Here is a 125,635-nt window from a genome sequence, read left to right on the forward strand (position 1 = left end):
CTCTTTATTTAACCTTACAGTGGGTGAATTCCTCTTTATTTAACCTTACAGTGGGTGAATTCCTCTTCATTCAACCTTATAGCGCGTGACAGCAACCGTACACAGCCGCGCCAGTGTTCATTACTATTGGGCGCGAGAATAACAGCGATATAAATGTAAATGGTCGCAGGTTTGTCTCGGTAATCGTGGTCTTTTGTCACGGGGAAAACGAGCAAGCAGCCGGCCTTTGTTGTGTGTGTGTGTGTGTGTGTGTGGTGGGGTGAGGTCAGGTGGTGATGTGTGTTGGGTGATGTGGTGTGGTTTGGTGTGGTGGGGTGATCGATGGTGTGGTGGGATGAGACAGGGTGTGATGTGGTTTAACGTGATGTAGTGTGGTTTAACTTGGTGTGGTTGACCGTTCAGTGGTGTGGTTTAACGCTCATTGATGTAGCTGAACGCGCTGTGGTGTGGCCGGCGGGGTGTGGCGTGGCGCGGGGTGGCATCCTATATATTTCTCCCAATGTATGTTCTGTCGCTGCCGCCCAGGACACGCCACAAGTCCCCTGTTATTTACGGTCCGCTGAAGCCTGGCCTGACGAGTGTGTTCTGTTACCTCGCACTCCTCCTCCTCCTCCTTCTCTATCTTTTTTATATCTTTTTCCTTCCATTTCTTTCTTCCAACTCTTCTCTTATCCTCCTGCTCCTCCTCCTCCTTCTTCTTCCTCTATCTTTCTATTATCTTTTTCATTTCATTTCTTCCTTCTAACCTTTCTCTTATCCTCCTCCTCCTCCTCCTCCTTCCTCTATATTTCTATTATCTTTTTCATTTCATTTCTTCCTTCTAACCTTTCTCTTATCCTCCTCCTCCTCCTCTTCCTCAGTGACCTATACGAGGAAGGAGTCAGGGCGTGAAGGGACGTAAATACCTGTAGCGATTACCTGTCTTGTGTCCAGGTAACGAGGTGAGGGTGCCCGGACTCTCCTACACCTGGGGACACACACACACACACACACACACACACACACACACACACTCGCCTCCCTTTCGGTACCATCCCTCCCTTCACTTTCGCTTTCCTTCGGTCCTTGGTTTGGTATATTTTTTTTTTTATGTTTATTAAAAGGAGGAAGAGGAGGAGGAGGAAGGTTGGAAGATAGGAATGGAAGGAAAAATATAATAAAAGAAGTAATACATGCAAACATACATTCATACATTAATACATTCTTAATTCATTTATTTATACATACAAGCACTCGTACATGCATATCACTCCCCCCCCCCCCCCTCCATATTCCTTTCCTTTATTCCCTTCCCCTTTTCTACAGTTTGGTGGATTGGTAGATAAACAATGATAGATAGATAGATAGATAGATAGATAAATAGATAACATATGGACCCTTACTTTACTATTCCATTCCTCTGCTGCCCTGAGCTTGGAGTCCGGCTCGATAGATACATACATACATAAATACATACATAAATACGTAAATATATACATACTACATACATAGCTCTCTCTCTCTCTCTCTCTCTCTCTCTCTCTCTCTCTCTCTCTCTCTCTCTCTCTCTCTCTCTCTCTCTCTCTCTCTCTCTCTCTCTCTCTCTCTCTCACACACACACACACACACACACACACACACCATCTCTATTAACCTTAGCCTGGTAGTTAGGTTAGGGTTAGGCTAGGTTAGGTTAGGTTAGGCTAGGTTAAATTAGGCTAGGTTAGGTTACGTTAGATTAGGTAACGTAAGATTAGGTTAGGTTAGGGGTTAGGTTAGGTTACGTTAGGCTAGGTTAGGTTACGCTAGGTTAGGTAAAGTAAGATTAGGTTAGGTTAGATTACGTTAGGCTAGGTTAGATTAGACTAGGTTAAGCTATGTTATGTTATGTTAGGTTAGGTTAGGTTAGGATACCTTCCCGTAGACAACCTTATACACATACAAGGAATCTACCCTCCCCCTCCTACTCCCCTTCCTAACGTAACCTCCCCTGCCACTCCCCTTCATTTTACCCTTCCTAACCTCCTCTAACCGTCTACCTTTCCTAACCTCCCCTGCCACTCCCCTTCCATTTACCCTTCCTAACCTCCTCTAACCTTCTACCTTTCCTAACCTCCCCTGCCAGAACCCTAACATGACGGCAGGGTTAGGTGGCAAGGGGTCGACGCGGCCGGGAAGGCGAAGGGAGCAGATTGGAGGGAGATAGCGGTTGCGTAACTTCGCTGATGTATTCACTCACTCATCCATTCATTTATTCATAGGTTCTCTTATTCATGGATGGCACGGATGGGTGGTGATGAGAGAAGTATAGCCGCTGCCTGCTGGAGGTCGACTGGCTGGCTGATCTCTCTCTGCCATCTTCTATTTTCTATGTATTTTTTATTTATTTATTTTTTACAGTGTGTGTGTGTGTGTGTGTGTGTGTGTGTGTGTGTGTGTTCATATATAAGGATGTAATAACAGCAATACATTTTTTTTCTTTTTATATCTTTAAGAGCGAGATAGTTTCATTATTTTATTCGTGTGACTCGTAACGGAGAGAGAGAGAGAGAGAGAGAGAGAGAGAGAGGGAGAGGGGGTGCACTACAGTAATGGTCTTGCAAAACCTCAAAAAAACACTCCCCATTTTCTATACCCGCCAGTTTGTGTTGTGCGTGTATACAAACCGCTCACTCCGCTCCCTTGCCATCTAGGTCGCCAGAGTTTACCTTCCGCAGACTCGCCCAGGTGTATGTTTATCAACGGCCCACAAAGGAGGATAAACAGGTGGCCGGGCTGCTCCGTGCGCCACCTGCTCACCCCCCGCTCCTCGCAAGGGGATCAAATAGGGGGAGGAAGGGGGGAAGGGGTCTTGGGGCGTGGGTACAACAGGTGACTTTAAACAGCCCAGGATAAGACAGGTAGGACAGGATGAGACTAGACATGATTGGGTAACAGTAGAAAAGGGACATGACTGGGGTAGTTTAACCCGTCCGCTGCGATTGGCACGGATTTGACCTTCCCTGGTAGCCTGGTAATGTATAGTCCCAGGTCTTTCTCTGCCTCTATGGTGGATAGTTGAGTGTTTCCCATGTGGTATTGGTATGCTGGATATCCCTTCCCTGGTAGCCTGGTAATATATAGTCCCAGGTCTTTCTCTGGCTCTGTGGTGGATGGTGGAGTGTTTCCCATGTGGTATTGGTGTGCTGGATATCCCCCCCCCCATGGTACAGGACTTTACATTTTTCTTCATTGAATTGTAACAGGCACTTTTTGATCCATTTTAGTAGTTTGGTGAGGTCTGACTGTAGGAAATCCGCATTCAAGGAGTTAAAGGGCAAGGTAGGGCCAGAGGCAGCGTATATGTATCACGTGTGCCGCATGTGTGTCCAGGGATGCATGTGTTACCAGTGATACAGCCGACCCATGGTGCTCTCACGGAAACTTCAACTAGGCTTACTTGTGTTTGTCGTTGTGTTTGTTGGGTCCCAGTTTGTTATGCTCTCTCACTGTCTATCTATCTATCTATCTCAAACACACACACGGACGCACACTTTGTCTCGCTGTTTTGCTTGCTCTAATTGAGTGAGTGAGTGGGGAGTGAGAGAGGGCGGGAGGGAGGGAGGGAAAGAGTGCGTGAGTGACATTACCAGCCTGAGGGACAGACCAATTCCCTTCACACACACACACACACACACACACACACACACACACACACACAAACACACACACACACAGTCTTCCTCCGGGGAACGCCACTCGCCAGCCAATCAGCGCCTCGCCTCACCCCGTGTCACGTCCAATCAAATTCTTTCACTCGCCTTCCACGCATCAACCCGTCAGTCCCCGGCCGCTCAACCTCCCCGCGCGCACACCGCCTTCACTGGAGCCGATTTCACAGTCCAACACAGTGTCTTCGTAACAGCCCGAACCAAACTATAGAATCCCATACAGTCCAAAATGGTGAGGTCCTCGATGCCACACTAAATACACAAGACTTTTCCTGTATAGTTTCATGAAATTTGTGAACTTAAATATAAACACCAAACACTATACAAGGAAATTTCGAAGGCTCTGGTATTGGTTTGGGAGCTTACCAACCCGTCATGGGGAACTGTGAAACTGGCCCTTGCTTCCTTTTCCTTCCTCCTGTTCCCTTTTCCTCGCCGTTTCTCTTCATTTTCCTTCCCTCCTTCACTCCCTCTCGCCTCCTTTCCTCTTTCCTTCCCTCCCTTTTCCTTCTTTCCTTCCTTCCTCTTCCTCTTCTTTTGCCAGAGCTTTTCCTTCCCTTTTCATTGCCTCCCTTCTTCCCTTTCTACCTCTTTTCTTTTCTTTTTATCTATCTTCTTCCTTCCTTCCTTCCTTCCCTCAATCCTTTCCAATCGTCTCCTTTCCTCGTCCCTCTCACCTTCCTTTCTCTTCCTTCCATTTCTCCTTTTCACCTTCCTTCCTTGCTTTCTTTTCCTTACCGTTTTCCTTCCTTTTCCTTCCCCCACTCCCTCCCTCTCGCCTCCCTTCTTTTCTTTCCTCCCTTCCTCCTTTCCATCACTCCATCCCTGTTATCTCCCTTTCTCTTCCCTCTCCCTTCCTTTTATCTTCCCTCCTTCCCTCACTCACGCCTTTACGCCTCCCTTTCTCCTCCTATCTCTCTTCCTCCTTCTCCTCCCTCCTTCCCTCACCTTCTGTTGTTCATCTTCCCTCTAACCACTCACAGTTTTTGCATCCCGTTTTCTCTCGTCGCGTCGTGTGGGGGGTAACTTTTCCGTACATTAATGAAGGCGACGTCAAAGGCTGCAGGGAAGGGTGTGGCCTCGTCGGTAAAACAAGACGGCGAGAGTTCGAAAAGTCTCCGGGTTCGGTTTTTTGGTTGGTTTCTTTCTAGCTTGTACGAAGGCCGAGGAAAAAGCTATATACGTCTCCTGAGTGTCGATCCGTCTAGCTTCCCACAACGCCCAGATGAAAAAAAAGGAAGAAAAAGATAAACTGTGGACTGCAAAATATAGACTATAAATGCACTATAGGAAATCAACAACCCCGAGAGAGAAAATATGATAAAGGGCTAAAGTATAACACAATACACAAAAGAAAATTCACAGCCCCGAAAGAAAGAAGTTGATAAAGAGATAAATATAACAATACACACAAAAGAAAGTTCACAGCCCCGAGAGAAATGTAAATGAAAAAGCTGATTATGTATACAAAAGGAAATTCACAACCCCGAGAGAGAGAAACGTAACTAAAAAGCTAAATAAAAACAAAATAAACAAGGAAATCAGTCTTTAAGGATAAGCGTCACGAAAAATCGAAAAATATAACCATAAATTCACTTAATAAAAAAAAGCTTCACACCAGTCAGAGAGAGGCGTAAATAAAAAGCTAAATATGCCTTAAAAGATACACAAAAAAAGAAGCTCTGAGGAACTAATTACCTAATGGGGAGCGTACACCCGGGGGCGCATCCCTTCACTCGCTAGTCGCCTCCATTCCCGACGGTTCCCCCGAGCAAGCTCCCACGCAGCTGCCCTGTCCATCCCCAGTCCCTCGCGGCAGAATCGGCTGACTTGCCCCAGCCACAGCGTTGCTAAATTGTCGCACTCTGAGCATTGCATTTATCATTGTTAGGCTTCAAAACCGTCGTAACCACACAAACAACGATAGAAAAATTAAAGTTATTGTTGAAACTATTAACGAGTGATGGTTTTCGCTCATTTTTGCTAGAGTTATCGGTCAGAAACTAGGAAAATGCAATGCGCCGAGTACGATAATTTGCCAACGCTGCCCAGCCATGAGTTACGTGGGCGTCCCTCTGGTCTCCTCCACTCAGGGTTGTCTCCCTCAGAAACAACCTTGTGAGTGGGATCGACGTCCAGGAGGTGTGCCACGTGCCAGTATAGCTGAAGTTGGCATTCATGGACTAAGGGCCACTTTCACAGGTTGCCATGATGGGTTTGCAAGCCTCCAAACCAATACCAAAGACTTAAAAAATCCTTATGTAGTGTTAGGCGTTCATATCTAAGCTAAGAAAGTTGAGGAAACCGTACGGGAAGGTTCTTTATGTATCTGGTGTTGCATCGAAAACCTGAACATTATGGAGTGTAGAAGATTACATATTTTGGTTTGGGTGATTACAAAGCCACTGTGTTGGACTGTGAAATTGGCTCCAAGTTAGTAACAGCCCCCGACTCGGTTCCATCACGTAGTCGCTGGTTTGATGGTGGTTCGAAGAAGAAACCAAACAAAGTTAAATATAGCGATAAAAATACACACAAAGAATCTTCCCAGCCCAGAGGGAAGGAGAGAGTAAACAAGAAGCTAAATATAACTTCTGACATTCACAGCCAAAAATACTGATATGCGTAAGTTTGGCCAAAAGTCCATCATTTTAGAAACTGGTCTGTAAGAAACGTTAATGAAGGAAAATAATGTCTGTTTTGTTTGCTTTGTTTCCCCGTTCACCACAAATCATCACATTGGGAAAATCTATATAAAAAAAAACACGAGTCAGAAAAATCACCATGCATTAAAACAAGGAAAGAAAAATAAGGAAAAGTAAGAGGTTCAAATGTTCTTTACTCTTGAAAATTTACTAATAAAAATACGGATGAAAGAATTAGTTTGGTAGAAATATCGAGTGAGCAGATTTCCGTTTATTATTATCCTGATATTTCATACTAACAATAATTTGGGGGCGAGGAACTGTTTGCACTTTTTTATCTTTCTTTATTAAAACTCACGCTTGAAAATTCTGTTGGGTGTGCAAAATTTGAGTGAAAAATAACGTTCGCTGATTAGTGTTTCATCCTTGATCGTGACGGAAGACGAGGCGGATAACAAGGAACCGATGCGCGCGGATTTATGAAAGAAAAACAGCTCGCCTAATTAACTCGTTCTGGAGGGGAAAATTACGAAAAATAATGGTCGTTGATAATGTTGTTGTTTTTTATCCTGAATCGTAACAAGCAAAACAAGGCGGTTGGAAAGGAAAAAAATGAAACAGACGCGTTCAGATATAATTAAATGACTCTTGATAAATAAAATGAAATAAAAAATAGAGTGGAAAATAAAGTTAAAGAAAAAATAGTGAAGGAAAAAATATAGTGAAAAATAAAGTTTAAAAAATAATGTGTAAAATAAAGGAAAAGGAAAAAAATAAAAGTGAAAAATTTAGTAAAATAAAAAATAAAATGAAGGAAAAAATAGTGGAAAATAAAGTTTAAAGAATAATGTGTAAAATAAAGTGAAAGAAAAATAAGTGAAAAATATAGTAAAAGAAAAAATAAAGTGAAGGCAAAACTAGTGAAAAATGAGGCGAAAGGAAAAAAAATAAGTGAAAAATTAAGTTGAAAGAAAAAACAGTGAAAAATAATCCTGGTTCAATCGTCGTTTCTCTACTCTCGTCTTCATTATTGACAAACAGACGGTTATAGGAACTGATAAGTCCAACTTTCCTTACAAAACGCTGGAAATAATTGCTTGTTAAAAATAATTTGAGAGGAAGAACATTTGTGTTTAACTATTTTCATCTCCAACCAGGACAGAGGAACAAAGACCCTGATATACAAAGAACCGACGTGCAGATCTCAATACAAAACACCCAATCCCTTAATAGAACAATGACCCGTGAGAATAAGGGAACCGAACTAATAATGATAATACCAATAATAATAATAATGATAATAATAATAGCAAAACTAACATCAAACAGAGAGAAAGTAGGAAAGCGTGTCGTTCATTAGACATTCTTTCATCACGACACTCCAGACGCGAAGAAGAATGATGGGAACGTCAAAAGAAAGTGTTGATGTGCAAACCAAAAAGCCGAGAATATACAAGCGGAGAAAGGAAGGGAGAAGGAAAGAGAAAGGGAGAATTGAGAGTGTGGGAGAATGGGAACTGAGGAAGAAGGGAAGGAAGGGGGAAAGTGAAGAAAAGGAAAGGGAAGGAAAAGAGGGACCAAGGAAAAGTGAAAAGAGAGGAGAGAGAGAGAGAAAAGAGGAAAAGTAAAAGGGAGGAGGGGAGGAAAGGAAGGGAAGAGTGAGAGAAGAGAGAGGAGGGGAGGAAGGGAAGAGAAGAGGGAGGAGGGGAGGAGTGGAGGGCTGGAGCAATATTTCAATGTCTCCCCTTTTTAGTTTCCTTTTTCTCTCCTCCCCTCCCCCTCCTCTATCTCTCTGTCTCCCCCTCCTCTCCCCATCCCCCTCGCCCCACCTCCATCTCTTCCCCGAACACACACACACACACACACACACACACACACCAAACCAAAACCAAGAAACAAACAAAACCGAACCGAAACCGAACAAAACCGAACAAAACCTGAGCCAAACCGAACCAAAACCGAACTAAATCGAGCAAAACCGAACCAAACCGAACCGAACAAAACCGGACCCAAACTGAACCGAGGCGACAACGAGGCGAGGTGAGACAAGACGAGAGGAGAGTAGGGGAATCAAGGCGCCGTCAAGTCAATCGCAGTCAAAAATTGGTCCGATCACTTCGTCAAAAGAGGCGTTCGAGTGTTTTCAGGCAAGTCCCTTTGACGAGAGAGAGAGAGAGAGAGAGAGAGAGAGAGAGAGAGAGAGAGAGAGAGAGAGAGAGAGAGAGAGAGAGAGAGAGAGAGAGAGAGAGAGAGAGAGAGAGAGAGAGAGATACTGGAAATGATGTAATGAGAATATCACTGTAAAAAACAATAAAAAGGAAGCGTTTTGGTGTCCCGGAGGTTCTAATCTCACGCTCTCTGGGAAACGCAAGACAGATGGAAGGGAAAAAATGGACCTTGATTTTAATGAGTTTCTTTTTTCTTTTTCTTTTCCTTTTTCTTTTTTTCTTATGGCGTCTCTGGGTGGTTTGTATTTTTTTTTTCTTTCGTCGCGACTTTGTGGTCTAATTAACTCCCTTGTGTGTTCTTTACATCATGTCGCCACCACCGACACCACCACCACCACCACCACTACCACCACCGACACCACCACCACCACACCACCACCACCACTACTACTACTATTATTACATCCTCCTGTTCTTCCTCCTTCACTACCACTACCATCACCACTACATCCTCATCCTCCTCCTCCTCCTCCTCCTCCTCCTTCTCCTCCTCCTTTTCCTCTTCTATCACCACCAGCACCACCACCACCCCAAAGAGAGTACACACACACGCACACACACACACACACACACACACACACACACACACACACACACACACACACACAGAGAGAGAGAGAGAGAGAGAGAGAGAGAGAGAGAGAGAGAGAGATGTTGAGAGGGAACAAACAACAGGTTTCCTTCCCCTCGAGGAGTCGGAGTGAGGGGAAAATACCAAGGGAGGGAATTAGGCGAAGGAGGGAGAGAGAAAAAAAGAGGAATGGTGAAGGAAGCGAGGGGAGTGAGGGAGCGGGGACGGGAGGGTGAGGGGAGCCAGGAGTTTTAATGAGGGGAAGGGTGATAGGGAAATGAGGGGATGGTGAGGGGAACCAGGAGTTTTAATGAGGGGAAGAGGAGGATGAGGGGAAGGGTGATAGGGAAATGAGGGGATGGTGAGGGGAAGGGAGGGATAGTGAATAGTGAGATGGACGAGGGGAAAGGGAAGGGGACGAGGTAAGGGGAATGTGAGGGGAGAGATGAAATTGAAGGAAAGGGAAGGGGAAGATGTGATTGAGGGAAAGGGAAGGGGGATGTGAGGGTAGAGATGAGATTGAAGAAAAGGGAAGGGGAAAGTGAGGGAATGTGAGGGTAGAGATGAGATTGAGGGAAAGGGAAGGGGAAGTGAGGGAATGTGATGGTAGAGATGAAGGGAGGGAATGAGGGGAAGGGAGAAGGAGGGAACAGAGTGAAGGGAAAGGGAGGGGAAAATGAGTTATGGGGTACGGAGGAAGGGAGAGGGAGGGGACAGAGTGAAGGGAAAGGGAGGGGAAAATGAGTTATGGGGTACGGAGAAAGGGAGGGAATGAGGGGAAGGGAGAAGGAAGGGACAGAGTGAAGGGAGAGGGAGGGGAGAATGAGTTATGACGTAAAGAGAAAGGGGAGAGGAGCAAGAGCGACCCAGTATTCCGGAAAAGCTAAATAGACGTAGATTGCTGAACCGGATCAGGGCGTGGCTTCGCTGTAGGAAACAAGGAGTGTAAATCAACGGTAAAAAAATATGTCAGAGTTTCGTAACAAGTGGGATTCCATAAGGTTCAGAATTGGGTCCATGTTTTTTTTTTATATACAGTAAAGATAGTAACTCAAGGCCAAAAGTAGGCATATAAAAACTCCCCTGATCACTACTCCTATGAAGGGAAAGGAAAGGGGAAAGTGATAGGTTAAGGAAAGGGGAAGTAAAGGGATAAGAAGAGGGGAAAGGGAAGAGGCGATGTGAGGGGAAAAATGGAGATGTTGGGTGATGGGAATGTGAGAAGATAGTGTGATGGGAAGATGGGAAGGGGGAGGATGAAGTGAGGGGAAAGGGAGGGAATGAAAGAAAGGGAGAAGGAGGGGACGGAGTGTTGGGAAAGGGAGGGGAAAATGAGTTATGGGGTACGGGGAAAGGGAGGGAATAAGGGGAAGGGAGAAGGAGGGGACGGAGTGAAGGGAAAGGGAGGGGAAAATGAGTTCTGGGGTACGGAGAAAGGGAGGGAATAAGGGGAAGGGAGAAGGAGGGGACGGAGTGAAGGGAAAGGGAGGGAAAATGAGTTATGGGGTACGGGGAAAGGGAGGGAATGCGAGTGGAAATTCAAATGAGTGCCCAAAACAGAGGTCAATTTCTCGTTCTTTGATATTTACTTTGATAACTTTGACAGAAGGGATTGAGTGAGGGGAGAGGGAGGGGAAAATGAGTTATGAGGTACGGGGAAAGGGAGGGAATGGAGTGGAAGTTCAAATGAGTGTCCAAAACAGAGGTCAATTTCTCGTTCTTTGATACTTACTTTGATGACTTTGACTCGGCAATAAGTAGACTTGTTAGTAAGTTTGCGGATGATACCAAGGCCGGCAAACTAATTTCAACAGATGGAGATTAATTGGAGGGATAACTTGGGAGATTGTATGATTGGGCGGGGAAGTGGAAGCTGGAGTTTAGTATTGGGTCGTGTGGTATTCCGAGAGCAGGGAGGAATAACCCTTCACTTAATTGCTCTATAATTGACACTTTCCTTAACCCTTTCACTTAATTGTTCTATAAATGACACTCTCCTTAACCCTTTCACTTAATTGCTCTTTAAGTGACACTCTCCTTAACCGTTTCACTTAATTATTCTTTAAGTGACACTCTCCTTAACCCTTTCACTTAATTGCTCTATAAATGACACTTTCCATAACCCTTTCACTTAATTGCTCTTTAAGTGACACTCTCCTTAACCCTTTCACTTAATTGTTCTTTAAATGACACTCTCCTTAACCCTTTCACTTAATTGCTCTTTAAGTGACACTCTCCTTAACCCTTTCACTTAATTGTTCTTTAAGTGACACTCTCCTTAACCCTTTCACTTAATTGTTCTTTAAGTGACACTCTCCTAAACCCTTTCACTTAATTGTTCTTTAAGTGACACTCTCCTTAACCCTTTCACTTAATTGTTCTTTAAGTGACACTCTCCTTAACCCTTTCACTTAATTGTTCTATAAATGACACTCTCCTTAACCCTTTCACTTAATTGCTCTATAAATGACACTCTCCTTAACCCTTTCACTTAATTGTTCTTTAAGTGACACTCTCCTAAGCAAGTCTTAAATATGAGAGGGGTTTACATAGAACCGAATTATTAAACCTTTCGATATCCAGACCCACGGATTTGACAAGGCTTTCGCAGGAGTTGTGGCCATTTCCAGTGTACCTTCAAGAAACGGTTAGAAGATGGCGCCACTGTAAATACTTGCCTGCGCCATGACGGGCTGGGGCCTACTACCATCCAGGCCCCTCAAGAAAGCCCACCGGCGCAATACACGTAAAAAAAAAAAAAAACGTAAAAAAAAAGATACGTTCATGGATAGTGAGGATAGTTGCTGTTAGGCCTACATTAGATGCCCCGTGTAGGCCTACTGGCGGCCTCTTCCTGACTCATTATGGTATTATGTTATCGCTCGGAAACGTTACCCACGAAGTTTTAAACGCTAATTGAGTCCTTCAGAATCACTAGGCCACAAGAGTCAAACTTAGACACACACACACACACACACACACACACACACACACACACACTCACACACTCACTCTCTCTCTCTCTCTCTCTCTCTCTCTCTCTCTCTCTCTCTCTCTCCTCTTCCCTTTCCTTCCCTTCCCTTCCCTTCTCTTTTCTTTTTTTTCTTCTTATTTTATTCTCTTTTCCTTTCTTCTCCCTCCCTCCCTCTGGTTCTCGTCTCTGCCATACGTACAATTTTTATTTTCATTTATTTATTTTTTTACAGCTAATGAGACAGTTTAAGGGCGTAAAGAAAAGAAAAAAGCCCGCTACTTACTGCTCCTGAATAGAGGTCAAAGGATACACTGATATATATAAATAACGTAGCTTTGGACGCTGTAAGACGACTCCGAAGCTCCAGGTCACGCGTCCACAGGCTCGAGGACACTTGACTGATCGGGTTGGCAGCACAATCTCATCCCTCTTCCGTGGTCTCGTTTCGGCCTCCCGCTTCACCTGACGCCAATCCTCGTGCTCGTGTCTCGTGAAGTGCAAGTGAACTACCTCGGAACGCGATCGGTCTCTCAAGTCTGTCATTTTTATTTTTATTTTTACAACAAAGGAGACAGCTCAAGGGCACAAAAAAAGTAAACAATAATAAAAAAAAACAGCCCGCTACTACGTTAAGAGAGTAGACAAACAAACGTTATTCCTCTGTTATTCCCCTTCTACCTCTTCCATCACACCCTCCTCCTCCTTCTCCTCCTCCTCATTCTCCAACCCATCTACTACCACCAATATCTCATCATCATCATCATCATCATCATCATCCCATACCACAGTCACCACCACTACCACTGCCATCAACACCAACACTTTTTCTTCTCCTCATTTTTCATCTTCTCCTTCTCCTTGCATAACAGCGTGGCAGGAAGGAAGGCATTTGGTAATATTCTCAGAGGGTGACTCAAAAATTATCCATCCAGCAAGAGAGAGAGAGAGAGAGAGAGAGAGAAAGAAGAAGGGAAGGGAAGAGAAAGTAAGTAAAGGTTACAGAAAGGAAGGAAAGGGAAGAGAAATGAAGAGAAAGAAAAGAAAAAAGAGAAGAGAGAGAGAGACTTTTCCCCTCCCTTTCCCCTCTTTCTCCCCTTCCCCTCATTCCCTCCCTTTCTCCTTACCTCATAACTCATTCTCTTCTCTCTCTCGCCCCTCTCCTCACTCATCCGCTTTAGCTGCCTGTGTTTCTCCTTGTTTTTCTTCTCTTTTTCTCTTCTTTCTCTTCTTTTTCTCTCCTTTCCCTTCATTTCTCTTCCCCTTCCTTCCTTTCTCTTCCCTTCCCTTGAATTATCTTCCCATCCCTTCTCTCTCTCTCTCTCTCTCTCTCTCTCTCTCTCTCCTTTTCTTTCTTCCGGTTCTTTCATCTCCTTCTCATCTCTTTGCTGTCACGCGGGCGCCGGATAAGACACACTAGCCAGGTCTCTGCGCTCCTTTGGCCGTCGGTCCCGCCTGTCTGTGCTGTCTGTTCGGCTGTTCTGTGTCCTGGCTGTGTACGGTTTTTCTTTTCTTTTTTTTTTTTTCTTTTTTTTTTCGTCTGCACCAATATTTATTTCGTTGGGTTTCGTTCGTGTGTGTGTGTGTGTGTGTGTGTGTGTGTGTGTGTGTGTGTGTGTGTGTGTGTGTTGCGCCAATACTTCGGGTGTCTCTGTCTTCTAATTCTCTGTTGTATTTGTGTTTCTTATATACAAGTTTCCAGCTCTTTCTTTTTCTTGTTCTCTCTCTCTCTCTCTCTCTCTCTCTCTCTCTCTCTCTCTCTCTCTCTCTCTCTCTCTCTCTCTCACACACACACACACACACACACACACACACACACACACACACAATTTGGGTAGGCGGTGGCTGAACTGGTAGCGTACTGGGCCCACATTCACCGCGTGATGGACGACGCGGGTTCGAATCCCCACGCTACCACCTCGGATTTTTCAGTCACCGCCGAGTGGCTTAAAACTACCCACATGCTGTCCTGAAGACCACCCATCAACCCGGACTCTAGAGGAAGCCGTCCAAGCGAATCAAGAACGAGTTCCGGGGGGCAGCATGAGCCAATGCAAGATGGCGCCACTATAAACACTCGCCTGCGCCAGAACAGGCTGGGCCAACCATCAGGCCCCACCTGGAAGAAGCCTTGGGCCGACCATCAGGCCCCACCGGGAAGATGCCTACCGGCGCAATAGGCAGCAACGTAAAACACACACACACACACACACACACACACACACACACACACACACACACACACACACACGTCGTTTTTCTCAATTTTAAACAAAGAAAATTTCGTTTAACGCTGAGAAAACAATTTTATCATTAACTGTAATAATAATGATAATAATAGTAATAATAATAATAATAATAATAATAATAATAATAATAATAATAATGATAATAATCGTGCTGTCGCGTGCAGCTAATAACCTTGAGTCAAAATAAAGAGGAAAATGGTTCGCTCGCTGGAGGCATCTCAGGAGGCCGGAATAATACGACTTTTAGTTTCATATATTTTTCTTTTGTTTCTCTGAACCTGAACTTCTTTGCGGTTATTCCCCGAACCGCTTCCACCCACGGCCGATATTATTATCGGCCGTGGGTGATATGATGCTGTTTTATTCTTGTAGTTTTATTATTCTTTTTTACTCGTGTAAATATTATGTTGTTGTTTTTCTTTTAGCTTCATGTTGTTTACTGTGTTGTGTGTGTTAAGTTTTCCAGTATGTATTTTTGTTGCTGTTTTCTTCTATTTTTCTACATTAATCTTTTTGGAAATGTGAAGATTTTATTTCGTGTGTAATTTCACAAACTGATTCCACTCACTGCAATTATTTATTTATTTACGTGGCTTAATTACCTCATTACCATCTCATTGTTCTCCCCGTCACCACCACGACCTCCTCCTCCTCCTCCTCCTCCTCCTACTCCTCTTCCTTCTTCTACTCCTCTTTTATCTATGTATTTTCTATTTATTTTTTCGCAAGGGGTTTGTATTCCTCTTTTTCTGTATTTTTTTCCTTTTTTTCGCGATAAGTTTTTTTTCTTTTCTTTTTTTCGTTTCCTGTGTATTTTTCTGGTTATATTTTCGCAAGGTGTTTTTTTTTTTCCTCTTTTCTGTGTGTTTTTTTCTCGTGTTATTCTTTGGTGGGTATTTTTATTCGTCTTTGTATATTATTCTTCCGTTTTTTTTTAATTTCTCTTTTCTGTATAATATTCTTCCGGTTTTTTTTAATTCCTCTTTTCCGTAAATTTTTCTGACGTTCTTTTTTCCTCTTTTCTGTATATCATTCTTCCGTTTTTTTAATTCCTCTTTTCTGTATATTTTTCTTACTTTTTTATTCCACTATTTTGTATATTATTCTTCCGGTTTTTTAATTCCTTTTTTCTATATATTTTTCTAACGTTCTTTTTTCCTCTTTTCTGTATATTTTTCATCCATTTTTTTAATTCCTCTTTTCTGTATATTATTATTCCGTTTTTTATTCCTTTTTCTGTATATCATTCTTCCGTTTTTTTAATTCCTCTTTTCTATATATTTTTCTAACGTTCTTTTTCCGCAAGGTTCCCCGCCCAAAGACAAGAGTCGGCGTCGCAAATAGAGAAAAGCGAATCAGAAAAAGTATGAAACAGAAAATGGGAGAGAAAAAAGAAAACGAGGCCGCCCTCCGATGTTTTTAGGGAGAGGGAAGAAAAAGAGAAGTATCCCCTCGCTGCGTGTTTACGTTAGAGGCGGAAAAGTGAATGTTTTGGCGTCTACGTATTTTTAACCCATTTTTTGAGAGAGAGAGAGAGAGAGAGAGAGAGAGAGAGAGAGAGAGAGAGAGAGAGAGAGAGAGAGAGAGAGAGAGAGAGTAACTTTCTGGAGGACTTTCTTCCATATTATTACATCTTCAAGACTTATACTTAAGGAAGATGGGATGTTGAGAATTGCTAAGCCTCTTCCTCCTCCTCCTCCTCACCATCATTATCATCATTCTCCTCCTCCTCTCCTCTTACAACCTCGGTTTCTCCTTTCCAGTTAGACGGGCAAACAACGTACTACCAGCGCGCTAAGGTATGCGTTACGAAACAGTACGGATACCCTCCTCCTCCTCCTCCTCCTCCTCCTCCTCCTCCTCCTTCTCTCCTCTTCTTCCCTCTCCTTTGCCCCTTTCTCCCTCTGACAAGGTACCACACGAACGTCTCCTTAAAACAATGGAGTCATCGGATATAGGAAACAATATGACTGTCTGGATTAGAGATTGGCTTGAAGAAGAAGAAGAAGAAGAAAATGAAACAGAAGAAGAAGAAGAAGAAGACAGACAGACAAGGACATGGATAAACAAACACACAAATTCGAGGCAAACATAAAAAAAAAACAGACAGACGGACAAACACACACACACGCACACACACACACACACACACACACACACACACACACACACACACACACACACACACACACACACACACACACACACACACACACACACACACGCAATCGCTTTGAAATCTGGGAACGTGAAATCGTCTCTTTGGAATCGAACGGACAAAGAATCGCTTTCTTTTCTATTTCCTTCCTTTTTTTCCGGTTTTAATCCCTTTGGAGTCTTCCGGAGCAGTGGGTCTTTACATCCTGATACAAACAAACAACCCACAGCCCAACCCACCGCCCCCCCGCCCCCCTATCCTCCTCCCCCATTCCTCCTCCCCCACACTATCCCCCAGTACACCCAGACACACCACACACATCTCATCCCCACCCACTCACCCCTTTCCTCTCCTACGCTATGCCCCCCTCCTCCTCCTCCTCCTCCCTTACCATTACCCCCATTCCTCCCCATTCCCGTCGTCCCCAGCCCCATTTTCCCCATGGCCACCCTTTCTCCCCCATTTATCTTCTACATTATACCTCTCCATACCTCCCTCCCCGCTCTTCTCCCTCTCTCCCCTTCATTCTCTTTTCCTTCCTCTTTCTCTATCTGGCAGTTTTCTATCTCTCCCCCTTCCTCCTATATTTATCTCCCGTCTCTCTCCACCTTCTTTTTTCTTCCTATCTTCTCTTCCTCTTCCCTCTTTCCCCTCTGCTACCTCCTCTCTCCTTCTTCCCTCTTTTCCCCTTCCGTTCCGTCCTGTACCTCCCTTCCTTCCCCTCCCCTTGCCTCTGTCTCGCGTCCAGCCCACTCAATCATGCAGCCCAGTCAGTTTTTTTTGCGTTTCGACCTCCAAAGACTCCGGTAAAAGGTGGTAATTCCCTTTGGCTGCCTCCCTCGCTGGTTTAAACTGAGCATCGCTTCGGACAAACTGGGTGGAATAATCCGCTTTGGCACTTCGGGTACGCGGGGACAGAGATGGTTGTGTTGGTTGTTGAGTCGCTAGAGGGAGTGCTGGTGGCCCCCTCTCTTCTTTGGACGGGGAAATAACACGTCTGGACACGCTTGGTTTTTTTTGGACATGCATGGTTAGTATTCTGAAAAGGTATGTGATGGGGGAGAGTTGTTTGTCGGTAACGTTGGCAGATTGTCGTACTCTGCCTCATGTTTTCCGTTTTCCGACCCCAAAACTGCTTTCATCACCCAATTAACTGCCTTCATATAGAGTTATAGTTAACCCGGTAGCAGCGACGGGGCAAATTTGTGGCCTTACCGTGTACCAGCGACGGGCCATATTTTTGCCATGATATACAGTAAACCCCAAAAAATAGACGATACATAAACTGATCACAAATGTTTCAATATATATTATGAAATGGTTTGTGTGAGTGATGATTTTTTTTCTCATTTTTCTCGCATTTAAGAAACATGATCCCCGCAGCTACCAGGTTAAAGTGGTTAATTTTGGGGACTTCTTGGCAATAGCTATGGATCAGAAGCCGGTAAATACGCGGCTCTGAGTACGATAATCTGGCCCCGGTGTTTGTCGGGGAAAATAAACAGTCTGGGCAGTTTTTGTGGTTCTTTCGTAATCAGCGTGCAAATGTAACCGGTTTTTTCTCTCTCTCTCTCTCTCTCTCTCTCTCTCTCTCTCTCTCTCTCTCTCTCTCTCTCTCTCTCTCTCTCTCTCTCTCTCTCTCTCTCTCTCTCTCTCTCTCTCTCTCTCTCTCTCTCTCTCTCTCTCTCTTTGATGCCAGTAAAACCAACGCAAAGTGCAAAATAAGGGAAAATAAGCGTAAAAAAATAACGTATTGGTTGAAGAAAAAAGCCTTCAGACCAGTTTTTAAGATTCTTCCTAAAGCAGCGTGCACATGTCACCGTTCTTTTGCTCCTCGCTGCCGCTGAACTCAACAAAAAAGGACAAAAATAAGGGCAAGTAAGCGTAAAAATAAAGTATCGGTCCTGAATAAAGAATTTTCAGATCATTTTCAAGGTTCTTCCCAATGTAACCGTTTTCTTTGCCCTACGATGTCACTAAACCCAACAAAAAGGACAAGATGCAGGAGTAAATAGGCGTAAAAATAACGTATTGGTTGTGAATAAAGAATTTTCAGATCATTTTCAAGGTTCTTCCCAATGTAACCGTTTTCTTTGCCCTACGATGTCACTAAACCCAATAAAAAGGACAAGATGCAGGAGTAAATAGGCGTAAAAATAACATATTGGTTGAGGAATAAAATAAAAAAGATCAGTATTCAAGGATTTCCTGATCAACACGAGTGACAATTTTCATCTTTTTTTTCTCTCTTTTTTCTTTTTTATCCGCTTTGCCGCTGAACTCAACAAAAAAGGACAAAAATAAGGGCAAATAAGCGTAAAAATAAAGTATTGGTTGTGAATAAAGAATTTTCAGATCAGTTTCAAGGTTCTTCCCAATGTAACCGTTTTCTCTGCTCTTCGATGTCACTAAACCCAACAAAAAAGGACAAAATGCAGGTGTAAATAATCGTAGAAATAACATTTTGGTTGTGGAATTAAAAAAAAAAATCAGTATTTAAGGACTTCCTGATCAAGGCATAGCGAGTGACAGAAGTTTTATCTCGTTTTATGCTTTTTTTTCCGCTGTTTCATCTTTTTTTTATCCTTTTTCTACTTTTTTATCCGCTTTGCCGCTGAGTCCGACGGAAAACATTGAACAAGTGTAGAGGAAACTGATTAGTGTAGGACAGTGGATCAGTGCCTCATCCCCTGATCAGCGTGGCATAGTGCTGCAGCCTCTTCCTTGCCCTTTGAACCCGCGGCCGACAAAAATGTGATGAACGGTGTAACTTAATTGCGGCGTGGAAAAGCCTTAGAGTTTGATTCGTATTCTGAGATTCTTCCGCCTCTCCTCTCCTCTCCTCTCCCTTCCACTTTTGTTTTCCGTTCTTTATCAATCCTTTTTTTTCTATTCCTTTTCTTCAGTTCCATGTCCATTTCCTCCTTTGTTTCCTCACCACTCTCTCCTTCCCTCTCCATTTCCTTTCTCTTTCTGTTAACCCTTCTATATCAACCCTTTTATATTCCTTTTCACCAATTCCACTTTTTTTATACTTTTCCTGTCCATTTCCTACCTCTCCTTCCTTTCCTGTTTCCTCACCACTCACTCCTTCCCTCTCCATTTCCTTTCTCTTTCTGTTTTCCCTTCTATATCAATCCTTTTTCCTATTCCTTTTCTTCAGTTCCTTCTCTTTCCCTCATACCTCCTCCCTTCCCCCTACCTCTCCTTTCCCCCGATATCCCACCCTCCCCTTACCACCCATCATCTTCCCTCTCCTCCCCCCTCCTTACCTCCTTCCTCCTTCTTCCCCTCTCCCCTCCGGCGCCCTAAACTCCCCGCCTCCCCAATAAAGAGAGCGAGCGGGCCATACGGAGCAGTGACCACCCGCACCCCGCATCTCCCCAAGGGTTTTTCAGGCTGTTAAATTTCCATCAAGCGAGGCGGCGTGAGAGGCGGTGGCGTGTCTTTACCGCCACTCTGACCCCACTCCACTCCCCCCCACTCCACTCCACTCCACTCTTTAACCTCCATTCCACTCTATTCCTTGCTTTATCCTCCCCTCTTTCTTTGCTTCCCTATCTTCATCCTTTTTTCCTCTTGCATTTGTTTTCTTCCTAATTATCACCTTTCTCCTCTCCATTTAGGTTTATTCCACTCCATTCCACTCCATCCCACTCCACTCCCCTCCACTCCTTCCCTTATCTTCTCCTTTATCTTCTCTTTCTCCTTAATTATTTCCTTTCCTTTCTTTCCCTTTCTCTTTTAGTCCTCCTCTTCTCTTCCTTTCCCTCCATTCCTGTATCTCGCCTCACTTACTCCCTCCCCTCTTTCCTCTCTTCACCGCCCCCTCACACCCGATCTTCTCCCTCCCCCTACATCCGACCCCTCTCGCCCCCCTCACCTACCCCCTCGCCCCTCTCTCTCTTCCCCTCCGTCACCCGCACGTCTATGAATTGCCTATTATGGGTGTATTGCGTTGTTGTTGTTGTTGTTGCTACTGTTGTTTAGTGTTTCTGATAGACTGACATTAGCTTCATCATCATCATCATCATCTCAGTAATAAGAAGAATAGAAATGATAATGAAAATATATAAATGTAGTGATTGTAGTAGTAGTAGTAGGAGTAGTAGGAGTAGTAGTAGTAGGAGTAGTAGTAGTAGTAGTAGTAATAGTAGTAGTAGTAGTAGTAGTAGTAGTAATTGATTCCAATACAGTCCAACAACCACCATCGCCACCACTACCACCACCACCACTACCACCACCACCACATCACCATCATCACTACCACCACCACCACCACCACCATGAACTCAACAACAAAAAAATGATAACCGCATCATTGAACCCATAAAAACGCGGAGACCAAAAACCACCTGTTGACAGATTACCCAGAACTGAGCTGAATATCTCCTCCTCCTCCTCCTCCTCCTCCTCCTCCTCCTCTTCGTCCTCCTCCTCTTATCATTCTTCCTCCTCTTCCTCCTCCTTAGTCTTCATACCATTCCTCCTCCTCCCCCTCCTCCTCCTCCTCCTCCTCGTATTCGTTCTCCATTGTTCCTCCTCTTCTTCCGTCTTCTCCTCCTCGTCCCTCCATCATTCCTCCTCTTCCTCCTTTTCCTCCTCTTCCTTTGCGTCCTTGTCCCTCCATTATTCCTCCTCCTCTTTCTCCTCTTCCTCATTCTTCTCTTTCCCGTTTTCGTTCTCCTATCATTCCTCCTCCTTCTCCTTATCATCATTTTTATTCTTCCCCTTTATTCCTCCTCTTCTTACTCCTCCTCCTTCCTCTTCCCCTTTCTCGTTCCCCATTATTCCTCCACTTTCTCCTCCTCCTCCTCCTCCTTTCCTCTTTTTCGTTCCCTAACAGTTCTGCTCCTCCTCCTCCTCCTCCTCCTCCTCCTCCTCCTCCTCCTCTAATCCATATTCATCAGTGTAATTCCTCACTATCTTGCGCCGTCGTCCACTTAATTAAATAAGAGAAAGGAAGACGGAAGTAAGGAGGAGGAGGAGGAGGAGGAAGAGGAGGAGGAGGAAGGGTGGAAGAGTATGCCAAGTCACTCGGAAAAATGCTTAACCACAAACATGTACACTGGCCCAAAAAAGTATCGTCACACTTTCTAGACTAAACATTTTGAGACCAGCGGCGATAGAATTTGGAACATGTGAATGCGGCCTGTTTTGTTCTTCGTATCCCTTCGAAAATCATCGCTCACCTCGTCCTCTGATAGTGATTGGGTATATTTTTGTGTTTTGTCAGCCCTTGTGGGAAGATGTGTAAAAATAAGCGAATAGAAAAGAAAAGGAGAGGAGGAAATGAAGTAGTGTGAGAAAATAAGGAGAAAGAGAGGAAGGAAAGGAGGAAATGAGGAAGAAAGGAAGTGGAAAGAAAAGAAGAGAAGGGATGAAAGCATTGCCCACACAAGCGCATGAAAGAATATGAAAACAGTCTAAACAGTCTATCTGCATAATCTAAACAAACTGGACCAACTAAACAGTCTAAAGCCATCTAAGCCAAACAAACTAGACAAACTTCGCAGTCTTTAACATAATTTGTGGATCTAACTCTTTAAATATGATGTTAGGATTAGCATGTACATTATTATCTAGCTTTCATTCCCTTGTTCTATCGATCCATTTACAGAATCTTCTTGTGCATCTCCTATAGCTTTCGTTCGTCCTCTTATCCCATCGTTCTTTTTAATAATTTTGGGACTAACTCTTTAAATCTTGCGTAAGGATTAGCATGTACATATTTTCTAACTTTCATGCATTCCCTTTTTCTATCGATCCATTTACATATAATTTTCTGACGTGACTAAACCTTGTGCATCTCTTAGTTTCGTTCGCTCTCCTATTCTATCGTTCCGTAGGGCGAGCGATAGTTCTTAGGCGCCAATGTCCTTGAAAGAGGGCAGAAAATTTTGCCCGTCTACGTTTTTCATCGCTCCGTCTGTCCTTGTACACCGGAAGTCTGATGCGAGAATTGTAGCGAGAAAAAAGTCGTGTGTGTGTGTGCGTGTGTGTTGGTTATCCTTCAGGGAATATATCAAATTAACAAGAAGAAAAGACTATCACAAAAACGAGAGAGCTAGACCTCCTGAAATAATAATAATAATAATAATAATAATAATAATAATAATAATAATAATAATAATAATAATAATAATATGTAAGATAACAGAGCAACGGTTTCTTTTGTTATTGTTTGATGTTTGCTTCTGAGTGAAGTTTTAGATAAGCGCAGTAAGGCGATTACCGCAAGAGCAAGAGAGAAAGACATCTTGAAAAATAATAATAATGATAATAAAACAAGTAAGAAAATTAAGCTTCGCGCGTGTTTTCCGCTGGCCGATTACTCCTCAGCGACATTCTCACGTCCAAGAAATTTATGAAAAGAGAAAGAAATGGAGACGAGTTGAAAAGAAACAATGAGAGATAACTCGGTATTATAAGACACTCGCTCCTCACATCAGCTATTTCTAATGGTCAAAGAAGGGGGTCAGGCGGGTTCTAATGAGCGTTTCTTAGCTTCACGGTTCAGAGGAAGGGTCAAACTACCACCAGGGTCATAAAACTGGTCCTGGAAATGCCCACAACTCCTACGAAAGCCTTGTCAAATATGTGTTCAGTCGGGTTCTAATGAGTGTTTCTTTAGGTTCACGGTTCAGAGGAAGGGTCAAACTACCACCAGGGTCATAAAACTGGTCCTGGAAATGCCCACAACTCCTACGAAAGCCTTGTCAAATATGTGTTCAATCGAGTTCTAATGAGTGTTTCTTTAGGTTCACGGTTCAGAGGAGGAGTCAAACTACCACCAGGGTCATAAAACTGGTCCTGGAAATGCCCACAACTCCTAGGAAAGCCTTGTCAAATATGTGTTCTTGGGCGACGAAATGTCTTAAAATACGGCCCATAGACGGAACGGAGAGGAAGAGGTGGTAGAGGAAGATAGATAGACATGGAACAAAAGCTCGTAATGCACCAAGAAACGCAGGATTAGAAAGATAGATGAAGACAAGTTGAAAGGTTGAAGTGAAATCGTAAAGAGAGAGAAAGATAGATATGTTAAAAGTCCTCATAAAGACATGTTCAAGAGAAATTATAGCAAGAGAGAGACGTGAAAAAAATAAAGCTTGTAAGGCACCAGGAAACTTATCAGAGAAAGAAATAGAGAGAAGTTAAAAAGAAATTATGGAAAAGAGGAAGTTTGTGATTAGAGAAATAGAGAAAGACAAGTTAAAAAGAAATCAAAATAAGAGAAAGATAGACATAAAAAAAACTCATAAAGCAACAGAAAGAGAAAAATATTAAAAAAAGAGAGATTAGAGAGAGATAAAGACAAGTAGGAAAAATAAGAAGAAGAAGAAAAAGACGCGTATGATTAGAGAAAAAGAGAAAGAAAAGTTGAAAAGAAATTATAACGAGAAAAAGATAGACAAAAAACTCATACAACAACAGGAAGAGAAAAATATTATAAAAAGAGATTAGAGAGAGATAAAGACATGTAGGAAAGAAATAATAATAAGAAGAAGCGTATGATTATTAGAGAAAAAGAGAAACAAAAGTTGAAAAGAAATCATAACAAGAAAAAGATTGACGTGAAAAAAAGGCTCGTTAGGGTTTTTTTTTTTATATTAGAGGGCTTTTTTTATTACCGGGCTTTTTTATTAGCGGGCTTTTATATTATTGTTTCCTTTTTTGTGTGTGTGCCCTTGAGCTGTATCGTTTGTTGTAAAAAAAAAGAGCAACAGGAAACTTACTAGAGAAAGAGATAAGCAAATTAAAAAGAAATCATAATAATAATAAGAAGAAGCGTATGCCTTGAGAAAGAGAAATACAAGCTCAAAAGAAAGCAAAATAAGAGAAAGATAAGACATAAAAATAAAAGATCATTAGGTCACCAGGAAGCCACAACACATGACCCTGAAAGAGAGATGAGAGGAAATGTTTTGACGAGTTTCCGGAGAAGTCCAGCGGCGACCCTTCCTCTGTTTACCTAATTAAGAATTCAGTGAAGGAGGAGGAGGATGGAGACGGAGACGGAAGAGAAGGAGGAGAAGACGGAAGAAGAGGATTAGGAAAAAGAGGAGGAGGGGAAGGAGAATCAGAAGAAGGGGAAGAGGACGAGGAGAAGGAAGGAGGAGGAAGAGGAAAAAGGAGGAAAATGGAAGAGAAGGAAAAGGAAAAGGAAGTAGAAGAACAAGAACAAGAGGAAAACAAGAAGAAATAACTAGAAGAAGAAGGAAGAGGAAAAGAGAACAAGAACCAGGAGAACAAGAGGAACAGAAAGAGGAAGAAGAGGAGGAGGTCTGTCAAAGTTGAAGGGGATAAAGAAAAGCTGCGTGCTGAGATTAATGGCTTCCGCAAACTGCTCTAGAAACGTGTCACGCATCGGGGGTGAGGAGCAAGCGGCAGCGAGAGACAGCGATGAAGCATAATTGTAGTGGCTTAACCCTGTCTGATCCGACGTTTTCAAATTTTCGCGTACTCATTTATCTGAACAACGATAACGCTCATGAACACTAAGTACTGGTACCGAATCAATAGTGTAAGACAATAATGAATAATGAGTGAAAAGAAGTTAGTGGAAAGTTAAAAAAAAAGTGTATCGTTTTGATCGAAGTGCCTGAGGGGAGGCCAGATATGTTCCCCCTCGGATGCCAATGTGACTGTTGTGCTTTGGTGCTGCTCCGTGTACTAAGATCCATGCTCTTAAACATACCGAGCTCCCATTACGATTATTTTCCAAGGCCACAGCAGATTAACCGGGTTTTCATGGGTCATTTTCCCGTTAAAGGTGAGACAAAAAACGTTCACGCGTCGGGTCTCAACGTTGCTGTGAAGACGTAACTGTGCAGAGTGAGTTCCAGGGTCGGTTTTCTCAGACGCTTCCGCCTCTCATTAACAGCTTCCAAAGGCCGTGCAGAAGATTAATTGGGTTCTAATCAGTGTCTTTTTTAGGTTCACGGTATAGGCGAAGGGTCAGACTATTACCACGGTCAAAAAGCTACCCATGGAAATGACTCGAACCTCTACGAAAGCCTCTACGTGGTTTTCTCATACGCTTTCGCCTCTTAATAACAGTTTTCAAAGGCCGTAAAGAAGATTAATCGTGTTCTAATCAGTGTTTTTTTTAGGTCACGGTATAGGGGAAGAGTCAGACTACTACCAGGGTCCAAAAGCTACCCATGGAAATGACTCGAACCTCTACGAAAGCCTTGTCATTTTTTTTTTTCATCAAAGGATGCGGCTCAAGGGCAATAAAAAGAGTACAAAAAAAAAGCCCGCTACTCGCCGCTCCCACAAAAGTAAAAAGTAAAGAGTAGCCAAAAGAGAGGTGTGTGTGCTTGGACGCCAAAATGTATATGAATATCGGCCCAGCTTGTTTGTTTTTGGTACGGTTAGGGAAACAGACCAAGAACCAAGCAAGAGATAAAAGTACACGTAACTCGCTGCCCACACAAGGTTAAACACAAAATACCAAAAGAGATCATTATGTTTAGCAGCTTCGTGGATACAAGAACTAGAAGGGGAAGAGAAGGAGGAAGAGGAGGAGGAAGAGGATGGTGCCGCTGTCTACATTGTGTCACGCGCGGTATCCAACTCGCTGCTCCCACGAAATTAAACAAAAGATACCAAAGAGATTACCGTGTTTAGTAGCTTAGCGGATACAAGAAAAAAAAAAAACGCCTGTCACTTTCTACTGTCTCTCCCGTGGCACGCAACTCACTGCACCCACAAGTTAACAAGATACCAAAGAGATTACCGTGTTTAGTAGCTTAGCGGATACAAGAAAAAAACAAACGCCTGTCACTTTCTACTGTCTCTCCCGTGGCATGCAACTCACTGCACCCACAAGTTAACAAGATACCAAAGAGATTACCGTGTTTAGTAGCTTAGCGGATACAAGAAAAAAAAAACGCCTGTCGCTTTCTACTGTCTCTCCCGTGGCACGCAACTCACTGCACCCACAAGTTAACAAGATACCAAAGAGGTTATCATGTTTAGCAGCTTCGCGAATACAAGAAAAAACAAACGCCCGTCACTTTCTACTGTCTCTCCCGTGGCACGCAACTCACTGCACCCACAAGTTAACAAGATACCAAAGAGGTTATCATGTTTAGCAGCTTCGCGAATACAAGAAAAAACAAACGCCTGTCGCTTTCTACTGTCTCTCCCGTGGCACGCAACTCACTGCACCCACAAGTTAACAAGATACCAAAGAGGTTATCATGTTTAGCAGCTTCGCGAATACAAGAAAAAACAAACGCCTTTCGCTGGCTACATTGTCCATTCCTCCGCATGAAACTCGCTGCTCCCACGAAGTTAAACACAAGATACGAAAAGAGATTATCATGTTTAGCAGCTTCGCGAATACAAGAACAAACACCTGTCGCTTTCTACATTGTGTCTCCCGCTCCTTGCCTACTCATTTGCTTCGACGGCCCACGGTGGATCATACCATGGCCTCATTCATACAAATAGTGGTCATGAGGGGCCTTCCATGGGCGTGACAACCTCTCACGTGCATGGCGGACCGCCGTCGACACAACAACAAACACCTGTCGCTCTAAACTTACCTCAGAGACTTCAAACACAGAGGTAAATGATCATCCTTGGCTGAGGGCGGTAGAAGGGGGTGGGCGTTGGCAGGGCGTGGGCGGTGGGGCAGCAAGTAGGCCGCCTCACCTCAAGCATAGGAGAGAAAAGTTTAAGTTCCGTGCGGCGCGAGGCTGGAGAGGAGCGTGCGTGTGTGTGTTGCCTCGCGCGGCGCTGAGGTGGCACTGACGAGACGAGGCACTCCGGTGGGTTGGCTCAGGTCGGACGGGGGTAAGGACGTGCCATACCCCTTTCTCCCCTTGTTAGCGCTCCCCTACCCTTCCCCTGCCTCCCTATCCTCTCTTCCTCTCCCCCGCCAGCACAGCCACCCTCGTCTTGCCCTTCTTAACGTCATTAGTCGAGTTATCTCATCCACGTAAAGGAGTGTTTGTTTGTATAGTTCCCGCTCCTTGTCCTGCTTCTGCTTCTTCTTCTTTTTCTTCTCTTTTTTCTTCATTTTCTCCTTTTTCGTCTTTCTTGTTTTTCTTGTTGATTTTCGTTTTCTTTGTCTTCGTCGTCTCCTGCGTCTTCTGCTTCTTCTTCTTCTTCTTCTTCTTTTTCTTTTTCTTCTTCGTCTTCGTCTTCTTTTCCTTTTTCTTCTTCTTCTTCTTCTTCTTCTTCTTCTTCTTCTCTGACGTGTTTTCGAAGTTGAGGATTTACTCGTGGTGATTGCCGGGCGTTGAGTTGCCCCGTTAGTCATCCAGTCAGTCAGCCAGTTAGTCATCCACCCAGCCAGTCAGCCAACCAGTCAGTCTGCTAGTCATTCAGTCAGTCAGTCAGTCAATCAGCCGTTTAGTCACCCAGTCAGTAATCCGGTCAGCCAGTCAGCCAGCCATCCCTCACCGCCATCGTCACTATAGGAAGGTGATGGTGGTGGTGGTGGTGGTCATCCCTACAGTAGCTCTCTTTAGCCCTCTCTTTTCCGCGCTCTTCATATGATAATCTCCTCGTGTCCGGCTTAAGATTCTTTTCGCCGCCCTCCTCGCTGTCTGGATACTAATGTCCGCTCCAATGGGCCCAGGTTTGTCATGTTAATCTGTTTGTCTGACTCGCTCAAGATTCTTTTCACCTCTCGCCTCCCTCTCTGGATACTAATGTTCTTATACACAGCTCAAGTTTTTCGTGTTTTTGCTTCCGTCTTGGTAATCTGTTTGTCTCATTATTTTTATTCACCTCTTCAACATTCTCTGTATACTAATGTTCTAATCCAAGAGCTTCATTTTTTTGTTTGTTTGTTTCCGTCGTGGTAATCTGTCTGTCTGTCTCTCAGGATTCTTTCTTTTTCCTCTCGTCTCCTTCTCTGTTTACTAATATTGTTTCATCGTGTTGGTTCCATCACTCTCCTCTCAGATAACCCAACGAAAGCGTCTGAGAATACCGACTTGAGACACTTTAACACTTTGACCAAATTATCCAACATTGCACATTGCGTTTTCCATTTTCTGACCCATAACTATTAAAAACAACATCAATGATTAGTGCTTTTCAAAATAACTCTGATTGAATGTAAAGTAAAGGAGAAATGAAGCAGGAAATGAATAAATTGGAATAGAGAAGGTATGGAAGAAATTAATATAAAGACAAATTGAGAACGAAAAGAGAGAGAGAGGAAGCAAAGGCAAACAGAGGAAGGGGAAGAGAAGGAGGAGGAGGAGGAGGAGGAGGAGGAGGAGGAGGAGGAGGATGGTGATCGGGATTTACATAGATTTACATAGGAATACTACCTCGCAGACTCCATGGCCCATTCTGGCTGACCCGCTCCTAAACCTAAATGAAACACACACACACACACACACACACACACACACACACACACACACACACACACACACACACAGACACAGACACATCATACTCTTCCTGTTTTGGCTCAAGGAATTTAATCTCGTATAGTTGCTCATTCATTTCCCTCCGCCGAGCCCCACCGAGCGACCCGTAACTCACCGCCTACCGTCTACCTGAGCCAACGTTATGAGCTGTATACCTTCCGCGCGGCCAGGTAACCAACTAATGAGCGACGCGTGGATAGGGACAGGCCGGTGAGGGTATTCAGAAGACCTTATTTTATTTCCCAACAACTGAGAGTGAGAGAGAGAAGGAAAGAGAGATCATAGGCGAAATATATTAACATGGGCCCGTAATAAGGTTCTTCTCAGTCTCTCCGGCTACAAACACATCAACACACACACACACACACACACACACACACACACACACACACACACACACACATCAGCAATGTCCCGCATTCCACTGTCTCTGACCCTGACCGAGAGAGAGAGAGAGAGAGAGAGAGAATGAGCATCTGCAATGATTTTAGTCCAGCTCGTGACATTATTAATTTGTTTTGCTCTCTCTCTCTCTCTCTCTCTCTCTCTCTCTCTCTCTCTCTCTCTCTCTCTCTCTCTCTCTCTCTCTCTCTCTCTCTCTCTCTCACACACACACACACTCACACACACACACACACATGTGAGTTCGGTAAAGCATTTTTTTTTTTTTCACGACCCGTCAAGCATGCCGTCAATTGTTTCAAAATTTATTTTATACACGCCGCTGAACCTGTGTGTATGTGTATGTGTGTGGGGGGGGGGGGGAGGAGGGGGTGCATGTGTGTGTGTGTGTGTGTGTGCGCGCGAGCGAACGTGCAAAGTTCACACGGGGACACCTGGAATGAGCGAAATTAATTTGTTGTTTCTACCTCCGTCTCCTTTTCATAATGTTTGCAGGTGATATTAAACTTTCTTCTCAGACGAGTTAAGTATATCCTTCCCTGCCTTCCACCACCACCATCACCACCACCACCAACAATAACAACACTACCACCACCAACAACAACATCACCGCCACCACCACCACCAACAACAACACACTACCACCACCAACAACAACATCACCGCCACCACCACCACCACCAACAACACTACCACCACCACCTACAACACCACCACCACCAACAACAACACCAACACTACCACCATCACCAACAACAACAACAACAACCTCGCCACCTCCGCCCACAGCAACCAGACACCGCCTCTCCTTACCTCTTTTTTCCCCTCTTTTCCTTCCCTCATTTCCTCACCACGTAAATAAACTCGGCTCAGCTCTCACCACTAACCCCTCGTGGACGCTCACCCACTCCTCCCCCCCTCCTTCACCGCTCCCCCTTCACCCCCTCATTCTTCACTCATTCCCCTCAAATCCTTACACGCTCTCGCCTCTACCTCCCACTTCTCCCTTCTCACCCTCCTCACCCATTCCCCTCATTCACTCCCTTCTATTCTTCCCTCACTCCTCATCCGTCACCTCTTCCCCTCATATCCCCCCTGCCGATCGCCCCTCACTCCTCACCCATTCCCTCTCATCCTTTCCCTCACCTTACCCTCACTCCTCACCCATTCCCATCATCCACCCCCCTTACGTTTTCCCCTCACTCATCCGTCACCTCTTCCCCTCACATTCCCCCTACCCATCACCCCTCACTCCTCACCCATTCCCTCTCACCCTCTCCCTCACCAATTTCCCTCACACACTCCCATTACATATTCCCCTCACCAACCCTCCTTCCCTCCCCCTCCTCCCCCCCTCCCGTCATCCTCGTTGCCATGGCGCCCAAACCCTTGCCCAAGTAAAAGTAATCACCCATGTAAGGCAGCCACCACACACCTACGCCGCTCTCCATTATTTATACACGCCAGTCCATTTTCTGCGCCAGAGCTTATCCTGTTAACCGGCCAGCCGTCGACGCTACAGAGGAAGGGAGGGGGAAGAGGGATGCTGGTGGTGATGGTAGTGATGGTGGTGGTGGTGGTGATTTTGGTTGTAATTGGTTTCCTGTTTGTGATTGTGTGTACGGGGAGTGTGTGTGTGTGTGTGTGTGTGTGTGTGTGTGTGTGTGTGTAGGTGTGTGTGTAGGTGTACGTGTGTGACTCTTTATGGGAGCAGGAGGGAAGTGTGTATGTTTTTTTTTGTTTTTTTTTTTTACCTTTTCTTCCTATTTCTTTTCTGTGTTTTTTTTTCAATCTCAAGTTTTTGGTTCCGTAACGTTGCTGGTCTTCATCTTAGTCTTGGTCTTGGTCACAGTCACTTTTAACCTATATATTAACATGGACGATTTATTCCTTCATTAATTCATCTTCACATTTCTTATTTCATTTCTAGTAATATTGTGTTGAGTAAAGACGGTATCACTAAGCTTTTTTTTTACTTAATTTTTTCTCTCTCTCTCTCTCTCTCTCTCTCTCTCTCTCTCTCTCTCTCTCTCTCTCTCTCTCTCTCTCTCTCTCTCTCTCTCTCTCTCTCTCTCTCTCTCTCTCTCTCTCTCTCTCTCTCTCTCTCTCTCTCTCTCTCTCTTAATTGTTTGTGTTCCTGCCATACTCCGGGCGAGAAGCAAGGGACCAAAATTAATTCTTTAATTCCCGAGGAGTTTAAAGTTTGAAAAGAAAAGAAACGCTCGCCCTAACCCTCGAGACAGGAGAGCCATGCCAGTGTGTAGGTGTGGGTGGGTAAGTGGTATGTGGTGTATCGTGTATAAGTCTATGGTACCTCTGCGCCTGGTTTCAAAAACTCGTGATATGTCCCAAATAAGTCTACGGCCCTCCTTTGCCCGATTTCATTAACTCCTAACTATCTTGGCCTCACGGTACCGCCAGCCACTCCTCGTCGCTCACCCCCTATCCTCGGCTCTTCAGGAACGCAGCAGGTCGCGTCACTTCCCCGCGGCGCCCTCGTCCCAGCCTGCCTCACAGCTTACAGGACTCTCTCCCTAAGCCTCCTTACCAAGCCTCCCCAGCCGCCTCCGCCTCTCCGGGTCTTGGAAAATTCTTCAGTAACTAAACTAATCAGGAAACTTGAGGCGATCAGAACTTAGCATCTCTGGTTGAGTTGAGTGTTCACCTTATGTATGCCACCACCACTACCACCACTGCCGCCACCACCACCACCACCGCCGCCGTCACCACCACCACCACCGCCGCCGTCACCACCACCACCACCACCGCCGCCGCAGCCCCCCTGTAATGCAAGCAAGACCATTTGATAACCGTTGGTCTCATTATTTTCTTCAATTTTTCCACACAAAGCTTCTGGTCGACAGGTTAAGTGGTTTCGTTTAGTATAAAAAGGACTTGTTTTGCTCTGTTCCACACAGGCGCTGTCCATCCCCCCGCCGCCCCCCGCCGCCCCCGACCTCCCCTCTCCATCTCCTCGCCTGCACCACCACAGCGTCCCTTCATTGGCATCCGCAACCATATTCTGAAAAACCTGTCCAGCATTTTCTCTGCAGCGTTGACCTCGTTCTCGTTCTCGCCGCCAAAAAGAGTGGGTGATGCACGCCTCCGTCCCTGCCACGCCACCTTTGCCGCCACCATTACCACCTCTCCCCCCTAGAGCCACACTCCTCCTGCCGCCACCTTCATCGCCACCTTTACCACCTCCCCTCGGCCCCCCAGAGCCACACTCCTCCCACAGTCGTCGCCACCTTCACCGCCTCATCCCCCCCCCCGACCCCCCTCCTCCCGCCGCCACCGCCGCCGCCTCAGATCCCCCGCCGAGGCAGCGAGACTCGCCACGGCGGCCCTCCAGACATCAGCGTGCGGTGTTTGCTCGACGCTTCGGCTGCGGCTCCATTTTTAAAACTGTTTATTTGAAAAATTAAAACACCTAGGAGAGATAACCTCCTTATGCAAATGGGCGCTTGGCGGAGACAAAGAATAAGAAGAACAACTGCATCTGCATATGGAGGAGGTCATCTGCATCAGCAGGTGATTTAGCCACACACCCTGAGCCTGAGAGCCGCCGCGCTGCCCCTGACTAAGTGCGGGGCGGGGCGGGGCGGGGAACGGGGGCCGGGGGCCCAAGGCAGGGCAGGGTAAGGCTTCTGCCGCAGGGGGGAGGTGCGGGGCGGCGTGTTGCCGTCCGGGACTCGTACTGTCTCTAGTTATATAGATAGACAGACCCTTTGTTTATCAACATTTTACAAATTCGGTGTTCCCTACCGCAGCTCCGTATGTGTAAAGCACTTATGTTAAGACCAGAAGTCGAAATAACCACACCTTCAGAAATCATACCCATCTAACATCAAATTACAGTATACATACGAGAGATGCTAGAGAGCAAAATATAGCCGTGAACAAAATATTCAAGAGACGAAACATCTCATGTTGTCTTTAGCCAGTATGGGACCGCTCACGAGGTAGATACAGGCCCGCGTACGCTGGCCACTCAGTGATCATATACACCATAAATAGACGCAAGCCTCAAAATCTACACGCAATGGGTAAAAAAAAAAAATTCTATATATATCCTACATATATTTTTCCCGACCAGCAGGTATCGCGTTTGGACATTTGGCACCAAACAATAACCTGTATTCCGGAACCCCGAGGTAGAAAAATACAACGAGTTCACTAGGGGATAGTACCTCTTTGATAGTTCTCCGAGTGGCCGCGTGTGGCGCTGCACGTATAGCCAGACTGTCTATTGCAGCCACGCCGGGGACTTTTTCGTACTAACTGCACGACCTGAATAACGGGGGATCGCGGCGAGGCCTTTGAGGCGAATATCAACACTCTTAAAAGCCCTGCGCCGCCCGCCGCCCGCCGCCCTTGCGAGTACGTGAGGTGGAATTCAACTTGGTGGAATGCAAGGAACTTTTTTCATTACAACACCAAACTCGGGCGGCTTTGTGCGGTCGCCTCGGCTGTGGCGGCGCCCCGAGGCTCCATTGTAAGCTCACCTCGCGGGGCGCCGGCGTGCACGGCAAGCAGAGGGAATACATGAGTGGGTAAGACCTTGAAGCCTTGCCGGGCCGTGCTTGTGTCTGAGGCTGGCTGGCTAACGTTATTATCAACGAAGCGGCAGATCGGAATGGCCGTCACTTACGATTAGTGAGGCGGCGGTCTGGCGGGCAGGACTGAGCACATGAGACGGGTGGAACTACTGGGGGCTGCCTGGGACCCATATTAGGATGTGTTGTTGCTTTTTCGTAGCAAGGGAGGCAGTTCAAGGACAAAAAATTAAAAAAAAGTACAAGAAAGACCCCTAAGCGCTGCCCCACTAAAAGAAAACAAGAATGAGAGGCGAGAAGTCAATTTCGGATAGAGCGGTGCCTCGCCAACCAGTAACGGAACATCTTTCATACCCCGACAGGAATCACCAGGCTACGTCCGGGCGGATCACGTGTCCCCTTCACCCACCGCGAGAGAGACCACAAAGACCCGCTCTCTGCATCTTCCTGACTGAAGGGAGGGAGCCATCCCATCCCCAGCAGCAGTCACGCCCTCCCAACCTTTCCCATCATCACCGCCATCCCTCACTTCTCCCTCTTCTGCCTCTCCCCGTCTAGTGAATCTGCGCGCGTGAAACTCCTTGGACACCGCCGACCATTGCTAAGTATCTGACAAAGTATCTGAAGAATGCCTCGCGCGGCTGTCCCGCTCTGGAAGGGTCTGGTGGCCTGCTGCTCTTGGTCTTGTTGGGTCGTAGGGAGTATGTAGCATGAGCCAGATAAACACCCACCACCACCACCACAACAACAACAACCGCTGACTGACTGACTGACTTCTTCGCGTCTGCCCTCACCCGCCAACTCCCTGCACCCCTATCTCCCCGCCCCACCCTCCTACCATTGCGCCCCCACCCTCCCACTGGCATATGATATCACGGAGGCAGGAGAACACGCATCAACCGAGCCAGAATAAAGGGGGGGCGATATTCAGGTCTTCTCCCCTCCCTTTGATCTATAGAGGTCAGTTTCTAAGATTCTTCGAGGTATTGAGTACTGAAAGTGTCATAATTTTCGTCGTTTACTTAAGTCTTGCGAGAAAGGTGTGTATTTTTCCTTGACCTGACTTGACCTGACATGACCTGGCCCTCACTTGTCTCGCTAACCTTATCACTGTTCACGGTTTCAAAGTTCAGCTTGGAAAAAAAAATGTACAGGGTAAGGTATGTATATCCCTGACCTGACATGACCTGCCCCTCACTTCTCTCGCTAACCTTATCACTGTTCACGGTTTCAAATATCAGCTTGGAAGAAAAAAATGTACGGGGTAATTACAGTGTCATTAGCAGCAAACGAGTCGCTGATCAGATGGACGAAATTTTGTCAGACGCGAGCTGAAAATTTTGTGTATATATATATATATTTTTTTTTTGCCAAATTGATGAATGAAATGACTCGAAATGAAAGTGACGGTTTTCTTTCGCTTTGTCCTGTCCTTCCATCTCGATCTTTACTTTCTTTATCCTGAGAGAGAGAGAGAGAGAGAGAGAGAGAGAGTATATAGTATTGGTTACGGAATGCTATACAACCAGACCCTCTCCTGACCTTCACCATCATAAACTGGATAATCTACACACCGTTGATCATAATTAAATCAAACAAATAAGGGGAATAGATGGGTCGAGCTAACACTTGACAATGCAATAATAACGACAGTATTAAACACGATCACCGCGAACACACATTTTTTTTACAGTAAAGGAAGCAGCTCAAGGGCAAAAATAAATAATCATGAAAGAAAAAACACACTAAACACTGCCCCTATAAAAATGAGTTTACAAGAGTGGCCAAAGGAGAGGTCAATATCTGGAGGAGAGGTGTCTCGTTACTCTAATCTTCTGCAATAGTCCCTCTTCAACACCCGTTCTCGTGAGCATTAAACCTTTCACGGGAGGAATAAGAGACCCGCTGAGGCTGAAAGGGAGGGGGTGGGAAAGCAATAGGGGTAGAAAAGAGATGAGGAAAAGGAAGCAAAGGAAAGAAGGGGAAAAAACGTCCTGAGTCCTGAAAAAAAAACGTTCTGAGTCCTGGAAAAAAAACGTTCTGAGTCCTGGAAAAAAAAACATTCTGAGTCCTGTGGAAAAAACTTTTTGAGTCCTGGAAAAAAAATGAGTCCTGGGGAAAAAAACGTTTTGAGTCCTGGGGAAAAAAAACACATTCTGAGTCCTGGGGGAAAAAAAACGTTTTGAGTCCTGGGGAAAAAAGACATTCTGAATCTTGGGAAAAAAACGTTTTGAGTCCTGGAAAGTAGTAATCAAGCACCCACTGGAACTGAAAGGCGGATAGGGACACATTAGGGACAGAAAAGAGTGGAGGAAAGGGACTGAAAGTGGGAGGAGGCACTAGAGGTAGAGAAGGGAGGAGGAAAGGGAAGAAAAGGTAGGAAGGAAGAAAAATCTGAGTCCGGGATTGTAATAAGCAGACGCGAGGGTTATGGACGCCGGGGTAATATCCAGCTGGCAAACAAGACGGGTCCCTCATAACGCCTTGGGGCCGCGCTAAACCTGCCACTCTTGACTCTCCCCCCGCAATCACGGCCGTCAGGAGGACTAATAGAGGCTTTTATTATGGAGCCAATGCGTCTGAAGCCCCGGCGCCGCTAACATGTCGAGGTATAGCGTATAGTAACAGGACGCCCAGACAGGCCCAGTACTTATATTTGACTCTCGCAGAAGTTGTAGCGATTTCCATGGGTAGTTTCATGACCCTGGCGGTAAGTTTTAAAGGGCTCCTGCGCCTTGAACGTTAGGAAGGTATTCTTAGACGTTTCCTTCTCTTATATCAAGCATTTCCAAAAGCCATAAAGCAGATCAGTCGGGTTCTAATGAGTGTTTTTGTAGGTTCGTGGTATAGAAGAGGGGTCAAACTATCACCAGGATCACTAAATTACCCCCGGAAATCCTCAGAACTTCCACGAAAGCCTTGTTAAATATACGTGCTTGGGCGCCGAAATGTTTAAGAATACAGCCTTTAAAAACAATGCAGGGTGATGTGGGTATTGTGTACGTGTTTCTTGTATTACTGCAAATCACACCATGTATTTATTGCCTTGTGGTCGGGATGGTATGTTCTCTTCTCCTTTACTGTATACCTTTGCAACAATAAACCATAAATCAATCAATCCTTATCACAGGAGTTGCCGTTACAAAGGACTGACTTGTGAGAAATTCCAAGTCACCTGTGTGAATGCAAGGAGCTATAGATGGTCCGAGTCCCGCAGCGAAGTGTCTGATGTGTGACGGGTGTGGACGAGACTGTGTTGCGTGTTGTGCTGGTATGCGACAAGTATGGCAGAGAGAGAACGAAGATGATGCAGTTGTTTCTGAGTGAGATGGGACGTGCTGAGAGGACTGGAAGGGAGTGGATGGTGCTGCTGCTGGGGCTGAGTGGAGAGACGAATGGACGAGTGATTGAGGCAGTGAAAGAGTTATTGAAAGAAATGTAGCGTGCAAGATGTAGGAAGTAGTTTTTTTGTCCCTTTTACGTAGGATACTGTCTGTTCTACATGCTTGTTTTCTTTACATAGAAGCTGCCGTTATAAAGGCCTGACATGGGAGAAATTCCAAGTCACCTGTGACATCAAGATCAGGATCAAGATCAGCTCCTTCTAGGCTGACACCCCTGCCACGCCTCCCTGCCACACCCCCTGCCGCGCCCCCTGCCACACCATGAACCTGCGGTGCCTGCCTCGCCTGCTGCACCTGTCTCACAAGTAGGTGTAACTAGTCCTTCCTCAGCAGGTCAACGCTGGGAAGACGCCACACTGAAAATTAGCAAAACAATGAGATAATAAATACAGCACCTCCCGAGTTTGGCGCTGCTTTCTTCCTCAGGCATAAGGCTTCGCCCCCCTCGACCCCCTTCTATTTTGCGACGGAAAGGCAATACGGCCGTGCGTTGTGTGGACACCAAATACTTCATGTAGCACCAAGGTGTTCTGTGCTGTGAGACGGGCCACGTTCTGGAATAATACCGGGGATTGTTGTAATTTGAGTCAGGGAGAGCTCAAAAGTTTCCATCCTGACAAAGTAAACCGTGTGTGTGTGTGTGTGTGTGTGTGTGTGTGTGTGTGTGTGTGTGTGTGTGTGTGTGTGTTATTCACCACGGCCTCATCACTAGTGGGACTCACAATCGCCAGCAAATACCCTCCCAACGAGAGCAAGCCTCCTTATAGTCGATCGCTGGGTACTGCCGGGACCTCACACACCACACACCCCATCGCCCTTGCTCAAGGTGGCACAGTGACCACTCCTTGTTAGCAGAGAAATTGTGTCCCAAGTGGGGTTCCAACCTCCGCCTGTCGGGCCGTGAGCCTGGCAGCACGGCACTTTAACCAACTGAGCTATGGACTGGTGATATATTTTGTACAGTGTGTGTGTGTGTGTTTACATCATGCCACTAAAGTTATGATTATGGTTAGGCTTCCTTTTTTTTATTGGTAATTATGTACCCCAGCATCTGCCAAGAATGGTAGAAGATTTCACACTTGCTGCCCAAATCTTCAGTCAACCCTAACTTAAGCAACTTCAGTCAAGAGGAGCACCGGGGGCCAGCAATGGCCAATCAAGCATCATGCATCGTGGCAGTCACTGTATATGAAATTCGCCTGCACCGCCAATGGGGCCGGGGTCATTCAAGAGGCCCTTCAAGAGAGCCAGCTGGCATGATGGGCAGCACTTAGAAATAATTTTGCCTCTTTGCTTAGTCTCACAATGACATTCACCTTACAAAGTCTCACATATTATTTCTTTAATGTTTTACTGGTGTGTTATAAGTATCATGCCTAGCTGAGATGATATAAAATACTTTTCAGTAGGTAGTGTTATTGGGTGAGTGAGCACCATGCTTGACTATTCATTGCCTCTGCAGTGTCAGTTTTCTATCCCTCAGGTTATGTTAAAGGAGTCTGTTTGTATAAAAAGTCTTTTATCATGTATGCCCTCATATTATAGTTAAGGAATATGTACTTAATTGCCTAACTATATTTCATAGATGCACATGGTATTCCGTGGGTTCAGAGTTACTTTATCTTTTTTTAAGAAATGGACCTCAGGTGGTCAGAAAAATGTTTGCTGAGGGCTGCCTGCCAGATTTGCCCTTAGCAGCAGCAGCAGCAGCAAGAGTCAGATCCCTGCACATAGACAGAGCTGAGGACACACCTACAAAGACAGTCAGAGATAGTAAGTGAATATTCTGATTAGGTCTTGCAGCTATTTTAATAAATATTTAACTTTTTTTTGTTTTCCATCACTGCAACTGTATAATATTGCACCAAAATTATTCTACAGTAATATGCAGTCTTACAAGCAAGGTCGGGGCAGCTCACAGCTTTTCCGAGGCTGTGGACCGCAGTCATCTCCTCAAGCTGCTGCCACAGTCCCAGGAGGAGCTTCCGCCACGGACCATGAAGGTGAGCTTGAGTTATATCTACTTATATTATGGTCATGAGTTTTGGGAGGATCTTCAATAACTGCCAAACTGATGTGCATGATTCTGTTGCATGTGGATGTATTATTGTTTCAGTGTTGGTTCATCATGGTTACAGTGATCAGTGTTCCTTATTTAACAGCACATGCCCCTGAATGTGATATCATATTTCTCAGATTTAGTGAAGGAAAGGGACTTCACAAATGTGTTTGGGCATTGTTATTAAGAATTATCATATTAACATGTTTCCATAATGTATTTTAAAACTTTGTACATAGTCATGTTTATCATGTTTATAAATCATAAAGGGCAAGAGTAATTATATTTTAAATAATGCAGTTTGTTTAGATAGACAAATTGACATGCTTGCCCTCATTTGTTTATTTACATTTCAGCCATTAGAGCGAGGCTAACTCACCCTTATTTTATCTCCTATTTTAATACAAAATAGAAAAAATAATGTAAGTGGCCTGGCGTACCTTCACCCTCCCTTGCAGGACAGCTGGGATGCTGCCATCATCCCGCTTGGCTCCGAGAAGAGGCTGCGGGAGAAGTACGTCACCTTCATGGGAGGCGTGAGGGTGGGGCGCCTGCTGGAGGACCTTGACGTGTTTGCAGGTGAGTGGACAAGATTTGATTGGATTTTAGATTTGGTACGGTGTATAAAGTATAACACTTACATATATACCACATTACATGCCATGACCTGAAGATAACAAATGAAGGTGTTTTATAATTATAAACATTTATTTTCAGTGTGATCCTTGTTCCCAGCGACACTAAGCCGCAGTCACAAATTGATTACATCGATAATTCTTAAACATTAAATTTATGAATGTTGCATCATGTTAGGATAGCCTTCATTTCACTTCCAGTCTGGCTGTGCTACAAACACCTCAAGAACCCTCGTCAAACCCCAGACTTGCCCAGCCCATACAGCGTTGTCACGGCTCTGGTGGACCGCATTGACTTCAACCAAGGATGGTCCCTGCACCCAGAAAGGGACATCCGCATCTCCGGGCACGTGTCCTGGGCTGGCCGCTCCTCCATGGAGACCATCATCACCGTGGAGCAGCGAGTGGACCACACATGGCGGCAGGTGAGTGGATGCCCAGAGTGGAATTAATTTCACTGTTTGATTGTATAGAGTGGTATGGTAAATTATTTGAGTAAAGGAACATGATGAACTTGTATACTCGAGCAACCCTCACACCACAGTGTTTGGCAGGTGACCCGAGCAGTGTTTGTGATGGTTGCCCGGGACCCGCTCAACCAAGGGTCAGCAATAGTCAATCCACTAGTATGTGAAACCCCGGAGGAACAGAAGATCTTTCAAGCTGGTGAGGTAAACAAGCTGCACCGCAAGGTCCTCCAGGAGGAGAGCCTGTTCCGAGTCCCCCCCAATGAGACAGGTGTGTGTTTGACCAGTCTGTTCCTAACTTCCAAGGCATCAAAAGTGGAGAGTCTCCTGTAATGAACACCACTGAGTGCCTGGTAATGGCACTACCCTGTACCTTGTACCTGGAGGGGAAAGGTAGGGGAGAAGTTTGTGATAATGCTGCTCCCTCTTGTGGCTGAATGGGGAGAGAAGGGGAGAAGTCTTGGGTAATGGTGCTCCCCCTTGTTGCTGGCAGGGTGAAGTAAGGGCATATCCTTTGATAATGCCACTCCCCTTCACAACTAGAAGGGGAGTGTGGGGTTGAAGCACCATAGACAGGTTTGTTCCTATCCCTGAAAGTCAGTAACTTAAATGTCCATAATTAAGGAAGTCCCTCTACATGTTTGGTATGAATAAAAGTTAATAATTAACAGCAGAAAATAAACAGAAAAGAAAACATAATAACAGAATGCTCTCTACTTGCAGAAAAGACACTTGTTCATGAGCTCTTCATGTCGCTAGCCAACCCCAAAGAGCTGTCCTTCACCTCCAAGAATGTACCAGAGAATTCAATGTGGATGGAACAAACCAAGCTGAAGAACCTAATCATTTGCCACCCTGAGGTACACACACGCACACTCACATACACACACACATTTTACATAATATTTATTCTGTATCATGATTATTACCCTCATTTGTAATCTTGATATTTTCTATGCAGAGCTGTATATGTTATGGATAGAGATCTGATTATTGAGTTTATTTTTACTTCAGTATGCATGGTGATCTTCCCTTGAAATGTCTCAGTAGAACCAAATGGAACCCTAGATGTTTAGTCAGTCCTTTATTTGGCATGTCATTTCTTTAACCCGGTAGCAGCAGGGATCTTGTTTCTTAATGGTCCATTTAAGCAAGAAAAATGAGAAAAAATGATCACACACAAACCAGTTCATAATATATATCGAAGCATTTGTGATCAGCTTATGCATCATCTATTTTGGGGGGTTTATATCATGGCACAAATCTGGCCCATCGCTGCTACACGGTAAAGCCACAAATTTGGCCCGTCGCTTCTACCGGGTTAAAGGTGAGAAATGTGAGGCCCAGATATCTGCCCTCCCATTGTGTCAATAGAGACCCAAATTAAGATTAGTTTATGAATAGTATGTGTGACACTTACACCATTTTGATTTGTGTGATTGAAAAGTACTAACCATGTAGCTTGTTCCTCAGCACAGAAACCGGTTCAAGAAGGTGTTTGGAGGATTTATCATGCGGCAGGCGTATGAGCTAGGCTGGGCATGTGCCTTTACTATTAGGTTAGTAGCCCAGACAGCAGAACTTTTGATGACGCAATAATATAAAAAAGAAATACTTGCCCTGTGAGCGACTGCACTGTACCCTGCTAATCATCATCTTCAGTGTTTTGGTGAGAGTGGCGTGATTTTCACCTCTACGTGTATTGACCCAAGATCCTGTTGCTTAGTAGAATTCTTTCCCTTGGGTGATTTTCTGCCATGGCTTCTGCAGGACTTAAAGTCTTGGTAGTATCTATGCGTTTCATCCTGGTTACCATATTTGCTTTGTAGATACTATTAGAAATCTTACAGCATGGAATCAAATTATATAACAAAACTTTGATTTACTTTATATGTGAGATCCTCCTGATAGCTAGTTGAAGCTTGCCAAGATGACTTATCCACTTATATGTCGTGTGTGCCTTGCAGTCTTTTCTGTGTCCAGCCATCACTACTTGGCTTCAACAGGTGCAGAGCTATTGATGTTTCACAGTTGGATCACGTTTTTTGCTTTTTCTTGCAGAAACATCTTACACAAGCTGCTTGTCATAGTGTGCTGGAAATCTCTATTTCTTTTCTTTCAGTCAAAAAATATCTTCAACAAAATCTTTGGTGGATTCTTGATGCGCAAGGCATTTGAGCTGGCCTGGGCCAATGCTCAGGTGTTTAGGTCAGTATAGCAGAACACACTGTTTGAGGGGGACTTGGTACTTTGGCATGTGGGTTGAGGAAACTGTGGGTACCCTTGGACATTCACCATACATATTTGTTTTGTGTATGTATGTATGTATGTCTGTATATATATATATATATATATATATATATATATATATATATATATATATATATATATATATATATATATATATATATATATATATATATATATATATATATATATATATATATATACACACACACACACACACACATACACAATAAACCCTCCCTTTAACAAACCACTTCAGTGAAATAGAAATGCCTTTGAACAGAATTTCTCTGCCCTCAGTAAACAGCGTCCAAGATGCCTACACATTGACGACATCATGTTCCGCAGGCCTGTGGAGGTTGGATCCCTGCTCTACCTCAACTCACAGGTAACAATGCCATGCACATTACATGATTCCAAGAGTTTTGAGGTTTGGCCAGGCTGTGGATGAACACAACTTGTTTTCTCCTGTCTTTTCTTGTCTCATGACTTCATTGGTACTTCTAGGGATATAATTTGGTCTTAGTCATACTCTTATGTCTGGATCTTACCCTCATAGGTGAGGGAAACTGAGTTGGTGCTGTGGCCATTGGCAATTTTTCCTTTGCCAGTTCAGTTTAGCAAAGAATTTTTAGGTCTAGTAATTTTTTAGTGATGAAGGAATAAGTATGTCCCATAAGTGTAATACAGCCCTGCCAAATGGGTGAGGTATAATGAGCTTGAGGTTATAATGATAGTCAGAGGTTGATGATAATATGAACCCCATCCTGCTTAAAATAGAGAACTAGCACTGAGATGAGGACCACCTTCACCTCCATTTTCCACACACACAGGATGGGGTTGACTAAGATTACTTGGAACATTTCTGCTGGATCACCTTTCTCTATCACTGCCAGGTGGTGTACACAGAAGGATGTCACATGCAAATCAGCACAAAGGCAAGTGTGATGGATGCAGCAACGTCGTCCAAAAACCTCACCAACATCTTCCACTTCACCTACGAGACAGACCAGCCCGTCCCCACCTCCATCCCCAAAACCTATCATGGTGAGATATTGTGTTTGTATGTATTTACCTAGTTGTGTGTGTGTGTGTGTGTATTACTTATTATTAAAGTTACTTCAAAACAAAATTGTACATCTTTATATTACTGCTACATACTTTTCCTGCACTTTCCTTGATTCTTTACCCACTGAAATTCTTTGGAAATAAGTGGAAAGTATATTATTCACATCTTTATTAATGTTTATGTATATAATTCCATGTAGGTTGCACTCACATGACTTAAAATAGAATGAACATGGAGTAGCACAACGTCTTGAGGAGCAGGCTAAATTTTAATATTCTGTGAACATCTCGCCCTCAGAGGCCATGCTGTACCTGGATGGCCGGCGTCACTACCAGCTGGTGAGGGGCGTGCGCAAGTTCTATGGCCAAGGAGAAACCAAATCAGACACTTCATTGTAGTCATTAGAGAAACTGCAATAACACACTGAAAATATCCGTAATGTCATTGGTAAGTCATTGGTGAGAATCTGAAATAACTCTTTCAGTGTTGCTCTTGTCAGTGTTGTTATTTGTAGACTTTTGTTGATTGTTATTTTTTAACACTGATCGCGTCTCAAGAAGTCTTAGTTTTCAGTTCAGCGTGTGTAGGTCAGCTCATGCAGGCAGAAAGTTGAGTTCATTCATAATTAACCCGGTAGCAGCGGGGATCATGTTTCTTAATGGTCCCTCCAAGCGAGAAAAATGAGAAAAAATCACCCCGCACACAAACGATTTCATAATATGTATTAAAGCATTTCTGATCAGATTATGTATCATCTATTTCGGGGGGTAAATATCATGGCACAAATTTGGCCCATCGCTGCTACACAGTGAAGCCACAAATTTGGCCTGTTGCTGCTACCGGGTTAAGAAAGTGTCTCTACATGTTTGGTATGAATAAAAGTTAATAATTAACAGCAGAAAATAAACAGAAAAGAAAACATGGTAAGTTAGCAGTTTCTCGTCAGTCTAGCCAAGCTGCATGGGATTCATTGTCCAGTCCCAAGATTATTTTTGGTTCCTTTTCATTGGGTAAACTCATGGATTGTTGTTTTTGTTTGCATTATGTCGTACAATTACTGAAAAGTGTTGTACGCTAAACATGCGAGGGCACTAGCTATGTGTGTCAAGAAGGTAACATAATTTGAGATAAAAAGATAATTAGGTATAGATAAGAGAAGCTTCAAACTTCATGAGGCATAATAGCATCCTTACTCTCTAGATACTCCAGGTTGAGGGTTCACCATAAAAAAGGAAAGTCAGTGTCTGAAGTCTGTGTCAGACTGTCCACTGGAGTGATCTGTAGGTCAAGAAGGGCTACACTGTCAGGCTTGAATATGATGTAACACTTTTGAAAGGCCCTTATCATAAATACTATTGATATCAGTGGAGGGATAAAAACCTGGAAAATAGTGATCACTTTTTATACAAAGTTACCTGCAACGACTGTGATAGGTTAAGTAGTCCTCAAGGTGCTGTGTCTGTGCTATTTGGTATCTCCTTGTTAATGTTCACCCAATGCCCTGTCTGTAATGTCATTAAATTATTGACAAAGGTCCATTGTTCCTTGCACCCTCACTCCAATAATAATTAAGGCATTCATTGGATCTTGTTTTACATTCATTAATCTTAACTCAGTTGTGTCAGCATTGTTCTGCAAAAGCCTTCATGTTTATGAAGGAGCTCTTCTTTCAGAATTGGAGTGAATGACTTCATCATGTGATAGTTATTTTTAACCTTAAATTAATTATTATCTATATACTTTAATTAAATATATTGCATGCATTCTTTTAAACAATTAGAGGAGAACCTCAAGCACCAGATTTAAAAAAAAAAAAGGAAGGAACTGCCAACCTTAGAGAGATTCTAGACCATCAAAGGAAGAAAAAGTGTAAAGGGAGGTGATCAAGGTACTGAAGAAAGGGGAGTCACTGGTGAGGGCAGCAGAAAAGACAGGGCTAAATGAAAAACAAGTGCCAATAAGTGCCAGAAAAAACATTCTATCTGCCTAATAAAGGAAAGGAGTAAAACAAATATTTGTTTTTTTTCATGAGTCAAGGAGAACGTCAGGAACATAACTCCTTTTATTTACTCTTCCTGTGGGAAGAAAAACAGTTCCTTATTTGACATTTTATTATCTGACAACTAGCATTGGAATGTAGCCCTTTCCAGTACTGGGGGTTGCCTGTATGTGAAATATTCCAAAATTGGCATGTCTTTACCCCCTCGTGGCATGAACAGCCTTCTAGTGCAGTACATCATGACCCATCGGCAGTAACAAGGTCAATGACCCTGGTATTGCCAATAATTGTTGGTCCACAACTCTGCCTGATACCTTGTCCATATAAGTGCTGAAAAGTGATGAGGCAAGGATGCAGCCCTGCCTCACCCCCGTCTTCACACTTCACTGCACTCTCACTCCCAGAGGACAGGCCTATTGATAAGATTACATGGAGTTGCAGGAAATTCGAGAATGTCCCACGATGCACTGAGTCAAATACCTTCTTGAGACCAATAGGCTGAAACCATCTGCTTGCATGACCAATAACCCCCATGGTGTAATATTTCCATACTTGGTTTCTTCATATTTAGATAATAAGATAAAAGGGGATTACGAATTAACAACGAGAGAGTTGAAACTGGTTGTTATTTCCTCTTTTTCCACTCGTTGCACTCCATTTTTTTGTTTTTTATCTCATCTACCATTTATAACCATTTATTGCGAATATGGCTAAAATTAGGGACTAGGTCGATGGGGGTTATATGATGTATGGTTTGGCTCGGTTAAGATGAGAGGGGGGCGGGTGGAGGGAGTGCGAAGCCCCTTCCCGTTAGGTAATGTTAGGTTTGGTTGGATTTGTTAAGTGATAGTTACGGCTCCACCACACGTTAGCTCATGAACGTGCCGAGGGATGAGCTCTGCCCACCTCTGGCAACGTAGAGCGCGAGCTGCGATTGGCTGGAATCACCCCAGGCCATACACTTGAATTCATCTCGAGAATATATGCTTGGAGCTTACAGGTTCCCTCAAGCCTTTATCAGCGACGAGCTTACAAAGGCAGATTAGGACCCAGTTGCAATAAAAAAATAACAGTATAGCTAATTATCCCCTGAGCATCGACGCGTTATTTCGATCGAATCTTCATCTGCAATGAATTTTGAATCTGCTTCACTTACTGTGGTTTAGATGTATCATGACTCAAAACGTGTGTGTGTGTGTGCGTCAGATCGTGGACAAGAGTGAGTGATTGATTGATTGTAATGATTATATATACAACGTATATTTTTATTCAGAAGTACAGATTAATTTAGACACGAAAATAAGTTAATTTTTCTCACTTAAAATTTGTACAGCGCTGCCTTCCATTGGTTAAAGAAAAATGTTAAAGCTTAGAATCACAACAAATCTTTTTTTTGTGTGATTTGATCATCTTGAAAAGTTTGGTTGGAAAGTTATCTTCAACTATTGTCTGAACATTATTTTTCTGTAAATTGAAGATATTTTCTAATTAAGAAACCGGAACAGTTGTCAGTCTGCGCCCAGCAGACACGTAGTCACCAGCTGCCCTGCCACTCAGCGAGGTTATGTTGGCTGCAGTGAAGTTGTTTAAAACAGTGTTGCGTAGGACGGTGCTTCACCCAAATCTGTTCAGAGTGACATCATTTGTTGGTATCGACTGATGACGAAGTTCAGTTCATAAGCACTGATTTCCTTCTCGAGAGCTAAGCCAACAGAATTTGGTTAGTAGTGTTTTGAGGTCAATTCTTGCTTGCTTAGAAGCACTTCCTGTGGACGATTGAGGGGCCAGACTCATCGTACTCCTGCTTGCTGATCCAGAGCTGCTGGAAGGTGGAGAGGGAGGCGAGGATGGAGCCGCCGATCCAGACGGAGTACTTGCGCTCTGGGGGAGCAATGATCTTGATCTTCATGGTGGAGGGCGCGAGAGCAGTGATTTCCTTCTGCATCCTGTCGGCGATGCCGGGGTACATGGTGGTGCCTCCGGAGAGCACGGTGTTGGCGTACAGGTCCTTACGGATGTCCACATCGCACTTCATGATGGAGTTGTACACGGTCTCGTGAATGCCAACATTTTCCAGGCCAAGGAAGGAAGGCTGGAAGAGCGCCTCGGGGCAGCGGAACCTCTCGTTGCCGATGGTGATGACCTGGCCGTCAGGCAGTTCGTAGGACTTCTCCAGCGAAGAGGACTGGACAGACGTGGCCATTTCCTCCTCGAAGTCGAGGGCCACGTAGCAGAGCTTTTCCTTGATGTCTCGCACGATTTCACGCTCGGCGGTGGTCGTGAAGGTGTGGCCTCGCTCCGTCAGGATGGTCATCAGGTAGTCTGTGAGGTCACGGCCTGCCAGGTCGAGACGCAGGATGGCGTGGGGCAGGGCGTAGCCCTCGTAGATGGGCACGGTGTGGGAGACGCCGTCACCAGAGTCGAGCACGATGCCGGTGGTACGGCCGGAGGCGTACAGGGACAGCACGGCCTGGATGGAGACGTACATGGCGGGGGTGTTGAAGGTCTCGAACATGATCTGGGTCATCTTTTCGCGGTTGGCCTTGGGGTTGAGAGGCGCCTCCGTGAGCAGGACGGGGTGCTCCTCGGGGGCCACACGCAGCTCGTTGTAGAAGGTGTGGTGCCAGATCTTCTCCATGTCGTCCCAGTTGGTGACGATGCCGTGCTCGATGGGGTATTTGAGGGTGAGGATACCTCGCTTGCTCTGTGCCTCGTCACCCACATAGGAGTCCTTCTGGCCCATGCCCACCATCACACCCTAAGAAGAAAACGGCGTTTAAAGTGACAGACTAACTGTGGGCATGTCGAGTTCGTCCGACTTTATCTCAACAGGGATGTTTTAGTGCAATCTTTAACGGACTTACGTGGTGGCGGGGTCGGCCGACGATGGAGGGGAAGACGGCGCGGGGGGCGTCGTCGCCGGCGAACCCGGCCTTGCACATGCCGGAGCCATTGTCCACAACCAGGGCGGCAACCTCGTCGTCACACATTTTGAGTGATTTGTCTATATAAGGGAAAGCAATACCTATTAGTATGACATAGTTCAATGATACGTTTAGTCGGTTAGAAATGTCTCCCGTTATATTCAACACAACAGTAAGTCAAACAGACTGAAACCAAATATTGATCAAAGAAACAAGCATATGGGGTCATGTCAGAGTCGGTAGTGATGACTCCGTATAGACGAAAGGTACGTGTTCAAACCTTAAGGTGTTGGTGGTGATGACAAGGGCGGCTGGCGAGCGTGTTGTCGCGGGCAGTTGTGGGCAGTGACTGCTGCGTCTCTCTCCGACAGGCGCTGCGTGCCCTCCTGCCCCGCGGCTTATCACCCACCGTTCACAAATCATTACCATATATGGAAACATTTGGGCGTTTATCGTGTTGGTATTTGCTGATCCCGTGGGTGTGATATTGCAACGCGTGTTAGATATCTCTGACATTAATTAAAATTTCTCAATACCCTGTCATGGATTTTTTTAATTTACTCAAGATTCCCCAGGTGGGTAGCTACGCAGTAAAGGAGACGCTCTGTTCCTTTCATAAGTTGGAATGGCAAGAGTAATTTAATCGTAAGGTTTGCAATGGGGTCGTTTGTTACCCCTGAGTGGGCGGGAGGTGTTGGTGAGGTGTGAGTGAAATCTCGGTAAACAGCAATTTGTTGATGTGTCGTGTAGGCAGATCACGTACTATAGAATGCTTCCACTTGCAAGGGTCAGGGTTGAATGGATGACATTTATTTTATTGTGAGTGTTTATTATATAGTAAAGGGAACAGACCGAGGAATGAGTAAAGTAGTAAAAAGTGCCCTAAAAGTGATGTTCGGATAAAGAGTATATAAGTTAATCATACAAGCTTCAGTGGACTATTGTGAAACTGTGATTTGAAAGGGGATTGAAAATTAAATCAATGTGACTTTTATGGATTTAATTTGTGAAGTCCACTTGTCCCCTACCATTATTTTTTTTATATTGTATCTTTTTAGTTTCCTGGTGCTACTTACACATGTATCCATAGTTGTATAATCACACTCTGTACTGCCTGGGGGTTGGGATGGCATGCTCCTCCCTTCTCCTTTGTTGTTTACTTGCAACAATAAACTATCAATCAATCAGTCAATCACGAGGCAAAGTGCGTCGTAGATTTCAAAGGGAGAAGCGCCGATTACAACAGACACAAGGAGGTAGACAAACTGAGGAAACACAACGCCGACAACGCTAAGACTGCCTTTGATCGTTTTCGGGAGGCAATATTTCTTACCGAGACTGATGGCTTCCACAGGGTAGGTACTGAAAGCGGTTAGTTGGTGTTAAGCGGTTGGTTGTTTGACACTCACCAATCTCGCTAGTAACGAGGCTTGTTTGGTGGAAAGGTGGAGCATGGGTGGATTGCCCTCTTAATAAATAAATTTGATCTTTTTTGAGCATCATTCTTTATCTACTTCTATAGTAAATTTAAAGGACAGCATGTTACGGGCATTTATTGTACAGGGTGGCCCAAAAGTCCTGCACCATAGGGATTACAAATTGATTAGAAGTCATATTCCCCTATGGTGCGGGACTTTTGGGTCACCCTGTATAATTATGTTTTTTTTTCCCTCGGCCTGGCTGTTGTATCGCAAAAAAGAAGTAAATTAAACAGTATATTTCAAACAGTATGTATTGCCCAAGATATTTACTATAATTTCATTCCCTCATCTGTTTAACACTACCAACTAAGCCATCGAAAACATCAGGCTGCCTGTATACAGTTCAATGTTTTTTTTTCTTATTTGCTTTCCATATATTTACCAATGTTTATCAAGACTTTTTTTTCCCATGGCCCAGTTTTCTTGATTATCTTCTACATGTTCTCGTTATATTATTTTTCATTTCATTATTTCATGGTTTAGGTACGATTGACATTTTTTTTTTTTCGGAACTAACTTTTTTTCATGGGCCATTTCCTTTTATGGTGCGACAGAATGTTATATGTAGTCCCAATAGACGCCTCAAACATACCTTAACACCTGACGGGCCAGCATTATCAGCACAAGAGCTTAGCGTCGGCTCGCCCTGCCCCTCCTCGCCCTGCCGCGCCACAGGCACCCACCGAGCGGAAGCAGCGAGCGGCCTTATCGTCACCATCGTCACGTAATCTACTCACTTGTTGCGTCGAGAGAAATGTTAAGATGATATTTCCTGCATCTAGATCTCGGCCGCCTTAACTCTATATCACTGACAGGTGTATGATATGATAAACGCTTTTCCGGCCCCCCCCCCCCCCTCTCTCTCTCTCTCTCTCTCTCTCAGGGTAAGAGTATGCGCCGTATTACCTACAAAACACTTCCTCGCCCAAGTTCACATATTTGACAAGGCTTTCGTAGGAGTTGTGGGCATATCCAGGAGTAGTTTTATGACCCTGGTGGTAGTTTGACCCTTCTTCTGTACCATGAACCTAATGAAACACTCGTTAGAAACCGATTGATCCCCTCTTTGACCTTTGGAAATAGTTGATGTGAGGAGCGAAGTGTCTTATAAAACCGACCTATGTTGAATGCGTCTCTCCGGGGCTGGTTCTTTCATTAAAATTGTTAGCGTGTGTGTGTGTGTGTGTGTGTGTGTGTGTGTGTGGTGATGGTAGTGGCAGAGGTAGCACCACAATATGACCATTAAGGAAAGATTATGATTATACTGAATGAGTCTTTGCGTCCTGGTTCTCCCTCAAAAAATGGTCGGTATGCTTTAGCGGTGACAGTCGGGGCAAGAGCAGAGATAGCACAAGAATAGCTAGTAAGGGAAGGTTAGAAGTTGAAATTCTTTGTGTTGTGCTTTGAAGGTTTGGTTCCGTCACCTGTGAGAAAGAAGGCAAACCCACGTCTCAGGGCCAAGCTCATCAAACACTAAATCGATGAAATTTGAGTATACGACTAGTCAGTGACGAGAAAAGGATGTAAAGTTGATTAATAAGTTGTGGAAATAAACTGAATCCGTAATGGGAAATGGATATAAAATGAATACGTATTGGGCTAAATTAATCAGTAATGCGTAAAGAGTATGAAATAAATTACTAATGAGTAGAGAATTAAGGGATCCATAGTCGGTATAAATAAATTACCAAGGAGTTGTATATAAGTGAGTCATGAATAATGGGTAAAAAAACTAATCCGCAATGGGTATTCAAGTGGTAACAAAATTAATCCGTGCATTTTATCATCAAACGTACATCACTTATGATATTTCAAAGTTAGCAAGACAAGATTGTAATAGGATTTTTGTATCTAATTTTACTCCATGAAAACGGTGCGCTAAGGAGTCTGGATATTCTGTTGAGTCCGAATGTTGTGTTAAAAAGTCGAAATGTTCTTCTGAAAATTCGGAATATTCTGTTAAGTCGGAATGTTGTGTTAACGTTAACGAGCCGAAATACTGTTGGAAATATTGAAATACTGAGGTGGCGGAAGGTGTGATGACGGTGGTAGCGGTGGTGGTGATGGTGGTGGTGATGGGAATGGCGGAAGATGTGGTGGTGATGATGGTGATGGTAATAGTAGTGGTGAGGGTTGATGGTAGTTGTGGTGGTGATGATGGTGGTGATGGTTGTATTTGTGGTGGTGGTGATGGTCAAGTTGTGGTGGGGATGTGGTGATGGTGATGGTGGTGATGGTGGTGGGTGTCTTTGATGGTATGTGGCAGCGCTGTTGTTGGTGGCTACGGTGTGGTGGTGGTGATGGTAGTGGTGGTGGTGGTGCGGAGGGGGAGGGGGGGGGGCGATGCGGTTCCTCGTTATCTTCCAATCAGAGGGCGGACGGGTACCTCACAACCACGAGACCAAATAAGGGAATGAACGAAAACCATGTCCAAATAAGGAGAGGTTTCGTCCATTCAGGTTAGTGTGCCTCCCTGTGCCTAGTCACGGCGCGCGGGTAGATTTGGGGCTATCTCTCCCTTATCTCCGTCTGATAACGCTATACCTCCTCATAACAACATAGCCTTGTACATGACGCCGCCTCTCCTGTCACTACTATTAAGCCGCGGCAAGCTGAGTCATGCATTGATGTTTGAAGGAATTTTTCGGGCAAAGCACGATGGGTAGATCACTCTTTGTCCCTTTTAAGTCATCATATGGCTATACGTCTTCATTCTCTATAGCTACTATCCTATGCCGTTAATTTTAAGTTTACTACTACTACTACTACTACTATTGCTGCTACTACTACTACTACTACTACTACTACTACTACTACTACTACGTGACGATGACAGCCTTTTTTATAACTCTCTGTAGCTAATGAGGATAATACATTTATTATTATTATCATTATTTTATTAGTACTATTAGTATTATTACCATCATCATCAATATCATCATCATATTAGCTATAAGTTACACATTTTTCAGGCATGGTTTTGAAGGGATGACACTCCAGGAACCTTACATCAGCCACAGGAGAAAGAACGCCCAGGAGAATCTCCCGCACTGCCTCGCACACAGGTAGACCACCGAGCTGCCTGCGGGGTCTGTGGGATTTGAATTCTTATGTATTTGTGAGACGTAGACCATTCAGCGATGCGCCACACCCAAGGATGTTACGGCTGCAATTAAGATGTCTCGTTGCTTTATTAAACTATGATATTTTAGAGTTGTGTCGCTTCTAACTTTAGTATTTGTTTCTCCTGTTCTTCCTAATAAACCATTTCTGTTTGTTTTTTCGTCGTCGTCCTTGCCTTATTAAACTATGATATGTTACAGTTGTGTCGCTTCTAACTTTAATATTTGTTTCTCCCGCTCTTCCTACTAAACCTACCTCATTTCAGTTTTTTTATATATATTTTTTCGTCGTCTACTACCTCCTCCTCCTCATCATCATCATTATTATCATTATCATAGTTGTATCAGTATCAATGTGTGTTGCTTATAGTGTGAAACTCTCTTTGGGACATAGGCACTTGAGGTTATCCTGCTAGTATAAAAGTAATATGGAAGCATATATTCAACAGTTGCGCCTTAGGCTGTAAAACTCTACGGTGCTCAAGCGATGGATTTTGTTGCTCTTTTTTTTTCAAATTTAACACACCTATTTTCATCCTTTACATCATTCACGTTAGCTTCCTTTTTAAGTTGGTCGTATTTTTCAACAAACCATATCCCATTAATGTATCCTTGTGATGAAAGAATAAGAGCAGTGAGTAACAAAAGTGAGTCACGGGAGGTGGTGCCGCACAGGACTTATTTGTTTATGGTTTTCGGCGCCTTTTTTCGGTCCGTTTTCGTCTTTCCATCCGCGAGAGTAACGTCAAAGAAGCGATGAAGCAGCGATGACGCGAAGAGGAATGAGGAATATGAAGGGAAGTTGAAGGACGAAGTAATATGAGGAAAAGGTGTGTGTGTGTGTGTGTGTGTGTGTGTGTGTGTGTGTGTGTGTGTGTGTGTGTGTGTGTGTGTGTGTGTGTGTGTGTGTTGAGTCCAGTGGAGTGAGGTTATCATGTGGTGAATATGGAGGGATAAACACCAATAAACCCCAAAGGACACGGGTAGGTCTACCTCTATAGCGTGCCGTTGTGACGAATCTCAACATAAAATAAGTGTCTGTTTCGATACGCCCGACGTCTTAAAGGGTACAAAATGAAAAACAAATATGGTTAGGCTACCTATCATCATCCGTCAGCACAAATCTGCCGGTTCCTTGCGTCACCACTCGGGGACATTATAAAGCACCAGCCGCGCCGTGGGACAATCAGTCGAGCCCTCACCGAGTCTTGTAACGCACATCGCCACTTCACTCCCCCAAAGTAAGCACCTCTTTGAGAGACTTGTTTGCTTTGTGACATTTAGGACTTGTATTATAGTTATATGGTTATATAAATTCTGTATTACTGTTTATATAAGCAAAAAGATATTGAAAGGCGTGTTTATATAATGTTTTGTGTTCATATCCAGGAACTCCACCAAAATGTGTGACGATGATGTTGCCGCCCTGGTTGTGGACAATGGCTCCGGCATGTGCAAGGCCGGGTTCGCCGGCGACGACGCCCCCCGCGCCGTCTTCCCCTCCATCGTCGGCCGACCCCGCCACCAGGTGAGATGAGATTTATTTTTGATCATGCAAAATGAATATTTCTTCTGCATACACACAACTGTTTAGTTGTTGTTGTTTTTTAGAGCAATATATAAGTGAATATCCTGGGAATATATCCACCCGGGAGTTTACCGTAGCCTGCATACATAACTATCGAGATATTCCTCTTTAGGGCGTGATGGTGGGCATGGGCCAGAAGGACTCCTATGTGGGTGACGAGGCGCAGAGCAAGCGAGGCATCCTCACCCTCAAATACCCCATCGAGCACGGCATCGTCACCAACTGGGACGACATGGAGAAGATCTGGCACCACACCTTCTACAACGAGCTGCGTGTGGCCCCCGAGGAGCACCCCGTCCTGCTCACGGAGGCGCCTCTCAACCCAAAAGTCAACCGCGAAAAGATGACCCAGATCATGTTCGAGACCTTCAACACCCCCGCCATGTACGTCTCCATCCAGGCCGTGCTGTCCCTGTACGCCTCCGGCCGTACCACCGGCATCGTGCTCGACTCTGGTGACGGCGTCTCCCACACCGTGCCCATCTACGAGGGCTACGCCCTGCCCCACGCCATCCTGCGTCTCGACCTGGCAGGCCGTGACCTCACAGACTACCTGATGACCATCCTGACGGAGCGAGGCCACACCTTCACGACCACCGCCGAGCGTGAAATCGTGCGAGACATCAAGGAAAAGCTCTGCTACGTGGCCCTCGACTTCGAGGAGGAAATGGCCACGTCTGTCCAGTCCTCTTCGCTGGAGAAGTCCTACGAACTGCCTGACGGCCAGGTCATCACCATCGGCAACGAAAGGTTCCGCTGCCCCGAAGCAATCTTCCAGCCTTCCTTCCTCGGAATGGAAAGTGTTGGCATTCACGAGACCGTGTACAACTCCATCATGAAGTGCGATGTGGACATCCGTAAGGACCTGTACGCCAACACCGTGCTCTCCGGAGGCACCACCATGTACCCCGGCATCGCCGACAGGATGCAGAAGGAAATCACTGCCCTCGCGCCCTCCACCATGAAGATCAAGATCATTGCTCCCCCAGAGCGCAAGTACTCCGTCTGGATCGGCGGCTCCATCCTCGCCTCCCTCTCCACCTTCCAGCAGATGTGGATCAGCAAGCAGGAGTACGATGAGTCTGGCCCTGCCATTGTCCACAGGAAGTGCTTCTAAACAGAAGTATTTAGGTCATAAGGAACTGATTTGTTTATTGTATTTTCTTAATTTATGAAATGTAGAATATCTCTCTGAATATAATATTTTTTTAGAAACTTGTGTTTTACTATTAGCTTGGTTTTTTTAGCAAACTAATGCATTTTCAATACCAAAATCCCGTTTTTTTTTTTTTTTTTTTTTAACGTTGTCAGTGTCCAAAAAACTCATCGGCGCTCCACCTTGCAGAGTTTAAAACCAAATAGTACTGTGTCATCAATACCTTCCATGTGTTTGTCCAGTATAGTGGGCAGCTCAGTATCATATATATATATATATATATATATATATATATATATATATATATATATATATATATATATATATATATATATATATGGGGAGGCGGTGGCTGAGTGGTTAGCGTGCGAGCGCCTTGTCCGGTGACCGGATGCCCGGATTCGTGTAGGTGTCGCCCGCCGCCACAAGCTGGGATTTTTCAGTCACCGCCGAGTGGCTTGAGACAACCTACATGCTGTCCTGAGCCCACCTATCAACTCTGATTCTAGATTCTCGCTCTAAAGAGAGGATCAAAGATGAGTTCCGGGGGAGCAGCATGAGCCTAGCAAGGCCACCCTGGCCTTCCCTCCCCTCACTCCCTCCCCTATTCCCTCCCCGGCCGTCCTTCCTCACCCCTCCCCGGCCTTACATAATACATCCCCATCACTCCCTTCCCCGGCCATACATCCCCATCCCTCCCCTCCCCTCCCCTGCCAGCCCTGCCCTCCTTACCCCCTCCCCGGCCTCCCCTGACCCCCTCCCCGCCAATACATCCCCATCCCTCCCCTCCCCAGCCAGCCCTTCCATCCTTACCTCTCCCCGGCCTCCCCTGACCCCCTCCCCAGCCAGCCCTTCCCTCCTTACCCCCTCCCCGGCCTCCCCTGACCCCCTCCCCAGCCAGCCCTTCCCTCCTTACCCCCCTCCCCAGCCAGCCCTGCCCTCTTTACCCCCTCCCCGGCCTCCCCTGACCCCCTCCCCGGTCTTCCTTCCTTTCTCCGATCGCTCCTCCCCTGCCTCCCCTCCCCCGCCGACTCGCTCCGCCCAGCAACCCTCTTTATGAAGTTCTCTTGGATTCCTGTTGGGCTCGGAAAGCGGCTCAAATCCGCACTCTTCTTCCTCTTCTTGTGGGTATTTCTTCCTCATCTTCATCTTGTGGGCATTTTACTCCTCTTCTTCCTCTTGTGGTTTCGACCGATATATATTACTACCTAACGTACGCCCCGGTTAGTAACTTGTCTTTTTCTGCCCTTGTTACGACTTCCACAGGGTTGGGTTTCGTCTCATCTTAAAGTTTGTTATTTTCTACGTATTAGGACATATCTACTTTTTGTTAATAATGCTTGGTTGGTTTACTTTAATAATACATATTCACTCACCTCTAATCCTTGTCCCAACCGTAATGAAAACAGGAGTCGCACTCTGGCTCTGTTTCCCATTATTAAGCCTCATAAGTCCACCTCATCCATATAAAACCACTAATTAACAAATATAGACTCAATTATAGCCTTTTACGGGGATCATGGAGACGTATTTATATCTGATTACACATGCGCAACAGCTAGTTTTTTTTATTTTTTTTATAGCAAAGGAGACATTTCAAGGGCAAAAAAAGAGAAATATAATGAAAAAAAAAGCCCGCTACTTACTGCTTCTAATGAGTGCAGAGGAGTGGTCGAAAGAGAGGTCAATTTCCTACTTACGAATATTTAAAGACTATTACACATCGCACTCTATATAAGAAGACTCACCATACATAATTAACCTCCTATAGCCCTTTAAATAGCTCCAGAAAAGCAATTACAGGGGCAGAAGGGTAATTAGCATTCTATCTTTCAGCCACTCCTCTCGACTCTTCGTAGGAGCAGTGAGTATATTAATTGATTGATTGGTAGTTTATTGTTGCAAGTAAAACAACAAAGGAGAAGGGAGGAGCATTATTTTCTTTTTTTCCATTGAACTGCTTCCTCTGTTGTAAAAAAAATTAGCAAATAACAACGTAGCCTCTTGGATTTAATGATATACGACACAAATAACTGCCCTCTCCACCCCGATAACGAGACTCATATATAGATATCGTTGAAATCCTTAATCATTGATGTTTTTCCTCAATAGTTTGTGGTTAGAAAACGGAGAATAGTTCGATAAAAATATAACAATGGCACAGTCTCATCCCCTCCCCCCTCCACTCCCACCCCACCCCGATAACGAGACATATATAGATATCGTTGAAATCCTTAATCATTGATGTTTTTCCTCAATAGTTAGTGGTCAGAAAACGGAGAATAGTTCGATAAAAATATAACAATGGCCAGTCTCAGCCCTACCCTACCCCCCTACCCCCCCTCACCCCCCCCTCCACCCCACGTGTATTTGTTTACATTCGCGGGAGAGTGACAAGAGCGAGGACCTCAATTTACCGCCAAAATTCCTTAAATACCGGTTTTAGGTGAGATATAAGTGTGGCAGGTGTGTTGTAGCAGGTGTTAGGATGGGGAGAAGAGGTGGGGGTGCCTGGGAAGGTCTGGGAAATTGAAATATAAGCATAAAGACATGGGGAGAAAGAAATGGTGCTGGAAGTTACCGCCAAAACTCCATAAATATCTGTTGTAGGTGAGTTGTAAGTGTGGCAGGTGTGTTGTAGCAGGTGTTAGGATGGGGAGAAGACGTGGGGGTGCCTGGGAGGGTCTGGGAGATTGAAATAATGAGAAATGAAGTATAGGGAGAAAGAGATGGTGCTGGAAGTTACCGCCAAAACTCCATAAATATCTGTTGTAGGTGAGTTGTAAGTGTGGCAGGTGTGTTGTAGCAGGTGTTAGGATGGGGAGAAAAGGTGGAGGTGCCTGGGAGAGTCTGGGGAGATTGAAATAATGAGATATAACGTATAGGGAGAAAGAAATGGTGCTGGAAGTTACCGCCGAAACTCCATAAATATTGGCTGTAGGTGAGTTATAAGTGTGGCAGGTGTGTTGTAGCAGGTGTTAGGTTCGGGAGAGAAGGTGGAGGTGCCTGGGAGGGTCTGGGGAGATTGAAATAATGAAAATAAGAAGAGGAGAGAAGAGGTGACTTGGCTCAGTTACTGTCAACTCTGCAAATACCAATGGGTGTTTTATAGCAGGTGTTAGGGTTGTGTATCATTTATTAGAAACATGGTAACATTTTGTAAGCCATTATTAGTAAAACATTGACATTTTCATCACTCTGAAGACGATCCTACCTACCCATGACGGCCCACACCTACCATGCCATCATACCTTTGAAATAGACTGCTCAGGTCCGCTAAACTATTCCCACATTTTATTCTAATGTCTCGTGTTGCATCTTTTCCTCAGGGTCTTGCTGGTTAGCCATGACCAGCACCACGCTTCATGGGGTGGATGTGAGGTTCCCCTTTGAGCCATATGAGGTCCAGAAGGCCTACATGGAAAAAGTCATTGAGTGTCTTCAGAATGTGAGTACAGCAGCCTATTACTTCTTGCATGAAGGGCATTTAAATGGCTTGGAATCTTTGGAATCCTATGTACTGTAGAAAAGTGTAATTGAGTGTCTTCAAAGTGTGAGCATAAACTTCTCTTACTTCTTACTTAGTTCCCACTTCAAAGTTATTTAAATGAGGGTGAATCATAAATCTTTCCAGTCTTGTACATATGCGATGTACTGAAATATTTATATTCAGAATTCTACCGTAAAACAAGTCATTCAACCTTTTGGCCCAAGTTATGTTATTGTTCTAGTGTTTGGCCATAAAACATGCATGTTATATGAATGATTACACTTCATATTACAGAGCACAGCTATTTTAAGCCTCTAAAAATAGTTCCCTAAATCTCAGACACACAAGAGGAAGTCAGTAGCATATTTAATGACCATTTATTTTAGCTGTCTAAAATATATGGTTGTGTGAAGTCAAATTTTTGGATCAATTTTTTAGCAGGTCAACTCTTATAAGGGTTACTACCACTTTTATTTGGTAGCTTAGATCTCTTTATCAGTGAAACATATCATAGCCTTGGTTGGTCCACTATAAGGTGAGTACATACAGTAGTGCCATAAAGTTGTTGTTGCCAGGGAGTCAATGGCATCTTGGAGTCTCCGACGGGCACTGGCAAAACACTGTGCCTGCTGTGCTCTTCCCTGGCATGGCTGGAGACGGCCAAGGCCAAGTATGCCGCCATGAGGCAAGGCGCTGCTGAGACCGCCCCCGCCCTCAACATGCAGCTGGCAGGGGCCACGGGTTCCTCATGGACGGGGGACAGGCTAGGTGAGTGGCTGTAATTCCTTACCATTAGTAACTCATCCCCCTTCCCCCCTATCAGCCTACTCCTATATATGTGTTACGCACTAACATGGGTGCCCTGCACATTATTGAACAGAAACAGAAACAAGAGTAAAAAAAAGCTTATCAGTGCTAACAAAGGCTTCTTCTTTCAATTTACAGTCCTAGATTTCTTGTATTTATGGTGTAAAATATGTAATGAAAGTTATTAAATAGTATAATTAATCAGTGAAATATATTTTTATTCAAAATATTATATGCAGTGTAACAAAGTAGTGTAAATGTTCATGTATACTTTATAAAACATGTAGTGGGAAGGACCACTTTCGTGATGAGGACTCTTCTTTCCAGCACCTCCAAAGATCATTTACTCATCACGCACACACTCCCAGCTCAGCCAGGCCATCAGTGAATTCAAGAGAACAAAATATAAGTACATGAAGGTATTTCAACGCTGAATGGTTTATTTAAATTGTCATTGTAAATAGACTTTTAAACAGTATAAGGTGGTAGGCCATGTACAGTACCACAAAGAAAAATATCATTGCCCTATAAAGAGACAAGATGGAGAATTTATGAAGTAAAACCCCATTGCTGTTGTGACATTGCATCATTAACTTTCAAGATGGCTGTGATTGGCTCGCGGGACCAAATGTGTGTGCACCCAGAGGTCAGCAAGGAGACCAACAACAACACCAAGGTCCAGATGTGCCAGATAAAGGTCAAGTCCAAGCACTGCCACTACTACAACCAGGTGGGTCACTACAGCTGCTTACCTCAACTCTCCTGTGCTCTTGTGGAACTTATACTTTATTCTTTATCCGTGTTTACTTGTGTATTTGAGGATAGTAGTTGCCTTACCTCCCTGTCCCTAATGCTTCTCTAATCTTCTATATTACCTCATGCTGTCTACTTCACTCATTCCTTTCACTGTCATGTTCTTTTTCTCAGCATCTCAGGTGTTTTAGGGGCCACTGAACAGGCAGCTTGTAGTATCTGTACTCCTCCCTCTCCACCTGAACCATCTCTTGTAATAATGATAATAAAATAATGGTAGAACTTTTTCAGCATCTCAGTTTTTTGGGGGGGTCACTGGACAGGCATCTTCTAGTATCTGCACTCCTCCCTCTCCACCTGAACCACCTCTTATGATAATGATAATAAAATAATGAGAGAACTTCAAGTATAAAAGAGGGAAAACTTCACTGATAGCTTCTAACCTCCAAGCTGAGTGGCCTGATTGGGGAGAAAGAGGGAAGGAGGGAGGGGAGGTAGATATGATGCTTTAGCCAACAAGTGATTTCCACACCAAAGTTCCTTAAAATTAGATTCCCGGCATTGCACTTGCTGCACAGGACCCTACTTAACCTCGTGCCCTTGCTGCCCACTTTCTTATTCCTGTAGATTTATTGTCAGGGAATGAAAAGATTGTCTGGTGCTGTGGTATTATTGTCAGGGAATGTAAAGATTGTCTGGTGCTGTGGTATTATTGTCAGGGAATGGAAAGATTGTCTGGTGCTGTGGTATTATTAATCCAACCCAATCTAATCTAATTCTATCTATAAATCAAGGTTGATGCGAAGAAGGATGACCCAGAGCTGAGGAAAGACGTTCTTGACATAGAGGACCTGGTGGCCATGGGGAAGAAGAGGTCGTTCTGTCCCTACTACATGACCAAGGAGCTTAAGAGAGACGCCGACATCATTTTCATGCCCTACAACTATCTCCTTGACCCCAAGACGCGCAAGGCCAATGGGGTGGAGCTGGCGGTGGGTGTTGCGTATTTACCTTTAGTCTGTTCAGCCCAAGGCAAGAACATATCAGGAAAGGAAGGGCAGAGGAAGGGCACAGCTGCTCTGGTGCTAGTAATTGGTTGACAGTTGATCTGATGGGGGTTGAGGAAAATGTGGCTTCAGGTAGAGTGAGGTAGAAGGATAGAGGCTGGGGGTTTTCTCTTATGTATTCTCACCTAAGGCTGAATAGAGTATAGTTGTAGTTTACAGGATTTGATTCATGCATTTATTATTCTGCATCCATGTGTATATAAGTAAGTGACTCCAACATTGATTCACATGCTTCAAGTCTTTCCGTTAGCCTGATGTAAGTTTTCTGTTCTTCAGGGCAACATCGTGATCTTTGACGAGGCTCACAATGTTGAGAAGATGTGTGAGGAAGCCGCGTCACAACAGTTTGGCTCAACAGACCTGGCACTCTGCATAGATGAAGTGACGCAGGTGTGTACTCCCAAGTGCTCTGATCAGGGCTGGTTGTAGGTGTGAGCAGTACATGTATCTAGTCACTTGAGGTCCCTTTATCTATAGGGGTCGCTACATATGAGCTGTCTAATCAGAAGGGTGACCGTAAATACTACCTAGTTTGGCATGCTCACCCTTCTGACTCTCGACAACTATTTATTAATCCAAAAAGTAATTATGTCTTGATAATTGACAATAATTTTCTGACCCCATGGAAATGCAGGAGGAAGTAGCCATATCAGTTAAAGGAAAGGTAAAGTTTGGGACATAGGCTGATCTGTGGATGGCCTCAGTGCTTATCTATCTCATTGGTCCTTGAGCCTGTTGTAGGTAAGAACCCAATACCCCGAGACACAGGATTGGTGTAGCATACAGGTTAGAACAGTTTACCTTCCTTAGGTTTCCCCAGTTTCCCATTTATCAACCAGATCAAAAAGGAGGATGAACAGTTGGGTGAGGATAGAACCTGGGCCAGCAGATTCATAGCTAGGCATGTTAACTCCTTGACTGTGGATTTCCTACCAGAAGACATCACCAAGCTACAGGAATGGAACAAAAAGTGGCTGCTACAACTCAGTGAAGAAAAATGGAATGTCATGTACCTTGGGAGGGGAAATCCAGCACACCAATACCACATGGGAAACACTCCACTATCCACCACAGAGGCAGAGAAAGACCTGGGAGTGTATGTTACCAGGCTACCAGTGAAAGCCAAATCCGTGTCAGTCCCAGCGAACAGCTTAACCACTGCACCAGAAAGGTCTATCATGTGACCTCTAACAAAATCCTGCTCAGGTCCACAGAAAACTAGAATCAGCAGGGGAATTTCTTATATTAATCTTTCGTTGTTTTCTGGTTTACTCAGGTCATGAAGAAGAATCATGAGAATGCAGAATCTGAATACGTCGCTGCAAACTCCAGCCAGGGCATGGCAGACGACTTCTCCCCCGATGACCTCTACACCTTGAAAGCTCTTTTCCTGGAACTTGAAAAGGTATTGTTTCCTCGTACATAGTGAGGCTTGAATAATAATGATGTTTCAATAAGTTTTCTTTATATTATCTGTTTATCTTAACCAAATTTTTGTTTCCAGGCTATTGACACCATCACTGTGCCTGCTGGTGGCACTGGAGCAATGTTTCCCGGCAGCTACATGTTTGAGCTCCTGGGGAAGGCAGACATCACTCCCACCAAGAAAAGTGTCATCATTGAACTTCTTGATAAATTGGTAAGGATAGGTACATTTTATATACTCACGCTGATGCAGGAGAGAGTGCCCCGAACAGACAGGCTTTGGTGGATATATGAGCTCATGCTATTTTGGGGTTGTGCTCTTTGGTACATATAACCTTTGGAATGCTCTACTTGAAATTCACTCATGTAAGTCAAGGGAAAAAAATAAAAAAATAAAAAGCCCACTAATCACTGCCCCTATAAAAGAGTTTAGAAGCTACCCTGGTACTCTTTTTCAAGAAGGGGAGCTCTAGATTTTGTACGTAACCTTCTTCTACAGCTTTTCCCATCTCTCATGCAAGTTCGCTGTTCTGATATGCCACCTTCATCTTTTATTCAATTTTGGACAAGAGTTTATGCTAGTGATGGAGTGCTGTCTGTACTTGATTATACTTTTGTGGAATATTTTGAGGCTCATGCTGCTCACAAATTGTACTGTATTTGATCTCACTCTATTTGAGACTTTGCTGTATGTATGTATGTACTCTTCACACCTTATCAATTATGTTTCTGTATTAATAGAGTGTTGCAGTGAAGTTATGGATTGATTATTCAGCATTTTATCGGTGGTTTCATTTTTGTTGTTGTTGAAGTTAGTTTATCTGATAAGAGTTCCCTGTGGTCTTTTTTCAGATTCAGTTCCTGACGGTCAACAGCTCCTCGCCATACCAGAGGAAGGGCGTGGGTCTGCAGAAGTTCCTGGACCTCATCAACACAGTGTTCAGCAGAGACTTCTACTCGCCCGAACAGATGGAACTAGTGAAGAGGAGCTACAAGGTGAACATACCACTACAACACCTTATCATGACCAAGGAACTGATCTTCTATTACTACTACTACCTTCTTAGAGATTTCATTATGTCCCTTCTTAACTGAACCTATGATAGCCTTGGAGAGGAGATCAAATTATATATAAGATTGTATTTGTATTCCCTCAATTCTCTGTAATGGATCTCAATGGTAATAATAATAACTGACTTTTATATATGTAGGTTATATACTAATTTTTTGAATGGCGCAGGTTTATGTGAGTATAGAGGAGCCCAAGAAGAAGATGGGTGGCCTGAAGGATGGCTGGAACACCCCAAACACCAACACCCTCTCCTCCAAGACCGGCCGGCTCATCTCCTACTGGTGCTTTCATCCGGGCTTTGGGTGAGTCACGGGCACACCATTTTAAGCAGGGGTGTGGAGTCAGAGTCACTGGAGTCGCCTACTTTTGGTTGGAGTCAGTAAAAATATCTCCGACTCCAACTCTTTTACGATACGTCTGATATTGTGTGGCTGGGTGTGGTGTGGTGTGTGGTGGGGTTTGATTTGCCTACCACTACTGCTGAGGAGGGGAGGGAGAGGGGGGTGGAGTCAGAGTTGCAACCTTAAAATTTCCTGGAGTTGGAGTCAAAAAATTTTATATCTAACTCCACACACCTGGTTCTAAGAGTCAAGTTATCGTGTGACGGTGACGCTGTGTGTGTGGAATGGCAGTGGTGGAAAATTTTGTGCTGCTTCCCTTAAAGATTTCTGCATTTACTTGTATGAACTTTTCTATCCGTCAATATAAAGTGTCGAGTACCAGAACATCAATCATATGTGAGATAGACAGGCTTCAGGCATATCTTTCCCACTTTCTCCTGGTGGGCGCTTTATTTTTGTACTATTATTATCATTATTTTTACTTTGGTACTGTTTTCAGCAAGATCCTTAGCTCAAGAGTATTTGATTAACGTGCTTTCCAGAGTCATGTCCCTGGTTAAAGTAGAAATCCCCGTGCATTCCCATACGCCTGAAATAATGGAACTTCAGGAATATGCTCCACTTGCTCCACACTAGCCACCTTCCACTGACTAGTCCAGTGATTCCTCTTTCTTGTGTGTGTTTCAGGATGCAGTACTTGGTCGAGGAAGGCTCCAAGTGTGTCATCCTCACCAGCGGCACACTCAGTCCTCTCAGCTCCTTCGCCTCAGAGCTTCAGGTTGGTGGAGAGGGGTTGAACACTGACCACCATTGAGGGTTTTTTTCTTTTTCATTTTTTACAGTAAAGAAAGCAGCTCAAGGGCAAAAAAAAATAACTGAGAAGGGAATAATAAAGCCTTCTAATCACTGCCCCTATAAAAGAGAGTATAGAAGCTATCCTGGTACTGTCTTTAAAGAAGGGAAGGTATAGATTTTGTATGTAAGCTTCTCCCGCAACTTTAACCATCTCTCATTATAAGGTCATTCATTCATTCATTCACTGATGCCTGCCCCTAGGAGCTCCCACCAGGGGATGGCCACGGCAGAAGAGTTTCCATCTCTCTACCCAGACACTCCCTCCTTGCCTGCTCAAAGTTTCTCAAGGATCTTTCACCCCTCTCCCTGACGTACTCCTGCACCCTATCTCTCCATTTCACAGAGGCTCATACAAGGTCACTGTTCTAACTAGGCCATCTCCATCATCATCATATTCTGCATTACATCATTTTCCCATAATCTCTTGAGAAAATAGATCCCTGGAAAGACCTTTAATGAGCAAGCTGTCAGGAAGGGAAGTGAGGAAAACTGGCAAAGAGAACTCTCCTCTTGTTTGGATGTGGTTCAGAATACACGTCATACCTCAAGAACCCCAAAGAAGATCCGTCCAAAAGTGCTTCCAAGAACGACAAATCATTTTTCTCTCCTGGATCATGAAGTAGAGGTCAAAGGTTCAGAATTCAGCTTTCCCGCCCCTCCACCTGTACCTGACCATCTTGATATCAGCCTGTCATGGCCTTCCCTTTGCTCAATCTTGCAGGTGCCATTCCCAGTCCAGCTTGAAAACCCACACATCATCAAGAAGAACCAGGTGTGGGTGGGAGCCATCTGCAACGGGCCGGACGGGTTCAGCCTCAATTCCTCCTTCAAAAACAGGTGGTTACAATTTACATTTCTTTTTTGCAGTAAAGGAAGCAGCTCATGGGCAAAAAAAATAACTGAGAAAAAAAATCTTTCTAATCACAACCCCTATGAAAGAGTGTATAGATAGATGAATGGCCAAAGGAGAGGTCAGTTTCAGGTGAAGAGGTGTCTGAATACTTGAATACCCAGATGCCTTGCCCTGTTTTCCATAGCTAAGGGAGTTGAGTGGGTAGATGAAAGGAGGTTGCCGTTAGAAGAGCGCTCTGGTGGATCACGGGTGGGAGGTGGTAGACAGTCTCAAGAATTTGGGGTCGTTCTTGCTCACCAGATAACGCCTTTAAGAATTTCCATTGAATGTAGTGATGCTAAGTAGCTAGAGAAATGTTCCTTATAAACTGTAGACCTATTAATTGTGGCTAAATTAATGTTGTTAATCTCTGTTGTTCTTGAATGGAAAAAAGAAGCACTCGTGTTGGTTCATCAAATCATATGGGTAAGAAAGAGTGCTCTGGTTTTCTCTTTATTGGGTTATGTGTGTTTCCTTTACAATCCCTCTGCCTTACTGTGAGTGTCTTGTCCTCATCTGTCTCTCCCTCTGCAGATCTGACCCCCGGTACAAAAGATCGCTGGGCCAGACAATCCTCAACCTGTCACGAGTCATCCCGGACGGCCTCCTGGTCTTCTTCCCTTCCTACACCGTCATGAGGGACTGCCAGGAGGAGTGGCAGAACTCGGGGGTGTGGAGCAAACTGTCGGAGAGGAAGGTGAGGAAAAGGGGCAATGAATAATAGCTCTCTAGGAAGGATTTTTATGAAGCAAACTCTGAAAGGAAAGTGAGGAAATGTGTCAGAGAAGATAAAGAAAGGAAAGGAAAGGAAAAGAAAGAAAGGACTTTTATGGAGCAAACTGTCAGAGAGGAAGGTAAAGAAAAGTGGCAATGAAAAAATAGCTCTAGAAAGAACTTTTAGTGTAAGCAATAGAATTTGTAAGAAAAAAGATGTTTATGAGTATTTCTTTTATACATACATAGGCAAAAATTGATATATCAGAAAATATGGTTTCTTGAGAGTGTTTCTAGATACACATAAGCAGGAGTTGCAGTTGTAAGGAGATAGAAAAAGAAAGGAGAGACTTTGTTTAGAAATAAGAAATTAAAGTTATGTTTGTGATTTCTTTATTTATTTATTCATTTCCATAATAAATCTTTCTTTTATCAGCCCATATTTGTGGAGCCCAAGATCAAGGACGAGTTCCTGACAGCAATGCAGGAATATTACGAGAGAATCAAAGATCCAGCCTTCAGCGGGGCCTGTTTCATGGCCGTGTGCCGAGGGAAGGTGAGTGTGGTGTGGTGTGTACTCATTCATGCCTCTCTGTTCCTACTTACACCTTACTAGTCACTGTGATTATCCCTGATGCCTCTTTGACTTAGGGAATCTGTCTTAATTAGTTGACATGGCATAGATGTTTGGCAATTTCTTCCTAGACACATATTCTTCCCCTTTTTTAGGTCTCATATTTTTCCCCTTTGGCAGGTCTCATGTTCTTCCCCTTGTGCAGGTCCTTTTTATTTTCCTCTGGCAAGTCGCATATTCTTCCCCTTGAGTAGGTCTTTTTTTATTTTCCTCTATGGCAAGTCTCATATTCTTCCCCTGTGCTGGTCTTCTGTTTTCCCCTTCTGCAGGTCTCATGTATTTCCCCTTTTGCAGGTCTCGGAAGGACTGGACTTCGCAGACCGCAATGGCCGGGCTGTAATAATAACAGGGCTGCCGTACCCTCCCCTCAAGGACCCCAGGGTGATGCTCAAGCAGAAGTACCTGGATGAGGCTCGCTTGAGACGTAAAGTGAGTCCAACAAGGAGCGCTAATTTACTTGCGGTAGAGTTGTGTTCTGGGGGGTGCCAGAGGAAAGGGAATGTAAGGGAAAATGGCAAGATAGATTACGAAAGTTAGTGGATGTAAGAATGTTTGAAGTGATTGTAAGAATGTTGGAAGTGAATGTAGGGGTAAGTTAGAGTAAGGTTAGTGAATGTAAGGATGTTAGAAGTGAATGTATGAGTAAGTTAGTGTAAAATTAGTTAATATAATGCAAAAATCTACACCCTCTTGTCAACTCATTAGACATTGTTATTGTTCCCCTACCCCCATTTTCTTTCCCTTTATATTCCTCATCTTATTTTAGGGTCACTGTTTCTTATTTCTCGTATCCATTCTTGCTTATTGAGGGAACTCTGGGTCTACTGCATTTTTTTACTTTCCTTGATGCCCTTTCTTGATAATAATAAAAAATAAAAATGATTTGCCATCCTTCTTAGCATGGACTGACTGGCTAGATCATTAATTCACTTATTGTACAGTTATCCAAAATAGTGAGAGAGGAAAGGAAATGAAGGAAAAGGCTGAACTAGAAGATAAAATTTAGTAAATGCATTTCTTATACTTTTTTCCCAGCATAATAATTTCCCTTCCCTCCCAGCATGGACTGACTGGCCAGACGTGGTACAGCTTGGAGGCGTCACGGGCAGTCAACCAAGCCGTGGGCCGAGTCATCCGCCACAAGGACGATTATGGAGCCGTCATTCTCTGCGACAGCCGGTTTGCCGAGAACCATTTCAAGACCCAGCTGTCAGCGTGGATTCGTCCATTCATCATGAACTACAACAAGTTTGGTCCAGTCATGAAGGACATCACACAGTTCTTCAGGCAGGCCCTCACGATGGTGGGTGTGCCTGGAGATAGCATTGTGTTCATCTTGTCCTCTTTCAACTTCTCTCATTGCTTTCACTTTCCTTTTCTCTCTCTCGGGATTTCAGGTGTTAGTGGGTGCTGAACAGGTAGCATATAGTGTTTGTACTCCTCCCTCGCTACCCGATTCATCACTTATAATAGTATAATAACCGTAATAGAGGAAAAGTCATCCCCCACCTTTTAAATCATGTTGTGTTTTTGTCCGCCCCTTTTTTACTCTTCTTACTTTATGGGTGAGAGTATATGATCATCAAAGTGGGAGAGACTCATTGCCCATCCAACCCACTAAGGGAAAGTAAGGATGTCACACGAGAAGAAGAAAGCAGAAAACTGTTGCTACTGTTTAAATTGAATTCTTGATTATTTTTCAGCTGCCTCAACCCAAGTATGATGGCGTGGACAGACCACCTGCTCCAACTAGCCAATTCAAGGACTCCACTCCATTTACGTCTGACCCTGCTGGTGCTCAAGGCCTTCAAGCAGTGGACTCCCGACCCGCCACCTCCAGGAGCATGTCAAAGAGACCCAGCGAATCTCAGGATACCGAAGACAACAGCTCAGAATACAAGTCATACCTGAAGTACCCCAAAGAAGACCCTGCCAAAAGTGCCGCCAAGAGCGACAAATCATTATTCTCGCTCCTGGATCATCAAGTGGAGGCCAAGGTTTCAGAATTCAGCTTCTCCGCCCCTCCACCTGTACCTGACTATCACGATATCCAGCAGAACAAGAAAAGACGAAGGATTAAGATCATCCCGAGGGTAGAGTCAGCACCAGTCAGTAATGGGGATGCTGATAATGCCTCTGAAGATGTATTGAAGCCTGAGAATGCTGCAGAAGGTGTCTCATCATGTTCCGGTGAAGCAGAAAGGCTGTGCAGAGAGACATCAAGCAGTGAAGGAGGTGTCTCAAAGCATATCCTGAAGCCTTTGAATGCTCCTGAAGTTCTCTCGTCAGGTTTCAGGGAAGAGGATCGAGAGGAGCTGTGTCACCCAATGGACCCTGAAGACATTGCCAAGAAAGCTGCTGATGATAAAATAAATGACAAGAAAAAGAAAATGAAGGCTATTGGGGCATACATTATGGAGGTAAGTGCATGTTTATAGAAGATATCAAACTTAAACCAACTAACAAACTTGCTTACTGACTAACTATCTAACTAACAAGCTTGCTAACTAAATGACCGACTATCTAATTAACTTAAACTAACCTTATGGCATTGATGTGTATTTTTAGGAAATGACAAAATCCTCTTGCACCGTGTAATTATTTTTCCACTATTTTATTCTGTGCAACACTTATATTATACCAAACTTCAGCAGTAGGTGGACAATGCAAGAACATACATAGTAGCTACAACAGGGAAAAAAATTATTTTAGTGTATAGAAATTTCTGCATGTTATTTCTGCAACGTTTATGTTATACCAGACTTCAGCAGTAGGTGAACAACACATGAACATACATAGGAAAAACATAGGAAAAAAATTGTCTAAGTGTTTTATTCTATTTCCAGGTGAAAGCTGTGGTTCCTAGGGAGAAGTATGTTGTGTTTGCATCAGCCATCAAGACTTTCAAGAGCACCAACGATTTTGAGACACTGATGACGGTGTTCCCAACCGTCTTCAACAACACTCCACAGCACCAGGCACTCATTGCAAGTATGTGCAGCTCTTCAACACCACAAAGAAACATTTTTAATTGTTCATGTGCTGTCTCTTTGATCTTTATTCTTGTTACGTATGAAATTAAGAATGAGAAAGTTCAGTTCTTTATTTGAATTAAGAGACCTTTGTTTTAATTTTCAGAGTTTCAGATTTTCCTGAAGAAGGAGGACAAAATAAAGTTCCAGGCTTCCCTCGCTGAAATGGCACAAAGCTGACCAAAGTAAAGTCTAGTCTTTCCATGGAAGGAATTTTGCACACTGTGATACTACTTCATGGCTGCATTTTTTAAAGTATTTTTTAATTTAAGTTTTATAGTAAATGAACTGTGAAGCAAAGTGCAAAAGCTAACACTTGTCTATCGGTGAGTCTAAATAAAGAGTTGGAGGGAACACATTCAGGTTTTATAACTTCTTTGTGTTTTATTGGAATGCCTTTATCCATTAGCAGCGACGGGCCAAATTTGTGGCTTTACCGTGTAGCAGCGACGGGCCAAATTTGTGGCTTTACCGTGTAGCAGCGACGGGCCAAATTTGTGCCATGATTTTAACCCCCCAAAATAGATGATGCATAAACTGATCATAAATGCTTTGATATATATTATGAAATGGTTTGTGTGAGGGGTGATTTTTTTCTCATTTTTCTCGCTTAGAGGGACCATTAAGAATCAGGATCCCCGCTGTTACCGGGTTAATCTGTCTTGTGATGGTTTAGGCACCTTGACCACCACAGTGACTTGGTAGTTCACCGCCCCACACCGCGCTTTACTCGTGATGGGTTCGTGTGCATCAAGAGGAGAGTACCGAGACACCTCTCCTCCCAAAAGTGACCTCTCGATCTTGACCATTCTTCAGATTTTTTTTATAGGGGCAGTGTTTAGCAGGCTTTTGTCACTTTTTTTGCCCTTGAGCTGCTTTCTTTGCTGTAAAAAAAAAGTTACTCTGTCCCCCCTTGGAGTGGGCATAAACAGGACGGGTTCACCAGGGATCATTTACAGAAACGGGTCAAATTATCTGTGGTTCGATTGTTCTTGAGTCACTGTTTCAAATCACGTTTTCTATGGCGGCGAGCAGTGGCTACCGGAGTTGTCTTGCTTTGAGGTTTACATGCTATCTGTTCTTCCTTCGTGAACCTTTTTTGCATTGGGAGAAAGTTTTGCTTCTTGAGTTAGTAGTAGAAGTGCTTATGAGAGGGAAATTATTTATAGCTTTTATTATCAATAGGTCGGTGATTTCATTGTTTGTTTACGTCGTTAAGCTCTGGGAGGGTTGGCACTCCTGTATGTGTCAAGTGAGGGTCTAGGCGCCCCCAACACTCTCACAATTAAAATACAATGGGCTCTCTGAGGACGCACAGGACCGGGGAACATGATCTAAACACTAAATGAAGAGCAGGCACCGGGCAGGCACATTTTTGAGGGTTGGCTCGGGAGGTGTTGCCAGGCCTAGCAGACGAAGCCCAGGCCCAGGGAAGATGGCCGCCCTTGTCAAGGATGTGCGGCTGAGGCGGAGCGAAACCTGCGGCTTCGGCTTCTCTATCCTCGGAGGCGCCGGCTCGGAGCTCCCGCCGATCATTTACGACATCATTGAAGGCTCGCCGGCCGCTAACTCCTGCCAGGTAGTGCGTGCGGCGGGGGAGGGAGGGCGCGGGCTGGACGGCGCCGAGATTTTCCTGTTCACTGTTTATTTCATTTGTCGAGTTCATGGCCTGGTGTGGCGGGCGGCAAGGCTGTGGTGCCGCGCCGAGGGGAGGCGTGCCGCGGCGGCCCACCGTCAGGTCCCCGGCCCAGGCGAGGGTGTGCAGTGGGCGGACTCTGTGCAGTGGGCGGACCCCTTGGAGCGGGGTGCAGGAAGGAAAGTCCTCTGGAGTGAGTGGCTTCCTTTGGAGTGTCCTGCAGACAAGCTGTCTTGGTATAAGAGAGGAAAGCTGGATGGACAACACAGTGACCTAAACTGTTGACAAGAGGAAGAATCAGTTCATTAGTTTAGAATTGGAGAAATAGATGTGAAGGTGAACGCTGAGGGCTGTCCGTGCCGCAGTGTTGGGAGACTAAAGCGTTCTCCATTAGGCTGTAATGAGTCCCACAGTAGTGAAGGAAGAAGCCAAGAGGAAAGAACAGCAATCATAGTTATTTGAGGACGTAAGTCCTGAAGAAATACACTAATAAAGAAGATTAAAAGAAATCTGGGCAACAAAGAAGGAGTAAGATACATTAAAATGTATAAAGAAGTCCACCTTAATTTATTTCAATTTACAACAGCAAATCACAAAATATTAAACATGAAATTTATCAAGCAGTGCTTGGAATATGAGGGCAGTGTCATGCACCAGTTGTGTGCTGCATCTATTTTTAGACCATCAAAAAAAAAAATGCTGTTGAATAGGTGACTTAAATAGATTATGTGAACAGATAAACCCTTGCTAATTACTGTACTGTTTTTTTAGTAAACTGTTACATTCACAGGATGGGATATCTGAGAATTAAAATGGTTGTAGTTACATATCTGATGACCCGAAGCCTTGGTGTCAAGCCTTGTGCCCTTATTTTCGACGCAAATTTCACTCCCTCGTTTGAAAAAAAATGAAGAAAGGTCATGATCTTTCCATAGTCTCATCTCATAAGACTTAAATTTTCTTAAAATAGTCTTCCTGGCAGAGGCTTCCACAGAGCCTGTAACCCCAGCTCTGGGTCCTGGTGCCTGGTGATGTATTTTGTCTTTATTCCAAGGTTTTGCCAAAAAGACTCATATCAATCCATCCAAAGGAAAGATCCCCCTCAGTTCTGCTTGATTACTTTATGTAGGTATGAGGCCAGGCCTCACAACCACTGCTTTCCAGTCTAGTGTCCCTCCTCTTGAGGTCCAGCTGATCCAGGATGGAGTTTGAGCCTCCCCTGTTGAGGTGTGCATAGCCCCGTACTGAAGGCTGGTCTGGCAGACTGCTTAGGAAGACATCCAGGTGTTTTTAAACATCTCCACTCATCTAGGTTTTGTTACTCTAACCACCATTCTTTGCCACTTGCAAGATAAAACTATTCAGACCTCACATCACTGCCAGCAAGAGCAATTTATTAAACTATCAAAGAAAAAGGTATATATATATATATATATATATATATATATATATATATATATATATATATATATATATATATATATATATATATATATATATATATATATATATATATATATATATATATATATATATATATATATATATATATATATATATATATATATATATATATATATATATATATATATATATATATATATATATATATATATATATATATATATATATATATATAAAAGTGCTGATGTATGTGCGTTGAGTAATCATCTATCATATGCTGTAACACATCGTTACATCCATATATTTAAAAACTGAAAATCCATCCCTTTCCTTGATCCAGAATACCACCTGCTTTATTTATTTTTTTCCTCCAATACTCCAACTGGGTGTGAATCATTTCCTATTTTTTTCTCACAGCTGGCTCCAGGTGACATCATTTGGGAGGTCAATGGGCAAGAGGTTGTTTCTTTCACCACAAAGGAAGGTTAGTTAAAGGGAGACACACACACATGGGCACATCATGACCCAGAGTGCTAAAACTGAAGCAGATTGATGAATGAATTGTGTTGTTAATCTTCCTCTTCTATGTTTATTATAACTCTCCCTCTAGGACATGACCCCTGCCCTTCCCCCTTTACCCATCTCAGTAAGAATCCTCCCCTTGCCCCCTCCCCATAGTTTAAGAGAAGAGTAAGGCTTGGCATTCAAAGGAAAATCAAAATCAAATTAGATTGACTACTTGCCCGATTATAGAAAATGAATCTAACTTCACTACTTTATAAATGTCAAGAAGTTTAAGGTGAACGAAGAATATTGGGCCAGAATGTTCTTTTCCCTTTATGTCAAATGAGAATTATCTTGTGCTCACCACCCATTGCACTAAAGTTATGCCCTTTAATAATTCACCCCCCCCCCCCCCCCCACCCCACCACCCCTCCAATGAGTGCCGTCACTACACACACCCACCCACACACACACACACACACACACACACACACACGTACGCACGCATGCACACGCACACACACACACATCCATATCCTCTCTTATCCAACTTTTCCTGATTTTAATGAAAAGTTGGATAAGAGAGGATATGGAGACGGGACCGCAAGCGTAGCTCTTTTCCCATATGTCACAACTAGGTAAATACACACACACACACACACCACTTCTATAGCTCAGTGGACTCTGCCTTGTCAGACTCTGGCCTGGCAGGCTGAGGTTCGAACCCCTCTGAGGCTGAGCTCTTTCTGCTGGCAAGTAGGTTACCATCCTCTTTTCTTTTTTCTTTTCTTTTCTTTTTTTCTTTTTTACAACAAAGGAGACAGCTCAAGGGCACACAAAAAAAAGGAAACAATAATAAAAAAAAAGCTCGCTGCTCCTAAAAAAGAATCAAAAGAGGTGGCCGAAAGAGAGGTCATTTTCGGGAGCAAGGGGGATGGGGTGTATGGTGTGTGAAGGTCCCAGCAGTGCCCAGAGGTCAACTATAATAAGTTTGCTCTAATAAGGAAGGTACTTACTGGTGATGACTAGTCCAGTTTGTGATCAGGTCATGGTAAAAAACACACACACACACACACACGTAAAAACTAGTAACATGTAAAAAAACTAGAAAGAGACGGGACCACACAAGCGTAGGCCCAGGCCCTGTAAAACTACAACTAGGTAAATACACACACACACACACACACACACACCATGCATGATAACCTCACTGTTTTCTTTTGTTTTGTCTTATACCTAAACCTGGATTGTGGATGGAAAGTTAGGCAGCATAAATTATCATCATTATTATAATTATTATTTCTTTGTTTTTTTTAAGTACTAGGTAGTCTTGACAACCACTCTTTATCTTAGTGCACTGCCACCTCCTGTAAAACCCAACTCCAGTTTTGAAATAGGTTGTGCATTTTGTGATAGCAATGTGTAAATGACCACATACTAAACAGCCTTGTGTTCTTTATTGTAAAATAAAACATATACTTCTTGAAAAATAAATAGAGCGGATGTGAATTATTTTCGAATTACTGAATTACTGTCTTCTTGTTTTTAATCTGTTCCTCCCTGAGTGGCTTGGGGAGCCCTGCCTCGGGTCTCTTACTCGCTCACTAACTTGCCTTCTTCCTGCCCAGTGTGTTTGGGTCTGTATCATTTCGTTTTATTTTCCCCCTACGCCTCTCATGGATCTCAGCAATGATAGTGATAGTGTGTTTCTTGCTATGGTGTTCATCACTGATATTCATGGCTAACGGATATCTCTCTCTCCAGTGCTCAATTGTCTTCGCCTGTCGTCCACAGAAGTCACATTAAAACTAAAAACAGGTAATGTATCGATGCATGATATTCAGTTTTTACTTGAGTGAGTTTTTAATATAATTGATCATTTATGGACAATTATTACTACATATATAATACATATCCTACATTGTATAAACTAACAGTGAATTATTTTTATATTTTGTGTATACATCTGAATTGAAATGTGTTGTCAATAACCTGTCTACATATTTATCCATCTTTCCAAATGTCACGTGGAGAAGGTTTTGCATAATGGATTACTCTCTCAACAATTTAGTCTACTCTGCTTCTGTACTCAGGCTTCTCTAAATAAAAATAACCACAACCATTTTGCATTCTGTTTCAGGCCAGCTTAGTATTGTAAGTTGACAAATTGTAAGTTTTTTGGTCATTCAGTATCACTTCTGTTCATTTATACTGACCACACGAAAACCTCAAGTGTTGCCTACCACCGTGACTATAAAACAACTGAACAGGTCACCAACAATCCACTACTAGAGAACTAAGAGATATAGGCCCAGTTTCCCTTAATAAATAGGAGTCTGGCATTATTTACTGTATAATAATGAAAGATTGGGGGTTTGTATCTCACTGGAAGGTTATTAATTGGGGATATTTATTTAATATTGATTATTGTAGAGTAACTAAGTAGGAGTCCAGTGTTCTGTAGTGTATGATGGTGTAGGATTGTGGTACTGAAGTCTTGTTGTTTTGTAGCCTTGATAACAAAGTCCTGTTCCCCGCAGATGCCTCAGTGCAGGAGCGTGTGCGTCAGTACCTTGCAACGCCCAACAACTCTGAGGTTTTGAGGGCGGCCATCACCCAGGACGACCTTCAGGGGGTCAAACACATCAAGGCCAAAAAGTCAGCCAGCCAGACACCCCCCGAGCAGTCCTCATCCACCCCACCTTCCCTTCCCAGCCCCACCCTGTCGGACGCCTCGGACCGCACCTCCCTCAGCCACGGCTCCAACCACACCGCCTCGGAGAACGGCTTCCACTCCAGGGACCGGACGGCAGCGGAAAATGAGCGCAACTCCCTGAAGAAGCCCAAAAGTGAGGCCTACTTGATGACAGGTGACCTCATCCTGAACCTCTCGCGGACTTCCCACGACGCCAGCTGGCTCCCACAGCAAAAAACTGTTGACGACCTGCGTAAGTCAGGCAGCTCAAGCGTGCCCACCAGCCCCAATGAGGCCAATGTCTGTGGGGGCCGGCTGGTCAAGCGTGACCTGGGAAGTCCGCTGAGTCTGTGTTCGCCCGTGTCCATCGATAACCATGCTAGCGGTGCCGTGAAGTTCACTTACCCTCCAGCCGGGTCCTCCGTCAGGATATCCAAGTCGGAGGACCACCTGCAGTACCAGAAGGATGGTAATATGTGTGCTGTTAACATAGAGCTTGAGGATGATGTGACGTCTTCACTAAACACTCTCCTGGACACCTGTGACGACCCCAGGTCCTCCCCCTTGCCCCCCCCACACGAGGATCGCATCATATGGACCTTTAATGCCCCTCGCACCACCTCCCCAGACAGTGTTCGGTCAAGCCATGACTCTGACAGCCCCCTGATCAGGTCCCCCTCCCCAGTGTCCCCCCAGTCCCCCACCTCCTCCATGCAGTACTCATGCAGCGGAGTGTACGACAAGATGTGCAGTGGCCGGGACTCCATGGGCAGCTCTAACAGGTCAGACAACGTGTGCTCTAACAGCTCCAGCCTAACCAGTCCAGACACAGACGTTCCAGACGAGTTGGAGTGGGACGACACCACCCCCACCCTGCACCTCTCCTCCCCCTATACTAACACATTCGGCAACAAGGACCTCCTCCCCAACGGGCACGGGATGGCCACCACCGAGGGCGGCCGTGCCTCGGACAAGGCCAGGGCCAGACGAGTGGATGAAAACCGCATAGTGATCAAGGTGGAGGGGCCGGATGCAGCCCCAGGGAGCAGGCGGCGTCCCCAGCACCTCCAGAAGTCGGCCGATGATCCGTTCCCGCCCCAGGACGAGGCGAATCGTGACCCCGACCTCACCCCTACTAACACGCGCCCCACCACCCCCGGCTCCGGCACGCTCTCCCCTGACACCCTTGCCTATCAGGAGCTACGGGAGTCTGAGGATGAAATTACATGTCTTTCAGAGGAGGATGGGACAGGCAAGGCATCCTCTGTGCGCACCTCCAGCACCACCTCGCCCCCCCTGAGCGAGGACGAGAGTGACATTGACTCCCTGCACAGCTTCCACTACAGCCCCAAGGCCGTGGACATCCCCTCGGCGGTCCGGCTGGCCAAGCGGCTCATCACCCTGGATGGCTTCAAGAAGTCTGATGTCTCGAGGCACCTCTCAAAGAAGTAAGTGGATTTCTGTTGTGTTTGGCCTGATTTACTTTTCACAGTTGTTATCCTTTGTAAACTGGAGTTATAATACCATTTTTTGTATCTGTATTGTGGCAAAGGAAGCAGACCAAGTAAAGTACCGTATTGAAAAAAGGTAAAATGAAAATATGTCTTGAGGCTTTCATAGTCCATATCTGCATCTTGGGCTTTACATAAATTCCCTTCTCCTATATAAGCGAGTTTCCTTTTGCTTCACTTCCCTTCAGTTACTTATCTTGCACATTCTATATATAGTAGTGCAGCTGGAATTTCTCTGTACACCAACAATCCACTTCCTGACCCAAACAGGAAGAAATGATACCACTACTGTCATGGGGGTGATTGCAACCTCTTAACCCGGTAGCAATGATGGGCCAAATTTATGGCTTTACCGTGTACCAGTGACGGGCCAAATTTTTGCCATGATATAAACCCCCCAAAATAGATGATGCATAAACTGATCACAAATGCTTTGATATAATTATGAAATGGTTTGCGTGAGTGATGATTAATTGCCATTTTTCTTGCTTAGAGGGGCCTTTAAGAAACATGATCCCCGCAGCTACCGGGTTAAAGCACGTGATATATATATACCTGCTCAGGAAGAAATGTATTTCCTGAAAACCTGCTCAGCATTCGTACTCATAACCCTTGAGATGCTGGGCAGTTTGTGAACCTTTGCTAACCTTTCCAGCAATGAATTCAGCAGAGCAGTGGCAGAAGAGTACCTCAACTACTTTGACTTCCGGGGCGACACGCTGGACAAAGCTCTGCGGAAGTTCCTGGACCGCTTCTGCCTGGCGGGGGAGACTCAGGAGAGGGAGCGAGTCTTGGTTCACTTCTCACACCGCTTCCTAGAATGCAACCCTGGAACCTTCAACTCCCAAGGTGTGTATGTGTGTATATATGTGTGCAGATGTGTTTTGTGTATTCTACTTTGGAAGGGGAACATTATAAGTGAACTACAGTCATCCCTCAAATAGTACGGTTTCCAATAGTTCGGTTTTGGTTGTATACGGCTTGTCATGGAAGATCTTTCAGGATTTTAAAATTTCCTGCTCATTGGGATATTTAAAAATCCTTAAAAATCTTCTTAGAAAATCCACATAAAACCAAAACCGAACTATTGGAAACCGTACTATTTGAGGGACAAGTGTATAGTTGAACTGGACATAGATTGAATGCTGTCAAGTATAAGGTACCATTCCTGTTCTCTCTTCCACGACTTCATTGATGCATCTGCCATTGACTAACTCTAATGCTGTGGTGCTGTTCACAACCTCAGACGCTGTGCATACCCTCACCTGTGCCCTGATGCTGCTCAACACCGACCTCCACGGTCAAAACGTGGGGCGGAAGATGACCTGTAACGAGTTCATCGATAACTTGGCGGAGCTGAATGATGGCGAGAACTTTCCAAGGGAGGTCCTCAAGTCTCTCTACCATGCAATAAGGAATCGGCCTCTTCAGTGGGCCATGTGAGTGTGAGGTCTTGTTACGTACCATCTAAGGCTTTACAAAGTACCCCCACAACCCTCCCTTTTTACCTGAACCATGCAGAAAGGAATCAGCCTCTACAGTGGGCTATGTGAGTGTTAGGTCTTGTTACATACCATTCCGTGCTTTATACAGTATCTGCACGACCCTTTTCCTCTTTACCTGTACCATGCAATAAGGAATCTATCTATCTATACCTCCAATCCCCTGTTTTCCTCCCCTGTAATAAAGAATCAACCTCTACAGTGGACTATATTAGTGTTAGGTCTTGTTATGTACCATCTCATGCTTTATATAGTACCCTCATGACCCTCTTCCTTGTGACCTGCCACTTGACTTGCACGCAGGGACAGTGAAGGGGACGGAGAGGTGACGGCCGGGGGTAAGGCTGGCGGCAGTGAACCGGAGATGGCAGTGGGCAGCAATCCCTTCCTCACGCCACCCTCGGGCAGCGGTGTGCTCTACAAGAAGGGCTACATCATGCGGAAGTGCTGCACGGACCCCAACGGAAAGAAGAGTGAGTTAAATAGGATTGGAATTAAGGAGAAATAAATTAGAGTTGAGCTTCCATTTACTGCTGTTATACATACCCTATTTCCACTAATACTAATACTACTTTTCCTCCTACTAATACTGTAACTACTATTGATATGTCTGTGTTACTACTACTACTACTATTACTACTTTTCCTTCTATCAATACTGCTACAATTTTTTTTTACAGTTAGGGAAGCAAATTTAGGGCAAAAAAAGTAACCAAAATATAGCCAAATAATCACTGCTGTAAAAAAATATAATAGAGTAGCCAAAAGAGAGTCAATTCCAGTTACTGAGGTGTCATGATGCTATTAATACTACTATGAGACTATTACTTCTACTATTACTATTCATGCTCATCAAATCCTCACTCGCTCGTCATCCTTGCAGCGGCCTTTGGGAAGCGCTCGTGGAAGATGTGGTTCTGTGTGATTCAGGACTTGGTGCTTTACCTCCACAAGGACGAGCAGGGTGCCAGGCGGGGGCCACAACACGCCCAGCTGGGACACAATGCGCTGCGCCTCCACCACTCGCTGGCCACGCGCGCCCACGACTACTCCAAAAAGGAACACGTCTTTCGGTTGCAGACGGCTGACCAGGCGGAGTACTTGCTTCAAACCAGGTGAGGGAGAGAGTCCGCTGTGGATTTGTACGTTCAAGGGAATGTCAGGGAAATTGAGAATGACTTTTTTTTTTTTTTTTTCCGCATGCAATATTAAAAGAATGCAATATTAAAAGTGCAATATTAAACAAGAGAGGCTGCTGTGGATTTGTACGGTCAATGGAGTGTCAGGGATTTTGAGAGTGACTTTTTTTTCTGCATGCAATATTAAAAGTTCATTATTTAAAGAGAGAGGCTTTTGGGGATTTGTACTGCCACAGGAATGTCAGGGAAATTGAGGACATTTGTATTTTATTCTGCATGCAATATTAAGCTATCCAGTCATGAAATTCAGGTATCAAGCAGCCTTAGTAGACCTTTCATTGGTGTCAGGGTATTCTTAACTCTTCTCTCCTTCTCTCCTTCATTAACAGCAAGGAATTCCAGGCATTTAGTTTCAGGGTATTCTTAACTTTTCTTTCCCTGTCTCCTTCATTAACAGCAAGGAATTCCAGGCATTTAGTTTCAGGGTATTCTTAACTTTTCTTCCCCTGTCTCCTTCATTAACAGCAAGGAATTCCAGGCATTTAGTTCCCCTGTCTCCTTCATTAACAGCAAGGAATTCCAGGCATTTAGTTTCAGGGTATTCTTAACCTTTTTTTCCTTGCCTCCTTCATTAACAGCAAGGAGTTCCAGGCATTTAGTTTCAGGGTATTCTTAACTTTTCTTCCCTTGCCTCTTTCATTAACAGCTTGGAATTCCAGGCATTAAGTTTCAGGGTATTTTCAACACTTCTTTCCTTGTCTCCATCATAAACAGCAAGGAGCCCCAGGCATTTGGTTTCAGTGTATCCTCAACTTTTCTCTTGTCTTGTCTCCTTCACTGGTAGCAAGAACCTCAGGCATTTAGTTTTAATCTATTCTTAACTTTCTCTCGTCTTGTCTCCTTCACTGGTAGCAAGAACCTCAGGCATTTAGTTTTAATCTATTCTTAACTTTCTCTCGTTTTGTCTCCTTCAGTGACAGCAAGGAACTCCAGGCTTGGATCGATACCATCAACCTCGTCGCCGCCAGCCTCTCCGCCGCACCGCTGCCGGGCGCCGTGGGCTCCCAACGGAAGTTCCAGCGGCCTTTGCTTCCCTGCAGCATCACCAAGCTGAACATGGTGAGGAGTGTTGGTGGCTGACAGTTGTTTTGTGCATTTGTGAAGTCTTTTGAACCCAGCAGCATGTTGGGCATGTGTAATACTGTTTATAATGTATGTATACTGCTCTTTTCTATGCCTAGTTGATGATGATGAGTAATGCTTTGGTTGTGGAGTATTTTATTATTGAGTGTGTTGGGCTTTAGTAAGGGAGCAAAGGCTGACTAATTTTTTTGTCAGCATCACTTATTAGGATGATGATACAGACTTACTAACTAACAACTAACTAATTGACTGACTAACTAACTAACTAACTGACTGACTGACTGACTGACTGACTAAAAACTAACTGACTAACTTCCTAACTAACCAACCAATCAACTCACCAACTCGCTAACTCAAGGCTACCAACCCTCCCTCCCCCCTGGACAGAGTGAGCAGCTGGAGGATCACACGAAGCGCCTGACCCAGCTGGAGCAGGAGCTGGAGGACCACAAGGCCCACCCGCCGGAGAAGAACAGCAGGGCGCACTCCATGTCCAACTACCGGGAGAAGGAAGCCTATCTCATCAAGGAGGTGAGGACGCCCGGGACACTCACACTCTTATCAGACACCTGTTTTTCGTATAGCAATAGCATTTTTGTGGAATTTTTTGGAACACATACACTCCTATCTCTCTCCTGTTTTTTATGTAGCGATAGCATCTAGTGGAATTTTTCAGAACACATACACTCTTATCTCTCTCCTGTTTTTTATGTAGCGATAGCATCTAGTGGAATTTTTCAGAACACATACACTCCTATCTCTCTCCTGGTGGAATTTTTCAGAACACATACACTCCTATCTCTCCTGTTTTTTATGTAGCGAGAGCATCTAGTGGCATTTTTCAGAACACATACACTCTTATCTCTCTCCTGTTTTTTGTGTAGCAATAGTATATAGTGGCATTTTTCAGAACACATACACATATCTGGCACAGGTCTGTTTTTTTTAGATAGGAATGGCTTCTAGTGTTTTTTTATGCAGTTTTGGGTGTGTATATTTTTTTTTGTGAGTATATTTCAGCCCTTTATCTTTTCCGTGTCGTAAATAAAAGAATGAAAAAATGCCGGGAAACAGGAGTTGGGCCACACTTCTGATTCTTGGCATTTCAATTTTTAAGACACTTCTTTTATGAACTTTTATGAACACTTTTATTGTAGTTTTTGAGCATTTCTTCCCATGCTTATGTACACAGAGCATGACAACATTTCTTTTAACTAAGCCTGAGTAAAGTTGATGGAACAGGTAACAGCAGTAAGGAAGGAAATGGTACCTGCAACATCTCAATTATAGATGTGATGAGTCTTTACTTCTGCCGTCTTGAGCTGTGAATAATCCGTAATGCGCTTTTATCGATTTGAGTAAAGGTGATGAGACAGGTAACAGGAAGGAAGGAAAGAATGCCTATAAATGTCTTGATTATAAACTTAACGAGTCTTTGCCTTTGCCTGCGTGAATCATCTGTTACGTACTTTCTAACTTTCAGGTCAAGAGGTACAGGACATACGTTTACCTCCTGCGGTCTAAGCTGAGCACCCAGTCGCCCGGCCAGCAGCAGCAGCAGCAAGGGGGAGCCACAGGGGAGTCAGGGGAGCTGCCGGTTTTTGAGGTTCACCCGCCAGGGGAGGAGGGGCAGGAGGGGGTGGAGCGGGGCGGTGCCAGAGTGGTGCCGCCGCCCATCCCGGAGAGAGCGCGGCCCAGCGACAGGTACAGTTACCAGCAAGCTGTTCACCACAATGCCTTCCTCTGACCCACCACCACCTCCACCACTGCCGCCGACAACCACCATCGTCATCATCACCATCAGTATCATCGTCATCTTCATCACCGCCATCAAGATCATCATCCTCACCCCCTCCATGACCAGCTCCTCCTCTTCCTGCTCCTCTCCTCCCACCACCTGCTTCCCTCATCCCATCCGTCACCTGGTCTTGCTGTGCCTCTGTTCACCTTTTAACTATGCAGAGGATGTTTGCTCTCTTTGTGTTGCTTTCATAACTCAACCCAGACTCACCTAGTGCAGTGATTCTTGTTTGTGCATTTTGATACTGCTCTCGCATCATTTCTACTTATGGTTTCCAAGAACGTCCTCCAGAATGTGATGTTTATCTGAGCAGATAATCTGTTCTGGAGAAGACCTTTTGGTCGTCTGCAAATATTAATGTGAAGTAAATTCCTTAAATTAAGAATGTACTGTACTTGAGATAGATATTATACTTACAACTAAATCAATAATTTGCGTGTAAAATTTTCATGGCATCCCGATAGATGCACCATTAGTGAAATATTACTCTATAACTATATTAGCTATTACTATTACTACCATCACTCCTTTTACCACTACTTCTACTACTACTACTACTACCACCTTTACCACCACCACTATTGCTACTGCTACTACGACTACTACTATTACGACTACTTATTCTATTACTGCTACTACTATGTAGTAATCTTATGGATACCTCTTAATTTTGGACCCAGTTAATCAAATATGATTTATAACGGTTACAGATATTGTTAAGATGTATTTAAGCTCATGTATTTACAATGCTCATCATTTCCTCTAAAATTATGATCACAAATTATCCCCCTCGAGCATATCCTCATTGGCTGAATTTGAATATGTGCCTGGGAGATACTCCTCTCTGATTACCGAGAAAATGATGTCAAGAGGGAAAGCATTGTGAACGGAGAACCTTGCAGAGCCCAACCCTTGATGCAGCGTGGTGCCAGCCAAGGGCCGGGTGCTCTGTGCTGTTTGTGGGGTGTGACGTGGGTACTGTTGCCTTACACCTCTGTGAATCGTGGCAGCGACTGGGAGAACACTGAAGTAGTGGGTGGTTGTGTTGTAGCAGTCACCTCCAGTCTTTCCAGAGTTGTTGTGTGTTGTGTGTATATATTTATGTGTACCTTTACCCTTGTGGTGACTCATTGGCAAGCCGTGGAATGTGTTTTAAATCATTAGCGTGATAGATTATGTTGTTTTGTGTCACTATATATATATAAATATAAACTAGCAGGTCGTCAGTGGTTTTGGCGTTGTCGTCTACGTGGGAACACTTCAGTAGATTGCATCATGAAATACTGACTGTCATGCTTCCACTGTTACTCTCATACTAACGAGATCTTGGAACAAAACCTTTGCTATCAACACAGTATATATTTTGTTAAAGAGCAACGTTTACTACTTCAATGTATGATCTTTTTCTGTGGCTTAGTTGCCCATAAAAGTTTTCTTGCCAATTTATGCAGTTTAGTGAATACTATTTTTTTATGAAGACTGGAAACTTATAATTAAGCACCTAATTATTGTTCACCAAGAGCTTATTAGCATAATGACGTGTCATCTTATGGCTCCTAAATGAGAATTTAGTAACTTTTAACAGGAAGTCTTCCTCCATCATTTAAAGTTTACAAGCTTGATGCCAGTCATTGAAGATAATGATCTACATCCTTTTTACGGTATGTCTGCCAAGTAGTATGCACCATTTCCATTAGTGTCCTTTAAAAACAAGTAATTGAGGTGAGGTATGGAAATTTGTCTATATAAATCTCTGATGCCCTACACCTTCTTGGGAGCTTCCCTCGAGGGAGTGGCTACGGCAGAGGGTCTTCAGTTTTCCCTTTTCTGGCACTCTCGGCATGCTTAATCCTTCACCTGCCCTTCATATCCACGACATCCACCTTTCCTATTTATAACGTCTTTATTGCCTCCTTTATCTCACCACACTCCACTATGTTGCCCTACATTGATTTTCACTCTTATTCTAGTCACCAGTGTTGTCCCTCCCACACATATTCTTGAAAATTAACTATTCTCAATGTAAAGATTGATAAACATTATTTTTTGTCAGGGGTTTATTTTCATACTTTAGGAGAGTTTTCACAAACACATTCTTTTCCTTGGTGTACTGATAGCAGTGGTGCATACTGCTGGGCAAACACCCCCACACCTGAAAGCTTGCATCACAACCCACCCAGCATTCCCATCACAGAAAAGGTTCCTATACTAGAGTAAAACTTGGCGGAACACACGTCAGGTGACATTTATGCAGGTTAGTTCAGGTTTACTATTATCTCTGGCAAATTCAACAACAGTGGACCTTCACAATTACTGTACTCCAAACCAAGCATCCCTGATATGACTTATTCCATGGTTGTGTTGCCGGTGTTCCGCTCAGCAAGGGCGTCTTCTTCTGGCAGCAACACTTGCCTTGGGAGAGTGTTGAAATATGGTGTCTAATGCTGAATTATATTAGCTTATATATTTTTTTCATCCTAGGTTAGTCTTCTTTATTATGTACGTTATTTATTATTTTTTAATGTAAATGCCGTTGTTTGTACATGATTCTAATTTAAGGTATATTTGCTACTTACTTTAATTATTCCAATGAGAAGCTTGAAAGTGATAAAAACCAAAGGAGTTAGTTTTTATAGACAACACCTTACGCGCACACACACACACACACACACACACACAGACACACACAAACACAAACTCCAACATATACAGATTCAACAAAACCTATGAATTTGAGGTTTAACTTAACTTGATCAGGTCGCCCAAGAATTACGTACCCCCGTCGTGTGAAAGATTTGACTATTTATGCTCAAGTCCCATTCATTGAGAGTTTAGGTCTTAGTCGTAAGTAGTGTTCATATTATTACATAGACCAGTAAGTACAGACACACCCCAGTACACCGTAAGTAGGGAACCTTATGAGCGCCAGTTTTGTGGAAGCCATAGAGCCGAGATTCCGTTTCATTTAGTGCCTTTTCACTTTTTTTTTTTCACCTCCAGTCTTTGCTTTTTTACGTCCTCCATCATCTTCTGTTTGGTGCTGTTTAACTGACTCATTAGGTCAGTGTTGTATTTTTCCTGTTTTGGTGTAGCTGTATGCATCACTTCACCCGCAATAATCAATATACAAATAGCATTACATTTCTTCTCTTCTCTGCGTTTGTCAGTGTTTTTTCGCCTTCCTTTCTGTAGCATGCATACGTCTTAGGTTACAGCCCTGGTCCATGTCTTCCTATCTCTCCCTTCCACTGTGTATTATATTAAAAGGTTGTCGAAAGAGTTTGGCAGGAGAGGAGAGTGAAAATAAGGCTTTGTGTGATGGCTCGCTCAGTGCTCCTCTTCACTCTATCTGGTCTTTGTTCTGATTTGGAGAAGGAAGTTATAAAGCATGAAAGTTACCTACAATGCAGCATATTCACACATAGGAAATGCATAAATTTACCAAGATCATGCACTGTACACTCAACCAGCAATAGGTGTGGTGGGAAAGGAAAGCCACTCCACGTTTACCTAGCAATGTGTGGACGAGGTAGTAAAGAAAAGCTTCAGCACTCTCCTCCTTACCAAGGTTTGTAGAGCAGCTTGTATGTTGGTGTCTGTGAGGGCAGGAGCATCAAGATCCGAGAAAGGTTTCATCTGAATAGGTGTTTCAGTTTGATAAATTCAACTTCTTTTAGTATCCAGAGATTTATTCTCTTAGTTTCATTAAAAATGTCAAAAGCTATAAAATGTGACTGCATAAGATTAGGAAGGTGTGTGGAAGCAGTGTGTCTGAAGTACAAAAGTACCATGTTGGTCAAGCCTTCAGCGTCCTCACTGTGTGGTGTTGGCAGGTGTTGCTGCAGCTTGTTTAAGCTTGAAGTAACAGAGGAAGACATGAATTTAACTTCCACCCACCACTTGCTTTAGTTCTGCCTTCCCAAAACCAAGATTACTGAGTGGCAGCACAAAGGTTGAGGGAGAACTCTCACAGCGCTCGCCGAAGGATGAGACAGGAAATGTGAATGGTCCGGCCATTCTTTATTCAGCAATCCAAAGACAACCTTCGACAAATGCAATGTTTACATACAGTCTTCAGGAATATTCTTAAATTCAAACGCAATGAGTCTCAATTTTGTGCTTAGTATTTTATTTGTACTTTATGCACTTCTTTCTGAAATCATTTTCAAATTCCTTGATATATATATATATATATATATATATATATATATATATATATATATATATATATATATATATATATATATATATATATATATATATATATATATATATATATATATATATATATATATATATATATATATATATATATATATATATATATATATATATATATATATATATATATATATATATATATGAGATGACTTTTTTGTTGATGATCCCTGAAAAGGTTTCATAAATGTTACATGCTAAAACACTGATGTAAATTGAGTACTTGTTGTACTTCTTGTAAATGTACGTCGTACTTTTGGATCATATTGAATGAACAAATTGCAGGTATATTTTTATCATTAAGGATAATATTAAGAGTGTAGATACTGTTCATTATTCAAGTTTGGCAATCTCAATGAGAACCTGAATGTTTACATAACAAATCATACTCTATTGTCAGTCATCAACATATATATATTTTTATAATTTTGGTTGTTCATCTTTCATCCAAGCCATGAAGAAGAGAATCAGAGTTCTACAGTTTTCATCACTGAGTGGAGGGAAAGGCAGGAGAGGCGGCTCACGGGTTGGCTAGGAAAGTGAGTGCGTCAAGAGTGAGGAAACAGTACGGTGACGATGAGGAAGATAATCATCTTGAAGGGGCCTTCCTTTGCTTGCACTATCCTTCCTGTGCGTGGGTATTGGTTGCTTGGGTCATAGTTAAAACTGGTAAAGATTTTGTGCCAATCATCTCACTTTAGGAATTCTGGATTTACATTAGACTAACTAGGGTAGTTTTTCAAGATACATGTACTTATTTAGGGCTCAAGTATTCAAACATTTTCCCATGCATCTTACATTTACACCTCCAAAAAATATAAAATGTGACTTTGTAGGAACATTCAGGCCTCTGTTTTGCTATAGTTTCTGGAGTCCAGGATTTTCCCTCACCAGGAGGCATAGAACAGTCTCAGCTTCCCTGTAATATTGTGCTGCACTCACTGTGTTTGCCTTGTGTGGTCTTTTGCCATGTATTACCTTTTCATTGTTATGCCACTCTGAAGTCTTTATATTGGTATGCGTTGTTCACTCTAGGACTGTACGAGAAGCAGAGTTGATTTTTTGTTTGAGAGAGAGCTAGATTAGTGAATTTTGGACAGTGTTAAGCAGTTAAGGATCAGCTACAGATTATGCCAAAATCCATCTCAGACCAAGCAATATTTTAAGGGGAGGGGAACATTGAATCAAATAATCCCCCTTTAGTTAAACCCTGATTGATTCTGTTTCCCAAATTGGAATTACTTTTGCATTGATGAGAATTTTTGTATCTGATAAACGATTGTGACAATGTTTTCCAGTACTGAGAAATTTTGTTTGGACTGGAGAACCGTGTGAAGAAAAAGGAAGTAATATTTTCACTAGAGATGCAGGCAAGCCTTGTTATCTGTGTGCTTGTTACATGTGTGCATATGTGTATATCTTGGAAGAATGTCATTTTAAGTACACGCTTCATTGTCAACAGCAGTCAGTGCATTGTTGGGTTTGTAGAGTGTTCATTCCAACTCTCAATAATCAGTTTTATGAATAAAATTGTGGCTGGGGAATTTCAAGTTGAACCAACATGCAACACTTAATTTTACAGTAGCTATCAGTGCTGGGTGCTCTCGCTGACATCCAGTTTGAGGGAGGGGGCAGGCTGTTACCTCCTGTTACTGATTCATTTGGGAAAATTTGTTCTCTTATTTGTGGAGTCATTATCTGCAAGTCTTAAGGAACCTATACTTTAACAGGGATTGCCCTATGCAGTAATAATACCTTCAGTAGCTTAACTTAACATTGCATCAGTGTTTTACTAAGATGATCAACCGTAATTTCTTCTCTTTAGTAATTTTCCAAACGAGAACTTGTGAACTCTGTGATAAGCGGCAACTAACGGAAGGAGTCATGACCACCCTCTCGGCACCAGTCTGGCTTACACACCCACATGAGGCACACTGTGATTCTGCTCCTCGGTGTCTATAGTGGCAACAAACACACAAATCGAGGCGTTCACTCCATGATTACTGAATTATTTACTCTTATTACCGTTATCATAGTGATTCATCTTCGTACCATTCCTATTTTTATTATTGTTATTGATAGTTTCGCCGTTGCTCTTCTTTTCACTGTTATTTACATTTATTTTCAATTAGAGGGGATTACAAAGATTCTCAAAAATAAGAATCTACATAAAGTGCCAAAGGGAATATTTGTGCTTAGTGAAGGGAGACGTTTTTTTCATAGTCTTCGTTTTCATGTGCTATGCCGTGAAGTCTGTTTTTGTATGCGCTCTTGTAGAAGGTAATCCTCTGAGGCTGCGATGTATTCAACTGAGGAGTAAATCTAACCTCCTCAGAAAGTAATATCCACTAAAACCCCAACCTCCTACTCTTGGCCATAAAATATTTGACTTCTACAAGAGCATATACAGTAATAGGATCATAACTCTTGCAAGGTGGCTGCTTTAGGTTTTGTATTGTGTAAATAACTCAGTTTGGGTTCTACGTTCATGACATGGTGCTGAGAAGGAAAAGGAAGCACTTCATGTTTTGGGGGTAACCTCATTAAGAGTATTGATCGGGTATGTTTGCCAGCTTGCATACACCAATCCATTTAGCATTTGTAACAGAAAATAATATACCCTCGAAAATCTGGCATAGGTATGAAAATAAACTATGTATTGTTGACGTAGGGTTGATGTTGGCTTCTCGTTGTTGGGGGTCGCCACAGCAGATCAGCCCTCTCCACCTCTCTCTATCTCTCTCTATCTCTGTCACGCCAATATAGATATAAAGATTAATGAGCATTGTTTATTTGGATCATGGTTAATTTTCATACCTACGCTCAATTTTACAAGCTATGCACCACTCTATATGCTTGTGTAAAAGACTATAAGTTGATCCCATGTCAAAGTTGGCCCCCTAAAAGCTATGTAATTGATTGAGAGTTAAATTTCAGCTCCTTAAAAGTAGCATCTGTGTAATTGTTGAGTCCTTGAACTTTACCTCAAAAAAGTGTTCTGAAAATTTGACTTTTACACGAGTATACTCTGTACATTTTTTCTGATGTAAGCCGTGACAACTGGACTGGTGTATGTTAAGAGGCAGACCTACCTTACTGGGGCGAGGAATAAGGCTTTACTCAGGGGGGGGTGGACTTAGAGAAGGAGACAAATTATTCCTCATTTATTATTTTTTCCCCGAGCTGATGAGGCTGTTGTGAATCCAGGAGAGCAGTGTGATAGTATTATTATAATTTTAAAAACGTACGTAGCTTTTGTCTGTTTAGGGAATCTTTACCGAAACCGTTAGGTATTACCCTCAACTATTTATTTATTTTTGTAATAGGTGCTTACTAATGCTGTCGAATGGGAGTATTTTAAGTCAGTTTCCTCTAAGTTTTGTAGACTATGAGTAACAAGAGTTCCAATAAGAGTTTATGATGAAACAAACATGACCGAGACAACAACTGTGTTCTTTGCATCATTTTCTATATAACACTTAACCCGGTAGCAGCGATGGGCCAAATTTGTGGCTTTACCATGTAGCAGCGACGGGCCAAATTTGTGCCATGATATAAACCCCAAAAAATAGATGATACATAATCTGATCACAAATGATTTGATATATATTATGAAATGGTTTGTGTGAGGGGTGATTTTTTCTCATTTTTCTCGCTTGGAGGGACCATTAAGAAACATGATCCCCACTGCTACCGGGTTAAACGTGGTGGGTGGCACTTCAAGTCTCGTTTGCTAACCTTGACTTTCACCCCAGAGTAAATGCCGTAAGCTCCCAAATAGCACAAGAGTTCGGCGGATACGCAAGCTCACACTATTCGACACACGTGACCCGTGGACTGTGTTACTTGATATCTGCTTGCCTCACTCAGTTTCTCCTCAATTTTTAGTTTGGTCTGCAACTTACAGTATTTGAGGCCTGTTCACCTCACTAGATCATTTGTGGTTGAGTGTTTCGTCAGTCGCTCCACTCACGAATCTCACTATTTGATCTTGCGCTGTTCGGGACCTTACTGCGCATGCATTAACCTCTTAGTGGTCTTGTTACCAGTAGCCATACAGTAACTTGGTATCATCGTAGGCCAGGTGTCATTTGGAGGTCACTTATGAGCTGAATGATCATATACCGTAGTGGTTGTGTGATAGCTAAAAAAAGACTCACAAATTTAAGTTAGTTTCGCCCTTCAGTGTTTCGTACGTTTCTGTCGTACCTTGACTTTTATCTAAGTTAAAAGTGGTCGCAGCATATGTGTGTGTGTGTGTGGGAATGAGTATGTATGTTTGTGTGTGTGTGTGTGTGTGCGTGTGGATGCATGAGTGAGTGTTTCTGTTGTATGGCTTGTGTACGTGTTGTTATTGTTGTTGTTGTTCTTTTTATCTACTAGGAACATTCCACCATTATTGACACAGCAAACCTCTTGATTGATTTTGGGACAATTGTACTCAAACATTGTGATATGAAGAGCGTCAATTATTATAATGTCTTCAATGCATATTATATACTTATGCTATTTGCCACAACATTGATATTATTGCCTTGTGTATATAACTTGTATTTTTGAACTTGGGACAAGAGCCTTAAATTAATGATACAGAACCTGTAGATAGACTTTTCATGTAAATATACAAATTTTGTGATTGTACTCTTGTGTTTGACTGAAAATATCACTGAGAATTAATTACTCCTGCTGATATCCTCTTCCTCATTGTACACCTTAAGTTAAAATATGTGTGGTGCATCCCAGCGAGCCTACCACAGCAAGGTTCACTCGGCCAGCAGCCTCCTCCCTTAATCTCTATTCAAGTTCATTCCTTTGCCATTCCTCTGTCCCTGTGCTTCTCTTAGTCACAGGATGAAGTAGGCAGCTGCACCATCATTCTTATCCATCAGTTATAAAGTGTTGATAAGAGAACTGATATAACTCCATTCCTTATCTACTAAAGGAGTGACATGCAGAAGCTTTCGCCATGCTGTGAGCCTTGTTGATTTTAAAGAGCTGCTGGAATGGGTTGTACTTCACTTCTATTTTGTATTTCTATAGCACAATCAATATGTTTTTTGTTTTTTTTTATTGTTTACATTTTTATATACCGTTGTCTCAAGATGTACAAACTTTAAGTAGGGAATCAGTGTGTGGTTTGAGGATGTTATGTGGGTAGGGTATCATGTTTTTGCTGAGGGAAATCACAACAAAACATCATCATAATGCCTTGTGGTGACCCAGGAACCCTTGACAACTTACATATTCAACATGATTATATTCTCTTGAGCTTCATCTTCAGTTGGGGTCTCGGGGCAGCATGACCTGATACCCCAATCAATCAATCAGTCTCTTCATCTTTGGTAATATTGTCTTCTTTGCCATACAAAAAAAAGTTAGCAGTGTACAAACCAACCATTAATTAAGTTTTCCAGTTATTCATCATATCATCAAGAGCTTGCACACTTTGAATGATGTCTTTTGTTCGAGGGTTGGCCGGTGTTACCACATGCAAGTGTTTGACAATGGCACCTAAAAGAAAACTTAACTCAAGGACTCATGGTGTGGTAAATGCATGCTTTTTTCAGTGACTAAAGCTCTACTATAAAGAGCCGGTTTTATATTTAACAGTTTTTTATCTTTACTAATAACCGCATGTTACTTCCAGAAGGGGTTCCCACAGTGGCACCGCTGACTCATGCCTCGGTGCCAGTGTCAGTGCGTAGGTCATGTCCTTAGAGACTTGTAACCCTTTTGGCACTGTTCTTTTGTTCACTGATATGGATGATTAAATGCAGGGAATTCAGAAAAAAAATATATAATGAACATAGAAGCCAAGCAGAGCAAGAGTTAGACTGAGAAGAAATGTGATAAAAATTTGAAGAGGTTAGACCAGACAGAACATATGCTTGGAGTCAGTACAATAGACAGTATTACTTTTATCATTCCACTGTGTTGAGGAGAATGAGACTGTTCTCCTCGACAGTTAATTTTCATTCCCTTACATCCGAGAAAAGAAGATTCTTAAACAGTGGGAGACAGAAGCACTCAGTTTTGAAGCATCTATTATGACAGCAAATTTTAGCAAGATTTGTAATACTTAATTTGAGTCATTACAGCATCCAATAATATTACTAATAGTGTGTGAGTAACCAGCTAATTTAGTGGACATGGCAGCACTAAGCCTCTCCGTGGAGCTTACCAACGTCCTGACGGTAACAGCTCCGGAAAGGTAACCTGTTCATCTTCTTCGTCACTTTCCACTTGAACAAATAAATCCATCATGAAATACGATAAAATGTTTGTTGCAGGAACACTAACTGCTTTATAATCAGAATTCTCATGTTTCCCTGCTAATCTGAATATGAATAATAACACTGACAGTAACATTAATGGTCTCCAGTGTATTTTAATAGGCAGTTTTAATTTCCAAGCTATAAAAGTCTACTTCCTAATTTTTAATCTATGGTTTCAGCTCTTGTGAGGAACCTGAAGAGATGACGGAGACTCCATCAGCTGGTGCTTCAAGAGAGGATAAAGAAGACACGTCCTCATTAAAGAAGGCTCTAGAAAGGGAGAATCTGATGGAAGACGAGGACAGTAAGAGTAACAAAGGGACGCTGAAGAGCAAGAGCAAGCAGGAGAAAGAGAAACGCAGACTGATGAAGGAGACGGAAAGGTTCCTGAAGGAAATGGAAAAGAGGGAGAAGGAGGCAGAGAAGAAAGAAAAGAAGAAGGATCAGGAGCAGAAGGAGAAAGAACCAGACAAACAATCCAAAAAGCAAACAGAGAAACAGAAGAAAGAAGAAAAGTTGAGCCAAACCAATGATGAAGGATTGCAGGAAAAGGAGAAAGCAGAGGAGACGTCCCAAAAGCAGGATTCAGATACAAAAAAGGAGACTGAAAAACCAGGAGAGGCCAGGATGGGCACCCTAAATCGCCTCTCTGCCTTATTCAAATTCAGCAAATTAAACTGGACTAGTTATGCATGTGAGGAAGAGGAAGACGACAAAGAAAGCACCAGCAAGTCTCCCAAGCCTCCTCCTCTCCCTCCCAAGCCTCACCCCAACTCTCCAGTCATGAAAAATTTAGGGACACGAATTGATATATGATAAGGGATTAGCCAGAGGTTATTTTTTTGCGCATTTTGTATTGCTCACTCTATTTATTTGCTCATTCTTGAGTTTATTCATGCTGTCATTTGCATGTAGTGATTCCAAAGACTATTTACACTTAGAGGAGTTTTTGGCTCAAGCTTCTTAGTGAGAAACATTGCCAATTTAATTTTGTTGTCCATAGTTTCTGCTGTGCTGAGTGGCCAAATGTCCTTACACATATAATACAGTTTTGTTATGTACAGGAGAGTTCTATACAAACTATCCAAACATCTCAGTTTTCAGAAATATTTTCCAGAATGAAAGGGGACAGATGTTGTTTTGCTTTTCAAGAGATTTCAAAAGTTTGATGAACTATATTTTCTGATAATTGTGTTTGAACTTTCACAGAAAAGGTATTATGTTGCTTGCTTGTATCTGTTGCTGCTGTAAGATGTTAGCTGAGGGTCTGCTCAGCACAGCATCTGATTAGTGTGCAGGGAACATGAGCTGAAGCAGAAGGCTTGTACAGGCATGTCACTCACTGGCAGCGTCTCCATCCATAGAATCGTGCATATTGGGAATATGCAGTAATGTCTTAAAATGAGTAATGAAATTAAAGCTTTTATATCACTATTTTAAAATGAGTAATAATATCAAAGCTTGTACATTAGTATTTAAAAATGGGTAATGATATTTAAGCCTTTACATTAGTATTTTAAAATGAGTATGGAAATTTAAGGTTTCACATTAGAAAATTTGGCCATAAATGCAACTGTTCACTTAATGAGGCAAGGCAAGGCTCTCTGGAAGGACATGAGGGAGCACGACCCTCCAGCGGCTCAGGGAAATTAATCCTTTGACTGATGTCTTGTACATTCCTTCACATTTTTATGCTCTTGAGTATTTTCATCAATTAGGTAAAAATGCATATCAAGCAATGGACAGCCACAATGCAGATAAGCTTTTGTAGATAAATATATGCCATTTTCTTCCATGGATTTAAATATTGCTAATATGAAAATGTAGTCTTTACAAAAAAATCATTAGTATTTTGTTCACCAACTATCTTTATTGGGCATTAGTTTATACTTGGGAAAGGGTTAAGTATTTATTATAAAATGTTGATGCCAGTGTACTTTGAACTCTACAAGAAGTCCCTGTGCACTCCTGGGGGACTGTGAGGAGTGGTCAGAAGGGACCCCACACCCTCCCTGCCTCCAACAGGTGCCGCTTCGTGACGGGGCAGTAAGCTGACGAGACCAGGTCGTAGAGTGTTCCCATCCCGATCCTGATGGGGGAGAGGGCGCTGAACACATTCCAGGCGTGCAGGACATAGCTACCGTTCAGCCTCTGCAAGACAAAGGTGCCACACACTGTAAAAAGGTTAATGAGGCAGACTTAGGTGTAAGGGGAATGTAAGAGGGCTGATCACTGTGGGCTCAAGATGTCGCCAGTAGGATCTGCAATGTTCTGAGTATATTTTAACCCAGTAGCAGCAACGGGCCAGATTTGTGGCTTTACCGTGTAGCAGCGACAGGCCAAGTTTGTGCCATGATATAAACCCCCCAAAATAGATGATACATAAACTGATCACAAATGCTTTGATATATATTATGAAATGGTTTGTGTGAGTGATGATTTTTTCTCATTTTTCTTGCTTAGAGGGACCATTAAGAAACATGATCTCCACTGCTACTGGGTTAAAACTTTTAGCTTATGATTCTGAAAATGGTTATAGTTATGGGCCACTAGGCAGTATCGAAGATGGCCTTTTTGATGCTGAGGGTGACTTTCTACCGTACATACACTGTGACGCAGCACATACAAACCTTGAGGAGGTTTGGGCCAGCACCGGGACGAAAGATGTCCCTCCAGCTATCCCAAGCCACAGGGTAAAAGGCTGACTCTGGCAAGACCCTGAAGCCTCGACACAGCCCCTCGCGCTTCCTTACAAGATCCTCAAAGTCAGAGGTGTTGCAAGCCGTCTTTGCTGCCTCGGACATGATGTTGACGCCATTCACATTGAAGGACGCCCCCTGTTGATGAGGCAAAGTAGGGACCGTTAATTTAGGACTTTGTGGGAAGATAGGTTTAGGTATTGTATGGTAGGAGAAAACAATGGTGACTGTGGAATGATTTTAAGTAGAGGTCCCTGTCTCTCTCTCTCTGGCTACATTTGTCTGACTAGTTGAATTCTTACATCGAAGTTTTTATTCTGCTGCTCCATATTGTCTTGAACGAATGGGTGATGATGTTCGAAGTGGAAAACAGCGTTGTTGACGATCTCAGAGCTTTGGCTGCCCACCACGTTGCTCAGACCCTGGACGTCCCGCAGACAGACGGTGTCGAAGTCGGTGTAAAAGCCCCCGAAGCGCCACACCAAGGCCAGACGAACCATGTTGCTGAGGCTTTTGCCAGGCCACGCTGTTGAAGGCAAAGGAACATTGTACAGTGAACCATTGGAGGCAAGGGAACCGTGAGCAGTATTGAAGACAAGGGAACCATGTACTGTAAACCATTAGAGGCAAGGGAACCGTGAGCAGTGAACCATTGAAGACAAGGGGACCGTGTGCAGTGAACCATTGAAGGCAAGAGAGGGTAGGCGGTGGCAGAGTGGTGAGCCCGTGGACCCAGGTTCAAATCCCACCAAAACACGCAGATTTTTCAAGCCATCGCTGAGTGGCGGATGATCACCCAATTGCTCCCCAGCAGATCTTCAGTCAACCCTAACTTCAGCGACTTCGTTCAAGAGGAGCACCAGCTAGAGGGGTAGCATGGGCCAAGAAAGAGTCATACATCACGGCATCCACTATAAATTAAATTCTCCTGCGCCACTAACGGGCTGGGGTCGCCTAAGAGCATGCCAAGAGGCCCCTCAAGGAAGCCTACCGGCGCTACAAGCAACAGGTAAAAAAAAAGGAAAAAAAAGAGAACCGTTGAAATCAATTAACATCAAGGAACAAGAAGTATTATCAAGGAAACAGCCAAGCCCTTACTAACTGGCCTTAACTCTTTGACCCGAGGAAAAGGTCTATGTTGAAAGGACGCCTGGGGGCTAGGATGGCATGCTCCTTCCTTCTCCTTTGCTGTTTACTTGCAACAATAAACAATCAATCAATCATCGTATATAAATCACTAACAAACATGAGTATTTATAAGTAACTATCAAGGAAGCAAACGATCATTCACCCACTGGACCCCGCCCACTGCCCGGAGGAAAAGAGGCGATGTGTGGGGAGACTCGAGAACAGCCAGTCAAGATCCATGGTGACGAGACGCAGGTTCGGGTAGGCTTCGGACAGGGCAAGCAGCAGGCCGTCACTCGGGTCCACGGCCTTCCCCAGCATCACCAGCCATACGGACGCTCTTCGGTTCTGCAGGGCCCAGCTGTGTGAAGAAGAGGGAGTCTGTAAGAGGTCAGTAGGGCTGCAAAAGACGAGAATGTGGAGTCTGCAAGAGATCGTGTCACGTGTGCACAAGGCAAGAATGTGAGGGGGGGGGGGGGAGGGGGCGATGAACTGAAATTTGGTATTACAAGGTGGTCTCATTATGTATTAACAATCTTCCTTCATCTGTATTTCCTCCTGCCTACGACTTGAACTCTTTAAAAAGGAGGGTATCAGGACATCTCTCCTCCCGAAATTGACCTTGCTTTCGGCCACCTCTTTTTATTCTTTTTTGGGAGCAGCGAGTAGCGGGCTTTTTTTTATTATTGTTTTCTTTTTTTGTGTGTGCCCTTGAGCTGTCTCCTTTGTTGTAAAAAAAAAAAAAAAAAAAAAAAACTTGTGCTGATTATAACAAGCTCCAACTTGATTGATTGATTGATAGTTTATTGTTGCAAGTAAAACAACAAAGGAGAAGGGAGGAGCATGCCATCCCAACCCCCAGGCAGTACAGAGTGTGATTATACAATTAAGGATACATGTTTTCTCGGGCTTTTTTTTTTCATTATTGTCTCCTTTTTTTATGCCCTTGAACTGACTCCTTTGCCGTAAAAAAATATAAAAATAAATAAAATAATATCAATAACTAACCTCTCCAGGGCGCACCACGAGCGGTATAGAGGGCGTGGCGAGCAGGACATCTCCGTTAGGAAGACGTTGAGGCGGTCTTTGGATGGCTTCACGTCCCTGGAATAACACAGTCAGGTAGATGGACTGATAAGGGTGACAGGCCATGAGAAACCAATATCAAGGATGTATTCTTAAACGTATCTGGCTGCCATTACGACTATTTTGCAAGGCCATAGAGAAGATTGACCTGGTTTGCGAGTACATGTTTTTTTCCCCCGAGTAAAGTTATCACCAGTCACAAAACGGTCCATGGAAATCTTAGCAACATCTACGAAAGTCTTTGCCAATAGGCGAACTCAAAATCTAATTATATGATCATACTTTGGGCGAACTGATGTGTTGATACGTTTGAGCATTAATAAGTGTCCTGGAGTAGCATAAACGGGTAGATAGATTGATTAATAAGATTGACAGTCCATGTGAAACCAGTGAGGGATATAAATACTGTGACAGAATCAAAGCATACAGTTAAAACCCGCTGAATGTTAAGTTTATATTCACAACGTTAGATTAGCCTATATATCTCGGTGAGCTTTTTGGGGGGGTTGGGGGGCAGGGTGGGGGGTGGGGGGGACTGTATTACCTGTTGAGGAAGGGCAGAATCACGGCGTCCTTCGTGTAGTGAACATTTCGACACAAGAGGCGCCTCCACCACGTATCATTGTTAACATCATCTGCGGGTTCACAACTTTCATTATCCTCAAACTCACACAAAAATAGCCACAAAACATCTCGACTTCTTTACATTTTCATTTCATTCCACGCATAGTTGATCCGGTTATTTAATCAATACAAACACTACACTCCATCTCGTCACATCATTTATCCTGCTGTAGTTTCAAGTTAATGTAGGTTTTAGTGTTACAATGCCTGATGCTTGGTGTTATCGGGTACCATCAATTATCCATCCATTCAAACCTGCATGGGGGGGGTGGCGGGCTGGGGAGATTTGGTTACTTTCTCGTAGTGTCGCCTTCTGTTTCTTCATCTGGAGTGTTATAGTCACCACCAACATTAGCAGTAGGAGCGACAGAAGTTTTAACAGCGTGGTTCGCATATGTAACCTCATGAGTTCTTTCCCTCTCGGATGTCGAAGAGGCTTTACGGTTCCACATAGCCTCATTTACCACTTCTCTTCCTCTCATACCATTCTGGCCAGGTATATATTCGGCAACACTACCTCGCGAGATTTCCTGTAGGTATTTTGGGTGACCTGTTTTTTTCACCGATATTCTCTTTTATATCATACGTGACGGCGAGTGTTTCGACAGCACGCCCGTCTGAAGCAATAGGAAGTCTGTTATATACGTATCTACAATGAAATTCTCGTAGGCAGATTGGGATATGAGTCATTTAAGTAGTACAATATTGCCCAAGTCAAAGTCAGCCCTCGAACCATTTCTCTACACCGTGTATTTTATGCTTTAGTTTTCCTTGTGTTCGTAATTAAGGCGACGTCTTTTCCTGTTAAGCCGCTGGCCCCTGCCGCGGCGGGTAGCTCAAAGGCTATACATACCCGCTATCCCCGAAGTATGCAGTTTTAATATGCCAACCGTGCATAATTTCAGAGGAGTTCCATCATGCGCAGCTCAAAGGGTGCCGTTACAAAAAGGCTATACCCGCGATCCCCAAAGTATGCAGTTTTAATGTGCCAACCGTGCATATATTCAGAGGAGTTCCATTATGTGCAGCTCAAAGGGTGCCGTTACAAAAAGGCTATACCCGCGATCCCCAAAGTATGAAGTGTTGATGTGCCGACCATGCATTTCTTCAGAGGAGTTCCATCATGTGCAATATCATTCACTGTCACATTTCTTTATACAGCAATGGAACCAGCTTAGGGCAACACCTCCCTTCTGGCATCTCCTTTTTTCTTTTGTTTGAGGAGCGCATAGTGAGCGTTTTATTATTATTATTTGCTTGTTTTTTGCCCTTGAGCTGCCTCCCTTGCGGAAAAATTAAAGGAAAGAAAGAATCCGCTTAACATTGTTCCAGTAAAAAGAAGTTATTAAGAAAGACCTAAAAAGTGAGGCTTATTTTCGATAGTATATGAAGACTTTTGGGCACGATTATGGTTGCTGTTGTTAAAAATGGATTACCCTCAACTCATATTTTTAAAGTCTCCGATATGAAAGTCTTCGGAAAATGTTTGTAACTTTGAAGTGCTTTGTCAGAGATGATTTTCGGTACTCAGATGGCATAATATAACTTGCACTTTCTGTTTATACCGAATACTTCACTGCAACTCTTTTCAGCAACTTTTTTTTTCTCTTGCAATTCTTTTTCTCTTTTCGTCAGTGTGGAAGCCGGTGAAGTCAGTGTAATTATTTTTTCCCCTGCACGAAAACTCACCCACTTCACTTGAACACGCAAGGGTAAACGTTAATTCTCATAGGTATACTGAAATCCAGTGGTCAAAGGCATTCAGCTTTATTGCTTGCTAATATTATAAAAATAGTCGTGAAATGCTTCGATTGTGGTACGAATATAAAATGTTTATGGCACCTGGCAAACTAAGTGGACTAAGATATTGAAGTAATACATCTTTATACTGCTATTCTAGACACATGAGCACGAGAACAAACTTTGACGTCGTTTGGACCTTCGGGAACACGGGCGGAGAGATAGATAGATAGATAGATAGATAAAGAGAGAGAGAGAGAGAGAGAGAGAGAGAGAGAGAGAGAGAGAGAGAGAGAGAGAGAGAGAGAGAGAGAGAGAGAGAGCATTAATTAAACAATGGGAGTCTGATACAGACCACTGATTCTGCTGCCGTTACCATTGCCGTTTCCGTTGCCATTACCGTTGGGGTATGAGTATCCATTCCCGTTGGCTCCGTTAACAACACCGTTTCCTCCATTGGCACCATTACCGTTGGCCCCATTGCCGTTGCCGTTGGTACGAATAACACCGTTGCCGTTGACGCCGTTGCCATTACCGTTGACGCCGTTGGTATAACCGTTGCCATTACCGTTGACGCCGTTGCCATTACCGTTGACGCCGTTGCCATTACCGTTGACGCCGTTGCCATTACCGTTGACGCCGTTACCGTTGACGCCGTTGCCATTACCGTTGACGCCGTTGGTATAACCGTTGCCATTACCGTTGACGCCGTTGCCATTACCGTTGACGCCGTTACCGTTGACGCCGTTGCCATTACCGTTGACGCCGTTACCGTTGACGCCGTTGCCATTGCCGTTGACACCGTTACCGTTGACGCCGTTGCCATTACCGTTGACGCCGTTAGTGTAACCGTTGCCATTACCGTTGACGCCGTTGCCATTACCGTTGACGCCGTTAGTGTAACCGTTGCCATTACCGTTGACGCCGTTAGTGTAACCGTTGCCATTACCGTTGACACCATTACCATTGACACCGTTACCGTTACCGTTGACGCCGTTAGTGTAACCGTTGCCATTACCGTTGACACCATTGCCGTTACCATTGACACCGTTACCATTACCGTTGACGCCGTTGCCATTACCGTTGACGCCGTTAGTGTAACCGTTGCCATTACCGTTGACGCCATTAGTGTAACCGTTGCCATTGGTACGCACGAAGCCGTTGCCGTTAACGATGCCATTACCGTTGGCGCCGTTGCCGTTGACGAGACCATTACCGTTGCCGTTAACGATGCCATTACCGTTGGCGCCGTTGCCGTTGACGAGGCCATTGCCGTTGCCGTTGACGAGGCCATTGCCGTTGCCGTTGACGAGGCCATTGCCGTTGCCGTTGACGAGGCCATTGCCGTTGCCGTTGACGAGGCCATTGCCGTTGCCGTTGACGAGGCCATTGCCGTTGCCGTTGACGAGGCCATTGCCGTTAACGATATCAGTTTCATCGCCGTTGATGACGCCGAAGTTAGCGTTGAGGTCATAGTAGTCCTCGGCGGTGGAACAGTCGAAGTTGTACCACCAGTCACACACGAAGTACTGCTGGTTGAAGATGGTGCCGTTGGGACACAGGAACGAGTCCTGACGCCCGTCCTCTTGGCAAATGTGGAACACCTGTGGATTAGAAGGGAGAGGATTATGTGGGTGTGAGGATGACGATGAGTGGGGTGTGAAGAATACCAGTGGCTTAAAGAGAGGATTAGAGCGTGATGATGATGATGATGGAGAAGAAGAAGAGAAAGAACAAGTCGACGACGAAGAAGAGGAAAAAAAGCTGAAGACATGGGTCGAGAGATGACACGATATTAAAGGTGGCGGTGATGATAAAGAAGACAAAGATGAAGAACGCAAGGAAAAAGAGTAGATGAAGAATCGTTACGAGGAAAAGTACATGCCGAAGGTGGTAATGATGGAAAAGAAGAACATGAATAAGACTAAGAACAAGAGGAACAAGAACAAGTAGAAGAAGAGTACTTGTCGGTCACAGGAGGAAGAAGAGTAACAAGAATAAGAAGAACAGAAACGAGAATATGAGAAACCATCAGAGAGAGAGAGAGAGAGAGAGAGAGAGAGAGAGAGAGAGAGAGAGAGAGAGAGAGCACCCACCTGGCAACCAGCTTCGGGGGCGGTGTCGGCGTAGTAGCCTGGCAGCAGACCGTCGCAGGAGAAGCCGGTGTCGGGGACCTCACTCAGCACGGGGTAGTCTTCCCCTGCCACGCCGCCGCCGCCGATGGCCTCGCTCAGGGCTTCCAAGGGGTCCAGCTCACCGTTGATGACACCCTCAGGAAGACCGTTTCCGTTGACGACAGCGCGTTCCCCGGTGGCGAAGCCGTTGGTAGCGGCGCCATTTCCGTTAGCGATGCCATTGCCGTTGAGACCGTTTCCGTTGGCGCCGTTCGTGAAGCCGTTGGTGAATCCGTTTGCGCCGTTACCGTTAGCGCCGTTGCCGTTGACGCCATTACCGTTTCCGTTGGTGTATCCGTTGGCGCCGTTGCCGTTAAGGCCGTTACCGTTGGCGCCATTACCGTTTCCGTTGGCGCCGTTCGTGTAGCCGTTGGTGTAGCCGTTAGCGCCGTTTCCATTAGCTCCGTTGCCGTTCAGACCATTGCCGTTGGCGCCATTGCCGTTGAGACCGTTACCGTTTGCGCCATTGCCGTTGAGACCGTTACCGTTTGCGCCGTTGCCGTTGAGACCGTTTCCGTTGGCGCCGTTCGTGTAGCCGTTGGTGTATCCATTAGCGCCGTTGCCGTTGAGACCGTTGCCGTTGGCGCCATTACCGTTACCGTTGGCGCCGTTGGTGTAGCCGTTAGCGCCGTTAAGTCCGTTACCGTTGGCGCCGTTTCCGTTCAGACCATTTCCGTTAGCACCGTTGGTGTAGCCGTTTCCGTTAGCTCCGTTGCCATTGCCGCCGTTCAGACCGTTTCCATTACCGTTGCCGTTTGGCCCGTAGGAATATCCGTTGCCGTTGCCGCCGTTTCCGTTTCCGTTACCGTTCAGGCCGTTCCCGTTGCCATTCCCGTTGCCATTTGGCCCGTAGGAGTAGCCGTTGCCGTTTCCATTACCATTTCCGTTTCCGTTAATGGCATTGCCGTTGCCATTAAGACCATTTCCGTTAACGGGAAGGCCATTGCCGTTGCCATTACCATTTCCGTTAACGGGAAGGCCATTGCCGTTGCCATTAAGACCATTTCCGTTAACGGGAAGGCCATTGCCGTTGCCATTAAGACCATTTCCGTTAACGGGAAGGCCATTGCCGTTGCCATTACCATTTCCGTTGCCGTTGTAGCCATTTCCATTCACTCCATTTCCATTCAGGCCATTGCCGTTGCCGTTAACAACACCGTTCCCGTTGCCATTGCCGTTGAGGCCGTTTCCATTTCCATTCAGAGGAACGCCATTTCCGTTGCCATTTCCATTGCCGTTGCCGTTGGTCCCCCGGATGGCAGTTCCTCCGTTACCGTTCCCGCCGTTGAATCCGTTAACAGGGGGAAGGTAGGTCTGGGGCTCGGCCAAACAGAGGCCCAGAACACCTGTTGGGGAGAAAAGAAGTTATTTGGAGTAGGAAGCACGAGGCGAAGTATGGCTATTTTTTTTTTTTTTTCCTGTTTTGCGACGTCTGGCACCATGTAAAGTAATGTTTGGGGCATGGACGATAGCGCGCGTGTCCTCAGTGCTCATCTCCGTTGCATGGGTGACTATTGAATTATTATGGAGGGCAAAATTAGACAGCTCGTGTAACCCGTGTCAGGGAACGGGAAAAAATGAAACTACTGCTTATGGGAGACTGGACCCCCAAGAAAATACAAAGCAAAGTAAATAAATAAATTGGTAGACTGTCAAAAAATATATCGTACGCATAATGCTATTTCTTATCGTATATATTAGTCAACTTAAGTCAGAATGAACACTATATAGGCTAAAGGATGCCCTAGATCTTCCTGCTTCTTCCAAAAATTAAAGATATCAGCGAGAAATAATATACACTTAGTAAAAGGATAATAATCTATATGTATACTGAACTGAAAGGCGTAATACTTATACCATACAAATTCCCAGGCTAGCATAGAAATATAAGAAAAAGGTTGATCAATTTACTTTAGACCAAAACAGAATAAACTAATAGAAAATGAGATTATTAAACGTCAAAGAAAAAAAAAGCTATCTGATTAGAGGAACAAAACGAATTATAAGAAAAAAGGTTGATCAAGTTACTGTAGACAAAAACAGAATAAACTAATAGAAAATGAAAATTATTAAACGTCAAAGAAAAAAAAGCTATCTGATTAGAGGAACAAAACTAAGCATAACAATCTTCCTTACCAATGGTCACTAAGATCCGCGCTAGCTTCATCCTGACTGATCGGAGAAGGAGAGAGTGAGGGAGAGAGACAGAAAGAGGGAGACAGCAGAAAAAGAACGAAGCGCTAAGTCGTAAACACCTCCGGGATTGCAAGAGTCGTTTGGGGTTAGTCAGCGAGCGAGATCAAGACAGTGAGAGTGAGTAAGTAAGTTCAGAAGAGTTGCGGGAGTGAGTGAGTGTGAGTGAGTGAGTGAGGGAGACCCGGAGCTGCTGTGTGGTTCGGAAAGGCCAGGTGCTCGGCTTATATACCTGCTCCTCATCCTTCCTTCCTTCCTTCCTGCCTCTCCCTCCCTCCCCCTCCGACTCTGCTTTCCCGCGACCCAGTACACACATCTCTTTTTCCCACCCGGCCCCTGCCTCCCCTCCCTCCGTCTCCTTTCCACCATCCAGCCAAGGTCGTCTTCAGGGAGAGAGAGAGAGGGGAAGAGAGAGGGATGTGCAAAGATCTGTATAGTTTTCACACGGGCCGCTCTTGGTATTACGTCCATTTCGGCCACCCCAGAGCGCACGGTTAAAGTATAATGTAGGTATGTGTCTTAGGTAAGGTGTATGGAGTATGTCTTCAGGTTGATTCGGTGCGCTTCGATTCGGCTTGGTTCAGTTCGGGTCCTGCTCGTGTTACATAATCGGAGACGCGTAGTATACAGGAAATAATGACAATAATAATGATGATGATAATGATGATATTGAGTGATGATAATAGTGATAGTAACAATGATGATGATGATGGTAATTGTAATAATGAAAAAAAGCTAAAGTAGGCAAGAAACTTATCAATTATCTATCTATCAATCTATCTATCTATCTATATCAGTCTATTTATCTATCTATCTTATCTATATGCTATCTGTCTATTTGAATCTACCTTTCCATCTCCGTCTATCTGTCTATCTATTCCTCTATCTACCATTACGCGTATATCTATCTACCTACCAATATCTATTCATCTACCTATCTATCTATCTATCAATCTATCTATCTATCTATATCAGTCTATTTAACTATCTATCTTATCTATATGCTATCCGTCTATTTGTTTATATCTTTCCACCTCCGTCTATCTGTCTATCTATTCCTCTATCGACTATTACGCGTATATCTATCTACCTACCAGTATCTATCCATCTATCTACCTATCTATCTATCTGTCTATCTATCTACCTATCTGCCTATCTAACCATCCGTCCTTGTCTTCCCCGTTTGAGCAATTCCTTAACATTCTCACTCATTCCGGGGCTCGTAAACTCTCCATTCGTGTTGGGTGAAAAATGCCGCTCGTTGGCGAAAATATATGAGACGTAATTAAGTCATTGTAGCTAACGATGTCGCCGGAGAGAGAGAGAGAGAGAGAGAGAGAGAGAGAGAGAGAGAGAGAGAGAGAGAGAGAGAGAGAGAGAGAGAGAGAGAGAGAGAGAGAGAGAGAGAGAATAATAACGAAGGAAAAATAATTAAAGAAGGAGAAGGAGACGTAGGAGGAGGAGGAGGAAGAAGAGGAGGAGGAACAGGAGAGGAAGAGGAAGAGGAGGAGGAGGAGGGAAAAAAATCAAGCAAAACTAAATTCAAGAATCACAGGAGGAAAAAACAGAAGGAAAACTAAATAAAGAAATAACAGAGAGAGAGAGAGAGAGAGAGAGAGAGAGAGAGAGAGAGAGAGAGAGAGAGAGAGAGAGAGAGAGAATAAAAAATAGTACCTCATATTTTTAAAAGCCAAACCAGAGTAATTAATTAACATAATACTGACATTAACAATAACCTTGGCTAATGCGTCTCCCCCCTCCCCCTCCTCCCCTCTTCCCCTTCCCATATCCTTACTATAATCACCCCAGGAACCTTCACTAACCTCCCCTCAATTAGCACCCCATCTTCCTCACCCCCTCATTATCAAATCTACCGCAGGCATCATACTCCCTTTTCCCCATTAAAATTCCCCTTCCTCCCCCCTTTCTCCCCTTTTCATATCCTCCCCTTTACCCATAACATATATTCTCCCTCTCTCACCAGTTCTTCCTATAATTTCTTCGACCCTGTACCCCTTCCTCCCTATATTCTCAATCATTCCCCCCCATTTCTGATTCCCCTTCAATTACCCCTTTCTTTCTCTTGCTAAACCCTTCCCCTTCATCGTCTTCAGTTCTCTCCTTTTCCCCATCTCTCTCAATCATTTCTGTAGCTCAAACCCTTTCTCCTACCCATATCCTTGACTATTCCCATATCCCCTTTCAAATTCCCCTTCTCTCCCCCCCCTTCCCCCTATTTAAATCTTTCCCCCCACCCATTACCAGTTTTCCCTTTATTTCTAGCTATTAACCCTTTCTTTCCCCCCATATCCACAACCATTCCCATACCCCCGTTTCTCATTCACCATCAACACCCCTTTCAAAATCCTCTTTCTTCCCTCTCTTTCCAAAATTTCACCCCATCACCAGTTCTCCTTTTTCTCCCCGTCTCCTCCTAACACTTTTGCTCTGTTCATTCCGCCCATATCTCTAGCTTCCCATACCCCCATTTCTCCCCTCCTAAGCATCTTATCTCCCTCTAACCCATGTATCTTCCATTTCACCTTCCCTCAACACTCCCCAACTCTTTTTCTTATACCCATACCTCCCAAACTCCCCTCCTTTCCTACCCTACCTCTTCTAATCCCTCCTCTCCCCCATCTCTTATCTCGTCATTAAAACTCATCTTATCCCCTTAACCCATTTATTTTTTCTCCCCTCCCCTTTAACCATTAGCAACACAACCTCAGCCCCCTTCCCTTCCCCTTTGTTCTTGTTTTTTTTCTTGTTCTTTATTTCTCAACATTTCATATTTTCCTACGTTTTCTTCTTATAATTTATTGTTGTTTTATTTATTGTTCTTTTCTTCTCCTTCTTCTTTTCCTATTTCTTCTTCTTCAGCAGCAGCAGCCTCCTTCAGTCTCTCCCTAGCCTCCTCAGACCCTCCCCCCCAGCCTCCCCCAGCCCCCCAGCCCCCCAGTCTCATCTTCATCACGACCACAAGTCAAATTCCCGTCACGCGTTGGCCGTCAGACTGAACGCTTGTTTGGGCGCTGAAGCCGAGGAGGAGGAGGAGGAGGAGGAGGAGGAGGAGGAAAACGGTGTATGAGTGGGTGAGTGAGTGAGTGTGTTTCTTGGGGCTGTTGTTGTCACTGTTGTTGTTGTTGTTGTTGTTGTTGTTGTTGTTGTTGTTGTTCTTCATCTTCTTCATCTTCAACTTCTTCTTCTTCTTCTTATTCTTCTTATTCTTTACTTGCTCGTCTTCTTTCTGGTGTTCTTGATCTTGGTTTCGTTCTCGTCCTTGTTCTTCTTTCTCATCTTCTCTTTCTTCTTTTCAATCTTTTGTTCTTTCTTTTCTTGTTCATGGTCTTGGTATTGTCTCTCTTCTCATTATCTCTTCGTTTTCTTTGTCATATTTTTTTTCATTTTTCTTTTACTGTTTCATCTTCTTCTTCTTCTTCTTCTTCTTCTTCTTCTTCTTCCTCCTCTTCTTTGTCGTCTCCTCCCCCTCACGTCAAATAGAGTGGCGTAATTTGCATGGTTCTTTTATTTACTTTTTTGTTCAGCCCTCTCGTCTTCGTCCTCGCACGAGCCATTCTCTCTCTCTCTCTCTCTCTCTCTCTCTCTCTCTCTCTCTCTCTCTCTCTCTCTCTCTCTCTGTATATCGTTTTTTCCTCTTATCTTTCTTCTTTTCCCCTTCATTCATTCATTTCTTCCTTTCAGCTTTTCTTTCTTTCATTCTTCCTCTCTCTCTCTCTCTCTCTCTCTCTCTCTCTCTCTCTCTCTCTCTCTCTCTCTCTCTCTCTCTCTCTCTCATTAACACTATTTATTTTAACGCGTAAAACAAATTGCTGTCTCATTTTCAGATATTTCTCATTTTAACAACCTTGTATTTAACTTCCTTTAGGTCTGTTACGTAAAGGAGTTTTCTACGGTCTTTTATGTAAGGGAGTCATCTTCAGTTTCATATGCAAAGGAATCTGGGAAACACACACACGTCACCGTCCTCGCCTCCCATCCTCGCCGGTTTCTCACGCCTTCCCCTCCCCCTGAGAGACCATTTCCCGCCGCCTTCCTCTCCTCCCCTCCAAGCTCCTGCAAGTAACAAAGTGTGGGAAGACTCGTGCTACACTAAATACTTGCTCTTGTTTGTGTTATTAGTCTGCTGACCTCCCCTTGTGGCTGTTCTTGTGTTTAACTTTAAGGACTAGGGAGGGAGGAAGGGAGGGTGGGTGAGAGAGAGAGAGAGAGAGAGAGAGAGAGAGAGAGAGAGAGAGAGAGAGAGAGAGAGAGAGAGAGAGAGAGAGAGGAAGGAGGGAGGAAATGAAGGAAGGAAGGAAAGAAACAAGAAAGATAAAGAGGAAAAACGAGAGAGAGAGAGAGAGAGAGAGAGAGAGAGAGAGAGAGAGAGAGAGAGAGAGAGAGAGAGCATACGCAAATCTCAAGGTCGCATGCCAGGTCACGCGCTCACCGTGATAACGCGCCCTCCGTACGATCTGCTTCTGACTTATTAAAACCATTTGTCACTTATGCTTACTGGATATAAAAGTATTAAGCTGTGCGATTGGAACTTTAAATAAAAATGTATACCATAAAAAAGGGCTTTCCCGTTCTTGAATCTATTTATTTATCTATTTATTATTATTATTATTATTATTATTATTATTATTATTATTATTATTATTATTATTATTTTAGGTGCTTCTTATAGCGCCCTCTTGGACGACCCCAGCCCATTAGTTGCGCAGGCGAATTTTATTTACAGTGGCTGCCGTGGTTATATGATTTTTGCTTGACCCATGCTGACCCCGGTGTTCCCCTTGAATGAAATCGCTGAAGTTAGGGTTGATTGAAGGTCTGGGCAGGATGTGGGTAATCTTCGGTCACTCGGCGATGGTTGAAAATTGTCAGATTGGATCGGTGGCACTGGAACCAAGGTCCTCGAGCCCACCAATCCTGCATGCTGAACTCTGCCACTGACTCCCCAAATTACCAGTAGTATATCTTCTTAACATCATCATCATCATAATTGTTCTTCTTCTTCTTCCCTTTCTTATTCTTATTCTTATTCTTATTATTGTTATTCATATTCATATTATTATTATTATTATTATTATTATTATTATTATTATTATTATTATTGTTGTTGTTATTTCCAGAACACTACTGCCACCGCAGCAACAACACCAGACAGACAGCCATAGTAAGTAGTAATTCCTTTTCCCTCGTTATATCTTGCTATTTATGGCCCAACAGTGGTAGTAGAAGTAGAAGGAAGGAATGAAAAAGAGAACGCAAAAAATAGGAGTAGGTGAAAAGGGAAGACTATGAACGGGACAAAAAATAAAAAAATAAAAATAAAAAAACGAAGAAAATCTAAATGGATGAAAAAGAAAGCAATGAGCGGAGAAAAGAGGAAAGCAGAAAGAAAGACGCCAGTAGGTTAATAGGAAGGCAATGAAGGGGAAGAATAAAATTACGTAAAAAGAGCGAAGAAAATAGAAATAGCTGAATAGGAAGGCAATAGAATGGGAAAAGAAGAACACAGAAACAAAAGGAGAAGGCTGAAGAAAGAAGGGCGGAAGGCATCGATCGTACAATAGCAGTAGTAATAGTAGCAACAGTAATAGCAGTAGTAGTGGTAGTAGTAGTAGTAGTAGTAGTAGTAGTAGTAGTAGTAGCAGAGTCATTGGCGTGTTTGTGGCGTTACTAATGAATGAAGGATGACAATGTAAACAGACGAATGTAATAATAATAATAATAATAATAATAATAACGTAGAGGCGGTGTAAAAAGCGCCTCCTCTTCCCTCTCCATTGTGCGTAATTCCACCACCAGCGAAAGACAACCAGAGCGGAAATAAAGTCTGTCAGCAGCGGGGAAAAGTACAGACAGACACAAAAAAATGATGATGAGCCATGTTTTTTTTATTATTCATTTTCAACATGTACTGTATGATAAACGAGGGACATACACACACACAAAAAAAAAAATTATACGTAATACAATGGAATAAGATAACAATGAATAAATGAGTAAAAATGAGTGAAGAGATAAATAAAAAGTAAATGTATAACTAACTAAATATAGATAAATAAATGAATAGATAAAGAAAAATAAATAAAGAGAGAAAAGATGAGAAATAAACGGAGATATACAAACAAAAAAGATATGTTCATAGTTTTTTTTATTTACTTATTTACATATAGTAGACACTTTATAACAACAGGAAGATATACAAACTGGGACTTACAAAACTACGCAAACTTTACAAAACAATAGACAGTAATATAAGAATGATAGTAGGCTAAATCTAACTCGTGAAGTATAAAAAAAAATCGTAATAATAATAAAAAAGTACAAATACGTAAAAAATCAATACGAAACAAATGAAAAAGTAGTGATTATGGAAAAGAGAATATTACCCGTACACTTAAAGAAAACGATAATGATAAATAAGCAAAAGAAAGTTAACATACAGAAAATATACACAAAATATACAACAGCAAGAAAATAAAAGAAATACAATAATAATCATGACAGAAAAAGCAAAATATCAAAACTACCATAATAATATTAATAATGAAAATAAATAATAATAATAATAATAATAATAATAATAATAATAATAATAATAATAATAGAAAAAAAATCCTATTATCTCTCATACAGGAATGAAAAAAATTAACTAAATATATACAAAGAAATTATAAAGACAAAAAAAAAATGACAGGAAATGACGGAGATATCTGGTCACGTGATGGCAATGATGGCAACTCTATGGCACTCTCTCTCTCTCTCTCTCTCTCTCTCTCTCTCTCTCTCTCTCTCTCTCTCCCCGTTATTTTCTTTCTGTTGGCCATTTCTTCTGTTTTCCGTTGCCATAAAATCCATTACCGTTGATTCTTCTGTTGTTTCTTATCCATAGGAATGTCCAAAACCGTTGCCATTGCCATTACCGTTGCCATTGCCATTACCGTTGCCATTGCCATTACCGTTGTTACCATTACCGTTGCCGTTGCCATTGCCATTTCCGTTGCCATTACCGTTGCCGTTACCGTTGCCAGGTCTGGGGTAAGAGTATCCGTTGCCGTTTCCATTCCCGATACCGTTGCCATTTCCATTGCCGTTACCATTTCCGTTACCCAATCCGTTGCCATTTCCATTACCGCCATTTCCGTTGCCATTACCGTTGCCATTTCCATTACCACCATTTCCGTTGCCATTTCCATTACCACCATTTCCATTACCACCATTACCGTTGCCATTTCCATTACCACCATTTCCATTACCACCATTACCGTTGCCATTTCCATTACCACCATTTCCATTACCACCATTACCGTTGCCATTTCCATTACCACCATTCCCATTTCCATTACCATTACCGTTGCCATTCCCGTTACCGTTACCATTTCCATTCCCGTTGCCATTTCCGTTACCATTTCCATTCCCGTTGCCGTTCCCGTTGACATGCTCGTTGGTGTCCCCGATGTTGGCGTTGAGGTTGTAGAAGTCCGGGGCGGTGGAACAGTCGAAGTTGTACCACCAGTCACACACGAAGTACCGTTGGTTGAACACCGTGCCGTTGGGACACAGAAAGGAGTCCTGACGCCCGCCCGCCTGGCATATGTGGAACAGCTGTTGGATGAAGAGGAAGAGGAGTAGGAGGAGGTGGAGGAGGAGGTGCAGGAGGCGGGAAAGACGATGGAAGTAGAAAGTGAAGGACGAACAGTATAAATTAATGAGGAGAAAGAGTGCGATGAAGAGAAGGAAGAGGAAGAGGAGGAGGAGGAGGAGGTGGAGTATGGATAGAAGGGGAAAGTGAATTAGGGAAGAAGGACGGAGAGTGTAGGTGGATGAGCGGAAAGGTGGAGGAGGAGAAGGAGGAGGAGGAGGAGGATGAAAAGGGAAAGTGAATTAGTGGACGAACATGGAAAGGTATATACGAATGACCGGAAAGGGAGCGAGTAAGCGGAGGAGGAGGAGAAGGAAGAAGAAGAAGAAGAGGAGGAGGAGCAAGGGAGCGGAAAAAGGAGGTGAAGAAGCACGACAAAGAAAGGGAAAGGGAATGAAGAGGATAACAACAAAGGAATGAAGTGGAAGAGAACACAAAAAATAAGGAGGAGGAGGAGGAAGAAGAATAAACAAGAGGAAACAAGAACAAGAACAAAAGAAAGAAGCCCCCCCCCAAAAAAAAAGAGAGAGAGAGAGAAAAAAAAAGAGGGTTAGTCGTACAAATATGGACCTGTCATTCCACCCCCTGAAGAGACACGAATATAAACAGTTGTATCAGCGGAGCAAAAAGCGTTGAGGAAAAAAAGCTTTATATATATCGCGTAATAATTATCGTGCTCATAAAACCTGCATCTCGCCGCTCTGTTGTGAGAGCTTACAGGAACGCGTGTGAGGGCTTGAGGGAATCACGGTTTGACTTATATATATTTTTTGGTGTTATGGAAGAGGGAAGTTAAGTTAAATAAGGTGAATAAGGAAATAAATGGATAGATGAGTAAATATATCTAGTGAGAGAGAGAGAGAGAGAGAGAGAGAGAGAGAGAGAGAGAGAGAGAGAGAGAGAGAGAGAGAGAGAGAGAGAGAGAGAGAGAGAGAGAGAGAGAGAGACACAGATAGAGAGAGATACATGAATAGATAGATATAATAGTTTCCATATAAAAAGAGAATCGGAAACAATTATAAGGAAAATCGAATAAAAAAATCACTTCACGAGAGAGACAGAGAGAGAGAGCACCCACCTGGCAGCCAGCTTCGGGGGCGGTGTCGGCGTAGTAGCCTGGCAGCAGACCCTGGCAGGAGAAGCCGGTGTCGGGCACGGCGGCGGGGGACAGCACAGGGTAGTCCACGCCCGCCACACCGCCCCCGCCGATAGCCGCGCTCAGGGCCGCCAAGGGGTCCCCGTTGAAGCCGTTGCCGTTACCGTTACCATTGCCATTACCGTTGCCGTTAAAGCCATTGCCGTTGCCATTTCCATTACCATTGCCGTTGAACCCGTTACCATTCCCGTTGCCGTTGAACCCGTTGCCATTTCCATTCCCGTTGCCGTTAAATCCGTTCCCATTCCCATTTCCATTGCCGTTGACTCCATTGCCGTTTCCGTTGCCTATTCCATTACCGTTGCCATTGAAGCCGTTTCCGTTGCCATTTCCATTCCCGTTGCCGTTCCCGTGAGTGCCACCATTTCCGTTGCCATTACCGTTGAAGCCATTACCGTTGCCGTTACCGTTACCGTTCACCCCGTTGCCATTGCCGTTACCGTTCACTCCGTTGCCATTACCGTTGCCGTTTCCATTACCGTTGCCATTGCCGTTTGTGGGAGGCAGGTAGCTCCGTTGCTGAGACAAACAGACGCTCACCACAGCTGTTGAAGAAAAAAAGTCCATTAGTAGTAGTAAGAGGAGGAGAAAAAGAAGAAGAAGAAGAAAACAAGAAGAACAAGAAGAAGAGGAAGAGAAGTAAGATGAGGAGGAGTACAAGGAGAATGAGGATGAGGAGGAGGAGGAGGAGCAGCTAAACAGGGAGATCAAACAGATGAAAGGCAAGCAAAACAGACCAAAGTGAAGGTGTTTTGATGTGGAGAGAGAGAGAGAGAGAGAGAGAGAGAGAGAGAGAGAGAGAGAGAGAGAGAGAGAGAGAGAGAGAGAGAGAGACACAGACAAGTAGAGCGGCGTCAAGACACACAGAATGACATACATGGAAAAAGTACATTATAAAACACCCCGAGACTTAAACAAACAGACAAACAAACAGAGAGAAAGACAGACAGACTGACACACACACACACACACACACACACACACACACACACACACACACACACACACACACACACACACACACACCAAACAAAACATGGGACCGTCTCATGTTACAAAAAGTCCCCGTGATTTGCTGTTGATACTTCCCTCCACCCCTCCTTCCCTCCCTCCTTCCCTCCACCCCTCTACCCTTCCCTCCCTCCCTTCTTCCCCCGCGAGGTGAGAAATGATGAGTAACCTCTACCAATTTGTCTTCAGCTGCCGCGGCGGGGAATATTATGTCTAGGCCTCGACCGGCACTTGTCAAGAAAGGATAAATATGCACAGCAGCGGGGAAGATTACAGTCGCGACGGTCCCGAGTTGTCACAGTCAACAGGGTGCGGAAGGGAGGCATTGTGTGGGCCTTGTGTTTTCAGCGATACTGGGGCTCCGCGGGACACAGATTCGGGCCTCGCGACTCATTTGCGGGGTTGGTCTGGGGATGAAAGTATGGAGTGTAACGTCTGGTGCGTGTGTTGATATTCCTGCTTGCTGTTTCACTCAGCAAGCGGGTGAAGCAAAGGAGGGGGAGGGGGTCAGTTTTAGAATATGGTTTGATGTGGATATTTTGTTGGTGTATGTAGAATGTAATGACTTTATGCGTGTGATGATATATTTCTTGCTTGCTGTTTCACGCATCAGCAAGCGGGTGAAGCAAAAGGAGGGGGTGGGGCGGGGGGGGTCTCGGTTTTAGAATGTCATGGTTGGACCTTATCATTTGGTCGATATATGTAGTAGAATGTAGCGTCTTCGTGAGTTTGTTGACCTTATTCTTGCTTGCTGTTCTACTCATCAGCAAGTGGGTGAAGCAGAAGGGATGTGTCTCGGTTTTAGAATGTCATGGTTGAATGTGATAATTCTGCCGATATTTGTAGAATGTAACATCTTTATATGCGTGTGTCGAGCTCGTGTTTGCGTGTTTGTTTTTACTTTTCCTCATCAGTAAGTGCATAAAATAAATGAGAGTTTTCGAATATCATTGTCGGATGTGAAGATTCTGTCGATGTATTTAGAAGGTAACGTCTTTATGCTATCTTTGTCTTATTCTTGGTAACTTGTTTTACTACTCATCAGAAAGCGAATAGATAAAGAAGAAAAGAATATGTCTGAGTTTTCGAATATCACGGCTGGATGTGAAGATTCTGTCGATATATTATGTAGAAGGCAACGTCTTTATGGTCTTATTTTTGCTTGTTTGTTTTACTTTCACTCATCAGCAGGCGCGCGTGAAGCAAAAGAATGTATATCAGTCTTCGAATATCATGGCTGGATGTGAAGATTCTGTCGATATATTATGTAGAAGGTAACGTCTTTTTGGTCTTATTTTCGCTAGTTTGTTTTACTTTCACTCATCAGCAGGCGCGCGTGAAGCAAAAGAATGTATATCAGTCTTCGAATATCACGGCTGGATGTGAAGATTCTGTCGATATATTATGTAGAAGGTAACGTCTTTTTGGTCTTATTTTCGCTTGTTTGTTTTACTTTCACTCATCAGCAGGCGCGCGTGAAGCAAAAGAATGTATATCAGTCTTCGAATATCATGGCTGGATGTGAAGATTCTGTCGATATATTATGTAGAAGGTAACGTCTTTTTGGTCTTATTTTCGCTTGTTTGTTTTACTTTCACTCATCAGCAGGCGCGCGTGAAACTAAAGAATCTATGTCAGTCTTCGAATATCATGGCTGGATGTGAAGATTCTGTCGATATATTATGTAGAAGGTAACGCCTTTATGGTCTTATTTCTGCTTGTTTGTTTTACTTTCACTCATCAGCAGGCGCGCGTGAAACAAAAGAATGTATATCAGTCTTCGAATATCATGGCTGGAAATGAAGATTCTGTCAATATATTATGTAGAAGGTAACGCCTTTATGGTCTTATTTTCGCTTGTTTGTTTTACTTTCACTCATCAGCAGGCGCGCGTGAAGCAAAAGAATGTATATCAGTCTTCGAATATCATGGCTGGATGTGAAGATTCTGTCGATATTAGTAGAACGTTACATTTTTATGCATCTGTTGATCTCGTATATGCTTGTTTATTGCTTCATTTTCCCCCTTCAGTAAACAAGTGAGTGAAACAAGAGGAGGGTGTCAATTTCAGAATGTCATGGTTGGATGTGAAGATTCTGTCGATATTAAGAGAACGTTACATCTTTCTGCATCTGTTGATCTCGTATATGCTTGTTTATTGCTTCATTTTCCCCCTTCAGTAAACAAGCGAGTGAAACAAGAGGAGGGTATCTCAGTTTTAGAATGTCATGGTTGGATGTGAATGTCCTGTCGATATAAGTATAGAACGTTACACCTTTTTGCATCTGTTGATCTTGTCCATGCTTGCTGGTTGCTTCGCTTTCCCCATCAGCAAGCAAGCGAGTAAAGGAATGTGTCCCGGTTTTAGATGACGAAGAATGATGTGGAAGAAGATGAATGATGTTGGCTGTGAGCGTTTAGTCGATATTTGTGTTGGTGACTGTTCCATCGGCAAGCAGGAAAACAGACTTCAAAGAGTTCTAGGGCAGAGGGGCGTGAGGGAGGGAGGAAGGAGATGGGAGGGAATGAATGTAAGTCGTAGGGAGGGAGAAACACGATTAAGGGAGGCTTATTGAGGATAACAAGAGGAAGTATAGATAACGCTTCTTACCTCCCTCCCTTCCCGTCTCCCTCCCCGCGTACCCGTTCTGGTTAATTCCCTTTCCTTTATTACGTGAACCAAACAAATCGACTCTCTTACCTGCCAGTACAAGGAGTCTCGTGAGGCGGGTCATCGCGGCTTCCGTAATGAAGAGTTAGCGGCGTGACACTTCAAGACGCGACTCTCTCTCCGCCCTTCCTGGCAGCGACGGGAAGGGAAACACACGAACGGAAAAATGCGAGGGAAAGATAAATGCAGACAGAAAGAGGGAGAGGAGGAGGAGAAGGAGGAGCGGGAGGAGAGAGGAAATGGAAACGGAGACGAAAATAGCGGGAAAAAATCGGAAAGTGGGAAAAAAAGATGAGGAGAAAGAGAAGAAGAAGGAGGAGGAGGACGAGAAAGGAAATGGTTTGAAACTTAAGATCACTTTTCCGAGTGTTTTCAGAAAGAGGAGGAAGAGGAGGAGAAGGAAGCAGAAAAAAAGATGAGGAGGAGGAAGAAAAAAAAGAGGAGTTGGAGAAAGAAAATAAAGTCTTTTCCTCTCGTATGTTTTCCTTCGTCAACGGGTGCTGGTGCTGATGATGATGATGGTGGTGGTGGTGGTGGTGGAGGCGGCTCTGCAGGACGGGACACGACGTTCTGCGGCCAACTGGCGTGAGTGTGTGTGTGTTGTGTGTGTGTGTCCGCGTGAGTGTGTTTGTGTTGAGTGCGAGAGTGTTATACTGTCAACGGGGGAAGGGTGGAGAGCGCTGTTATATATAATCTGGTGTAGCCTCTTTTGCAACCACCCCCTCGACTCAAGATGGGAAAGGGAAGGGAACGGAAGGGAATTGTATAGTACGACTGAAGATTTAGGGCAGAGCAGCGTGAGGGAGGGAGGGGAAGGAAGGAGATGAGAGGGAATGAACGATAAAGGACTGAAGGACTGGAGGGAGGCATAACATGGAAGATTGAAGGAATTAGAGGGCAAGGAAGTTAAAAAGGAAACAAGGATGGATTAGGAGGAAGATTTTGAGAATGTGAGAGATGGAAGAGGAAGTTTTAAGAAAGGAAATTAAAGGAGAGGGAAGGGAAAAGGAAGGGAAATATATAGAGCTGCTGAAGATAACATGGAAGATTGAAGGAATTAGAGGGCAAGGAAGTTAAAAAGGAAACAAGGATGGATTAGGAGGAAGAGATTAAGATCGTGATAGATGGAAGAGGAAGTTTTAAGAAAGGAAACTAAAGGAGAGGGAAGGGAAAAGGAAGGGAAATATATAGAGCTTCTGAAGATAACATGGAAGATTGAAGGAATTAGAGGGCAAGGAAGTTAAAAAGGAAACAAGGATGGATTAGGAGGAAGAGATTAAGATCGTGATAGATGGAAGAGGAAGTTTTAAGAAAGGAAACTAAAGGAGAGGGAAGGGAAAGGAAGGGAAATGTATAGAGCTGCTGAAGATAACATGGAAGATTGAAGGAATTAGAGGGCAAGGAAGTTAAAAAGGAAATAAGGATGGATTAGGAGGAAGAGATTAAGATCGGGATAGATGGAAGAGGAAGTTTTAAGAAAGGAAATTAAAGGAGAAGGAAGGGAAAAGAAGGAAAATGTATAGAGCTGCTGAAGATAACATGGAAGATTGAAGGAATTAGAGGGCAAGGAAGTAATAAAGGAAACAAGGAAGGAATAGAAGGAAGAGATTGAGAACATGATAGATGGAAAGGGGAAGTTAACAAAGGAAATTGAAGGAAAGGGAAGGGAAGGGAAGGGAAGTGTATAGAACTGCTGAAGATCTTGGGGGTGAGGAAGGAATAGGAAGGAAGGAGATTGGAAGGAATAAAATGAATTAATGAATGAATGAAGGATTACAAGAGGAAGATATAGGAGATGAGAGACAGTGAATGAATGAAGGGATAAAGGAGGAAGGTATAACACAAAAAAAAGGAATGAATTGGTTAGTAGAGGAAGTAAGAAAGGAAACCAGGAAGGAGATTGAGGACGTGAAAGATAGAAGGAGAAACGTTTAGCAAGGAAGGAGGGATGAAAGGGGAGAGTTCATATGAGAGGGGAAGGAAAGGAAAGGGAAGGGAAGGGAAGGGAAGGAAATTATATATCTACTTAGGACCTAGGGCAAAGGAGTATAGGAGCTTAAGGGAAGGAGGAAGGAGTAGGATGGAAGGAAGGAGAGCTAACGGAATAAATAAATAAAGAATAGCAAGAAGGAGAAATAGAAGGGAAGGAGATGAAATTAAATATATGAAATGAGTATCCCAAGAGAAAGGAACAGAATGGAAGGAGATGGAAGGGAACAAAGGAAGGAAGGATCGCAAGAAGAAGGAATATGATGAAAGGAAATGAAAGGGAAGGATCGAAGGACTGAAGGAGGAGGATATAACATGGAAGAAGGAAGGAATTAGAGAAAGAATTAGAGGAAGTAATTGAGGAAACAAGGAATGAAGAGGAGGATGAGATTGAGAACGCGACAGTTGGAAGAAGGAAGGAAACCGAGTGTAAAGGAGTAAGATAGAAAGCAAGGAAAGAACACAAGAAGATAAAGGACAGAGAAAGATAGGACACAAGAAGGAAGGAAGTAAATTTAAAGGGCATAAGAAAGAAAGATAGGAAGGAGGAGAAGATAGAAATGGGAGAAGGGAGGAAAGAGTAAAGGAGTTAGATAGGAGACCAAAAAGAAATAAAAGACGGAGAACAGACGAAGATAGGATGAAGGAACTAAAGAAATGAAGCTTAGCGGAATGAAAAGAAAAGAAGGGAGGAACAGGATAAGAGAGGAAAATAAATAGGGAAAAAGAATGAACGGATTGTTGGGGGAAAGAATATGAGAAAAAAAGGAAAACTGCAACGGAGAATAAAAGGGAAAGAAAAGGAAAGGAAAGTAGAAAATAGAATAAAGAAAAGGGATTATCAAGACTAGAAACTGGGATAGGAAAGCATGAGAAAAAAACCCAGAAGAAAACGGAAAATATGAAAAGCAGAATACATATTTATACATATCATACAGGGCCGTAATTTCCGGGGAGGGGCTGGGGGCTTCGTGGTGCAGTGGCTAGCACACTCTGCTCACGATCGAGAGAGCCCGGGTTCGATTCCCGGGCGGAGTGGAAAAATTTGGGCGGCTTTTCCGATACCCTACGCCCCTGTCCACCCAGCAGTGAATGGGTACCAGGTATTAATCAGGGGTTGTGTCCCGTCTCCTGGGGTCTGTTCCCTTCTCCTATAATTCCTTCCCCCTCCTGTCTCTCTCCGGCATATGACCACAGATGTTGCGCCGACTAAACGAAACTTTCCAACTTTTTTCCGGGGGGGCAAGGGGGGGTATAGCTCCCCTGTGTTTTCTATATCAGCTTGAAAATAACCCTATAAGTTTTTGTTTTCCCATGCGCATGCTCACTTAAATCGCCACTCTCCCTCCTCCCCCGCCTCGAACCTATGATGCCCTCTATCCCCACCAAAATATCTGCCAAAATTATGGACCATCCTTTTTCTGCCCTTCCTCCTTTTTCTTTCCTCTCTCTCCTTCTTTCCAACCCTCTTTCCTCCTTCTCTCCTTCGTATCTACCTTATTTTATTACTTTTCTTCTTTCCCTCTTCATTCTTTCCTCCTTCACTCTTTCTTCCTTCTCGTCTCTTATTCCTTTCTTTATTCTTCATTCCATTGCTTCCTTCATTTAACGATATAGTCATTTATGCGACAGATTGATAAGCAAAGGGAATGAGAAACAGAAATTGGACGATACTGTATGGAAACGTTAGTAATGACAATAATAATAATAATAATAATAATAATAATAATAATAATAATAATAATAATAATAATGCGAAAAGGTCTGATATTTTGTTACTTGGACGAGAGAGAGAGAGAGAGAGAGAGAGAGAGAGAGAGATTCGCCATGTTATTTTGCCGTACCACGTAACAGCCCAGTTCGCGGTAGGGGATAATTACTCTCTCTCTCTCGCTCTCTCTCTCACTTTTTTTCTCTTCTCTCTTTTTTCTAACTTGCTTCTTTCCTTTCTTCCATTCTTCCCGCCTCCACCCACCCACCCCTCTCCCTCTCTCTCTTAATCTTTCCACTCTTTTCCACCTCCCACACATACACACATTCAGTTTCCACTCGGGAGGAGGTGGACAAACTAGAGTGCAGCCCCCCACCTTGACGGCGCGGAGGACACTGGCTAAACACATCATGAATGGCCGAGTAAATACCCACAGTGTTTACATCAGGCCACTCATTGAGCGTTCTTGTACACCTAACCTACCTGTGTGCCCCCCTCGCTCCCTCCCTCCCTGTCTCTCTCTCCTTCCCTGCCCCGACGAAGCTAAAATAAGCGAATATGCGGCATGCAAATGAGGGTGCAAAGGAATAGAGGAGGGTAAATAGAAGGGTAGAACCTGGTAAAAAAAACTGTGCCATCTTGCTCAGTGCGAAATTAAGGCAAGAGGAAAGAATGCATGAGGGGATGAATTAGTGAGGGAGGGAGAGAGGGGGAAGGAGAGAGAGAGAGGGAGAGGGAGAGGGGAGGGAAGGAGAATGAAAAAAAGGAAAGAAGGACGTAAGGAAAGAAAAATAAGAGTAAAAAACGATATGTAGGCAGAGAGAGAGAGAGAGAGAGAGAGAGAGAGAGAGAGAGAGAGAGAGAGAGAGAGAGAGAGAGAGAGAGAGACGTCTTCCCTGCCATGTGGTTTGCTAGTAAACTTAAAACCGTACAGGAAATAATGAAAGAACCACAATGCGGAAAGAGAGAGAGAGAGAGAGAGAGAGAGAGAGAGAGAGAGAGAGAGAGAGAGAGAGAGAGAGAGAGAGAGAGAGAGAGAGAGAGAGAGAGAGAGAGAGAGAGAGAGAGACACACACACACACACACACACACACACACACACACACACACACACACACACACACACACACACACTTTTAGTACGAGACATTTCAGCTTGACATACCTCCTCCTCCTCCTCCTTCATCTCCTCCTCCTCCTCCTCCGCCTCTCTCTCTCTCTCTCTCTCTCTCTCTCCACCTCCTTCTTTTCCTCCTCCTCTTCTTTTCTCCGCGTCATTAGGATATCTTTGTTCACTGTTTACGTATTCAAAGCAGGACGAGAGACTTCGCCATAAATCATGCGGGAACTTCGCCAATATTGACTTATTATACATCTCGCTAAAGGGTGACCTCCTCCCCGCCGCGCGCACGCAAGGGGCGGAGGATTTCACGTACGGGTCCTCTCCAAGAAGATCGGAAGTAAATACCAGTCCATTAAATGCCCTTCTCTCTCTCTCTCGGTCTCTTTTTTCTCTCTCCCCGGCTCTCTCTCTCTCTCTCTCTCTCTCAGCTCCATTTCTCTCATTTTTTCTACTTTCCTTCCTTTCTTTCATTGCCCCTTCCATTTTTTTCCCATTTTCTATATCTCTTATGTATCTTCTCTTTCTTTCTATCTATCTATCTCTTCGCAACAGCTTCACTTCGTCGGTATTTCCTCCTTCCTACGACTTAAACGCTTTCAGGGAGTTGCATCCTGACACCTCCCTAACCTAACCTAACCTAAACCTCTTTTGCCATAACAGCCTTCCTTCATCTGTATTTCCTCCTTCCTACGACTTAAAACGTTGCATCCTGACACCTCCCTAACCTAACCTAACCTAATCCTCTTTTGCCATAACAGCCTTCCTTCATCTGTATTTCCTCCTTCCTACGACTTAAACGCTTTCAAGGAGTTGCATCCTGACACCTCCCTAACCTAACCTAACCTAATCCTCTTTTGCCATAACAGCTTTTCTTCATCTGTATTTCCTCCTTCCTATGACTTAAACGCTTTCTGGGTGTTGCATCCTGACACCTCCCTAACCTAACCTAACCTAATCCTCTTTTACCTTAACAGCCTTCCTTCATCTCCACCCGAAATTGACCTCTCTTTTGGCTACTCTTTACTGTTATCTTTTATGGGAGCGGCGAGTAGCGGGCTTTTTTGTGTGTACTCTTTTTGTTGCCCTTAAGCCGTGTCCTTTGATGTAAAAAAAATGAAGATGAAAATAACATCTGATTCTATTTTGTGAGAGCAGTGATTAGCGGCTTCTTTTTTTTTTTCTTCGTTGCTGTTGACCTCCCCTCTTGACGGTAAATGTAATAGTACACCCCGGAGCCTAATTAAGGGCATGGTGGTGATTGTACGATAAAACGAGATAAAACACAAGGAAAACAGGAAAGAGTAAATGTGAAAGAACAGAAAGAACAGAACAAATAGGTTAGGGAACACACACACACACACACACACACACACACACACACACACACACACACACACACACACACACACACACACACACACACACACACACACAGAGACACAGATAAACATAGATGAATAAAGAAAGGAAAGAAAATGAAGGAAAGAAGAAAAAACAAGAGAGAGAGAGAGAGAGAGAGAGAGAGAGAGAGAGAGAGAGAGAGAGAGAGAGAGAGAGAGAGAGAGAGAGAGAGAGAGAGAGAGAGAGATTTACACCTTCCCTTTCAATCGCTCTCAGGTGTGAATGGAGTTAACTTACTGTACCTAACCTTACCTTACCTTACCTTACCTTACCTTACCTTGCCTTGCCTTGCCTTGCCTTGCCTTGCCTCACTTTACCTCCCCTCACCTCACCTCA

The 125,635-nt window shown here is 43.8% G+C and overlaps 8 protein-coding genes across 15 annotated transcripts; 4 read left to right on the plus strand and 4 right to left on the minus strand.

Moving 5' to 3' along the window:
* Window positions 1–37,420: 37,420 nt before the first annotated feature.
* LOC126987016 (acyl-coenzyme A thioesterase 9, mitochondrial-like) lies at window positions 37,421–45,290 on the plus strand. 2 transcript variants are annotated; one of them, XM_050843650.1, is made up of 11 exons: window positions 37,421–37,585; window positions 38,914–39,053; window positions 39,162–39,283; window positions 39,798–39,918; window positions 40,176–40,399; window positions 40,529–40,712; window positions 41,165–41,301; window positions 41,915–42,000; window positions 42,989–43,076; window positions 43,585–43,735; window positions 44,055–45,290. In XM_050843650.1, exons 1-11 carry the CDS (start codon window positions 37,542–37,544, stop codon window positions 44,153–44,155), a joined length of 1,398 nt encoding a protein of 465 aa, XP_050699607.1. In that variant the 5' UTR covers window positions 37,421–37,541; the 3' UTR covers window positions 44,156–45,290. The 2 variants fall into 2 exon arrangements, with proteins under 2 accessions (XP_050699607.1, XP_050699608.1); XM_050843651.1 differs by lacking the exon at window positions 41,915–42,000 and adding an exon at window positions 42,564–42,649.
* Window positions 45,291–47,000: 1,710 nt separating this feature from the next.
* On the minus strand, window positions 47,001–49,029 carry LOC126987017 (actin-3-like). The gene is made up of 3 exons (XM_050843652.1): window positions 48,961–49,029; window positions 48,621–48,760; window positions 47,001–48,514 (listed from the first exon to the last, which is right to left on the minus strand). The coding sequence occupies exons 2-3, from the start codon at window positions 48,744–48,746 to the stop codon at window positions 47,510–47,512; spliced, it is 1,131 nt and encodes a 376-aa protein (XP_050699609.1). The 5' UTR covers window positions 48,747–48,760; window positions 48,961–49,029; the 3' UTR covers window positions 47,001–47,509.
* Window positions 49,030–54,371: 5,342 nt separating this feature from the next.
* Window positions 54,372–56,086, plus strand: LOC126987018 (actin-2-like). Its single transcript, XM_050843654.1, has 3 exons — window positions 54,372–54,524; window positions 54,673–54,811; window positions 54,984–56,086. Exons 2-3 carry the CDS (start codon window positions 54,686–54,688, stop codon window positions 55,986–55,988), a joined length of 1,131 nt encoding a protein of 376 aa, XP_050699611.1. The 5' UTR covers window positions 54,372–54,524; window positions 54,673–54,685; the 3' UTR covers window positions 55,989–56,086.
* Window positions 56,087–57,725: 1,639 nt separating this feature from the next.
* Window positions 57,726–71,484, plus strand: LOC126987020 (regulator of telomere elongation helicase 1 homolog). 3 transcript variants are annotated; one of them, XM_050843661.1, is made up of 20 exons: window positions 57,726–57,891; window positions 59,357–59,475; window positions 60,093–60,285; window positions 60,652–60,743; window positions 60,926–61,054; window positions 61,872–62,069; window positions 62,421–62,534; window positions 63,421–63,549; window positions 63,649–63,783; window positions 64,422–64,565; window positions 64,810–64,943; window positions 65,670–65,760; window positions 66,559–66,674; window positions 67,264–67,426; window positions 67,880–67,999; window positions 68,372–68,506; window positions 69,138–69,380; window positions 69,781–70,497; window positions 70,924–71,068; window positions 71,216–71,484. In XM_050843661.1, the coding sequence occupies exons 2-20, from the start codon at window positions 59,374–59,376 to the stop codon at window positions 71,287–71,289; spliced, it is 3,174 nt and encodes a 1,057-aa protein (XP_050699618.1). In that variant the 5' UTR covers window positions 57,726–57,891; window positions 59,357–59,373; the 3' UTR covers window positions 71,290–71,484. The 3 variants fall into 3 exon arrangements, with proteins under 3 accessions (XP_050699618.1, XP_050699617.1, XP_050699619.1); XM_050843660.1 differs by lacking the exon at window positions 57,726–57,891 and adding an exon at window positions 58,366–58,473; XM_050843662.1 differs by lacking the exon at window positions 57,726–57,891 and adding an exon at window positions 58,784–58,802.
* Window positions 71,485–72,493: 1,009 nt separating this feature from the next.
* On the plus strand, window positions 72,494–96,780 carry LOC126987019 (PH and SEC7 domain-containing protein-like). 5 transcript variants are annotated; one of them, XM_050843658.1, is made up of 13 exons: window positions 72,515–72,688; window positions 74,567–74,633; window positions 76,418–76,471; window positions 77,194–77,523; window positions 78,586–78,796; window positions 79,515–79,708; window positions 80,106–80,298; window positions 80,665–80,834; window positions 81,244–81,475; window positions 82,474–82,618; window positions 83,030–83,173; window positions 84,126–84,346; window positions 95,116–96,780. In XM_050843658.1, exons 1-13 carry the CDS (start codon window positions 72,545–72,547, stop codon window positions 95,750–95,752), a joined length of 2,742 nt encoding a protein of 913 aa, XP_050699615.1. In that variant the 5' UTR covers window positions 72,515–72,544; the 3' UTR covers window positions 95,753–96,780. The 5 variants fall into 5 exon arrangements, with proteins under 5 accessions (XP_050699614.1, XP_050699613.1, XP_050699612.1 ...); XM_050843659.1 differs by having other exon boundaries at window positions 77,194–77,502; XM_050843657.1 differs by having other exon boundaries at window positions 72,494–72,688; window positions 77,194–78,796; window positions 79,527–79,708.
* Window positions 96,781–96,925: 145 nt separating this feature from the next.
* Window positions 96,926–101,204, minus strand: LOC126986796 (lactosylceramide 4-alpha-galactosyltransferase-like). The gene is made up of 7 exons (XM_050843167.1): window positions 100,729–101,204; window positions 100,394–100,484; window positions 99,772–99,867; window positions 98,931–99,124; window positions 97,938–98,161; window positions 97,567–97,773; window positions 96,926–97,087 (listed from the first exon to the last, which is right to left on the minus strand). The coding sequence occupies exons 1-7, from the start codon at window positions 100,931–100,933 to the stop codon at window positions 96,926–96,928; spliced, it is 1,179 nt and encodes a 392-aa protein (XP_050699124.1). The 5' UTR covers window positions 100,934–101,204.
* A 1,219-nt stretch (window positions 101,205–102,423) lies between these two features.
* Window positions 102,424–106,790, minus strand: LOC126987021 (uncharacterized PE-PGRS family protein PE_PGRS54-like). Its single transcript, XM_050843663.1, has 3 exons — window positions 106,524–106,790; window positions 104,310–105,733; window positions 102,424–103,817 (listed from the first exon to the last, which is right to left on the minus strand). Exons 1-3 carry the CDS (start codon window positions 106,552–106,554, stop codon window positions 102,543–102,545), a joined length of 2,730 nt encoding a protein of 909 aa, XP_050699620.1. The 5' UTR covers window positions 106,555–106,790; the 3' UTR covers window positions 102,424–102,542.
* A 6,452-nt stretch (window positions 106,791–113,242) lies between these two features.
* Window positions 113,243–119,720, minus strand: LOC126987022 (insoluble matrix shell protein 4-like). The gene is made up of 3 exons (XM_050843664.1): window positions 119,106–119,720; window positions 115,316–115,938; window positions 113,243–114,200 (listed from the first exon to the last, which is right to left on the minus strand). The coding sequence occupies exons 1-3, from the start codon at window positions 119,137–119,139 to the stop codon at window positions 113,478–113,480; spliced, it is 1,380 nt and encodes a 459-aa protein (XP_050699621.1). The 5' UTR covers window positions 119,140–119,720; the 3' UTR covers window positions 113,243–113,477.
* Between the last annotated feature and the right edge of the window lie 5,915 nt (window positions 119,721–125,635).

The sequence above is a fragment of the Eriocheir sinensis genome, chromosome 63 (assembly GCF_024679095.1).
Source record: "Eriocheir sinensis breed Jianghai 21 chromosome 63, ASM2467909v1, whole genome shotgun sequence".
NCBI lineage: Eukaryota > Metazoa > Arthropoda > Malacostraca > Decapoda > Varunidae > Eriocheir > Eriocheir sinensis.

Coding starts and splice junctions, on each gene's coding strand:
- LOC126987017 (XM_050843652.1), bottom strand. CDS start 48,746: ATGTGTGACGACGAGGTTGCCGCCCTGGTTGTGGACAATGGCTCCGGC. Junction 48,515..48,620: donor TCGGCCGACCCCGCCACCAC/GTAAGTCCGTTA, acceptor TTTTCTTCTTAG/GGTGTGATGGTGGGCATGGG.
- LOC126987022 (XM_050843664.1), bottom strand. CDS start 119,139: ATGACCCGCCTCACGAGACTCCTTGTACTGGCAG. Junction 115,939..119,105: donor GAGACTCCTTGTACTGGCAG/GTAAGAGAGTCG, acceptor TTTCTTCAACAG/CTGTGGTGAGCGTCTGTTTG. Junction 114,201..115,315: donor CCCCCGAAGCTGGCTGCCAG/GTGGGTGCTCTC, acceptor TTCATCCAACAG/CTGTTCCACATATGCCAGGC.
- LOC126987016 (XM_050843650.1), top strand. CDS start 37,542: ATGAACCTGCGGTGCCTGCCTCGCCTGCTGCACCTGTCTCACAA. Junction 40,713..41,164: donor AGTCCCCCCCAATGAGACAG/GTGTGTGTTTGA, acceptor CTCTACTTGCAG/AAAAGACACTTGTTCATGAG. Junction 43,736..44,054: donor CATCCCCAAAACCTATCATG/GTGAGATATTGT, acceptor TCTCGCCCTCAG/AGGCCATGCTGTACCTGGAT.
- LOC126986796 (XM_050843167.1), bottom strand. CDS start 100,933: ATGAGGCTATGTGGAACCGTAAAGCCTCTTCGACATCCGAGAGGGAAA. Junction 99,868..100,393: donor ATTCTGCCCTTCCTCAACAG/GTAATACAGTCC, acceptor GTGTTATTCCAG/GGACGTGAAGCCATCCAAAG. Junction 98,162..98,930: donor CGGGCAGTGGGCGGGGTCCA/GTGGGTGAATGA, acceptor TGCCTTCAACAG/CGTGGCCTGGCAAAAGCCTC.
- LOC126987020 (XM_050843661.1), top strand. CDS start 59,374: ATGACCAGCACCACGCTTCATGGGGTGGATGTGAGGTTCCCCTTTGAG. Junction 59,476..60,092: donor TCATTGAGTGTCTTCAGAAT/GTGAGTACAGCA, acceptor TGTTGTTGCCAG/GGAGTCAATGGCATCTTGGA. Junction 65,761..66,558: donor CCTTCGCCTCAGAGCTTCAG/GTTGGTGGAGAG, acceptor TCAATCTTGCAG/GTGCCATTCCCAGTCCAGCT.
- LOC126987019 (XM_050843655.1), top strand. CDS start 72,545: ATGGCCGCCCTTGTCAAGGATGTGCGGCTGAGGCGGAGCGAAACCTGC. Junction 74,634..76,417: donor TTCTTTCACCACAAAGGAAG/GTTAGTTAAAGG, acceptor CTCTCTCTCCAG/TGCTCAATTGTCTTCGCCTG. Junction 80,299..80,664: donor CGGCCTCTTCAGTGGGCCAT/GTGAGTGTGAGG, acceptor ACTTGCACGCAG/GGACAGTGAAGGGGACGGAG.
- LOC126987021 (XM_050843663.1), bottom strand. CDS start 106,554: ATGAAGCTAGCGCGGATCTTAGTGACCATTG. Junction 105,734..106,523: donor GCGGATCTTAGTGACCATTG/GTAAGGAAGATT, acceptor TCTCCCCAACAG/GTGTTCTGGGCCTCTGTTTG. Junction 103,818..104,309: donor CCCCCGAAGCTGGTTGCCAG/GTGGGTGCTCTC, acceptor TCTAATCCACAG/GTGTTCCACATTTGCCAAGA.
- LOC126987018 (XM_050843654.1), top strand. CDS start 54,686: ATGTGTGACGATGATGTTGCCGCCCTGGTTGTGGACAATGGCTCCGGC. Junction 54,812..54,983: donor TCGGCCGACCCCGCCACCAG/GTGAGATGAGAT, acceptor ATTCCTCTTTAG/GGCGTGATGGTGGGCATGGG.